Genomic DNA, 144,179 nt, shown 5'->3' on the forward strand with positions numbered 1-144,179 from the left:
GTAGGGGGGGAAGTGCCCTACAGAAACTTCTCTAGGGTGCCCTCCCCTCCCCTAGAGAAGCGTTTTCTCTAGGGCGCCTTCCCCCCTCATCTGGAGGATACGAGACTGGCACCCTAGAGCGTCAGGTTGACAGGAGATGCAACTCACGTCACGCTGACGCTCTAGGTTACCCATCTCTTATCCTCCTATAAAGGAGGAGGGGAGGGGGGTGGCCCAGTCCGGCACTGAAGGGGTAGCCTTCCATGGCCCTAATCAGAAACACACAGAGGCTGCAATCCTATGCACACTTACTTGGGAGTAAGACTCACGAAATGGTTCTGAGTAGGCATGTAGGCATTTCAACAACAGTCTATCACTGCTTTTAAGAAATTGAGATCTACTTCAGGTTGTAAGCATGCCTCTGATTGACGTGTTTAGCCCCATGTCTGGTTTGACCCAGAGGCATTGCAGAGCCCCTGTCATTTGTAATGGACAGCACAGAACAATGTGACCTGACTCTGGAAAAAGCATCTTTCATATTTTCACTTCATAATCCTGCAGAAATCATTAAGGTCCTTGAAGCCAGACAAGAGGGAAGCAAAAAGTGATCCCCCAGCACTGAAAAAAAAGTGGGTTGGCGAGTGTGTTGCATTATTGTGGATGCCCTGTTTTAGCATTTGTCCCAGTCAAGTCATGCTGGTCACAATACAACCTACAAGTAGGCATATTTAACCCAGTGAGTTAATTTGGGCTCTCATTAGATGAATTTAAGTGTAACTTTTAGCGCAAGTTTTAAGGTTTTGCCCTTCCTGGAATTGGACCAGGAGTGTTATAAGAATGGTTGAAAGTGGTAGACTTCCTAACATCATCCTTGAAGAATTTGTGTGGGGAACAGGTTAAAATCACTGTTTTTAAAGCCCAAACCTAACTAGTGCTGGCACAGCCAGTCCACAAGTCCTGTGCTGTATCCAGTGCTAGTTGGGAGCCAGCTAGAGGTCTCTTTGGGGTTAAAGAAATATTTTCCCCCTTACTGCGAGTAACACCCCAGCCAGCAATACAGGGCTACTCAGATCTCCACCAGCTATTTAGCAGGCAGAAGTCTGAGTGGCCCCATGTAGGGCTGCTTGCCCCGAGAAAGGGGTGAGGATATAGTGGAGGAGGCCTCTGCTGATACTGCCTCTCCAAGGCCCACTTGGCCCCCTCTCTGCCCTGAAACACCTCCTCCCCATCACCCTCCCCACATCCATGTGCTGGCTAGCACAAATCCTACCTCCACCAGTGGCCCAGCATTGGGATGCAACAACAGCGAGGTAGCACAGACCGCCCTGCCAGAGCTGCTGACTCTCTAGTCATCACAACCATGTCTTATGGCAGGTTTGCAACACTATAGGCCAGGGGGGCAGCAGCTGTGCCAGTGGAGTGCTCCTTTAGGATTGGTCTCTGACTGTCAGACTCCATCTTGTAAGCTTGTAGCCATTTTGCAACAGCTGTGGGAACAAAGCTTATTAGCAGACTGGAAAGAAGCTCCATATCTTCAATCTCATTTCAGCCAGGAAAGAGGCCTGATAACATGCTGGATCTTCAAGGTCTCACTAATTGGGAATTGGCTGCAGCTGTATTCTCCAGTTGGGAGGGGTCAAAGTTAGTGACTGACAGCAGTCTTAGGTGATGAGATCATTTTCCAGAAGCTTAGGCAGGTCTGAATCTCTCGTTGGCTAAGAGTTAGGTTTAAGGCAGGGGTTCTCAAACTTTTCAGGAGTAAGACTCCTGAGGTAAGTCTTCGGAGGGAGGGGGCAAAGGCAGTGAGGTGATCCTCAGGTTCGTATTGCTAACAGGGGTGAAGGGGGTGTTTTTACTTATTGCAAGCTGCAGGAGTTGTAGAGAGCCTTGTGCAGCCCTCTGCAGGGCTTCCTGAGTCTTAGAATGTTAAAAAAAAATGATTGCAAACCACTTCCGGCTTGTAATTGTGAAACTAGAAAATGGTTTATGATAACTTTTTTCAACATTCTAAGCCTTGGGGAGCCCTGGGGAGAGCTGCGTGGGGCTCCCTGCAGCTTGCAGTAGCCCTCAGTAAGTAAAAACACCCCCCCCCCTATTTCAAGTCATTACCTCTCCCCACCCTCTGCCTCTTAAGGGGCCCAGGGCTGAGGTTCTCAGGCAGGGGCATCATGATGCCCCAGTTTGAGAACCTCAGGTTTAAGGTATTAAAAACCCTGTAATTGGGAGGGAATGAGTTGCCCTTTGCCATTCCATAATGGATGCCTGGTCATATCAGCTGTGGTATGACAGGTAGAAGAGCTATCCTTTGTTTATGTTCAGGAGTTGGAAAGGTCCAAGTGAGGATTAGGACCTTAGCGTTACTGTTTTAGCCTTGTATGTGTAAAGCATTTATTCTCTGAAATACCTAAATGCCTTTCAAAGTAACATTTAACCTTAGTTCTATTCTTTAAATAAAATAAGTCTTGTAGGCTTGTGTCTAGGTACAAATGAACTGAATTCATCTAAGTCTGGCCTAAGCCAATCAGTCTGCTTCTAGAACCAACCAGAGTCCATGCAGTTTGGTGAACTCAGTGCTTGAAAAAGCTGGGGGCTTAGCCTGTAGGACTTCAGCTTCCCCTTGGTTGAAGGACTGGCTGTTTAGAAGGGGTAGTGACAACTACTGGAGGACAGTTTGCACTGAGGACTTGTATGCCCACCTGCTTGGTGTGTTTTGCCAGTCAGGTAAATGTGTTCAAGAAAATGAACTCAAAGTTTAGTTTTGCCTGGTAACTGCCCTGCTCTCTCCTGGAGTATTAAGACCCTTGAGATAGCAGAATACATAAGAAAAATTGGGAAAATTCATTTCTGACTCATTGGGGGTGTTTGGCCAGTGGACCAGCAGTGTGGAAGATCAGTTATGGAGACCCTGGACTATGACTAAAAGTTGCACATCAAACCCAACAGGTGTAGAATACCCAAGTCTGTGTTGAACGTATTGAGCCTGTTGGACATCTCAGAGCGTAATGGTGGTGGAGGTGGTAATGGAAGATCAAAAAGAAGGTTCTGTCTTTTTTTGCAATTGGTGGTATCTCCATAGAGACATAGATCACCATCTGATAACCCAGGGTATAAATCTATGAAAGTCTTACATTAGTTCACATGATTCAGATGGACCAAGGAATAAATAGTTCCGTCGCTGATTTTAGGAGCTGGTGTGTAATGCCCATTTTTCATATGGGAAGTATGAACAGAAGAAGAGGTTTCTGTTCTGTAAATCTGAGCATGCCTTTCACAGCAGCCAAACTTGCTCAACAAAATGAAGAAATCCCTGCGGAATGTCTTCGTGAAGATGGCATAAAGGAATGGGTTGGCACAGGAGTTGATGGGGTAGAACAAAACAAGGAGGATCTTTGAGTTGGACACAGTGATGAGAGGGACCTTGACTGATGCCGATATAGCAAAAAAGGAGATTGGTGCCATGCAGAGGAAGTCTGTGAAGATCAGTATGGCCATGCGTTTGGCAATTTTGGTGTCACTGTTAGATGAGAAGACGTTGGGGTTTCTCACAGTGAAGTAGATGCTGATGTAGCAGGTACAAATTATGACAAATGCCATAATGTTCAATACCAACAGAAACATGATATATGCCTGGGCAAGGGGCGTTTCTATATCCATGGGTAGGCAGATGCTGACCTTCTTGTAACTGCTGACCTCAAAAATGGGAAGGAGGGCCACGGTGAAGGCAAAGACCCATCCCACGAGCATGATGACCATTGCATGCCGGAAGCGGACCTTGCGGTCTAGTTCCATGGCATATGTGATGGTGTGCCATCGCTCTAAAGTGATGACAGTCAGAGTATAGATGGAAAGTTCACTGGCAAAGACAGTGAAAAAGCCAGCCGCATTGCAGCCAGCTCCAGTTTGCCAGTCTATGGCATAGTTGTAATATTGACTTTTGGTTTGGACATCTTTTATTGCAATCAGCAGCAAATAGATGCCTGTACATAGGTCTGCAAATGCAAGATTGCACATTAGAAACCGTGGAACCGTGAGCTTATATTGGCTGCTGATTAAAATTACAAGCACGACAAAGTTCCCCATGATCGCCAAGATGTTGATGAACCATATGAGGACTCGGAGAATATTGTAGCCCATAATGTCTTCGCATGGGTTGAAAGCATCTGGCTCAGGGAAGCAGGTGACTTGAACCTCTTCCTTACACAGACTGTGGTAGTAATCGTTTTCATCCAGCTCGAAATCTGTCCCATCGAGTTCTTGCTTGTTAGAGGACTTATTGCATATGGGGTGCAATATAGAACTGGAAAGAAGAAAAAATAATAGTGTCAGAGCCTGAGAAATATGGAAAGAAACCTAAACTCAACACCAAAAAGTGGAAAGCACTGCATTTCCATGACTCAACAACTCCTTGTAATTCTTCTCTTGACAGAATTCAGAGCTGACCCAGAAGACCTTAGCAGAGCATTTTCAATCAGGCTTGGAGGGAGAAGCCAACCTGAAACTGGTCTCTTGCCTTTTTTTGTTTTGCCATTAAGGTGCTCTGTTTCAGGGCCTGGGTGGTGGTGTCATTCCAACCCCCCTTTGTCACAAGACTCCAGAGAGGGGGCAGAATGCACACTGCCATCATGCCAGGTCATCACATGGCATTATCATGAAGCAATCAGTTAAGCTGAGAACAGCAAGGCCTTCTCAACCGCTGTCCCCTCTTTGTGCAACTCCTTGCTCAAAATGACTCCCTAGGTCTTCTCACATGCCCTTTTCATTATCGTGGTGAAGGGTTCAGTTTGATGCTTCCAATACTGCCTTGGCTGTTTGCCTGCTGGAAATGGTTTTAAGTTGCTTTTCTTTTTTAAATACTGGTAGGCTAAGAGAGCCCTTGCAGGTGGGCTACTAACATTTAATAATAAATAAACATTAAAAAATCAATCAAGGGAGGCTCCCAACTGCTGAGCTTAAAGATTCCTGAGAGAAAGGCATGAGAGTGCTAGTCTGATATTTCCCGAACAGGGTTTTCTATAAATGACAGCTTTACAAAGAAAAAAAAAGTGGTGGCATATACAGAAAAGGAGTCACAGTTGCAGGAGTCACAGGAGTCACAGGAGTCTTCCAGAAGAAACAAACTGATCTTTATGTCAGGCAGGACAAAAAAGCAAGCTGGGTTTCCTAATGGGCCTTGTCAGCCTCAGAAGTTTGCCATCCAGCCTGTATCTCAAAGGGAGAACAGGCAGGAGGACAAAAGGAAATAAATTGCTGACTTCCAGACAGATGAAGCAGAAGCTTCTCACATCATCGGCGGGGCATACGTTAAAGGAATGGTCTGTTATGAAAATCTCTATCTTTTGATTTTTTTTTTCCAGACCCAAAACATATCTGTCAATTCAGAAAACCTAAAAGATAAGAAATCTGCAGCCTGATCCTACAGTCTATGTTCACACACAGAAGTAAGTACCACAGAGACCTGGTCTGTACATGAAGCAGCATGTGATGGTAATAACGTAGCGGAGTCCTGAGAATGGATGGTATCATTTCAGACCGAAGGTGTGTGTATATGGGCGGGGGGAACAATCATATTTTTGAATACTCCCCTGCTGAAAAATCTTTCTACAAGTAGAGAACTGGCACATTAGGGAGCTGGCTGAGTTAGATCAAGACTTTTCCTGAATGTCATCTGATTTCTCCTGATTTTATCTGCAGGATGGATTTGATGGAATGTTGAGACACAGTACAGTGGGCCCTCAGTATCTGCAGGGGATCTGTTCTAGGACACCCCCCCCCCAGATACTCAATTCTGTGGATAATGAAATCTAGCGGGGGTTCGACAACTCAGTTCCTTACTTGAGGGCTGTGCCTGCCCCCCACCCATGGCCCTCCCAGCCTCCTTAGAACACCTCCAGATGTGACCGGAAAGTACATCCAGTTGCGTCCAGAACACCCTGCACACACGGGCACCATCTACCAGGAACCCAAAACGGTAAAGCTTTGTGTGAAACCTGGTTTAATCTGAGCCTTGACAAGAAGTCATCTTGCAAAACAATCTTTTTCATCTAGCACAGGGGGTGCCCAAACCCTGGCCCTGGGGCCACTTGCGGCCCTCAATGTGGCCCCAGTCTCCAATGAGTTTCTGGCCCTCCAGAGATTTGTTGGAGCCCACACTGGCCTGACGCAACTGCTCTCAAAGTGAAGATGACTGTTTGACCTCTCGTGTGAGCTGTGGGATGAGGGCTCCCTCCACTGCTTATTGTTTCACGTCTGTGATGCAGTAGCAGCAGCAAAGGAAAAGCCAACCTTGCTTTGTGCAAGGCCTTTTATAGGCCTTGAGCTATTGCAATACCTTCATTCATTCATATAAGTTCATCTTTAATATATTCATTTATGTAAACATATATAAATTTATGTAAATTTATTAAAACATATGTAAATTTATTCAAATTTTGGATGTAAATTAATTCTTTACAATGCAGCCTTCCTGCCAAAAACTTTGGACACCCCTGATCTAGCAAACCCAGTTCTTGGAAAGTCCTCCTCCAACTGCAAGTTCCTCTACAGTGTTCAAAAGCCCATAAAGCACTAGCTTCCTGGGAAGGGGGCTTAGAATAAGCTGAAGAGGACTCAAGACCAAGTTCCCTGTTTTCCTTGATGCAAGAGGTCACTGAAGATTTTCACGCTATATTCAGGTAGCTTGCCTGAAAGTATTCATCTTTCCAGCCACATTTGAAATATCCTGCAGGGGGTATGTAATAATATATGACAAAGGTGAAGAACATCAGAACTCTTCTCCAAATCAAAAAAAAAAGTGATTGCATAGCTACTTTCTATGCACAGCCCTTGATCAGGCAGTCATCAAAGGAGACTTGGAAAAGTTCTGCTGCCTCTAGCCATCAAGGACCTGTCAGAATAGCCAAACACCACAGAGCAGCATGCCTCAGAATCTTTCCCATCCCACCCCTAAGAATCTTTTCCACACAAAAGCAAATGAAAGGGCATCTATGCAGCAGAACCTTTAAGCTCATCCTTGGTGATGAGCCAGGTTTGAATGGGCTCTTGGCAAGGCTCCCTCTAGCGGGTTCCTTCCTACATGGATCGGTCCCCTTACAGCACATAGAGGGGCTTGCCTTGGCAATGGGCCAACTGTGAATCTTTTCATTTTTTGGCAGAGAACTTCAGCGTAGTTCCTCTCAGTGGTGAAAAGCCTGATGTGTTGTGGCAAAGCACTGTACAGAAAAATGGCAGCCACCAGCTTTTGGGGGGGGGGGAGGCTGTCATTGCTTTCCTCCACAAAGCTCTGAAAAATGCTACAATGAAGGCATTGAGGAAAGGTGGCAGGCAGGGCCTGTTTTCCCTGGAAGACAGAAGGATGGGTGCTGGTGGCTGCTCCTCCAGCATTGGTGATGAATCATGGACCTTCACCAGTTGCTTGACAGTATCCACCATTGATGCCAAGCCTTCTAGAAGTCTCTGGTGGCTCACCTGTATGACTGGTGCAATGAGTAGACCTTAGGCCTAACTCTTTGGTTCACAGTACATGTTATGTTAATCCTTACAACTCTTCCTTTCATAGCACATTGAGCAGGCTGTGTTTAAACAAAAAAAAAAGACTAGGTAACTGCTTAAATCTTTCCACTCAAAATTGCTTCCTTTCTTTTGTCTGCTTTGACCTAACGCCAATCAATTTCATTGGGTGACTCCAATTTCTAGTGTTATGAGACAGGATGAAAAATGTTTCCCTGTTTCATTGTTTTTGCATTGTTGTTTTATTGCATTATTAAACTGAAGGCTTCTTACAGTCTAATCCTAACCAACTTTCCAGTGTTGATGCAGCGGTGCCATCAGGGTGTGCACTGCATTCCGTGGTGGTGGGACAGTCATAGAGACCTCCTCAACATTAAGGTAACATTTGTTCCCTTACCTAGGAGCTGCATTGGGCTGGAAAGTTGGTTAGGATTGAGCTGTTAGTTTTTGTACTGCAGGTCACCATGAACTACCTGGTAAGGTGGAGCAACAATTTCAGCTGGCCCTTAGCTCCACGTTAAAACTGTGTGTTTAACTCACTCCTTTACTACTGTGATTTTGTTGCAAGCTTGTTTCTTGACAGGCACATAAACCATTTTGTCATCTCTGATGAAAAGTAGGATATAAATTTAAGCATAAATAAAAAACAATAAAACAGGAATAAATACATTGTTAAAAATAACAGCTTTGGATGCACACAACTCGCGTCTTCTCTGGGAAAACATGTGGAACCTGAAAGTTGAGCAGAATTTCTGCTATTGAACTTGATCCAATGAAAGACTCATCACCTTTGTGATGGCCTGGCTCTTAAATATACAGCACCCAACAGTGCCAACTCTTCCATGTGAAAGAGTTCAGTTACTTGTTACTTGGATTTGTTTCATCAAGCTTAAGTTACTTCATCAAAGCTCAGTTACTTCAGTTACTTGTTACTTGGATTTGTTTCATCAAAGCTTAGGAGGGAACACAACTCTCTTGATGACTGCAACAGAGGCTGGAATACAGGCAGTGCCTCCCAGAGCCAAATAAAAAGAACAAACAAAAGTCCATTTTTATTGCATATGTGTGTGCAGCAGTAGCACACATTAGAGATCTAAGAACTCAACTATTTATTGCGTTTAGATCACTGGAAAAGCCCAGTACTTAACAATATAGGGCACAATCCTATCCTGCGCTGGAACAGATAAACCAAGAGGCTTGTGCTGTATCCAGCGCAGGATAGAGGCCCAAAGCAGGTCAGCCAGAGGCAAGGGGAAACTTTTCCCCCCAGGGTGCTGTGGCCCCAATGGGTCTCCTCGGACTTGCGCCACCTCCTGAGGCTTAAGTACATGTAGTGAGATGGCACAAGTCCATGGAGAGCGGAGTGGCTTGAAGCTACTCTGAACTCCCCGGGAATAGGGGTTTGGATCCAGGATAACTGCTGGATCCCAGCCCTGCCTCCAGCTCCCCGCTCCACCCCTGGAGCAGCCTACCGGTCACCTCTCGCCCCACCCAGGAATGCCTCCCTCCCGCCTCCTCCCTGCCCATCCCAGAGGCTTGTGTTGTGGGCTGATACAAGCCTTGCCAAGGAAGCCGGTGCAGAAGCTTGTGTCAGCCTCTGCAGCTTACTCTTGAGGAGGTGCAAATGTGCTTTATGGCACATTTGCGGCTGTCCTGGGCCGGCGCAAGTCGCTTGCGCCATTCCAAGTAGTTCTCAGGATTGCACCCTGAGAGAGAGAGAGAGAGAGAGAGAGAGAGAGAGAGAGAGAGAGAGAGAGAGTTTAAGGTACTGCACATCTGGGGAATGTTTCTAGGTACCAGCCCAACTACTTGTTGGAGTTTCTGCTACAAACCTGATACTCCTTTGTGGCCCACTTTCATTCCAAGGCTTCCTAGGCCTGGCTCTTAAATATACTGCACCCAACAGTGCCAACTCTTCCATGTGAAAGAGTTCAGTAGTGAGAAAGTGCTTGGGAAAACCTTTCTATGTTTGAAGTTGGGGCTGCATATGCTTCTTGACAAGGACATCATCTTTCAGAGTCCTGAGAAGGGAGGAGCTTAAAGAGATTTCATGTAACCAACCAAATATATTCTCCCTCTCTCACACACATTTTTTGGCCTCATTTATCTCCACAAAGATTTTGAAGGAGTGTCTTTCCATGTTGGGACCACCTACTTTGTCCTGGATTCTAAATACATTCAGAACAACAATATATTGAACACTCCTAGCATATATTGAAGGAGTTTTTTTGTTTTTTTGTTTTTTTTTTTCATTTAGGCTGCAATCCTAACCTCACTTTCCCGGGAGTAAGTCCCATTGAACACAATAGGACTTACTTCTGAGTAGACCAGGTTAGGATTGTGTTCTTAGTTTTACTTTTCTACTGACCTCAAAGAGCGGGGCATGTATTCAGGAATCAGGTCCTGCTAGGAGTCATAGAAACTTCAGTGGGGTGAAATGGGAGGTTTAAAGACCCATTTCGCAGCTATGTGTGTATAAATTGTTAACTCTGTGTGTGTGTGTGTGTGTGTGTGTGTTTTAAGCAAAGTGATATATGTCCTTAGCAAGCATTCTAAGGACATACCCTGACCTTATTGTTTAAAATGACAGCCATTCAGGTTTAAATGGTACATTTCAGGGAGAGGTTGGGCGCTGCCAATCCATCTCTTTCCTGTTATGTACAACTGAAAACAGAAAAGAAAAATGTAACCATAGTAATGGGTGGGTATAGACGGTGCTTGACTAGTGGTTAAGATCATACAATGCTTGCTAGTTGCTATGGGCCTAGGTCTTGATGGGCCTAGATCTGGTTCAGCATGTCACTTAGAATCACCTGTATTAACAGTTTAGTTATTCTGTAACTGTTAAAGACTGTTAATTGAGGATACGCTCTTGCTTGGTAAATTTAGTCACAATGGTAGCCACAAAACGGTGATTTGAGCAAAAATTTTTAGACCATTCAATGCTGAAGTTAGCTGACCCCCCTGCTGTGAAACATTACACTGTAAAGTAGTTTAAGCACTATCAGTAATATAAACCAGCAGGGCTTATGCATTAATTAAATCAATCAATGTGCAACTCTCAAAGAATACTTGAAAAGGTGAAGATAAATGAGGAGGGCCCTTGATGCTTGAAGACCCCATGTTATCCCACTGATGGCAAATCAGTTGCAAGGAAACCTGATTTAAGAAGCTGAGAAGACCCCCCTGATTTGCAGTGGCAAAGCTCCACAGGGGCTGTCCTCATGAATCTTCTTGAAAATCAGGGGCACAAGCATACAGAGTGGATATGTGCTGTCCATGGTGCACATTCCTACTCTGTCCTCAAAACAAAGCCTAGAGCTATCCAAGATGCCCAAGATTTTCACTTACTCAGGTTGTCTAAGGGGCAGTCATTTCCAGAGTTAGTTCCCATGCGTGGAGAGAACCCTGGAAATGTACAGTATTTCATTAGTAGCTGTTTAAATATGCTTGTGGTGTTTGGGGGGAAGGCAGACTGAGAAAGACACTGCTAGTTATTAATGTGGCAACTGTCCCCCAAAGCCAACTGCACGCTCACTCCTCAAAGCTGCCCATTGTCAGCCAGCTGCAAAAGTGTTGGAATTCCTTCACTTTTGCAAAGGGGCAAACTGTTACCTTGAGCTTGCATCTAAAATCAAGGCATGTCCAGTGGCTAATAACTGCTAGGTGCTAAAAGCCATTAAGAGAGTACTTTCTAGCAAACTATTGCAAAAAGTCTAGAGAGGATGTCATTTTGCATATTTGATTTATTTACCAATTCATTTCTATCTTGTCTTTCACTGAATAATCCTAAGGCAGTTAGCAAGAGTATAAAAATCATACAATAAAGTTCAACAATTTAAACTCAGAGATTAATCAAAATACAGCATTCCAGCTGCAGCAAAACAAAAAGCAGCTCATCCTCCCCATCCGTTCAGACTTTGATGTTCACAAATAAGTTGGTATCTCCAAATGCAAAAGCCAAAAGGGGCTACTCACTTTTGCTTGGTCCAGTTAGCAAAGGCACAGCAGTGGCTTGGGTAGGTGAGGTCTGCCTCTATCAAGGCACGAAACTTGTTCAAGGCAGGTAATTTTTTTAAATTGTAGGTAGATCTTGCTATTAGCTTGCTGATGTTCTCGAGTCCAATGGTGGGTAGCTGACTGATCCTGGTCTCCGAAATATCCCTAGCAGAAGAATATGATTGTTTCAGCTTCTAAACAATCCAATTAACTAAGTACCCAGAAACTTGTGATAACCTGATTGGTTAAATGATAACACTCCGATTGGTGAATGGCAGGCATACCTAGTATACTGGAAACATTTTGGAATCTTTCTCAGTAACCTGAAATTATGGGTCTGATAAGATACACTAAAAACAAAATGATAACTCTGCGCCAGCTTTCTTGGAAGGAAGTCAAACAAGCACATTTACAGTCACAGGAGTCACCTTTAGCCCCTGGGTCCCCTCACCAATTTCACTGACTTCACTTCCCTCAGTGTAATACAAGGGGAAATGGCCTTCTCCTCTGGGACTGGTTATAGGAGGCCACCAAGAGCCAAAAAAAAATTGTTCCATAACAGTCTGGTTACAGACCCTCAATATGCACATTTTCCTTCCTCATAATGCTTGAGGGTTACCGATTGGTACTATGTCAAACACCCTACCCCCTTCAACAATCTAAAAAGGATGGGTGTCAGCTACCCATAACAGGTATCAGGCCTCTTACTTTTCAGCTTCCTTTCATTCTACTCTTCCCCATACCATCCTTGCTCTGAGCAAAATGAACCATAGCTCAGCCCTACTGAGTTTCCCTTTAAGAATCCTATCCCTGGAACAGCACCCTTGGTGCCCTTGCACTGCTTCCCTCCCTGAGACTACTGCCTAATGCTTTCTCTTTCTGGGCAGGATATTGCTGCATCTTGCCCAACTAGCCCTGCAACTGTCATATCACCTGAAGTCTATGCAAGCAACCCAAGAGAAGCAGATAGGGAACCCTAGTTGCTGGCCCTACTGGTCATTGTCCCTGCCAACATATTTTTTGTGTCCCATATCAGCCAAATTGGCGATAAGCTGGAATTATGTTGCATACTTTCTGATTTCCCCTACCTCTTTTTTACATTCAATTAGAAATTTAATGTACAATAGATTGTAATATTGTGTTGCACATGTAATTTTTTTTCTTTTTCATTAAATGCCAATTTACTGAGCCATTGTACCTAGATCCCTGCACACTTGTTCAAATCTTTCATGTCCACATGCTAACACGTCTCAGAGCACTCCTGGGAACACTAGTCTCATTACCAAAGTGGAATTACCAAAGTTAGGAATTCTTCATTGTTCAATTTTTATGTTTAAACTGTGTACAAAGCACTGTGCATGCAGATTCCTTCAGAGTTTAATTCCAGGCACCCCTTCCCCGCCTCTGTCTTCCATATTACCAATGCACATATAGTGTGCACATTACCTGTTTGCAATCTTTTATGAATCCGGATACGACTATATTGCATGATTTCTACCAATATGCTTGTTTGCATTGATAAAACATTGCAAAAAAAACCAATATTGCTTGACTGTGGTTGTATCAAGATTCCTTGTGTGGTGTTTTATCAGAGGAGGAGATACTTGTAAATCATCATTAGAAAAATCTTCATGCAATTATGCATATGATCAAAGTAAATTTGCCTCCTATCTATCTATCTATCTATCTATCTATCTATCTATCTATCTATCTATCTATCTATCTATCTATCTATCTATCTATCTATCTATCTATCTATCTATCTATCTATCTATCTATCTATCTATCTATCTATCTATCTATCTATCTATCTATCTATCTTACGGCTTTGTTTTATCAATGTGTACACAGAGAGAGAGAGAGAGAGAGAAGAGGCGAATGAATTGAATTCTGCAGCAAATTGCAGATATTGCAATTCTGGAATTTATTGGAGAAATTCTCCGAATTAAACCAGAATTCAGGAAGAGTGGATCAGAACAAAGGTATGTTCTCTCATCCCTCTACACGCTCAGTGTGAAGTTTTTGTGTCATCCAAAGTGACCTTCTGATTCCTTCACTGGTCTGAAACTACACCCTTGGACTTCTGCAGCACTGACACTTTCATCCTGAGCAATTAGAATATTCATGAATATTACACGATCCTACAGCAGATCTGTCAATGGACAGGTGGTCTGCAGGAGATCAGAAATGGCTGGCATGAGACTTGTGCAGAGATCAGAATGTCATGGCCTCTGCAGAGCCCAGCTTTCCAAGGGGGAAGCCAAGCTGAACAGATATGATTGCTTTCCACCAGACAACAGTAATGAGAACTGACGGGGCAGAGGCAATAGGCAGTTTATTCGGGCTCTATACGAGCAAAAAAAATAAATCTTCTTGTAGCATTAGCAATTATGTATTGACGCTGAGGTGCTATGACATTAAAAAAAATCTCTCTCAGTACAGTTAAAAGGCTGCAATAAATGGATACAAAAATCAGCATTTAAGAAAAATGTCATACAAAAAATTCAGTGGGTTGGCATTTGGTCCGGGGCTGTTCTCACTGTACATCAGAAACTGAAAAGAGCATGAGAGCTGGATGAGAAAACAAAGCTGATTGAGGAGGAGGGCTGAATGAAAGGAGAGGTTCCATCTGAAAGGAATTGGAGAGAATAAAACACTGGTGTTCACTGCAGAACATTGCCAATCAGGAAAGGATGAGTAGGGAATCAAATAGTGAATAGTGCCAATAAGGTGACTGTAGCCTGCTGTTCAGTGTTAGTACCACCAGCGGCTTCACTTCTGAGGTAAAGGGTAGCTGTTTTGGGGTCTGGCTGAGGGGTTGAAGGATGTGAACACCAGGGAGAAACACTGCCCTTTAGTGGTCAAGCCTCATGCTGGCAATGCAGCTTTCATTTCATCTTACGTAGTGTCCTGTGGGTCAGAACCAGTGGGGCAGAGTGGTTAGAGCACTGGACTAGGACTGAGAAGACTTTGGTTGAGATCTTGACTTATCCACAAAACTCACTGGGCATCCTTGGGCTAGACACTCTCTTTCAGCCTAACCACTATCACAGGACTGTTGTGAGGATAAAATGAGGGGTTGTGGGTTTGCTGTCCTAAGCTACTTGAAGGAAGGGATGAATTGAAAAAGAAATAAATAAACACTGAGTAGTGCAGTGTTGCATCCACACAGCTAATCGGGTAGTGCTTGCTTATCCTCCGAGGCAGTCTGGTAATCTTGAGTTGACCAAATATTAGAATTGGGTTGATGTTTGGTGTGGGTAAGGGAATGATCTCAGGTCCAACCAGCTGGTATACTACTGGTATAATGGTAGAGACTAGCTCCTCTATTTGAGACAGTGAGATGCCTCAGGAGGCAAACTCTGAAGTGGTGGTAGTGAAATGATACAGTCTTCAAATAATTGCCTCTTTTACTATCAGTTGTACCATCAGTGACAGCAGTAGTCTGTTTTCAGCTACAATTATTTCAGAGAGCAGCTCAGCTTCATTGACATAGGCAGACAGATGGGATGGACAAACATGTGTCTTAACAAAGATTCTCACTGTGTGAGCCCTGGTGTTGAGGTTGTCAGGCTGGATGTATCATTGTCAGACCTGACTCCTGTCATAAAAACACAAGAAGAGTTCCAATGGATCAGACCACAGGTCTGTCTTGTCCATGATCCTGTTTCCCACAATCAGATGTCTCTGGGAACTCCACAAAGAGGAGATAACGGCAAGAGCCCTTTTCCACTGCTGCTCCCCAGCAGCTAATATAGTAGTGGCACTAATGGCCCAATCCTTCTGAAGACTGGGCTGTGAAGCCCTTTGCAACAGTGGAAAGCACTTCTGTAGTCACAAAACTGCTGCTGATGGAGCACACAGCTCTACATCAGTGGCCATTTTAGGAGAGCTGCTGCGCGAGGACCACTGCCAGAGCTGCTTACACTCGCAAGAACAGGTAAGGTAAGTGGTGGGGGTGGGGAGGGTGCAAAATGAGGTGGGGAGGGGGTGTGACAAGGTGTGGAGGTTGTGGGATGGGTGCATCTGGTGCCAAAGGCATGCACCAGATCCTATCCCCTGCAGCAGCAGACTTCCCACCCCCTTTCTTTCCTCAGACTTGCACTAGCAAAATCACTAACATAGGTCCAAGGAGACCCATTGTGGGTTGGGAAGCTTAAGCAGGGGTAAGGGAATTGAAGGTCCCATTCCCTGCTGAAGACTCTCGATTCCCCCCCCCCCAACTATATACAGTGTGCCTGTTTTTGGCATGGTTGCACCAGTGGGGTGGGGGGGGGAGGATAGGATTGGGCTCTTTTTACATGTTATATAAGAATATTCTTACATTCTTGAGATGTGTGCCTACAGATTTATGCAAATGCTGATCCTAGATCATTTTCTCCAGTTGTAAATTACCTGGCAATGCTAATTGCCACCTGAATACTAATTCAGGCACCACGAGATTTAAGACACAGAGCATGGGCTCATCATGCTATTTAATAAAATACCATGCTCTGTGCTGCAGAGGAAAAAATGATGTTGGCAATTCTGTTTTTGCCAAGCAAAGATGTTATTATGGGTCAATCATTCCTGTAAGTGAAAGTACATTTGGATGTACACTCTAGTGACAGATGACTAGAAGACCTCTCTTTCATGATCTTGGCTACGATAAAAAAAGGCAATTTACCATCCATGGTACGGTGTAATAGAACAGAATAATTCTCATAAAAATAACTCAGTGTTTGAATTTGAACTCTTGGATGAATCTGAACTGCAGGGAAATCAATTTGATAACCCATCACAATGTGATTGTGTTTGGCTTCTGCTTACAAAGGTATTGTGTTAACTCTGCACGACAGGAAACGGTTTTTTCCTTGCCTCAGACAAACGTTTATTGTTTTGCTGTGGAAAAAAAAAATGCTTCAGTAACAGATTTCCAAATATGAAAATCATGGATAAGAAAGAGTTGGGGAGTGAACATCATTGGGTATCAGAAAGAGGACACATTTGGACAATAGTGATTTATGTAAGGTTGAGGATGCTGTGAGGCATCTGTTCCCAGAGACATACAGGAATCTAGTTATCCAGGCTGTGCTTGCACTCACTTAAATATGCATGCATGATAAAATCTAAGAGCTGGGCAACACAACTGGCAAAATTAAAGGGTGCAGCCCTTGCTGGACAATATACCACTTCAGGCAGAAGGTTGGGAAGCCACCTTTCTAAAGAACTGCCCTGCTAAGGTTAAATGAAAACTAGGTTTGCAGGGACAAGAAAGAGGGCCTTTTTGGACTGTGGAAGTCCCTGCTCAGTCCCAGAGAGGCAAATCTTGCCTCTTTGCTTGCGATTTGCTGTTGGGCAAAAACGTTCTGTTGATTTAGCTAGGATTTCAGAGAAGGAGAGTTCTAACCTAGGCTTGCTCTGGACATGCAATATGTTTATGGGCTGAATTTTGTATCATGGAGGAAGTATTCAGGCTCCAAACTGCTAAGCCATTTTGATAATTTAGAGCCCAATCCTATGCCTGCCTACTCAGAAGTAAGTCCCATTAGAGTCAATGAGGCTTACTCCCAGGTAAGTGGGAATAGGATTGGGCTGTTCGAGCTGTTGATTTATTGCTCTTCTTTCAAGAAGCATGTGGTGGGCATAGGTGGTTCCTCCCCACATTTATTACCACAGCCCTGTGTGGTAAGCTAGCCCGAGATGAACACATAGATGAACAAGAACACATAGATGAACAAGCCTTGCTGAGAGAGAATCAGTATAGCTTCTGTAAGGGTAATTCTTGCCTCACAAACTTTTTAGAATTCTTTGAAAAGGTCAACAGGCATGTAGATGTGGGAGAACCTGTGGATATTATATAGCTGGAATTTCAGAAGGTGTTTGACACGGTCCCTTACCAAAGGCTGCTGAGAAAACTCCACAGTCAGGGAATTAGAGGACAGGTCCTCTCATTGATTAGATACTGATTAAGGACCAGGAAACAGAGAGTGGGTGTCAAAGGACAATTTTCACAGTGGAAAGAGGTGAAAAGTAGTGTGCTGCAAGGCTCTGTCCTGGGACATGTGTTTTTCCACCTGTTCATAAATGACCTGGAGACAGGGTTAAGCAGCAAGATGGCTAAGTTTGCAGATGACACCAAACTTTTTCAAGTGGGTGAAGACCAGAAGAGGTTGTGAGGTGCTCCAGAAGGATCTCTCCAAACTGGGAAAATGGACTGCAAAATGGGAAATGCGTTTCAGTGTAAGTAAATGTAAAGTAATGCACATTGGGGCATAAAAAAAAAATCAAAACTTCACATAGGCTAATATTATAATGCCATTGTACAAACAGATGGTAAGGCCACACCTGGAGTAATGCCATTGTACAAACAGATGGTAAGGCCACACCTGGAGTGTTGCGTCCCAGTTCTGGTCGCCAGATCTCAAAAAGGACATAGTGGAAATTGAAAAGGTGCAAAAGAGGGTGACCAAAATGATTACTGGGCTGGGGCACTTCCCTTATGAGGAAAGGCTACAGTGTTTGGGGCTCTTCTGTCTAGGAAAAAAAGGTGCCTGAGGGGGGACATTTATTTTATTTAGCGTATGGCATATAATGCATGGACTTATATATCAGTTAGACTAGATCAAATGTCAGTGTCCAGTTCATGCAGCCATTCAAGGATAGAGTTACCTTCATAGAAGAAGTCAGACCATGGGCCAGTATACGCCCTCGGTTTGCAGCCAGACACAATGTGGTACAAGGTTTGGTGGGAGAACCCGCAATCACATTGTGGGGTAGATACTAGCCCCCATTGAAACACTGAGTCCTGACTAACACCATGTAGGGTACGGATCCTATTCAAAGTTTTCCAGTGCTGATGAGGTAAGTCGAAACCTGGTACCTTAAGTGTAGGATCGTCTATATATCTACCCATTTCTGGGCGTTCAACTGCCCATTTAGCTTCCATTGGGCATTGATGTTAAAACTGTTGTGCAGCTGTTATGCGAGTGCCAGAGAAGGCTTCCTGGATTTGAGCCTGCCGATTGATAGATGAGGAAGATCTGTTCGCACTGGTACAAGTGGGTTGTTGGTGATTTTTCTGTATTCTTTCACTAAAGCCTCTTGTCTCTGTAGGGCTGGTGGCTCAAAACAGTGAGTCAACAGACAGGACATGGGGGGACATGATTGAGAAATACAAAATTATGCAAAGGATGGATAGAGAGATTTCCCTCTCACACAACACCAGAACCAGGGTACATCTGCTAAAATTGAGTGTTGGGAGAGTTAGGACAGACAAAAGAAAAATTTTCTTTACTCAGAGTGTAGTTAGTCTGTGGAACTCCTTGCCACAGGATGTGGTGATGGTATCAGGCTTAGATGCCTTTAAAAGGGAATTGAACAAATTTCTGGAGGAAAAGTCCATCACGGGTTACAAGCCATGATGTGTATGTGCAACCTCCTGATTTTAGAAGTAGGATACCTCAGAATGCCAGATGCAAGGGAGGGCACCAGGATGCAGGTCTCTTGTTGTCTTGTGTGCTCCCTGAGGCATCTGGTGGGCCACTGTGAGATACAGGAAGCTGGACTTGATGGGCCTATGGCCTGATCCAGTGGGGCTCTTCTTATGTTCTTATGAGAGATGGCAACAGGTCTTTCATAGGTGTCCCCACTTGTAATCTTGGTCTAATCCCTACATCACCAACCACACCATATGCAAACTATTCTAAGCTCTTGAGAAGTACAGCTGAGTACACGAATAAACAAAATAAGTAAAACTTGCAGCTGAGAGTCATCTGTAAGGATAAAATGTACTTTAAAATTTTTTAGACATCAACAGTGCACAAAATGTTATACATGGAAGTGCATTCTTGTTTGCTAAGAGCATTTGTGAGACTTTCAAAAGAACAAATACATAATGAGAATCTTTACTGTACTTACAAAAAACCAGGTCCATTGGCTCCTTGGAAAACTTTGTTAGGCAATTTTTCTAGGTTGTAATTACCACTAAGATTTCTATGTAAAATAAATAAATGAAACTGTCATTATTTAATGATTTTTCATCATTTAACTGGATTGAGTAAATGGTGAGCATTCAGTTAGTCATTCACATTTAAACAAATATGGCATAATTCCTATACTAATGATATTATTGGATAAAGAAATCTTAACACACTGACACTGCAATCCTATCTTGCACTAGAACAGGAAGGCCAGGAGGCCTGCACTATATCCAGCGCAATATTGAGACCAGAATCGGCTCAGCCAGAGGCAAGGGGAAATTCTTCCCGTTACCCCTGGGTGAGCAACCACAGTCTCAATGGCACTCCTTGGACCTGTGCCATCTCAGGAGGTGGCACAAGTCCAAGGAGAATGGAGTGGCTTGGAGCTGCTCTGCACTGCTCAGGAAATGGGGTTGGGATTTAGCATAACTGCTGGGTCCCAACTCCCACTCCCTGCCTGCCCCCCCCGGAATGCCCCCCACCCACCCTTCCCTACCCTTGAACGCCTCCTGCCTGCCTCCTCTCAGTCCTCCCCAGCCCTCTGCATCAACTGAGCTTAGCCAAAATAGCCTTCCCTCGCCAGGTCTGCATGGAGGCTGGATGCAACTTCCGTGGGCTGGCGTGCGTCCCTGTGTTGGCCCAGCCAACTCACTAGGAGGTGCAGCAGGTGCAAGGGACTTGTGCCAGCCTAATACAAAGTTAGGATTGCACCCTGAATGACTCAAGAGATGCATATCTATAAATGGATAGTTGACCAATTAATCAAGCACTCTTTTCCTTATGTATATGTGAACTGAATCAGCATAGGCTGAGCCAAAATGACCCCCCCTCCAATTTTATTATCCCCATTTGCATGTGGCAAAATGGGGGAGGGATTTCAGCTGCTGGGGTATGTGACCTTCACACCCCAGATTTCCATGAAGCAGTGACAGCATGGTCTCAGCAAAGGGTGGAGCCACGGTCCCCAAGTGCAGCTGGTTTTGCTGCAGCTAATTTGCCCCACAGCTGATAGGGATTAGTTGCAAGTAGAGCCAAGTGGTTGGTACCAGCCCTTATAAGAGGATGGTCCAGCTAGGAAGGGGAGGAAGGCAGGGGGACAGAAAGCAAGGGAGGAAGAAGAAAGAGAGAAGTATCTGAAGGGGCAGAGGACCAGAAGATGTGGGGAAAGAAGAGAGGGGACCCTGAGAAGAGGGCAGTGCTCAAAAGAGGGAGAGGAGGATTACCAGAAGACTGGAACAACAAAGGAAGAATAGGGGAAGGAACAGAAACCACCCCGAGTTCCCAGGCCTAGACAGGTAGTGGACATCTTGAACAAAGGCGACAGAGGGGGACTCAGAACCCAAGCCTGTGGTCCGCGCTGCACCTCCACGGCGCAGACCACAGTTGCAAACGTGCCATAAGGCACATTTGCGGGGCTCACCGCCGGGCTCACACCGGACTTGGCTCAGCTCCAGCTGGTGCTGAGCCACTGCCCGGCGGGCACCTGCGTTCCGCAGTTTGGCGGTGCCTGTGACTGCCGGGCTGAGGAACAGGGAATGGGGCAGGGACATGGGCGTTCTGGGGGGCGGGGAGGCCAGCGTGACATGGGCAGGGGGTGGGGAGGCCGGCATGACATGGGGAGAGGCGTGCCCAGGGGCGGGCAGGAGGAGGATCCGTGGAGCTCCGCTCTACAGGATCCTAGGTGCTCGTGGAGGCTGCGTGCCTCACACGAGCGGCTTTACTTTAGCGGCACCCTTTGGGCACCGCTAAAGAGAGTAGTTCCATTGCAGGGCTGCCTCCCTTACCTGGAGGAAGGGGATGAACGTACCCTACTCCTGAGGTGCCTCCTGCAGTAGCGTGGGAGGCGCTGGATTCGGCGGCAGCCCTCATGGTGCCGCTGAGTGGGGGCTCCCCGGGCAGCTCAGGATTGGGCTGCCCCTTCAGATTGGGCATCAGATAGAAGAGAGAGCAGTGACAGACTTATCACCTTCAGGACCTGTGTGGGGTCAGCTCTGCCCACTTCAGTGAGAGAATTCTGCCCTCAGACCCTAGGGTGCTACCAGGTGAGCTGGGTCTCTACCACCCCTGCCACTCCATCCCCAAGATAGGCCAGCAGGCAGAACTTGGAGAAGGAGGCCAGCAGGAACAAAATAACTCCAAAGCAAGACTTGCAAATGAATTTTCACAGGGGTGGCAAGTCCCTTGGAATTAGGCTGCACTTCACTTTCTGTTTATAACCCCCCGTTTTGTGTTGGACCTTACTAAATTTGACTGACAAGGGACAAATCTAATGGACCCATAGCACTGGCTCTGGATTCCAGCGCTGGTGCTAGGTGCCGTAAATGTCCCATAAAACATGTTTACGGCACCCTTGGAGTATGGAGCACTGAGCAGTGCCAGTCAGTGCTGGGCCTCAGCGCCAGCAAGAGAATGCTGTGTGGCCACTGCAGTAAGTAACACTGCCAGGCAGTAGTGCAGTTTTTGGGGGCAGGTGGTGGGTGGGGGGAGGGTGGAACAGGTCCAGCACGGGGACAGGACCAGCGAAGGCCTGTACCCCTGCATCCTTTCCTCTGTATCGGGCTAAAAAGCTCAATGGAGCTTCTCCATTATGAGTGGGAAAAATAGTTGGTGTAGACTCAAGTAGTCCCACTGTAGTGCTTGTGCCCTTACTCAGGGGAAGGGGATACAGTGGTAGCCCTTTTGGTGCCACTGCATCTGAAACTGCCGCAGCAATTAGAATTGGGTTGTAAGCCACCGGTTTTCCAGACTCTAAGTGAAGAGGGCAGATGGCTTATACCAGCAACTTTGAAGTGAGCTGCCCCTTAAGGGGAGGAGAAGAAGATTCCAGAGGGGGCAAAATCTGAGGATCTTACCTCAGCAGCATCATTTATCTGGTCACCTGGCAGCTGCCATTCTTTTCTCCAGAAGTTCACTAGGAATGATACTATGCAATGATATAGCATTAATTTAGGGTACTTCTAGCAAGAAATGCATCCTCCATGGTCAGAGGAGCATTGGTGGAAAAATGGTCAGAGGAGCAATGGTGGAAAAAAGTAAGCTGGAGGGATGGTTTGGGGTACTTACCCTTTTCCCCCAGATTCTGAACCAAATGTTTTCACAAGAATATTCTGGTTCAGTCCTACTTCGGCTAAGCACACCTTACCTACAGTATTTACACCTGTGTTGTACCTGTGTTGTACATTATCACCTGTGTTGTAACTACCATTGCTAACTTACAGTATTTACACCTGTGTTGTACAACACATTATCACCTGTGTTGTAACTACCATTGCTATAGTTATGATGGCTCCTTGCCTAGAATTTCTGTCAGTTGACCTCATAAGCACCCTATGAGATCAATCAACAAAAGAAATATGTGCAAAGAGCTGTTTGTGAAATAGGGGCAAATAACTGAGTGTATGTCTTTCCCAAAAAGTGTATGTTCCCCAAAACTTCTTCCAAGTTGCCAAATAAATAAATGAAGAATAGTTACAGCTCAGACAAGATGGTCCCATTGAAGGCATGGTTTTCAATCTCCCGAATTCCATTTTTATTCAGCCTTCTGCAAGAAAGAGAAATCCTTTTTTTAAAAGTGAGTTTGTGTTAATGAACACAGCATGTGACACTCTTGTAGAAAGCTAGGTCATCTCTGTTGCATTCTCTTGAACAATGATATGAATTTTAAAGAGACTGCATTTTCCCATGAATTTTAGAAACTAAAGTGTGCTACTTTCTGCAAAAAAAATTAGGATGGCACAAATGCAACAGACATATCTTCAAGAAATCAATAAATGAGTGAGAATGACTACAAAATAAGAAATTCCAATTTACCAATGGGATATCTTTTCTTCAGGGTTGCTTTTGCTCTTTTAAGGGGACAATACCACGAAGTATCACCACCAGGGCTGAATACTACTGTGTGCTTCCCTCTTCTCTAAATGGCAAGAAGTTTCAGGGGTAGCACTACCCAAATTTGGTTTCTTTTAGATGGGAGAACACCGGCACTTTGTGGAGTCTTTTAATATTATTTTCCCTTATGCCAAGGAGACCTCCAGCCCCCTCAATTCCAGAGCTGGATACAACATGGGCTGTGGATAGGATTGGGCTGTAGGTAAACATACGGTCTAGCTCTATATACAGTAGTTATTAACACTTATATCCCTGCTTTTCTTGAGTGAAACTCAAGGTGGCATAGATTGGCATCCTAGCCTATCTCCCATCTAGACACTAACTAAATCCAGGCCCGCTTATGTTCAGCCAAGTCACTGAATTGTGTTCCTTCAGACAGTAGCCCTTGCAATTTCTTATGTCTGATATGGTCCATATAAGCTGAAAAGCAGGGCCACATTCTCCTAATTTGCATTTGCTTGCAAGGACTCTAATTTATACTCCCCTGCCTTGCTTTCAACATTTTCAGTTATTAATATTGTTGGGATTTTTGAAAAGTTATAAAAGTACTATACTGTATTGAACTTGTCAAAATCCTGTATGTTATTGCATTAAAATTTGTCAACCAGAATTCATATTGAAGCTTTTCAAAAGGATCACATATTTTAATTTCCCAAGTGAAATCTGATCATGCTAACATCAAATGTGAATTCTGGAAAGGTCAAAGGTTAGATTTGTAGGAAGTGGGTATGTTTCACATTTAACTCCTGAATCAGCCATGACTTGATCATGACTGTATAGCCCTTGATGCTGTTAAGTAACCATTCCACACTCTCAGGTTTTATCCTTGTATGCAGGAGAATAAGGTGATAGAATGAGCTGCTTCACGCTGCAGGTGGGAGCACATTTTAATGGTCCCTGAGGAAAAAGCCTTTCCTATATGTAGAAACTAGGGAGCAGGCTGTATCACAACCTGTATGCAGCAGGGAGCAGGCTGTATCACAACCCTCCCTCATGTTTTAGTTTTATTTACCGAGATATTTTTGAATAAGGGTGGTGGGGAAGGGGGGAGGATTCAGGAATGTCACACACACACACACACACACACACACACACACACACACACACACACACAGACCCCTGCAGTCTGAAGTGATACCGCTCACTAACATATTGGGATTTGATCACCTCTTTCCGAAAACAATGAACGATTGTCACAGTCTTGCAGTATTTGGCAAATGGGACAGGCGGACATTAAATGAGTTAAGATTTCCCATTTTTCTTTGGATACTTAAAATGCTACATTGAAGATGAAATAACAATCATGTCAGAGACTCTTGGTTTGCAATGGCAACACTTGCTGATAATTCTTCCTTCCTGGGCACAACGATAAGTTAACGTGCCTCTCTTTCTCTCTGCTCCTCACTTGGTCCCAAACAATCTACTACAGATAGTTATATTTATCAGTTTCACCACATAATTTGCCTTCCCCTCTGCTCCTATTGTGACTGGGCATGGCTCATCCACTCTTAACCCAAAGTGGCAGTTCTGAGTGATGGGTTGACAATGAATCATTTAATTAAACTGTCAGAAAGCCTCCACACTTGGCCTCTAATCCAGAGCGAAAGCAGCCCACTCAACCGATACGCTTATCTAAGGTCCAAGAGGGTTGACACGGAAATCAATTACGGTCATGGTTGGAGAGATTACCCTTTTGACTGTGAAAGGCACGTGCCCTGCAGTGTCACATCTTTGATGCACGTCAGAGTCGATCAGAGCTTACCAGGAATCCTTCCATTACACCTTTGGAGGTGACAAGTCAGCAAGAATGGTCTCACAGCCAGGCTGTCTGACACAAGCACTTGTGAAAAGCCAATGAAGGTGTGGGAGGGAGAGTGAACTTCTCAGGAGACAGCTCTCCTAAGGCCCAGCCTCCAGGCTTCAAGGGAAGAGTCGGATGGAGAAATAACTCAGCAGCCAACACCTTCCTAAGAGGAATATCCAGATAGGGCCCGAGGGAAAGACAAGATTTTACATCCATTTACCACATCATACCAGTAACATCACTGAGATTGTAGCAACTCCTTCTTTGTCGTTAATCACCTCTGGTAACGCTTGAAGTCCATGCCTCCTCTTAATTTTTCTCAGCACATGAATTACACACATGCCCAATTACCTCTCATCTGCTGTTGGTTCTTCCAAATTGGTCAGACATGGGGATTCTACTCCTAGGATCCTCCAGAATGAGGTGAGGGGGTAAGAGGAGCAAGTTGTTGGCAACCTTCAGTCTCGAAAGACTATGGTATCGCGCTCTGAAAGGTGGTTCTGGAACAGCGTCTAGTGTGGCTGAAAAGGCCAATTTGGGAGTGACAATCCCTTCCACACTGGGAGCAAGTGCAGTACCCCAACAGATATGGCAAGGTAAACTTGGTCATTGGTATGCCTATTGACCCAAATCCAAACTGCCTTTCATGTGCAGTCAACTGATGATATATGCCAGCAGCAGCAACGACTACCTCCATCCTTCTCCTCTAACTCTGCTGCTATAATCTTTGGCAGCAGTGCTGGAGGCAAGCCACACGACTTGCCCATGCACTGCCCTATCTTATTTTGTTCTCACTCCTTGCGCTACTTCTCGGTTTTGAAACAGAACAGCAGAGCAGGGTCTGAAGAAGGAAGCCAGAAGAAGCACCACCATACCTCCAAAAGAGGGAGTTCTTTCTTTTTTTTCCTTTTTGGGAAGTGGGAGCAGAGCAGAGTGGTGTCTGCACACAGAGTGGCAGAACGAGGATGGAGGAGATACACAGGAGCAAATGGGGGCAAGTTGGGGTAGTTGCAGAGGTGGCCAAAAGATGCAAGGTGACTTTTGTGTATCCATCTGCCACTGGAAATAGCTGTTTCACCTCATCTCGTGAGAGGCCCTGGCAAACAGGATGGCTTTGCCTGGCACCTAAAGAATATCAATGGAGGCACCAAGTGAATACCAGGAGAGAGTTCTATAATTTGTACATCACTGCAGAAAAAGGTTCTTTCTCCAGTTTATCCATCAGCCTGACCAAAGCGATTTTAGTCTCAAAACTGAACTGGAAATCAGATTGAAAGAGATTCAGAAACTTAGGGCCCAGACCAAAGAAATGTTCTGTTAACCAGAGGAGACCTCTGGGACCCCCCCCCCATAGGATGCAGAGCATGCTCTGGTATCACAGTTGCATTGACAGAAGGATTTAGTTAGCTTTCAGTATTACCCTTGAGTCCTAGAGCCACAGAGCAAAGGCAGAGAGGGAAATGTTCACCTATTATTGGCAACCTTCAGTCTTGAAAGACTATGGTATCGCGCTCTGAAAGGTGGTTCTGACACAGCGTCTAGTGTGGCTGAAAAGGCCAATCCGGGAGTGACAATCCCTTCCACACCGGGAACAAGTGCAGTCTGTCGCTGGTCTGTCTCCCTGGCTATGGGCCTTCCTTCTTTGCCTCTTTGCCTCAGACTGTTGGCAAAGTGTCTCTTCAAACTGGGAAAGGCCATGCTGCACAGCCTGCCTCCAAGCGGGCCGCTCAGAGGCCAGGGTTTCCCACTTGTTGAGGTCCATCCCTAAGGCCTTCAGATCCCTCTTGCAGATGTCCTTGTATCGCAGCTGTGGTCTACCTGTAGGGCGCTTTCCTTGCACGAGTTCTCCATAGAGGAGATTCTTTGGGATCCGGCTATCATCCATTCTCACGACATGACCAAGCCAACGCAGGCGTCTCTGTTTCAGCAGTGAATACATGCTAGGGATTCCAGCACGTTCCAGGACTGTGTTGTTTAGAACTTTGTCCTGCCAGGTGATGCCGAGGATGCGTCGGAGGCAGCGCATGTGGAAAGCGCTCAGTTTCCTCTCCTGTTGTGAGCGAAGAGTCCATGACTCGCTGCAGTACAGAAGTGTACTCAGGACGCAAGCTCTGTAGACCTGGATCTTGGTATGTTCCGTCAGCTTCTTGTTGGACCAGACTCTCTTTGTGAGTCTGGAAAACATGGTAGCTGCTTTACCGATGCGCTTGTTTAGCTCGGTATCGAGAGAAAGAGTGTCGGAGATCGTTGAGCCAAGGTACACAAAGTCATGGACAACCTCCAGTTCATGCTCAGAGATTGTAATGCAGGGAGGTGAATCCACATCCTGAACCATGACCTGTGTTTTCTTCAGGCTGATTGTCAGTCCAAAATCTTGGCAGGCTTTGCTAAAACGATCCATGAGCTGCTGGAGATCTTTGGCAGAGTGGGTAGTGACAGCTGCATCGTCGGCAAAGAGGAAGTCACGCAGACATTTCAGCTGGACTTTGGACTTTGCTCTCAACCTGGAGAGGTTGAAGAGCTTTCCGTCTGATCTGGTCCGGTGATAGATGCCTTCTGTTGCAGTTCCAAAGGCCTGCTTCAGCAGGACAGCGAAGAAAATCCCAAACAAGGTTGGTGCAAGAACACAGCCCTGCTTCACTCCGCTTCGGATGTCAAAAGGGTCTGATGTGGAGCCATCGAAGACAACAGTGCCCTTCATGTCCTTGTGGAAAGATCTGATGATGCTGAGGAGCCTGGGTGGACATCCAATCTTGGGGAGAATCTTGAAGAGGCCGTCTCTGCTGACCAGGTCGAAAGCCTTTGTGAGATCTATGAAGGCTATAAAGAGTGGCTGTCGTTGTTCCCTGCATTTCTCCTGCAGTTGTCTAAGGGAGAATACCATATCAGTGGTGGACCTGTTGGCTCGGAATCCACACTGCGATTCTGGATAGACGCTCTCTGCAAGTACCTGGAGCCTCTTTAGTACAACTCGGGCAAACAGCTTTCCTACAACGCTAAGGAGAGAGATGCCGCGGTAGTTGTTGCAGTCACCCCTGTCACCTTTGTTCTTGTACAGCGTGATGATGTTTGCATCCCTCATGTCTTGAGGTACTCCACCTTCTCTCCAGCAGAGACAGAGGATTTCATGCAGCTCAGTGACGATGATCTCTTTGCAGCATTTTAGGACTTCAGCAGGGATGCTGTCTTTTCCAGGTGCCTTGCCAAAGGCAAGGGAGTCCAGGGCCACGTGAAGTTCTTCTAGGGTTGGTTCACTGTCAAGCTCTTCCAGCACAGGCAGGCACTCAATGTTGTTCAGTGCTTCTTCGGTGACTACATTTTCTCTGGAATATAGCTCAGAGTAGTGCTGCACCCAGCGTTCCATCTGCTGCGCCCGATCCTGGATGACCTCGCCTGTGGCAGACCCCCCCCCATAGGATGCAGAGCATGCTCTGGTATCACAGTTGCATTGACAGAAGGATTTAGTTAGCTTTCAGTATTACCCTTGAGTCCTAGAGCCACAGAGCAAAGGCAGAGAGGGAAATGTTCACCTAAAGTGGTCATTTAATACATAACTGCAATGGTATGGAATGCAGTGATCAGGAACCATCAGCCCCATCACTCAGGTTCCATAAGAATTGGAACTAAGAATATAGAGTGATTTGGCAGGATGTGGGGCTTTGGGAAGAATCATATTGGCACAGATTAAGTCAGAACATAGAGCTGAATGGCAGTTCAGCATCTCCCTGAACATAATTTATAGCCTGCAAACAAGAGTTGTGGAAACTTCCATAATGACAAAAACAAATTATGACCATCATCATGGTAATAATGGAAAGCAGGCATCTGCTTTGTACATAATCAGATATGCCCACTCTACCAAAAAAAGAAAAAGAAAAAAAGACTCAAAGATGCCTGGTGGTTCATTAAGAAACACGATTATTCCTGCACAATGAGAATGCTTCTAAGCGCACGGCACGACACAGCACCATGAAGTAGCCTGTAACGATATATTAATATTATGCATAAGTGCCTCAGATTATCCTCCTCTCTACCCCTTGTTTGTCTGAATAATGGAGTGTCTGCAGCCAACTGGAAATATGAAGAAGTCCTGCTGTCCTTAAAGCACCACTTGAATGATGTGGGACTGTCTTGGCAACTGTAAAGAGAGACTATCCTGGGCATCATTAATTTTTAAATTTGCTCCGTGTTGCGATGCTTAAAAGAAAAGAGAGAGACTGAGAGTGCAAGAGGCTGCTGAATGTTAAAACTCGGAAAGGGAGAAGAATCCAGTTTGTCTGACATCAGAACTGTTTTCATGGCTGTGGCACCGATTCAGTTGGAAAGGTGGTGTGGAAACAGCTCCCACCACGGACACTGTATCAAAAGAAATGCCGGACATACAGCATAGGCTCAGGGAGTAAGAAGATGATAAAAAGGGAACAAAATGCCACGAAGGTAGAAAACAAAACATGGAAAATGCTGTGGGAAGAGAGACTGAATTCAGAGACAGACTGAAGCTGAAAAGTGTAGTGATTTTTACAGCACATGCACCAGCTGTCTCTATCTCCCAGGGACAGTCCATATTTTATGGTACTTATCTCTAGTAAACCTATCCCTATTTTGAGTTCCGGAGATACGGTTGCAATATTTAATATGGACATACGTGCACTGCAGGTTTTTCAGACCCTTCCCATGTTCTCTAAAAGTTACAGGAGTGGGAGGGGGTGGCACATACACTGACTCTTCCCAACATGCACATAGATAACATGTGCACGACTGTGAAGACTGCATGTACTGCCCAGTGGCATAGCTAGAAGGGGTGCAAAGCACTAAGTTTTGCAGGGCGCCTCACCACAGCATGCAAGTGGGCCCTCTCCTTTGGAACTGTTCCAGACCGGGGGGGGGAGGGTTAAACAAAACAGAAGTGTACCCTTCCATTTTGCTCCCCCCACCCAGAATGGCTCTGAAGGGGAGGAGGAGGGGCTGCTGTGATGCGCTGCGGTGAGGTGCCCTGCAAAACGTTGCACCCCCTCTAGCTACGCCACAGGTGCTACCAAATCATGGCTATTTGTTTCATTTCATTTCATTAAGACGTTTCTTTAGTTCCAGACCACCTAACATCATAAACATGTCAAACAGTTTAGCATTATGTGTGTGAGCAGAGTGGAGGAGGGCAATGGATCAGACACCTAGATTCCCCTTCTCCTTCACACTTGAGAGGAGGAGATCGAAAGCTTCCATATTCAGATGCAAATAAAAGGACATTCTCTGAGCTTGGACCTAATGGGAGACTTATTGCCTTAAGGCAAAAGTGAAAGCTCTCTGCCCCCTTCCCATGTGCGTTATATGTGTCAGTGCACTGTTTCACTTGCATCACTGCCTATCCAGTTGGTGTTGTTGTTTTGACTATGTCTTGATAAGAGCCACTTTGGATGCCTCTAAAAATTGTGGTGGAAAGACAGGGTGTAAATGTTTTAAAATAAATACATAAAATGTTGCTGAGTGTGTCAGATTTCTATTAAAAGATATAATTTTTCTACATTCTATTTGCTAAAAAATATAACTTGCTCCATTGATTTCAAATGGTCTATTACTCATCTTTAATTTTTTATAAGGAATGATTACAGTTTGTCCACTTACACACCCAGCTGCAAAAACCACTGCACAGAGGCAAGCTATTTTGGAGTAAACTAATACAAAACAGAGCAGGCAAAGAGGAACTTCTGCACTATCTAATGAGGCAGTGTGGGGGGAAGACCCCTCAGTCAGTGACCATTGATGAGACAATGGGGTGTGGCAGAAGCAGTTAAGTATGCGTTTCATTTTCTCCTGTGAAATGTTGGATGATATAGGATTGTTTTGATCATATACTGAGTACATATTTGGCTAAACAAAATTGTGGGACACCAACATACCCTGCCTGCTAGCCTTGTAATCCTGTATTGTTAAGATAACTGCATCTATGGGAGAGCCAGCTTTGGATAATCTTTTAGGACACTTACTACTGTTGTGGAAGGATGAATGAGGTATCACATTAAAGTTCAGAATATTCAGATTGGCAGAAAAGTTGTGCTTTTGCCCTTTTGGTTTTCCAACTCTGATGAACATGAAGAAAATAAAATAAAGTATCTACCACAGGTTGGTAAGTTGCTGGCGGTCACCTTGGAGTAAGGGGATATTTTCCCCCTTACTCTGTGTCAAGCCCCAAACTGCCTTAAGGGGCTACTTAGATCTACACCAGCTATTTAGCTGGCGCAAATCCAAGTAGCCTATAAGGTTGCCTGGGCCAGGTGTGGATGTTAGGATTTGGCATGTGCTGCTGCCATCACTCCCAGCCCCTCCTGGGCTGGATTCTCCCCACATTCAGCCCCAAAACACACCCTTTCTAACACTTGGAACACCCTCCCATCACCCTCCCCCACCCCCTTGCCGCTCAGCACAAACTCATGGTCTCCAGCCAGTGCAGGGTTCAGATGTGGCTCTGCTGAGCCAGTGTGGGCCTCTGCACCGACCCAACTGACTCCCAGGTCAGTGCAAACATGTTTGATGGTGGGTGGGGAGCAGGAGGCAGGGTTGGGACCTAGCTGTTATGCCAGATCCCAACCCCCGTTCCTGAACAGCACGGAGTGGCTTCAAGCTGCTTCGCTCTCCTTGGACTTGTGCCACCTCAAGAGGTGGTGCAAGTCCGAGGAGATCCATGGGGGCTGCAGTGACTTACCTGGGGGTAAGGGGAAGAGTTTCCCCTCACCTTCGGCTGAGCCACTATGGAGCCTTCTCTCACGCTGGATACAGCGCAAGTCTCCTGGCTTGCCTGTTCCAGCACAAGATATGATGGTGCCCTTAGTTGTTGAGGAGTTATGGAATTTCTACCAAAATTCCAGTTCCTGTGAATTTTTTTTTAAAAACTGCCCCTGAAAGCTAAGCCTAGTGTTAGGCAGGGATTTTGTGTGCAGTTGATGGTTATGGGTTTAGCAGAGCAGGTGAGTAGGTGGCATTATTGCAGTGGGTCAACTGTTAGTTTATGTGAGTGAATGTATTTGGTGTCTGAGCTATGAATTAAAGTGTACATCTGAGGTGTGTTTCCAGATATTTCTATATTTGTAATCATTATACAACAGCATTTACAGGATTTAAGCACTTCATCAAATATACATAATAATGTTGTTGAAAGTTATGGAAGGCTACCATGTGTGGATCAACACAGAGACACAAGTGTTATATGTATTAGACTTGTTACTTACATATCAACACGATCAGAACTGAGGCCCAGGAAAGAATTTTTTTCAATTTTGCGTATATTTATGTTGTCTTGGATATCACTGTGATTAAAAATAAATCATGTACAATTTTAAAAAATTATAATACATCTTTTCAGTGCTATGCTGAAAACACATCACACATAACTCTTTCTTTCTTTCTTTCTTTCTTTCTTTCTTTCTTTCTTTCTTTCTTTCTTTCTTTCTTTCTTTCTTTCTTTCTTTCTTTCTTTCTTTCTGCACACCTTTAAACCCAGTGGTTCCCAAACTCTGCACCACAATGCCTAATGGCGCTATGGGATATCCCTCTTGGCTGCGTCTTCCTGGCTCTCCTGGCTACCATCATCTTGGAGTGCGCAAAATCTCCCACTATTCAAGATGGTGGTGCCCACCTTCCTGGCTCTGGTGGGTGGACTGGGTGGGGCAATTTAGGCTGGATCCTAACCCCCCTCCCAGCCAGACTGACATTATACTGGGCTGTTTGGTTCTGCGGCAGAGATTTCCCCACAGTCACCCCACAGTCCAATTGGGGTGGCTGCTGTATGACACAAGGTAAAGGGAAATTTATCCCCCCCCCCCAAGTTATGCAGCAACCACTTCTTAACTTGTGCTGGACATGGCACATTCCAGTTGGCCTGACTATTCCAGTGCAGGTTAAGAGTAGGCTGTTCGTTGCATTCATCAGACTGCCTACGTTGTGGACTGCCTCAGGAATTACCATCAAGGACTTGAAATGGAGTCAGCCTATTTGAACAGTGGGAGTTTTACAGCCTATTTTACAGCTTATTATTATGTTAATAATAATAATAATAATAATAATAATAATAATAATAATAATAATAATAATAATAATAATATTTTCCAAATTACCCTTAACCTGAAGCAGTGGCATAGCTAATGATCATGTAGCCTGGTGCCAAGCTCAAAATGTTGCCCTGGAAGTGATGACACAACCAGAAATGACATCATACCTAAGCTTTCTAAAAAGTGAAAATTGGGAGGAACCCACCTCCTCCCCCCTAGCAGCTCACCACCCACTTGCTCTGCTACCTCCCCCCAGTTAGTGGCATAGCTAAGGCATCTATCTGCAACCAAGAAGATCTTGTAGCCCCCCTGCATGACAAAATCAAATTTCATTAATTAAATAAATAAAAAGTTATTGGTTCCATGCTGTATCATAATAATATCTCACTGGCACTCAGAACAAACAGTCTCATAGGTCAGTTTGGAGTTAAGCAAATCTACTTTTTGTTCCACAAGTCAGTTGTGTTTTCATTTTCTGGTCAATTGGCCATAACGTTTGATATAAAACAGATATTCCAGTGCCATTTGTTTCATTGCACTCTGCATTAAATTACCTTTCCAATGATATACAACATGATGGTATTATTCATTCCTATCAAGATTTTCACAATTTTGGTCACTAGTGTAAAGTTCAGCTTGTTGCCCCCCTAAAGCTTGATGCCCGGTGCAACTGCTACCCCCTGCACCCCCTAGCTATGCCACTGATCTGAAGTGGAATCATTTTAGCTCTTTGGAAGTCCTGACCAATTTACACAAAAAGCAATATTCTCTTTCATTTGGATTCAAATATTCCATAAGTCTGTTTCCATGGGAATATCAATATTGATACCCGAAGTCCAAACACTTCCTCTTTTTGCCTGCAAATCATACTTTGTGCCAAACCTGTAGACATGTGCATGCCAAAACTCCAATCCAAACCAAGTTCCCCAGAAACCTAAAAGTCAAATTTGGAATTTGGAAAGTAAGAGCCCAATCATATGCTGGGGCAGTGCCAATGGTCTGTGTGATTCCCTGGCAATGGCTGTCATGCAAGTGTCGTGAGGCACTTCGCCACTGGCAGGGAGCATGCACCACCAGTGAGAGGCTAGCACCACGCTGGGCCTCTGCGCAGAAGAGGAGCGCTGGCTAGTGAGTGTCCCCACTGGGCAATGGGAAAACGTTTTGGGGTGTGGGGAAGGTGGAGAAAAGGCAAGGAGGGGGCAAAACTGGGTGGAGAGCAGATTTGGCCAAGAAGAGGGTGGAGACAATGGCAGAGGCTGCCATCAAATCCTACCCCTCCTCCTGAGTCATGGAGCCGCTCAAGGGCCTGCTCGGTTCTGTGCCAGCTAAGTAACTGGCACAGATCCAAGTAGATCCAGCAGAGCCACTGGTTCTACAAGAAATAACTGAACCAATGTTCCCTTTCACAAGGAAATCTCTGGCTGCTGCTTTGACCCCATGGGATACAGCAGCAGCCATTTCAGCATAGCTGTCCTGCATGACAGCATAGGATTGGGATGCCTGTTTTTTTAAATTTGGCTATTTGAATGCAAATTTTAAGTTAGAAACTTTGGTTCAATTCCCCTCCCCCCAGAGGTTTGTTGCCACTCTAGTATGCGTGAATTTAATTTTAAATTGTGCTTCTACTTTCTTTTTTATCCAGGAAATGTTCTCAAAAAACAAATTGTTAGATGAATTCAGTATCAACTTACAGCACAACCTTCAGAGTGGAGTATATGTGGTTAACGGCAGGTAAAAACCTGATGCCAGTATTTGAAATCAACCTAAAAGCAGAAGAAACAAATGGATATAATTAGCTGTGACTGTGACGAAAACAGAAGACAGAGACGTGCCAGAAGAGAATTAACTTGAAAATTGTCTGAATTTCTACTGCTGAAACTGAATGTGGGAAAGAAATTCTCAAACAAATGTCCCTGACTCCAAGTTGCTTGTAAACACTGGGCAGCCCAATTGTATGTGGGGGATGGGAGGATGGATATGAGTCTATTCCAAAACTCCTAACTTGAATTTTTTCAACATAACCAATTAGAGATGCTGCTTGATGTATTCTGTTTCTCCCTTAAACCAAGAACTAACATGTGCAGTGGTTTGCTTGTGGTTTAACAACTTCCAGTGCTGAGCACTGTTCCAAGTGGATATCTTAACTGGAGAATGTCACAAGGCAGCAGTAGAAGCATTAGGATTGATACTCACACAGCAGCCTGGGTCCTCTTTGGTGCTAAAGTGGTGACCCACCTCCTCCCATTTCTCTATGGCCACCTTACAATACCCAGCCCATCTAGGACACTGGGTTTCCCTTCCTTTATGCCAGCATTTCCCAAACTTTTTTTTGACCACAACCTTAAGTACCCATAGAGTTGGTACATGATGATGATGAAGAAGAAGAAGATAACACAGTGGAATACAGAGAGGGAAGCTGCATGGGGCCTCAGTTCTGGCCAAGTGCCCCCACACCTTACAGGGAACGCTACTGCCCACAACCTTCAGGAACATCCACTGGACCTTTGGTTGGGGTGTGACTGGAGGTTTGGAAACTGTTGCTTTCTGCAGTGGCACTCAGTAGCAGACACCAGCAGTCCATCAGCGAGCCACTGCTGCTGAACCTGGGTGCTTTACCCACTCTACCACTGCGGCACTGAACTATTATTCTCTGCACTCGGTCACCACTAATGCAGCTGTCTGGAAGGAGGCTACAGAGTTTTACAGGGACTTATCAAGCCCCAGTCTCTGGCCAGTACTACAATTTGTGTAATGATCTGCAATCAGAAGACTGAGTTGATGTCAGGTTGCACGTAGCTGCCACCCTGATTCACCTTCTGCATACTGCCTATTTGGTGGTGACTGACCTTCTCCTGTTGCTACGTCTTCAGGCTGTAAAGAGCTATACCTTAGGGTAGAACACTTGCTGTCCATGTAGAAGGTCCCTAGTTTGATTCCTGGTAACTCCAGGTAGAGCTGGGAATTCCCCGGGAGAGCAGCTGTCCATCAGTGCAGTCAGTATTGAACTGAACGGACTAATGGTCTGGCTCAGTAGAAGCCATTTCCTATGTCATTAGGTTGACTGCCTTTCTAGTTGTGGGTCCTGAACCTGGATCATCTACGTACATATACAGGGTATTTCATCTGTCCTCTCCAGGAGATGCACAAGCACCTGATGCAGGGTGAACTCATAGAATTGCAACTTTCAGGGTCCCCTGAGAAGACAACATTATGGTAAGTCAGTACAAGTCTGTGGTGGAGATATGCTCTAATGCACACAGGGCATAATCCTAACCTGTGCTGGAACAGGAAGGCTGACTGGCCTGCACTGTATCCAGCACAGTTTTGGTGCAACTCAGAGAAAGGGAATTTCATTTCCCTTACTCTGAGAAATGTCCTAGGCCAGTGTTTCTCAGACTGTGGGTTGGCACCCACTAGGTGGATCGTGAGCCAATTTCAGGTGGCTCCCCATTCATTCCAATATTTTATTTTTAATCTATGAGACTTGATGCTACCATGGTATGTGTCTGCATTTGGGGAAATGTTACAGACCTCTTCTTAAGAAGCTACTATGTATATTCTTTTAACAATGTTCGTAAATGGGACTTACTCCTAGGTAAGTGTGGGTAGGGTTGCAGCCTAGGATTGTTTAAAATTTTCCTGCTTGATTATGTCACTTCCAGTCATGGTATCACTTCTGGTGGGTCCTGACGCATTGTTGGTTGGCAACCTTCAATCTCGAAAGACTATGGTATAAGCCTACAGCACCTGGTATTCCCAGGCGGTCTCCCATCCAAGTACTAACCAGGCCTGACCTTGCTTAGCTTCCGAGATCAGACGAGATTGGGCATGTGCAGGGTAACAGTTGATTCTCATTCTATAAAGTGGGTCCTGGTGGTAAATGTATGAGAACACTGTCCTAGGCAGTCCAGCACAAACTCACCCTGTCTCAGAGCAGGTCGGAGCATGCGCTGGCCTAGCTTGCCCCCGAGTAGTTGTGAACGTGCTTTACGGCACGTTCATGACACTTAGAAGTCGGTACAAGTCGTGAATGTGCTTTACGGCAGCATTAGGATTGTGCTTACAGGAAGGTGTGTGTGTGTGTGGGGGGGTAGATATAAGCAATAGGCAAAATTGTATTTTTAAAATTTGTAAGCCATTTGAGGAACTTGTGGATCATTTGAGGACCAAGCAAGGTATAAATCTAATAAATAAATGCATCACCATGCTCTTTCTGGTCCCCTGTCTAAAATTAGTTCCTTGTCACAGTTTAGCCGTGCATGGGGACAGGAAGAAGACTGGTATCTGAAAACAAACTACATCCTTGCAACAATGCTATGGATGCAATTCAAAGTGCTTCTGACAGCATGAGGAAGAATATTCAGGTATTCATGTACAAATGCGAGCATCAAGGCAACACATAAACCATTCACAGGGGTATTCTAACTGACACCGGGAGGAATGGAACAGCCATTTTCACTCTAATGTGAGCGCTCCGATACGATATCTAAACATAAGTACCAAAATCTTCCACACAGTTTCAGCCTGGCCATTCACATTCCAATAAGGGCTCATTCTACTTCTCACTTTTATCCTCAGAGCATTTGCTTTACAGCAAACAGCATGTGAAGGAAGTCTTTGAATTATAAGGGCTGTGAGCCAATGAAAGCTTATGAATTCATGAAGTTGTTGTAAATCAAAAAGAAGAGTTGCAGGCCACACTTCTCCTTTGGTATGGTGGGATATGGCTTCTCTAGTCAACTGCTTCATGGAAGCGGTCATCCAATGACACTGGTGGACGTCCTGGCTGCAGGTCAGCATGCTTTCCTTCAGTATGTTTGGAGCAACAATAGTGATGTGAACCTGAATCCCAACACTCCCCCAAAGAGTTACATGATTTGGATTTAAGCATGCACAATCACCACAACTTTTAGTATTCCAAATTGCGGGTTAGAAATATCTTGAAGATATGGGTGCAGTGTTGGAGCCAGTCTTTGTGGGGTCTCAGCCCAAAGCCAGTTCTGGGTGTCCCCTTAGAGGCACGCAAGCACAAGCACACACCTCATGAAGATATTAGATTGGCTCATGAAAAGGAATTATCTCTGGTACGGCCCTTTCTTTGGAGCTCCAGCAGTGCAAGGATTAGGGAAAGGGGCAACCAGAAGAAGCCTCTTTCTTAGTGATCAGGTGATCTGAGGAAGGTACAGCCTCCAAGATTGCTCCTCTTCCTATCACATCCTGGGACAGGCTGGGGAGAGGGATGGGCTTGGAGAACCCATCTTCCTCAGAGCTCTAACAGCATCAAGGGAGTAGGGCCGAAGCAGCCTTTCCATCTGTGAATGAGATTCATCATAGACTCCTGCATCATTTCAGGAACTTTGAGGAAGCCCAGTTATGGATGGCGAGAGAAGTACAAGGAAGCAACAGTGCAAGTTGCTCATTTGGATGACTCATGCCATCATCACTGCCTACAAACATCCCTCTAGGCTTCAGACCACATTATCATATATAGTTCTTTCCAACTCAATGGAATATATTCTATAAGTGCAACCAGATTCATTGTGTGACTAAACATTCAATTTTTTCTTCAAAGTATGGCCAAGGTGACTAGCACACCTGTTTAAGAAGAAGAGAAAGGGATGCATCCCTTACAAATCCCTTACAAATGCAAACTAACAGTCCAATCCTGAGCTCCCATGGTGTGCGGCTGCAGCGAAAATGGCTACCGCTGCATCCTGCAACCCAACGGTAGCTGCAGGCGGCACATTCGTCCCCTTCTCCCGGGTAAGGGAAGTAGCCCCGCAATTGGCTAAAGGTCGGCGGTGAAGTAAGAGCATTTGTGTCAGGTGCCCCCCACCTCCCTCCCTCTCCACTCCCTTCCCCTGATATGCCTCCTGCCCACCCTCTCCCCACCTCCCACCTCCCCGTCATGCCTCCTCCCTGCCCTCTCCCCGCCCTCCATCCTCCTCCCCCCTCCCAGAACGCCTCCTCCCCAACTCCACTTACCTTACCGCAGCTCAGTGGTTCATGCGACCGCCGAGCAGTTGAGGCCAGGTTCCCGCCCGGCACTAGCCCAGCGCCAGCCAGCGCTCAGCTAGCATGGACACTGGTCTGGTGTTAGGCCTCGCAAACGTGCCTTATGGCACGTTTGTGACAGTGTGCGCTGGCAGTAAGCCAATGCATTGAGCCCAGGGTTGGGCTCTGACTCTGGAAACAAAACAGCTCAATGATGTGATCTGCAAAGGCACGGAAATTATTATTTTACTTATTCTTTTCCTCTAATAAAGCTTGTATCTGTGAAAAGGGCAACCAGTTACCATTTGGAAACAGATTGTCCATTTGGCACAGACACAAGACAAGCAATTAACAATTTCATCCTCTGAAAAATCTTTGGAAGCAAGTCAAGGGCACACTTTCCTTTCTTATGAAATTAAAAAAAAAATTAAAAAAATTGAGTCACTAACAAACTTAATTGGACTCTAATCATGTTTATTCATTTTCATAACTGCAAAGAAAGAAATTATGGCCAACTTTTCAGTTTGAATGCTTTATTATTTAAATCCTTAGGCAGAAGGTTTAAAAACGAACATGAAGGAGAGGGAAGTTTAGTAACTCTAATTTTTATTTCAATTTAAACTGATGCTAACTGCTGGAGTCAGTGAAACAGAATCTGGACATGCAGCCTGATCTTAAGAGGGCTTGTTCCAGGGGTCAGCATCTCCAAGCAGCTGCTGAGACCCACATACCCTGGAGATGGGGAATGCTGATGATCCATGACAGTTCAGGAGCAACTAAGGCAGCCTGCCCTCTTCCACTCTGAGTGGTGCTGGCATTGAGATCTTCTAGCACAGGGGTTCTCTGACACGTGTACCACCAGTATGCACCGAGTGGTGCTGGGTGGTACATGTGGCACCAGCCCCCTGGCAGTGAGACCACGACGGGAGCTTTAAATGGTGGTAGGAGGCTCAGCCCAGTGGGCAGAGATGCAGTGCACCTGCTTTCAAACGCTTGAAAAAGCCCTACCCATCCCAAACCTCTCACCAACTTTGGAAGCTCCTGTATGGTCTACTTCTGGTGGTGCTTCAGAGAGCATCAGAGCAAGTGATCCTAGGAGGATTCAGTCCCCATCTTTGTTGCTACTTGGCTGCTCTGATATCAGTCTATAGATTAATAAAGTTGGACGGAATAACTGATATTAGCTAAATGAAGAAAGTTAAAATTTGGCAGAATAAGAGTGGGGATACTGTAGTTAGTGGGGGTTGGAATGGCTCTGAAGAACTGAAAAGACCTGCTGGGACTGAACTATAATTCACAGAATAAATGGGAAATGGGAAAATCCACCTGATTTCCAATTACAGCAACTGCTGGTAGGGAAGGGCCTGTTGTGTGGCTCTTATTCACCGATTTAGTTGATAATCTTTTGTTGTACTGGTCCCACTAGCATTAAAGGTCAGATGTTAAGGTAAAGCGCATGAAAAACAATGTGATACTTGGAAAAGAGATGAAAAAAGTCAGACCACCAAAATTTACACTTGTATCTGCAGCTTAAGTGCCGCATCTTTATTCATGAATTTTAAAAAGCCACTCAAGGTTTCTCAGTGGAGTGTGCAACGCTGTGATGAAATGCACGGTTTCTCTGTCTTTCTTCAATTCCATCCCATCAGCTGATCAGCATGAAATAAAACCAGGGCTACTCTGGCCTCACACAGCATATGTAAACACATTAACATGCTGAAATGAAAAATATCACAAAATCACACAGCAGAGTGGCACCAGGTGTAGATCCCAGCTTTTTGGAGTTTGAATGATGAATGGCTGCTTGGCCTTCAAATTTGTCACCCTTCCTAAAAGCCAAATGGAGCCCCAAGGCCATTCAGGTTCCTGTGGCTTTACAATGAATTAAAGCAGGAGCAGAGAAGCTCCTGTGGCACTGAAGGCTGCAGGAGAAACCAGCAATGTCATGGAGAATCATATTTCTGGGTTCTGAAAGAGGGGACACAGAGGCTTGTAATGATAATCTCAAAACACAGCCTCCCAATTCTTCTATGCTCTGAAGTTTAATCTGAGTTAGAGAAGAATGTCCCTTCCCCTGAAATCCCCCAAACTCTCTTCTTCCTACTCTCTCATTCCACTGACTGAGATCAGTCTCTCTCTCCCTCCACTCTCCAGTGTACACCTGTGCAACACACCAGGAATCACAATGTAATGGAAAATGTAGTTTTGAATATGAACTCCATCTTCTGTCCATCTACCTACGTGTGTGTGTGTGTGTGTGTGTGTGTGTGTGTGTGTGAGAGAGAGAGAGAGAGAGAGAGAGAGAGAGAGAGAGAGAGGTGGGTGAAAATGATTTTATTTTTTGTGGATTTTAATGTTTTCCAAAGTTAGAGGTACAGAAAGTGGTGCTATGTGTTTTTATTCTAAGGGTGCATTTTTATAAATTATAATGATAATTGCTTTAAAAGTGTACTAGGTAGGTAATATAAATGGTATAGTGTCAGCAGATGCAGCCACATGTATGTAGAGGTGTTAGAGAATGGTTTCATTTTATCACATATTTCAGGTTTTTTGCTTTTTTACAAAAATGAGAAGTGCAGAAAGCTGTGTTATGTGTTTTTATTTTGTTATCACAGAAGAAACCCACCACTAGTAATACATTAATACTGTTCTAGCTGCTGGGTGACTGACCATCTTTGCTAACCATCAGGGATAATGAGCAGGCATTTCTCAATGAGACAGGGAAGTTAATAATTGGGAATATTTTCCTTAATGGTTAGTCTATTGACAAGATGACTCTGAGATGGTTCTGCCAATGCAGGTGTGTGGCAGAAGCAAAAGGGAAGAGAGTTTTGAGACAAGGACAACAGGAGTTAGCAAATTCATATTTTGCATTGTCATTGGGTACCAGTTGATCTTTGGATCTGCTTGCCTGGGAAATGAGCATAAAGAGAATTCACAATCACCCCAGCCCTCTATCACAATCACTATCCCTCCAGCTGGCCACAACACCACAGGGACCATTCTTAGAAGGACAGAATGCCAGGGAGGGGAAGGGTACAGGTGGGGCCTCAGTATCCGTGCCAGACCCATCTTAGATACCAAAAACCATGGATAATGAAATCCATGGTTTTGGCCCCTTAAACTTTCCAAAGGAGACCAGAGCTCTGCACTGATTGCATCTGTAGGGCTTTCTGAAGCCCAAAGAGGCCACACATATCCACTATCTGGGAGCTTCCCAGGCATAAAAGCTTCCCATCACTTCTGGTTTCCTGAGAGAAACAAAAAATAGAGTTTTTTGCCTGTAAGGACCATTCTGAAGCCTGCAGAGGCCACAGGTGGACACATGTGGCCTCTGTGGGTTTCAGAAAGTCATCCAGAGGCAACTGGAGAGTCATCTTTAGAGGGTTCAAGTGAGGCCAACTATGGCTCAATGTGGGTCCAGGGGTCCTGTGTTGGGCCAGATTCACGGATATAAAATCCGTGGATAAACAGGTTCCACCTGTACTGGTTTGTGGCTCCCACTCCTTTGTGTTTGTGTTTTCCTTGCACGAGAAGAGGAAGAACAGATTATAAGGATGATGAATATTTATTGTATTGGCAACCTTCAGTCTCGAAAGACTATGGTATCGTGCTCTGAAAGGTGGTTCTGGAACAGCGTCTAGTGTGGCTGAAAAGGCCAATCCGGGAGTGACAATCCCTTCCACAACGGGAACAAGTGCAGTATGTCCCTGGTCTGTCTCCCTGGCTATGGGCCTTCCTTCTTTGCCTCTTTGCCTCAGACTGTTGGCAAAGTGTCTCTTCAAACTGGGAAAGGCCATGCTGCACAGCCTGCCTCCAAGCGGACCGCTCAGAGGCCAGGGTTTCCCACTTGTTGAGGTCCATCCCTAAGGCCTTCAGATCCCTCTTGCAGATGTCCTTGTATCGCAGCTGTGGTCTACCTGTAGGGCGCTTTCCTTGCACGAGTGCACCATAGAGGAGATCCTTTGGGATCCGGCCATCATCCATTCTCATGACATGACCGAGCCAACGCAGGCGTCTCTGTTTCAGCAGTGCATACATGCTACGGATTCCAGCTCGTTCCAGGACTGTGTTGTTAGGAACTTTGTCCTGCCAGGTGATGCCGAGAATGCGTCGGAGGCAGCGCATGTGGAAAGCGTTCAGTTTCCTCTCCTGTTGTGAGCGGAGAGTCCATGACTCGCTGCAGTACAGAAGTGTACTCAGGACGCAAGCTCTGTAGACCTGGATCTTGGTATGTTCTGTCAGCTTCTTGTTGGACCAGACTCTCTTTGTGAGTCTGGAAAAGGTGGTAGCTGCTTTACCAATGCGTTTGTTTAGCTCAGTATCGAGAGAAAGAGTGTCAGAGATTGTTGAGCTAAGGTACACAAAGTCATGGACAACCTCCAGTTCATGCGCAGAGATTGTAATGCAGGGAGGTGAGTCCACATCCTGAACCATGACCTGTGTTTTCTTTAGGCTGATCGTCAGTCCAAAATCTTGGCAGGCCTTGCTAAAACGATCCATGAGCTGCTGGAGATCTTTGGCAGAGTGGGTAGTGACAGCTGCATCGTCGGCAAAGAGGAAGTCACGAAGACATTTCAGCTGGACTTTGGACTTTGCTCTCAGTCTGGAGAGGTTGAAGAGCTTTCCATCTGATCTGGTCCGGAGATAGATGCCTTCTGTTGCAGTTCCAAAGGCCTGCTTCAGCAGGACAGCGAAGAAAATCCCAAACAAGGTTGGTGCAAGAACACAGCCCTGCTTCACACCGCTTCGGATGTCAAAGGGGTCTGATGTGGAGCCATCAAAGACAACAGTGCCCTTCGTGTCCTTGTGGAAGGATCTGATGATGCTGAGGAGCCTGGGTGGACATCCGATCTTGGGGAGAATCTTGAAGAGGCCGTCCCTGCTGACCAGGTCGAAAGCCTTCGTGAGATCTATGAAGGCTATAAAGAGTGGCTGTCGTTGTTCCCTGCATTTCTCCTGCAGTTGTCTAAGGGAGAACACCATATCAGTGGTGGACCTGCTGGCTCGGAATCCGCACTGTGATTCTGGATAAACGCTCTCTGCAAGTACCTGGAGCCTCTTTAGTGCAACTCGGGCAAACAACTTTCCTACAACGCTAAGGAGAGAGATGCCACGGTAGTTGTTGCAGTCACCCCTGTCACCTTTGTTCTTGTACAGCATGATGATGTTTGCATCCCTCATGTCTTGAGGTACTTCACCTTCTCTCCAGCAGAGACAGAGGATTTCATGCAGCTCAGTAGCGATGATCTCTTTGCAGCACTTTAGGACTTCAGCAGGGATGCTGTCTTTTCCAGGTGCCTTGCCAAAGGCAAGGGAGTCCAGGGCCACGTGAAGTTCTTCTAGGGTTGGTTCACTGTCAAGCTCCTCCAGCAAAGGCAGGTACTCAATGTTGTTCAGTGCTTCTTCGGTGACTACATTTTCTCTGGAATATAGCTCAGAGTAGTGCTGCACCCAGCGTTCCATCTGCTGCGCCCGATTCTGGATGACCTCGCCTGTGGCAGACTTCAGAGGGGCAATTTTCTTCTATGTTGGACCTAGGGCCTGCTTGATACCGTCATACATCCCCTTGATGTTGCCTGTGTCAGCTGCTACCTGTATCTGGGAGCAGAGCTGAAGCCAGTAGTCGTTAGCACATCTCCTGGCAGTCTGCTGGACTTTGCTGCGAGCAGCTCGGAGGACCTGCAGGTTGCGCTCACTGGGACAGGCCTTGTGTGCTGCTTGAGCTCTCCTCTTTTCCTCAATGACTGGTGTCAACTCAGAGTGGGCTTCAAACCAGTCTGCCGTCTTGTTGGTCTTCTTGCCAAATATGGACAAGGCGGTGTTGTAAACGGCATTCTTGAAATGTTCCCATCTGTTGGATGCGTTTGCATTGACCAGGCCTGGAAGAGATTCCTCAAGTGCTCGTGCAAATTCCTCCACTTTTCTCTGATCCCGAGTCTTGCTGGTATCAATGCGAGGTCTTCCTTCCTTTTTCGTGTGATACAGTCGCTTTGTTTGCAGTTTCACTCTGCTGCACACCAGGGAGTGGTCAGTGTCACAGGCAGCACTCTGATAGCTGTGTGTGATCTTGGTGCTGGGAAGGCTGGAGCGTCTGGTGAGAATCAGGTCGAGCTGGTGCCAGTGCTTTGATCTTGGGTATCTCCAAGAGACTCTATGTTGGGGCTTCGTGTTGAAGAACGTATTGCTGACACAGAGTCCGTGATGACAGCAAAACTCTAGCAGGCGTTGGCCATTCTCGTTCATCTTCCCAATGCCGAACTAACCTAAGCAAGTGGGCCACGAACTGTTATCAGCACCAACTCTAGCATTGAAATCGCCGAGGATGAACAATGGCTCTTTTACGGGGATCTTCTTGATAGTGGTGGCCAGGTCATCATAGAATTTGTCTTTGGCTTCTGCTGGAGACGACAAAGTCGGTGCATAAGCACTGATGATAGTGACAGGTCCTGCTGATGACTGAAGCTGCAGGGACAAAATTCTTTCACTTCCCACAGTAGGTGGGATGATGGACTTCAGCAGGGAATTTCTGACTGCAAAACCAACACCATGTTCCCTGGTTTCGTTTGGTGGTTTTCCCTGCCAGAAAAATGAGAAATTTCTCTCCTTGACAGATCCAGAATCTGGAAGCCTCGTCTCTTGAAGGGCGACGATGTCCATCTGCAGTCTGCTCAGCTCCATGTCGATGACAGCTGTTTTGCGTGCGTCGTCTATTTCTTGCAGGTCATCATAGAAGCCAGGTGTCATTGTCCTAACGTTCCAGGTGCCCAGCTTTAGGGCAGGAGTTTTCTGTTTTCTGTTGCATGGTGCAGAGTTGTCGATCCGCTTGTCGGTTTTCACCCTAAACCCCACTCACCCCGTGAGGTTAACGGACCGTAGCGAGGCAGCACCTTACTGACTGGGGACTGCCCAGCTTAAGGTGGGTGGTAGCTGCCCAATGAGATGCAATGATCTCTCCCACTGTCGGAAGCAGCCCCTGGCGTCACGCTCTACGCCAATCGAGAGAAGACTTATAACCGGTAAACTGCTGCTTCCCGTGTTGTGCCGACGCCGTATGGCGAAGTTGGAGTGTCCTCTCCAGTGCGCGAAGCCTGGGTAAAGAAGGTCTGGAGGATAGGCTGTTACCCATGCAGCAAATTCCCCCTCTCCACGTCGCTGGAAATATTTATATTTCATTGCTGATGAATATTTATATACTGTTTTTCAACAAAATAGTTTGTACACGAGTTTACACAGTAAACAAAATTAGCAGATGCTTCCCTGTTCCAAAAGGGCTCATAATCTTAACACACACATGCGTGCACCAGCAAAAGTGCAGAGGACTATACTATATTGGAGTGAGTAAGGGCAGTTGCTCTTTCTTTGCTAAATATAAGAGAACCACTACTTCAAAGTTGCCTCTTTGCCAAGTTAAAGAGTAAACAAGTTGGTCCGTTGGGAAAAAAAATCCAAAAGCCACGATCTAGTCCTTTATTAGAACCCTTCATCAGGCTAGATCAGCATGGTGCAGTATCTCTAAACAACTGCAAAGCCATAAAACCCAAAATAAAATAAAAACCAAAGTGATAGTTGGCCCTGCAATTCAGTAGAAGAAAAGGCACAATCCAAAGTAAAGAAATGCCTTTTGTCAGGAATCATACAGGGAAAAAGCAGGCTGACTGAGGAGAGTAGTTCCTGGTGGCTACAGCACAAAACATCTTCCTGCTCCCTGGTTTCTTTTTTTATAGGATCAGCAGCTTAATGGGGAGGGGAGCGCGGCTGCTGCTAATTTGATTTCTATCTGCTGCAACCATACCAGGTTACAGTGGTCAGGTGGGGCGTGGCTGCCTAATCCCCCCTCCCAGGAATGCACTGAACCCTGGAAGGCCTTATTAAAAATCAAAATCACAGTAGCGTCTGTGAGGGCTGTCAGATGCAACCTTCTGAATTACCTGTGAACATGGATTGGGAAAGCAAAGAGTCAAACTGTAAGTAGTTTATTAAAAATCTAAAAGGAAGGATATTAAACTGAATGGGGAAAGGGGGGAAAGGAAGTGGATGTGCCTTCCTCAAGGCAACATTAGATTTCACAGCAGACCTGACAGAAAACACACAGAGCATTCTTGTGCTTGACCTCAAGTAACTTTGGTTTGATGATGTCATACCATTAACCTGACTGGGGTACTGGAGTCCACCTGGCCACTCCATCCCATCTCTTTATCTAGATTCCTTTATCTGGTGGTGATTTTCAACCACTGTGGCGTGGCACACTGGTGTACCATGAATGGTCTGCAAGTGTGCCGCAAGTGTTTGGGGGAAGGTCATTTAGTAGAGCCATTGGGGGGTGTGAGCCCCCAGTTGGAAGTGCAGTGTGCCTTGTCAATTGTCAAAAAACTAATCGTGTGCTTTGACAATTTTAGCATTATTGTAAGGGTGCTGTAAGATGAAAAAAATTGAAAATAGCTGATCTAGATAGAAAGATTTGGCTATCCAAATGGTCACTCTATGGAGGACTCACTACTCCAGACCTGAAGAATGTCTTTGAATTCACAAATGCCTAGGGCTGGCTGATAAAGGCATTTCTAACAAAGGTTGCTGCAGGACCAGGTCCTATAAGTTTTTAGGCAGCTGAACTTGCTGAGGAGCTTCTGGGGAGTTAAGAGGGTTCAAAAATAAAGCAAAGTAGAAGAAAAAGCAGAGCATTCATCACACCTTTAGTAGGGCCAGCCAAAAAGTAACAAGGCGTCCAATAATGGCAATCTTTCAAATCCTATAGGATTCTTTATGAGGCGCTAGAGCAGTGTTTCTCACACATTTAGCATCGGGTCCCACTTTTTAGAAAAAGAATCTTGTAGGGACCCACCAGAAGCGATGTCATGACTGGAAGTGACATCATCGAGCAGGGAAATTTTTAACAATTCTAGGCTGCAATCCTACCCACACTTACTCAGGACTAAGTTCCATTTACTTTCATTGTTAAAAGCATATACATAGTAGTCTGTTAAAAGTACAGGTCTGTAACATTTTCCCAAATGCAGTCACATGCTATGGTAGCATCAAGTCTCATATATTAAAAATAAAATATTGAAATGAATGGGGATCCACCTGAAATTGGCTCACGACCCACCTAGTGGGTCCCAACCCACAGTTTGAGAAGCACTGCACTAGAGGATAAGCAAAGGAGAGAGGAACAGCAGAGACATGTTGTAGGTTGCCCAACAATCTGCACTTTGTAAAATCACAAGATGGAGTTAGGAAGATTTTGTGCAAATTTGAATCAGCTTCTGAAGGGTGTGAGGTGCTTTCAGTGCAGGGCTGCTTAGACAAAGGAAGAAGAAATGGTTGAAACCCCCCCTACCCCCACCTCAGTATTATGGATCATAGCGTCTGTAAATTGACTCAGTCCAGTCTCCAGCATTGCTTGTATAAATACTACCTCGTTTCTCTTTTGTTTGTTCTCCGCCTGACAAGAGGTCTGTGTGCTTCTATTAGTGCTTGTGATAATAACTGCCAGGTTTTATATTTACTACAGATGGGAAAACAGCCATTATTGTCTCATTTTCTTCATCCCAGAAGCTCACTCAGTGAGTCTAATCACCATAAGTCTGCTTAATTCTTCCTATTCTCCTTCTTAAGACTTTTGGAAACTGCAATCTTTTACACTATGTTCTGCTACCATAGATCTTTTTTCTCTCTGAACATCCGACTAAACGAAGAGTTCTGGAGAACTCAGAAGCTTCCTGAAAATTTTGTATTGTAGTGGTTGATCCTAATGAATGCATTTCTAGACTGTCAGCCCAATCCTATCAAAGAAGTGTGACAGAATGCACATTCCACTGGTGCGACCTCCTTTATGGACATTGCAAATGTGACTAGGCCAGCTCTGCACACGGACAGAAGCAGAATGTCAGCTGGTAGAGATAAGCTGGCACAGAGCCTTGGCAAAAGGTGGGGAGGGCTGAAACGGGGTGGGGGATGGGCAGAACAGGATGGTAATGGGGACCGGGAGAAGGGCTGATCAGGCCCAGGAGGAGGGCAGGATTGGCAGCAGTGGCGCACACTGAATCTTGACCCCTTTCCCGGGCCTGAACCGCCCTGCCAGGTCAACACAGTCTTGTGGCTGGTACAGGTCAGAGCTGATCCATAGTGGCTGCTGGGACTTACCCCAGGGTAAGGGGACAAATGTCCTCCTACCCTGAAAAAAACTCCAGCAGTCAAAACTCACTTGCAGTATGCAGCAGAAGCCGTGCCAGCACCACTGCATTGCCACACAGGGAGTTAGTTAGGACTGGGCTGTGAGGCTCTTGACTTGTCCTTGTTAGTCTTCAATCCTACATGATGATGCTGTTTACACGAATTTATGCTTCTCTCTCTCTCTCTCTCTCTCTCTCTCTCTCTCTCTCTCTCTCTCTGTGCATACAAGCACACCACAAAAATTTGGCCCTCATTCCCATGAACTTCTGAGAAAACCAAACTTCATGTTAATTTGAAGGGAAGACACTGAGCCAAGCCTTTTCCTTGATTTTGGGGGAAACAGTTCAAGGCAATCTGACACAAACCAAGGGAAGTTTGCTTATCCTTAGGGAAATATAGGTCCAACCTTGTCATATATGGATTTTTTATACATGGATTTTATACATGGATTTTTTTATACATGGACACGAATGGCCACTGCAAATGAGAAGGAATGTGCTGATCCCTGGAGAAGAGGAAAAAAAACCATCCCTTTAAATTCACAGTTTTAAAAACTGCTTATCTTACTGCTGTAGAGAGACAGCAATGCAAGCGATCATTCCATTCTTCAGCTGAGCCAGGTAAAGGCAGGGGGTCCTTTGCATTTCTAATTGCTGACTGCCTCTGTACAACAGTAAGAAAAGCAGTTCTTAAACCACAATTGTAAAGGGACACATTTATTTTTTTAAATTGCTTTTGTTTAACATATTTTATGGTATTAGCAGGGAGTCCCAGCAGTGGCATTCCTGGGGGTCCCCGCGCATGGGGCAACCTGCAGAATTCCGCCCCCCACACCCCGTTTCACCCCCCTTCTCCACCCCCCCTGCACATGTCATCGTCACCGCAATTACTTCCGCGCAGCTGCCTCCTCCGTTCCCCATTTGAAAACAAGGGGGAATGGAGGAGGCAGCCGAGGCCCCCACGAAGTCTTCCGCGCCATGGGAGTCCCAGCAGCCCCAGACCGCTGCAGTGGAGACCTCCGCGCAGCTTGTAAGCTGCGCAGAAGGCTCTGTGGGGGCCGCGGAGCAGTAGAGCAGGCGGCAGAGCAGTGGAGCAGGCAGCTCTGTGGGGGCTGTGAAGCAGTGGAGCAGGGTGACCTGACCGGGAAGCGGCGTGTGTTTCCTCTGAAGTTGGAGGGGGCACGCACCGCTTCCGCTCCGCCCCTGAGGGACACCCTCAGAGGTGGAGCAGGGGCACCCAGGAGCGCTCCTGGGAGGCAGCCGGACGCTGCCTCCTAGGCAGCGTCTCTGCACCGACTGGACCGCCCCCCTCCTCCTCCTTTATAGGAGGAGACGAGATGGGTGTCCTAGAGTGTAAGTGCCTCTCTAGGGCGCCTGTCTCCTATTCTCCTATAAAAGAGGAGGGGAGGGGTGGCTTAGTCGGTGGCCAGGCTCTGATGGAGAGGCAGCAAGATGCCTCTCCGCAGCGCTCCTGGGTGCTCCTCCTGGTGGGGATGGTGGCGGGGCGAGGCTCCAAGGTGCCCCTGGAGGGTTGGCACCCAGGGCATTTGCCCTGCTTGCCCCCCTAGGTATGCCAGTGAGTCCCAGAATCAAACCCCTGAGGATGTTGAAGCAGGACCTTACTCCATTAGGAGCAATGGAGGGGCAAGAAACCTGGAAGAGGGTCTTTAAATCTATTTTTCCACTGTTTTTTATCTGTGGATTTTTGTTATTCACTAGGGGTTCTGGAATGTAACCCCAGTGGATAATGAGGGATGACATGTAGTTGCCATCATAGTCTCACAGTTCTCTCTTCAACCATAAAAGCCTGAAGCTTGTTTCTCCTTCTTTTAGTTGATTGTTAGTATTGCCAGGCTTCTTAGAGGAGAAGATCAGCCACTCCAAAAGGTTTGGGGAATGTGTCTTCAGGCCAGCTCTGCAAGGGAAAGTCCCCATTAAAGATGTTGCTTCTTTAGGAGTACTAGTGAGCTCCACTCCCATCTGAGGGTTGCATCAAACCTTACTTGCTCCTACCACAAGCCTGACATTTGGGAGTGGAAGATATAACCTAGGACAGTGGTGGCTAACCTATGGCATGCATGCCAGACAGGGCACGCAGAGCCCTTTCTGTGGGCACCCACACCATCACTCCAGCTGCCAGGCACGAGCCTCTAGGCTCGCAGCCCCTGGGAGGCACCAGCAGCTGCGCATCTGCCCTGGAAGGCTGAGGAGCCCACATGCAGCCACAAAGCCAGCCTCCTCCTGCTTTAGCCGGGCAAAGGGGGGAGGGGTGAGGCCAAGGGGGGAAAGGAATGGACAGCAGGAGAAGAGGGAGATGGGGGGGCTGACGCCAAAGACCCAGGCGTGCTCCCAAGGTGCCCCAGGCCACCCTGGGAGGAGGAAGGCTGAGAGACTCTGTGAGGGGACTTTCTCACATCATCCTGCCCCTCTGCCCAGCAGCCCAATGGGAGCGCTTCCTCCCTTCCTTGTATGGGGTAAGGCAGGCGGCACACAGGAAGCTGCTGCTGAAGGCTTTGGGGTGCCAGCACCATTAAAGTAATTGGGGCTTGCTCCCAGGAAAGCGTGGCTAGGATTGCAGTCTGAAAGCCCACTCCTATGCATGTCTACTTAGAAGTAAGTCCATTGTAGTCAGTGGGGCTTACTCCCAGGAAAGTGAGGGTAGGATTGCAGCCCTAGTCAAAAGGGGGGGGGGGTTGCTCCTAGTTTAAGAGCCCAATCCTATGCATGTCTACTCAGGAGTCAGTTCCATTATAGTCAATGGGGCTTGCTCCCAAGAAAGCATGGCTAGGATTGCAGCCTGAGCGCCCACTCCTATGCATGTTTACTCAGAAGTAAGTTCATTGTAGTCAGTGGGCATGGCACGGACATTCTCATGGCAGGGTTGGAGAGGAGCTAGGTTGGAGGGGAGCATAGCTCACAGAGTGGCATAGCTGGAGGGGATCAGAGCTGGAGGGGCGCAGAGCGCTCGGGCCACAGCGTGGGCTTTGCGGCGCCAGCCTTGCACATGCTGCTGGCCCTGCCTTGTTGCCTGCTGGAGGCTTATCTGTAAGAACGTCACACAAAACTAATTTTTATATGATCTTAAAGGTAAACCACAGAATTGCTTCTCCAATCCTATTGGAAAAGAAGTGCACACAGAATTTCACATAGCTGAGTGTTCATGAAATACAGCATGATGCAGCCATCCAACTAGGATACTGCTGGCTTAATTAAAAAATAAATACAATCTTGCACAGTATTACTATTACTGACAGCATTTATATGCTCCCTGTTCCTAAGGGGCTCACAATGTAAAAAGAAACAAAAGAACACCAGCAGACAGCCACCAGAAAAGACACTGCTGGGGTGCAGAGGACCAGTTACTCTCCCCCTGCTCAATAAAAGAGGAACACCCACTTACCCAGCATGTAATTAACCTGTGGAACCCCTTGCCACAGGATGTGGTGATGATATCTAGCATAGATGCCTTTAAGAGGGGATTGGACAAGTTTCTGGAGGAAAAGTCCATCATGGGTTACTAGCCCTGATGGGTGTGTGCTACCTCCTTATTATAGATGTGCGCTACTGTGAGATACAGGAGCTGGACTAGATGGGCCATTGACCTGATCCAGTGGGCTCTTCTTATGTTCCTATGTTCCAGCCGCTCATACAGCCACCCAGCCACCCAGCCAGCACTCTACACTGCACAGCACAGGCTGAGGGAAGCAGCACAAAGATGTTAATGTATGAGTTATTTTTTCTAAACGAAAACCTCAGTATCCAGGTTAAATTGCCTGTTGGCACTTTGCGTTAAGTAAGTGGGTTTTGGGTTGCAGTTTGGGCACTCGGTCTCTAAAAGGTTCGCCATCACTGACCTAGGAGATCCACTCATCACTGTTGGAATCATGTCTGACCATTCATAAGGAAGATGCCCATCTCTGGTGATTTTGATCTTTAAGACCTACAATTTAAACCACAACTGACACAGCACTCATAGAACCCTTTTACAAGATAGAGAAGGGCCAAAACCAGCAAGATGACTTCCTTCTGACATAATAATGCCCTCCCACTTTGTGATTCTTCTTCATTTTTTCTTCTTTAAAAAAAATAGCATGAAATGTATAGGCTCTCGTACCCTCTAGTGCAGGAGCACATATCTTCTCTAAACAAGATAGAAAGGCTAGGATCTTGCATCAAGAGAATCTCCCTTGCAGCAAGGTTTGCCCTCATGCATATGAATTGGGTATGATATCACTGGTGAATCAGAGATAGTGCTAGCACAGACCTAACAATAAAATGGTAGTATGTGTTCCAATTCCTGTCCTTCCATTTTAATAATATCCACTGAATCTCATTAGATTTTCTTTTTCTTGTTTTAATCACAATCAAAGAGATATTATCAGTCAGATTCAGGTCAGATGCTAACAGCAGTTTGACTATTTTGGGATAATGTTTTATTCTAAGGGTGGGTTTAATTATCTGTGAATTATGATGGAAACCCCATGGGAGCAGATGTAGCTAGCATGTGTCATGAGACCTAAATTCATTGGGAAGAATGCTATTTAAATGAATGTGGAATTAAAACTTGGCTATCAAAAGAATGCTTATTAAAATGCATTGCATCATCCAGCGCTGCTTATAAATGGAAACCACTGCTAATGGCTTTCCATCATCCACAAAATGTAGAGATTAAATGTTCAATGTGTAGGCGGGAGAAAGAGAAGGAGAGAGAAGCAAAATTACACTCTTAGTATTTCTAGATAATTAGAAATGTGTTCCTAACATCTTAACCTTTGCCTTATAGTTGCCTGAGTCCCAGATGAAAGAGAAACGTTTGCTTTGATCTAATAAGGGAGCTTCATGCAGCCTATAGAATTCATGGCCAACACAAATTGCACCTGGATGCAGGTTTCATTCACATCACATTGCTCATCTGGGCTTCACAGAACTTGCTGGGTGCATCTTTTGATGCATGTGGAAGATGAGAATCCCCATTCAAGGTCCTTTCTCAACAACTAGGTTGTGGCCTTGCCCTCATCTCTGGGGAGATGAGCTATCTTTTGCTTTTGCTAGAATCACAGAGTTGGAAGTGACCTACAAGGTCATGTAGTCCAACCCCCTGCTTATAGCAGGAAAGACTCTAGAGCAGTGGTTCTCAAACTGTGGGTCCGTGGCCCACCAGTACCCAATATTTGGTGGTTCGCAAAACTGACAGGGTAGATTAGCCTATAGGCATCAGGGGTTAAACAACCTGTTACTTGGGGGGAACACCAGTGGCGTAGCTAAGGGGGGGCAGAGGGTAGTAGTCGCACCGAGCAACAAGCTTTAGGGGGGCAACAAGCTAAGCTTGACACTAGACACTAGCTTGACAATAAAAATAAAATAAAATAAAGTATAATAGTGGCCAAAATTGTGAAAATCTTGGTATGTATGAGTAATACCATCATGTTATATATCATTGGAAAGGTAATTTAATGCAGAATGCAATGAAACAAACCACATTAGGATATCTGTTTTCTATCAAACGTTCTAGCCAATTAACCAGCAAATGAAAATACAACTGCCAAAAGTAAGAAAAAGTGGATTTTTGTAACTCAAAACCTATAAGACTGATTGTTCTGAGAGCCTATGAGATGTTACTATGATACAGCATGGAACCAATAAGGTGTTAATATGAGTCAGCTTTCATTTCCATGCATCGTAAAACAGCTACTCCTGCTAACTTGTAAAGAGGCACTTTTCAAGTGGTGCTCCTCTTATATGTAGCAGGGAAAGAATAACAGTCCCTCTTCACCCCAGCACAGTGTCTCTAACTAATAAGGGGAACACTTTTTATGTATTTTTTTACTTACTTTGATTTTTTGTCATGGGGGCTATCTTTGATCCCAGGTAGCAGATAGATGCCTTAGCTATGCCACTGGCTGGGGAGAGGTGACAGATCAAGTGGGTGGTAAACTGCTGGGGGGAGGAAGCAGGTCCCCCCCCAATTTGCATATTTTGTAAAGCCTGGGCATGATGTCACTTCCGGTTGTAACATCACTTCCGGGGCATCATTTTGAGCTCTGCACCAGGCTACACATTCATTAGCTACACCACTGGGGAACACTGCTATCCAATCACCATTATAGCCACAGAGACTTGAGCAGCTGGTAAAGTGTACCTTTTTTTAAGGTGGGTTCGGATGCTAAAAAGTTTGAGAACTGCCACCCTAGAGCCTCCCCAGCAAGTGCCTGTTGAGCCTCTGCTTGAAGAACTCTAGTGAAGGAGAGTCCACCACCTCCCTGAGCAATCTGTTCCATTGCCAAACCCCGACCATCAAGAATTTCTTCCTGATGTTCAATCAGAATTTCCTCTCTTGCAGTTTGTACCCAATTGCTCTAATTCTACTCTCAGAGGCAGATGAGAATAAATGTGTTCCTCCTTCCTTCATGTGATAGCCCTTTGGGTGTTTGAAGAGCGCTATTATACCCACTCTCTGCCTTCTCCAGGCTAAAAATACCAAGGGTCCAATCCTATCCAACTTTCCAGTGCCCATGTAGTCATGCCAAAGGGGCATGCACTGTATGTTGCGGTGGGGAGGCAGTCACAGAGGCCTCATGTGAGGCCTCCTATAAGGAACTGTTTGTTCAATTACCTTGGGGCTGCATTGGTGCTAGAAAATTGGATAGGACTGGGCTCCAAGTTCCCTTAACCTTTCCTTATAAGGCTTGTTCCCCAGCCCTGTTGAGGCTGGATCATCTTCATTACTCTTCTCTGAACCCAAGACTGCAATCCTATGCATGTTTACCTGCCTGGGAACACAACACTGACACAATGGGACTTATTTCTGAGTAGTCATGCATACGATTGTGCTCTAAATTTGACACTATAAAGTGTGTCTTGAGATGCCTATCATACATTTTTCTTGTGCTGCCATTGGGGGGTAAAGGGGGAGGAAATTATATCACACTTCACAAATGATGTGACAGGTCAAATCTAAGACCTATCGCAATCATACAACCACATGCTAAACAGAATATAAACTGCATTTTCTAAACAACTAAATACAGCTATTTGAGCTTTGGGAAAATGGGCTACCTGCACCATCAGAGAGTAAATTTGGCATCTGAATCCTGCAGATGAGATGAGCCAGGCTGCTATTGTGTATTAAAAACAAAACCAGCTACCCTGAAAAGACACTTGTGTTGTATAACTATTTCCAACAATAAAATAATACTGTACTTACAAATCTCAAATACTGTACTTACAAATATCTAAGACTGGGAAGATTCTGAAAGGCATATCGGTCAATATGCACAAGATTGTTTGCTTTCTCGATTCGTCTGTGAAAAAAAACAAAACCACATCCATTAGAACTGGAACTACAGCTCTTGCTTTGTAATAGGTAGAGGTGTTTGATTCTGGTGAGTAAGATAGGTTTACAGCCGAAGTCTTATGGAATACAATGGGCTTACTTTTGAGTAAAGTTGTTGGCAACCTTCAGTCTCAAAAGACTATGGTATCGTGCTCTGAATGGTGGTTCTGGAACAGCGTCTAGTGTGGCTGAAAAGGCCGATTCGGGAGTGACAATCCCTTCCACACTGGGAGCAAGTGTAGTGTGTCCCTGGTCTGTCTCCTTGGCTATGGGCCTTCCTTCTTTGCCTCTTTGCCTCAGTCTGTTGGCAAAGTGTCTCTTCAAACTAGGAAAGGCCATGCTGCACAGCCTGCCTCCAAGCAGAACGCTCAGAAAACGCTTTGAGTAAAGTAAATTACAGTTTTCAAATGCTTCTAGTAATAGCTTGAGATTCTCTGTATGGAGTGTGTAAGACTGCCTGCAGATCTGTTGTATGCCTTGTCAGCTCTATGTTTTCTAGAAGCATGGCACCCTCTCACATTCCAGAGGACCACTGATGTAGCCCAGCTCAGATGTCACATTCTTGGTTCTACAAACCATATTTGGTTCATGAATGAGTGATAAGCTCAGACATTCCCCCTTCTCTCCTCCTGTAATATGCCTGTCCTCATAAAAAACTTCCTGATCTGTTAACCATAGATTGCTGCTACATTCAAAACATGAAACTGTGGTTTTAGCTCTCTTGACGTACCAGGTTTGCAAACCAGGATAAAACCATGGTTTGCGATCCTGGTACATAGAGAGCGCTTAAATTTGCTGCTGTAAAACTCCAAAAGTTGTGTCACTGCCATGCACTTCAGAGCTGCTAGCATGAACAGCTGAAGGCTCCGTGCACTCACCAGCAGTGCCCAATGGCCTGCCAGAGCAGGTAAGGTGGCAGCAGATGCAGTTTGAAGGAGGATTGGGGTGGGGACCACACTGAACCAGGGATGGATCTCAGCAGCAGCAGGGCACACCAAGATCCTATCTCCCTTTCCCAGCCCAACATGTCCCCTGAGGATCCTCAGACTTACAAACACCTTGGGTGCCCTTCGGGGAGAAAGGCGGATTACAAATCCAATAAATAAATGCTCCCTGGGGCATTTGGTATGCCACTGTGTGATACAGGAAGCTGGACTAGATGGGCCTATGGCCTGATTCAATGGGGCTGTTCTTATGTTACACCAGCTAAACAGCTGGCACAGGTCCAGCACTGTTGCATCTCACAGGCTGGTGGGGTTAGGACTGAACAGCCTGATCCCTTTTGAATGGATCATTCAATGGAACCACATGCTGCTTCACGGTTTGCTCCAACTTAAATTAGCTTATAATGCTCTCACTCTCTACTGTAGTTCTGTTTGTTTACTTACATTTCATGGAGCTTGGGAAGGTGGGAGAACACGTTCGATTCTATAGTTTCCAGGGCATCATTCTGAGAGATTTCTCTGTCAAGAAAATGGAAAGATGAGCCAAGCTGGCCTCTCTTTTTTTCAAAAGTGCCAATGGGGGGGGGGGGGAGATAACAATAACCCATGACAGTTGAAGGAACTTAAATTGTTGCCAGCTTTAAATAATTCACAGACTCTGAGCTGGAATCCATTAGAACACAAAACTATTTTATTTTTTGTTTTGGCTTTTAATTAAAAAGAGCCTGTAGCAGAAATGGGGGTGGAGGTGCTCCCAGCACCTTAAACTCTAGATGTTTGTACACTGTGCTCAGGCAGGAGAATGAGGTGGTAGAATAGACAGCATCACTTCACACTTTGGGTGGAGATCTGGGGAAAGACATTTTTTGAATGTTCCTTTCTGACAAAAATTCCCTAGCTCTTTTTCAGGCATTCAGGTTAGTATAATACACATGCAGGAGGGAGGAGTACATGCTTTGCCCTGACTTATGTACATTCATGTCTGTAGTGAGTCACAGCACATACATGAATGCATGATTGAGGGTGGAGTATGCTGCTGAAGCTCAGATCTAAGCTTGCAGGGGCTTTTGGCATTCTGACTTCTACCGGCCTATCTTACCAGAGGGACCCATTCCCCAGCACAGCACTTTCATGCCCCTAGTGTGAAAGGTAGGGGCAGGGAAATTGTCTCAGGGATCAGTAGCACCCTAATGATGCAACCCCTGATGCCAGCCCTGCTGTTATCATTCTGCTGCATGAAAGGAATTAGATCAAGCCTGATTTCTTCATTTTGGCATGTCCTGTCAGAGGAAACAACTTCTCATAAAACAAATTAAGGGAGGTCTAGCCATACCAGTATTAACTTTGATAAGTTATGTTTTGGCATGACAGACCACTAAAGATATGAGCTTTTTAATCTGTTTAATCTGTAGACTGCAGCTGAGCAGCCTGATCTGTGCTTGTTTACTCAGGAGTAGATTTCAGGAGTAGACATCTCCTGTTTACTCAGGGGTAGAACCAAGTCCCAAGGACATATATATGGAATTGCAGCCTTATAGCTCATTTAAAGTATGCTTACTTCAAAATAATCCCAGCTGAGTTTGACAAGGCCAGTTCTTAAATGAACATGCACAGATTGCTGCCTGAGGGTCAGACATTGCAATGTGGGAGTTATGTAACTGGAATACCTGGAATCTTCCCCTTTAAAAAAAAAAAGTTTTGTGTCTGCTAATTTGAATAAGGGCTGTAGTGCAGGGGAAGGGGAAGTTTAACCCTTTGATCCCACACTGATTCCCTAACTTAAATCATCATCCCAAAGTTAATAGCAATCAGGCAGGGAGAACTAAAAGTTACAGGCACAATTCTTGTATTCATGAGTTTGTGCCTAACAGCAGCTTTGGAAAGGTGGTCTGGATCATGGTCATGGTGCAGGGGGAAAGGGTTAAACCTCTCTCCTCTGTCCTGTGGCCTCAGTCCTAACTGCCTTCCTTCCTATACCTGCATTTTGAAAACTCCCACATCACATTTAGCTTGGTCCTTGGCAATTAACTGGGATGATCAGGGAATTGCCCAATTCTTATAGGTGGGGCTGTGCATACATGTGTTGCTGTGTTATTGTTTTAGTGTCAAGAGGAATGAAAAAGAGCAGATGAACAATCTTCCAACAATGAACAGTAGTGTGGGTTTACTAATATACTGACTACATTGTATCAGTTGATTAACTGAATTAAAGGCAGGTGATTAACTGCCTATAAACTGAATGTGTGAATCTGACATATATTAAGTCAAACCTCTGGCCCAGTGGTCCTGCTTTATTTCTGAGCTACATACCCTCTTCTAATTAAAGGTTCTTTAATGACCAACTCTGTTGACTACTAACAAGAGCTCCTTGCACATCATCATCATCATTATTAAATTATTCCAACCTAACCCAAGTTTGGTGGCAAGAACTTTCAGAACAGGGTCTAGTAGGCACAGCAGCCATAAATAACCCAAATTAGATTTTTTGGGGTCTTAATTCTGACAACAAATTGGCTTTGAACAGTGCTGAGCATGTTGTTGGTGTTAATATAGATGCCAAGCAGTGGCAGGAGTGGTACCAATTCTATGTAACCTCATATGCTACAGAAGTCATATCACGTGGCATATCTGGGTTGGATGAATGTGTGTTTGGGCATGGTTAAAATCAGGCCTGCTGTACCTGGCTTCAGATCTGCATGCATTCAGCTAAAGGTCTTACCTGAGACTACATCCACACAACCTACAAACTGTGGATTTGTAGAGCAGGCTCTCTCTGTGTAACCAGGATTCAAGCACAGCAGGAGCCCTGATCATGTGAACAGAACCTATGTGTGATTTGACTTGTTAAGTCAAGTCAGGCATTTAGGTCTGTTCAGACCTTTGACTGATCAGAGGTGGTCAGAGATGGGGCTATTTGACTCTCCATGTTTTCAGTAAACACGATTCATGAACGCAGATGTATCAGGTGAATATGCCTTGTCACTGTTTGGAATCTCAGAGTGAGACTGGCTGGTAAGCTTTTGTTCTGGGCTAATGAGACAGAGGAGGAGTACATTTTTAACCAACCTTATAAAAAACATAGAAGGCGAGTGGGAAATTGAAAAAAAGAAGGAAAAAAAAACAGAAAAGCAAGAAAAAAGCCCAGCCCGTATATAAATTACCCACTCTCACCAAGAAATGCCATTAACTGAAAGTTCTGTTGCTAATTCCACTACATTACACATTATGATGAAGCTGGGAACAGCAGGTGCTTTGCCTCGGCACAGTATATTTCAAGTTCTTTAAAAAAATAAAATGCTAAAATGGTAAATTAAACAAAACTTTAAAAAAGAACACACAACCTATCTCTTATAAAAAATGTGTCCCTAGGTTTATGAGCTGTCTCTGCAATTCACCCAAGCTGAACGAGCGGCTGTGACTCCTACCTCCCTGAATACCAACCCCTCTGAAAGTGATCGTTTTTATTTCAAAGCATGCTACATTTCAAGTAATGATTATCTTTATCTTGCAGTGCAACAGGAGGGACATTGTTTGGAAAGGAGGGAGAGGAAACACTGTTTGATGGGTCTTGTGTTTTGGAGGTGAAGCGCTGGGGAAAAGAATGGTATTCCATGTGTTTCTAACAGGCTCCTGAATACTGGGCTTGATCTGAACATTAGCAGATCTGTCTATGATCAAATCAGATTCTCCACACATGCAAGCCAGGTTCTGAGCCAAAAAATGCTAATTTTTTTCCATTGGAAGGAATTTTGTGGCAAACATACCTCTACTCTTGCATTGTTTCTTCCTTGGCCTCCACTGTTTTGCCTAGTTTCTCTAATCCTCTTTCCCACTTTCCTTCCCTCTCCTATCTCCCACAATCCCCCCCCCCGCCATTCCTGTGGAGACATAGCATGTTGCAACATCAGAACAGCTTGGACAATGGCAGCAGAGGCAGCATATCCAACAGGGTGGCAAACTGGCAAAGGTGTTGTGTCAGATACCTAATTAAATATCGAACAATTTCAGATTTGAGTGTTTAAATAATTCTTGGGTGAGCACCATCTGACTTTCAATCCGGATGTGTTCATAAGCTTCTATCCTCTCACATTGTCCAATGCTAGGAAATTCCACATGAGTATGGGACTTCACCATGAATGGTGACTGGTGCTTTGAAACCACATCTTTAGCATGGAGGTGAGCATCCTAGAGGCTAAATGGATTCATATAACTGACTATGGAAAGGTGAACTCCTGGGTTGCTAAAACAGCCACAGCAACTGCAAGTCACCAAGATGTGTAGTTTTGTGATGTACTTCCTGTTACATTTCTTTTCATGCTGATCCCAAGGTGGAAGGAAGCACTTCCAGTTTCAGCCTGTAGCCAAATCATCACCTTGTTCTCCATTTCCCTTGCATCATCAGTCTATGAATCCAACAGCTACCCCTCATTCCCACTGCAATACCAGAAGATACATGCAGCTCATGTGTTTTCTTTTGCCTCCAACACATGAATTTGTAGCACCCACATTTCCAGAATTTAGAATTTGGGGCTCTTCAGGCCTTTGAGCCCAATCCTGTGTATGCCTACTCAGAAGTAAGTACCATTCTAGCCAATGGGACTTAGTCCCAGGTAAGTGTGGATAGGATTGCAGCCTGTGTCAAGTGAGAATTTGCAACCACCCAGCCACTGTAGAAGAACTGGGAAGGAAAAAGTAAAGTCTCAGAGGAAGGAATGGAAAATCAAAATGAAAAGTCACAAAGCCTCTTGTGGGTAAATTAATGTTTTTGGTTCTAAAATTGTATATAATTTAGAAAACTGAAAAATGTAAGAAATGTAGACAGGGCAGGGACCAGGGGAAATGCTTCCCCCTTTCCTATCACATCCTCAGTTGCATTCCAGAATTAATTTGAAAGAATTATCTCTTAATTTCAAAAGCCTTGACATATTTTCAGCCACCATCCATACAACATGGTTTTAAAAATACCCAGTACTGTCTCTGTTGGTGCATGACCCACAAATTACCATAGCAACTTGTCTCCCAATTAGCCTTCAGCTGCTCACAATCAATATGATTAGACAAGGTCAGCTTCAGAACAAATACTATGGATTTTGGGAAAAGGCTATGCTAAATCAGAAATAGCAAGAAAAATAAGTGGTCAATTAAATAATGTTCCTCTTAGGGAAGAAAGTGATTTTATTTTTTAAATTGCACAAAGCAATTTATATCCACATAATAATAGCAGCATCCAGATGGCCACATACAAATTGTAGATAGGAGAAATGTACTGAGATTTTCAGAGAGGCATCACTTTTTAATTCCTCCACTGCATCTAGGGTTGATGAAATCAGTGGATCTATTTATAGAAAAGCCAGTTCTAGGGTTCCAGAATTTCTAACATGCCCATGAAACTGAATCCAGGGTTATTATACAGATTAGGGCCGTCTTCTCAGATAGGGTTACCAGATACAAAGGGTTACCATACCTTTAACCATTATATAAAAGAGGGAAATTTGGCAGGTGTAGCTCAATATGGAAGGCTTTCAAAAGCGGCACCTGCCACAATTCCCTCTTCTTGGTTAAAGGTATAGGCACTCTGTCCCTCTTTTTCTCTGGTAACCCTATCTCAGAGGTCTCCAAGTAAGTTCTATGGAATAAGCAAATGAACAGTTTTTGGAGACACTGTAGAGAGGAGGAGCTTTGTTTAATCTCACTCAGGCAACACACAGGACTGACGGAGCCTCCACCACAGTAGTGTCCCTGACTTTCTTTTAGCCCATACATGTGAATAGTTTCCAGCTGAGTTTGGGAGCATTTGGGGACAAAGCTGTAATGGGGGACAAATTACATCCCATCTCTGTTAGTGGGTAGTCTGACCTCCATCAATAGGACTATCATACGGGGGAAGTCAAAAATCTTTCTGTTTTTTGCACACAAAGATGCCTCTTGGATCCTCACCAGGAGCTTCTGCAGTATTCAGAGATACCTCAGACCCCCTTTCTCCATATGCATTGCCCTCATCTTAATGATGAGCATTTTGCTAATTCTTTGTTAATAGCAGGATCCTAACCTTGGATTTTTGCCTGATCTGACTGACTAGGAATCCCTGATTCTTGTTCTCAGGTTCATATCACCATGAGTGCTCTTGATTCCATACAGAGCACCCACAACTGCAGCCTTAGGCTTGGCTGAGAAAAAGAAAGCTACCAGGCATTTTAACTGCTGCCTGTAACAGAGATGGAAAAAAGAAGGTAGAAAATCAACAAGCCAACAAAACAATGCTATCAAGCCATTGTCAACTGCAATCAATAACACATGCACGCATGCAAACACACACACAAAGACCCTTGCATTGACAAAAAATATGCATTGACAAACTCTGGCTTCATTAGTAAGAACTTGATCAATCTTGATTTTGTACAATCATAGAACACAACTGTCGGTTTTGCACAGGGCCACATTTTTTCACATACAGTATGAGTGAAGGAGCTTCTTGATTTGCACTGTCCCTTTAAACTTCTGATTTGATGAAACTAGGCCAAAAGCATAATTCTTGTCTAGAGTGCTGTTGCAGCGGCAGCAGCCTTGGCATCAGTGCAAGGTGGCAGTCCAGGTCACACTGCCCTGAATTTAAAAATATAAGAAGGGCCCTAGTGGAAAAGAAAAAAAGGTTCATCTCTAAGCTGAGCATCCTGCTTTGCATGCTGGAGACTTCTGAGAAGCCCAAGAGCAGGACATGAAAGCAACAGCCCACTGGTGCTCCCTAACAACTGGTCTTCAGTGGTATTCTGCTTTGTGGAATAAAGACCCTACATATTAGAACCATATAGATTTATTGACTGGTAGTCAGCAATACACGTATCCTAAATGCATCAGCACATTCCCCTTTTTAAAAAGCCCCTGTGTCAATGCCCATCTATTGAACGAATGGTGTTGTGGGAAGCAGATTTCTTTTTGTCTGTCCTCAATCTGCTGCCAAAAAGTTGGATGACTCTAATTTTAGTGTTATGAAAACAGAAAAAGTTTTCTCTAGTCACTTTCTTCATGCAATGCATAATTTTTGACATCTCCATCATGCTGTCACAGTCTCTCCTCCTTCGCTATACTCTTTTTTAAAACTAAGAAGCCCAAACACTTCAGTCTTTGCGCATAGGAAAGGTGCTCCAATCCTCTGAGAATTTTTGTTGCCCTTTCCTGGCACCTTTTCCAGCTTTCTGTATCCTGGATACAAAATCAGTCAATCTTGGCAGTGCCCTGATGGTGTGACTAAGCTATGTGGAACTTCCTTTGCACACTGGGTGAGAAGTCTGAAACCAGTGAAAAAGCAGCTGGAAAACCCTGGTCTGAGAGTACCTGCATGTCTCAGAAAAGACTAAAAATCTAGTCATCCATGTGCAGTGGGGACAATCATTCTGCCTCCAGCTATTCGACTACTATAGAATCCAGTTTCTCAATGACTAACAGCTGTGACAGGGAAGAGGAGGGGTGGAGGTGGAATTCCTAATTCTAGATTCTGATCCAGTCACTGGTGACCGAACAAATGTCTCTAAATTTGTGAGAGCCACTGAGCTACTTAAATTTGCTTCATTTGGCAGGCCTGGCCTTCAGGTTGCCTGTTGACCATCCAGCTATTTGTGGCTCAGAATATCCCCTGGGGCACTGACATTGGCTTTCCACAGTTCTTTCTTTACTGCAATGTGCCGAAACATTTTGAAAGAAAAAAAAATTCATTAAGAGGTCATTCTTTACTGCCTAGGAGAAAATGCATATAGAGTCATGAAAATTCAGTAGTATGCTTATTGGCCTCGAGATGGAGAGGGAGTTGTGCATAATCTTTAGTAATGTAAATTAAGAGTGTAACATATCCGCTCTTGCTCTTTGAGAACTCACCCTTGAGAATGAAACCACATAATCTATACGTGCCTCATTCAGTACATTTCAATATTTGGGTCATAAATATGACATTTGAGTGGCAGTTGATGAATACACACCGCATGCCAAAAATGAGTTAAAGCTAGATGGTATACCTACACAGCCTTCTTAAAGCAGAAAAGGAAGGGCTACTGTACTGGACATGCAAAGGGGTTATGAATGTGGTTCAGTGATTAGAGTGCTGAACTTAGAGCAGAGAGATATTAGTTCAAATCCCAACTTAGCCTTGAAGCACACTGGGTGCCTCTGGGAAAGTCACTATCTCTCAGCCTGACATACCTCACAGGGTTACCCTGAAAATAAAAGGGAGTGGGGGTTTGCATGCCACCCTGAGCTCCTTGGAGGCAGATTGGGATATAAGCATAACAATAAAAAGAAGGGCCTTGAGTCCCTTCGGGGAGAAAGGCGGGGTAGAAATAAAGTTATTATTATTATTATTATTATTATTATTATTATTATTATTATTATTATTATTATTATTAATAAAAAGCTCTTCCTTCAGGGTTTTGGTTGGGTAGGGACCAGGGCAGTGGTTCCAAAACTTTTCTGATTGGCAGTGACCACAACTCTCCATTAGGACTACAATCCTGTACATTGTATAGGGCAGTGAGCTTTTCACTAGGATTCCATGGCTCCCCTGGCTGGTTTCCACAGTTCCCCAGGGAGCCATGGCCCACAGTTTGGGACTGGATTAGGTCACACTGGACTAGGGAATCAAATTGGGAGTTAATTGGGCAGGTGAGTTTTTGTTTTTTTGAATGTAGGGTGGGTTGGGGTCATTAGGGGTGATTTTAGATTTCTTGATAAGCAAACAATCCCCTCATCAGTATTAGGGGTAATGGAAGGGGTGCAAGTGGTTTCTCTATTCATGGTTGATAGGCCAGGGGAGATATGGCGGTGGAGGTCGGACAGGCCATTGCAAGAAAGTCAGTCAGAGGCAGACTATCTCTCTTTCTTGCCCCTTCCCCAGCCCAAGGACCACTGGTGACTCTGGCAGCATCCCTGTCAGCTTGAAGCCGCAGTTGCTAAATGCCAGGTAAGTGAATAATAAGACCAGCCTTATCCAGGACTTGATCCTGGCTGATGGCATACACAATACCATGGAAACCTGACTGGGTGATGGGCTTGGAGTTTGCCTCTCTCAGTTATGCCCATCAGGTTTCTGTGTGCTCCAGCAGCCTGCGCTGCAGTGACGGGGAAGAGGAGCTATGTTGGTCTACCATGAGTCCATTTCCTTTGCCAGGAACCCTGCAACTCTGGCATCTCACATTAAAGGATTGTCTCCACACAGAAGAAACAGGTGAAGTGATATAACAGGATATGTACAAGAATAGGGATTGTACATATAGAGTGGAGTGCAGAATGTCTGCAGGCAGAGACTCATTATAAATAGCATTGGTGGACAGGTGGTTTGTGATTGCATCCTTAATCGTGCAACTTTCTCCCATCTCCACATGCATACTCTCCACAACTTTGTGCTGCTCTAGCCCCCTGAGGAATCCAGCTGAATCTGCTTGGTTATTTTCCCCCAATGCAAACTTTCCCGCCTTCAGGAAAAATGGTTTTCCATAGCAACAACGTCTTCTATCTCTCTTTCTTTTCAGTAAAGAGACACTGCACATGGGTCCTTGAGAGCCGATTAGAAGTCACTCTTCCTTCTCACAGACATGACACTTTTAATTCACTAAACCTCTGCAGTGAATATCCCCATTGTGGGAATTTTAAGTATCTCAGCTCTGCGCAGACACAGTGTGCTGTATGTGTATTGAAGTATCTAATTTGTATACTCTAGGCAAAATGCATTTTACCACATGGAGGCATCACATTATTAATAGCTGTTCTCCTTAAATAGTCTACCATTGACTTTAATCTCTTTTTGTGCGTGTGCATGCCTGAGCTTATGGGGCGGAGGGACGACGTTTCTCTCACAAGGGGTCCCCTTTTTATATGCAAATCTATCACTTGATTATATAGTTTGTAGCCCTACATTATCATGAATATTTCCAATGAATGTTTTATGGCCGCTATTTTGTATTTGCGAGCTATTTCACATTTCATTGCTACTTCTCATCTGCAGACGCCGTTGATTGGTTTCATCTACATATTCATCACCCCCTATTTTCAGAGCTGCCACATTAGAAACTGTTTCCCCACAGGGTTGCCACAGTCCATCACTGTATTTTCAAATGAAAATCACCTCCGCCGTTCATATTTTCTTTTTTGCTGTCTCTTTGGTTATTAATATTTGTCAGTTTGTCACAGGCTCTCCCTGTCAACACAGACTCGTTCACACTTGAGACAAAGTGGACATATGGTTCCTGAGTAAACAGTTTACAGGTGTGCAACTTCACAGTCATACCAGCTGGGGCGGGAGGGGGGGCATTTGCAGCAAAGGAATGAGCTGACATCAGAATAGGGGATGGGCCTTTTCTTGTGGGGATCAACCAAGTACCATAAGTCAAATGCAAAGGATGACAGTCTGATACTCCATCCAGCCCACCCTTGAAGCAGCTTTGGATTATCTTCTGCTGAGCTGAAGAGCAGACAGCATAAGAGTGCTGGCATGTAGGCCACTCTCTATGACAAATCCAGGTTGCTGAGTCCTCTGCTCCTGGCCAAACGTGCTCTGCTGCATGTTGTGCAGTTGTGGTACCCTTGCTGCCGGTTGGCGACCTACAACCATTTACTGGGTAAAGGCAAGGAGAGAAATAACTGAAGGACTTCCATTGAGGGCCTACAGGCTTTCATGTTGGAAAAACTGGATCCTCCTATAAGATATATCCTTAGGGATATCCCTTTTATAGCTTTGGAGATATGCTGGGGATGCTTGCTTGGCCTATGCTTGCTTGGCCTTGCTTGGCCTTATCTGTTTGATAAGTCCTGGATATCAAGAATGCATAGGGAAGTACTTGCATGGGTAGTCTCATTCTGGCAATCTTCTACCCATACAGAAGATACGAACCTGTCTAAAATCTAAGGTCTGCTTTACACTGTTTTTATGCCCAGTGTTCCTAATGACAGGGAGGCTCTCTCTCCAAGCACAGTGTTGTTGCTGATGTACGAGCACATTAGTGACAGCATGTTAGGAGCGGACCAGGGCATGCGGGTACACTTTCAACCCCCTCCCCACTTTCTTCTACATGCAAAGATAATATTTATTTATTTATTTATTTATTTATTTATTTATTTATACCCAACTTTATCTCTCTTGCAAGCATTCAAAGCGGTTCTTCGCCTGCAGAGCCATTCGGAGTAGGGTCAGCGAAGTGGAGGACACGCCTCCACTTTGCTCGCACTGCTCCAATGGCTCTGCTGCTGAGGGGGGAGGGGCCATTCTACACTAGCATTCAGGTGCCTAAAACACTTTTTCTGTCTGTCTGTCTTTCAGTTTTTTTTTTCATAGATCTTTAACTGTGTATCGAGCACATTCCCCTAGAACTCATGAGCTGATCTCTTTGTTAAAGCCTATCGCATATGGAGAAACTTACATTTTTTCAACTTCGGCAAATCCTGAGAAAGCTCCTTTAGGAATGACTCTTATTTTGGTGAGGAAAAATATCCTGAAAACACAGTAAGATGCATATACTTTACTTAATACATAAATGACACAATGAATAATTAGTATGGTTCATTTTTTGACCAAAAAGGACTGACATTTCACAGTGTGCTAAGAAAATGATGCTCTAGTCTGCCCAAAATAAAATCAACATATTTTGATAACAAATCTGGTTCTTTCACGTAAAGTTACTTCAGTTTGAGGCCTTATTCTGAACCTTTTGGTTGAGATACTGAAAAATGTGAATATTTTTTGGCAACATTGAAATAGTTAGGTGAATGGCAGGCTGTAGGACTTTCAAGGTAGAGTTACAACTGTGGCAGAGGTCCAGTGTGGAGGAACAAAGCAAATAAAAGCTTATCACTTGTTTATTATTATTACTTATGCAGGCTGATCAATGTACCATAACGCAGGAGTTTTCAAACTGGGGCGCTGTGTTGTTACAGAGCCTAGGGGCCCTGGTCTCTGCCCCCTTAAGTGGCAGGGGCAGGGAGGAGGCAGCGATGCGATCCCCAGGATGGCATCACTCAGGGGGCTGCAGGGGCTTGGCTGTACTTACCAGAACCTCCTGCAGCCTCCTGGGGGTGCGGGGAGCCCAGCAAGGCCATCTGCAGGGCTCCCCAAAGCTTCAAAAGCGAAAGTGGAACAATTGCGCCCCGCCTCCAAAAAACTGAAAGTGGAGCGCAATCACTCCACTTTCACTTGTTAAGCTTCAGGGAGCTCTGCAGAAGGTCACACAGGGCTCTCCAGACCCCCAGGAGGCTGCAGGAGGCTCTGGTAAGTACAGCCAAGCCCCTACAGCCCCCTGAGCAACGTGATCCTGGGGATTACGTCACTGTCTTCCCCCTGCTGCTGCTGCCACCCCCCCACCCCTGCAAGAACTTAGGGCGGTTCAAACTCTCCGAGAGAGTTTGAAAACTGCTGCCATGATGCTTTACAGAATAATCTAATTTATTTACATTCAGGATTTTTATCCTGCTTTTCCAAAAAGCCAAGATGGCTAATAATCAAGGCAGACATCCTAAGTGTAAAGGCAGTTTTTCTCCCAGCACATAATCAATGATATCATATGATGTTATGATGGTCTCCAGGACAGATAGCATCGAAAAGTTTTAGCAACATAAATGGAGGTCAGGACTCTCAATGGCTATAGCCACTTGAAGTAAGGATACTCAGAGACAATGTACTTTAGATCATCAGATGCCAGGACTTGTGCTCTGCTTGTGCAACTGGTTGGCTTTTGCTGTGAACAGAATGGTGGGTTCGACTGAATTTTGGTCTGATCCAACAAGGCAATTGGTTTATGCAGATTTCGTGCCCAGCCAGTTTTCAGAAATTACAACAGGCGCTGTTGATTTTAAGATGCAATTTTAGTGTTCAGTATCATATTTCAAGGCACAAATGTTGAAACCTGAAATGTCCTGAGAAAGGAAAACTTGCACTGGAGATGCTTTAGAGCACAATTCCAATTTACAACATTCCAATGATTCTATCATACTGATGAGCCTTACTCATGCTCCAAGGAAGTTTTTTTGCAGTACTAATTATACTACCTCCCACCATTTTCTCTGCATGCACAGAGGAGTATCTTCTTAGCAATTGGCAAGGGATACATTACATTTTTTACCTTACCTTCCTCCAAGGAGATATACATAGATCTCTCCATCTTTTATTCACACAATACACACAAAGCAAGTGAGGATGAGAGAGAGAGAGTCAGTGGCTCAAAGGTACCCAGTGAACTTTATAACTAGGGTCCAGATCAAATGGGCAGAAACCCATTTAGCAATGGGCATGGAATAAGCACATGTTAAGAAGCAATACTCATGTGGGTGTCTTTTATGCTGTGGGCTTTGTGCCATCACCTTGCATAACCCTTTGCCACCTCCTGCTTTCTCCTTGCAATCCCCTCCTACCAGCCATTTTTTCCTCATGATGTGGCAAACACGCCTGAATCTCCAGCCTACGGAAAAGATAGAGGGGGAGGTGGCTTCTGGGAGTAAGTGGTGGTCAGAGAAGGCTTAAAAACCTCCTACTGCCCACCCTTTACACTCTCTCATAACACCAGAACCAGGGGACATCCACTAAAATTGAGTGTTGGGAGAGTTAGAACAGACAAAAGAAAATATTTCTTTACTCAGCATGTGGTTGGTCTGTGGAAGTCCTTGCCACAGGATGTGGTGACGGCATCTGGCCTAGATGCCTTTAAAAGGGGATTGGACAAGTTTCTGGAGGAAAAATCCATTACGGGTTATAAGCCATGATGTGCATGTGCAACCTCCTGATTTTGGAAATGGGCTATGTCAGAATGCCAGATGCAAGGGAGGGCACCAGGATGCAGGGCTCTTGTTATCTGTTGTGCTCCCTGGGGCATTTGGTGGGCCGCTATGAGATACAGGAAGCTGGACTAGATGGGCCTATGGCCTGATCCAGTGGGGCTGTTCTTTTGTTCTTATGTACCCTTCCTCTGTTGCGTATTGGACCTCCTCTCTCCCCAACCCACTTTGCAGCTGTATAATGGAAAGCCTGCATTACAAGCCTGCATTACAATCTCTGCGCATGAACTGGAGATTGTCCATGACTTTGTGTACCTTGGCTCAACAATCTCCGACACTCTTTCTCTCGATACCGAGCTAAAAAAGTGCATCGGTAAAGCAGCTACCACATTTTCCAGACTCATAAAGAGAGTCTGGTCCAACAAGAAGCTGACGGAACATACCAAGATCCAGGTCTACAGAGCTTGTGTCCTGAGTACACTTCTGTACTGCAGCGAGTCATGGACTCTTCGCTCACAACAGGAGAAGAAACTGAACGCTTTCCACATGCGCTGCTCCGGCGCATCCTCAGCATCACCTGGCAGGACAAAGTTCAAACAACAGTCCTGGAACGAACTGGAATCCCTAGCATGTATGCACTGCTGAAACAGAGACGCCTGCGTTGGCTCGGTCATGTTGTGAAAATGGATGATGACCGGATCCCAACAGATCTCCTCTATGGAGAACTCGTACAAGGAAAGCGCCCTATAGGTAGACCACAGCTGCGATACAAGGACATCTGCAAGAGGGATCTGAAGGCCTTAGGAGTGGACCTCAACAGGTGGGAAACCCTGGCCTCTGAGCGGCCCGCTTGGAGGCAGGCTGTGCAGCATGGCCTTTCCCAGTTTGAAGAGACACTTGGCCAACAGTCTGAGGCTAAGAGGCAAAGAAGGAAGGCCCATAGCCAGGGAGACAGACCAGGGACAGACTGCATTTGGTCCCACTGTGGAAGGGATTGTCACTCCCGAATTGGCCTTTTCAGCCACACTAGACGCTGTTCCAGAACCACCATTCAGAGCGCGATACCATAGTCTTTCGAGACTGAAGGTTGCCAACAATGTCAATGTCAAACAATGTCAATGGAAAGCCAGTTTCCCAGACTGGGCTCTGCTTGAGGACATCAGAATGTCAGCATGGAGACTTACGTTCTGAGTAATCCTTCCATTGTCTTCTTGTGCCGCTTGGATCTACAGAGAAACCCAGGCAGCACTTTCTGGGTAACTTCTCAAGCTATCTATGGGAATTTATAGCAACAGTAGCAGACATATAATTTATCTTTTATTTATTATTTTTTTCACTTTTGATGGAAAGCGCATAGCTCAAAATACAGGAGGTTTCATCAACTGTCATAAATATTTATCTCTGCGTCTGCAGCTTTGTGGACTTGCTACCGAGGCAGCCTTTCTGTTGTTGTTCTGGAAACTCTAATCTGACATTACATGAGGAATGAATCTCGATTAGAAAGGTTTTCATTGACCAAATCAACTTAAGGATTTAAGGACCAAAAATACATCAGTCCTAACAAATGCTAATGCTCATTTCTGCCTTCCATCTCTCTGCCATTAATAATCTTCAGCTCTTTTAAAATAGCACTTCTGTACGGTCACCTCTATGGGTTTTGTAGTCAAGATTTGTTTATAGATTCCAGTTCTCCCTACTAGCTTAACCTGGATTAGGTGATTTGTAGAGGTTTTTCCTCAAAAACAGAGTCAATTAATTCAAGCAAACCTTGAAGTTTTGGTAGGACAGAAAATGAAAGACAAAATACCCAGGGAGCATAAGTTTTTTAAAAAGCGAATTAATTAGGAAAGTGCTTAATTTTCTCCATGCTGATATTGGCAGCAGTTTAAACTGAACTGGGGAGCCCAATCGAGGTACAAGGGGACAGAGGTGGAGGTGAAAGCCATGTATTTTGCATGACTTTAAAACTTAAAAAACAAAAAAAAACAACAACCAGGCCTCAGCTCTTTAAGACTTGTAGAGCACAAGCATATGCATGTCTACTCAGAAGAAAATCCTATTATAATCAATGAAGCTTACTCCAAGGTAAGTATGGATAGGATTGCAGCCACAGACATCACGTAGCACTGTAATTGCCATATGTGAATATCTATTGTCCTGCACGTCTTCCTGACCCACGCTTCTCCAGAATTTCTGTAGTGTAGCATATAACTAAAGATGGTTCATTATTTTAAATAAAATAGAATTTAAATACTGTATTGTAAAAACTGGGAAGGCAGTGCTTTCAAATATGAAGGCTTTCAATTTTGATTAAGACATAAAATAGTGCTTCCAGAGTCAGAAGATGCTGGTGGTAGTCCTGTTTATCCCCTCCACATACAACAAATGTATGAGAGGGGAAATGAGAGTGCATCAATTAGCCATGACCCCACACATAGCCACCCTGGGTGCCTGTATGTTCATTCTGCCTGCACATGGCAGCATTGAATGTGAAAATGATTCCTCCCCATGCTTTGGAACTCTGCCAGATCACATGGAAGAATCCTCCCTGTATTTAGCTTCAGCTTGCATAGGGAAGCACTGAGTGAATGAATGTGGCCAGTTGGTGCATTGACTTATTGTGTGGCTAGTTCAGGGGTTGTCAAACATAAGGCCTGGGGGCTGGGTATGGCCCGCGGAAGCTTTTTAGTCAAGTCAAGTCAACCTTTATTAGGCATAAACATTTGGTAGGTGAAGACTCTGTAGGAAGCTTTTTATCTGGCTTTCAGGCTCTCAACTGCTGAGCAGTGCTGAGGTGTTACTGCTGAAAGGGCAGCCCACATGAAAATTGTGTTCTCCCGCATCTTGAAATATGATCAAAATTTGCATATTTTCTCTTCTGTCTTTTGCAGCTAATGAGTTCCTAAGTGAGAAAAAGTGCTTATTTTTGGTTATGACCTATTTAATGACATCACTTCATGCCTAATGACATCACCTCTGGCCCTCAGCAGGCATAATGAATGCTATTCGGCCCTCAGTATAAGATGAGTTTGACACCCCTGGGCTAGTTGGTGTAAGCCTGCTTTCCCCCTTACATATTGGCTGTAGATGGCCAGCCATCTATACCTGAAGAGGTTTATTCATTCCTGTGCAGAAATTTATGCATGGTTGAGGAAGCAGTCCAATTTGCACTTGCTAGGCACCCCGTCTGCTATGAAATCTTGGTGTTGTTTGCACAGGTACCTACGAGTGGTACCTATATGCTGAAACAAATGTAGCTTCCCTCTGCGTTATCCATACCCAACATCTTCCCAAGATACAGATTATGTGTAGGGAAGTCTATGAGTACAAGCAACATTCTCAGTGCATGGCGCTTAGAGGCGGGAGCAGAGGCAGGAAGTAAAACCTTGATTTTCCTTTCAGTCATTTATTTCTACAAACCAATGAATGACTGACTAGCTAGGGTTGACATATTCCTGTTCATCAAATCCAGGCAGTTTAATTTGCATGTTATGCAAATCATTTTCTAATTATGCAAATTGAGTGGCAGATTCCATTCTAGATTACCCCTATCCAATACTACTTTGCAGCAAGTCAATAATCCATTAGGCTTTTCTTTACACAATGTTGCATGTAACAAGTATGTATTTACTTATTTATTATAACACTTCTCGTCTTTGCCATAGAATGGCCTCAAGGCCATTTACAATAATAATGTGAAGCTGAATCCTCAAAGACTAAATCAAAACTGAAGGAAGTGATTTGACAACCCAATTCTATGCATGTCTACTCAAAAGTCCCACTGAATTTAGTGTGACCTACTGCCAAGTTAGCTTACATAAGATGTGTAGTCCAGTAAAGCTGCAATATTATACAGTCCCACTGAACTTAATTGGGCTTACTTATGTGTAAGTATCCTTTGAAATCTGTTCTTTCTCTTTGCCTTACAGAATTTCTGCCTGGATTCCGTTAGTTGTCAACACAACAACTTTTATCTCTGACTTTGATATCTCTTCACTGTTTTTCAGATGGAAATCGGGACACATGCTTGCAGTATGCCTTTCCTGAAACCAAAGACCACTTTGCAAACCCTACTCCCTCCTCAGTTCATACTGGTGAAGGCCTTCCTGGCTGTTCATATACCCTGGTAATTGTTTGTCTTCCACTGATTTAAAACCAAAGTGCAGGTCATGGTACAGCTGGGGCTAGTTTAAAGGTCTAGCCAAAAATAATCCCCAATAGACCATCCCTCAGAATGCAGCAAAACTCATTCTACTTAAATTGCCCTCTCACACACCTTCCCAGGTAAAATCTAACACTCAGTTGTACGCAGAAACTTTGTGCTTCCCTGTGTTGCATGCAGATATAGCACACTTACAGCTTTTATTTTAAAAGCGAAAACCAAACTAAAATCACATTTTAAAGCATGAACTAAATCTTAAATTGGATTGAGCATAAGCTCTCAGCCCAAGATGTTCTGGCAGCTCAAGCAGCATGACAAATGTAGTAGCATGACAAATGTAGCCCCCTTACTTGGTGATCTACGAGCTCCTGCTCCTTTCACTCCCTGAACTGGAGAAGGAAGAGAGGGACAGAGCAGAAGAGGAGGAGGGGACACACGTCCTCTTCCACTCTGTCCCTCCCTTTTGTTTTCAGTCCAGAGATGGAAGGGGAGGATCAAAAGAGGAAAGTAGGAAGTGGACCCTCAAGCAACCACCTCAGTTGTCCTCATGGATGGGCTGGCCTGATGGCAACCCTATGAATAGGAATATACCCGGAACAAGAGAGGGTGCAGTTTAAGGTTGGTCATAACTCAATCTCAGATTAAAATCTACTGACAATTTTTAACATAGGGTATTGAAATAAATTAATCAGAGCAATTGACTGCTCTAATTGCATGGACTGGTAGGGAAGGAACTGCCTCAATTTTCTCTAAAACAGCTCTTGTATCCCTGAAGTAAGGGCTGGTTCTGCATGTGCCTGTTTGTCACCCTGGGAAGTCAATTTGGTGTCAGTTTGCCTCTGTGAAAGAGCCACCAGAGATCCAATCTCACAAAATGGGTGTGTTACAGGCATACCCCTCTTTGCATCCCTGAAACATTGGAGGGTATGCTGTTGCTACCCACCTGCTCCCTTGCCTGACCTGCAGGTCTTAGACCTGACTGATCTAGGCACTGGCCCAAAGGAGCTTAACTGAGCAGCTCCTTCTAGCAGCTGGTGTTTGCCGAGCTCAAGGTCTCCACAAAAGTGCATACTTCCAGGGAGTGATTCTGGAATCCCATCAATTGCGGTTTATCCAGCAGCACCTGCAACCAATCTCACAAATCCAAAATTCATGAATACCCCTCCCCCCCACACACTATGTCTTGTATCCCCTTGCCCCAAAGGTCCTGCTTCATAATCTGAGGCTTTTTGTGGCATTGGCAAGGCAGGATTGGACCATGGCTCATAACGACAACTTTGGTTTATGATTTTGCAAACTCGTCTATCTCAGCCCTTTGAAAGTTGCACACAGCTGATCAGAAAGCACACATCATCAAATTATTCCCTTTAGTGCCCCAAAATGCAAAGTCATGATGTTTAGCCTGATTGTATCACTGCTTCCAAACATTATAACTTATGTAAAGTACCACAGTAAAGTTAAAAGTTTTTAAAAATTAAAAGCCCAGCAAGACACGGTGACCATAATCCGAACTCACCAGAATCCATTCCAAAGCAATAACTATGAAAGGATTTTGAAGAACATTTATGCTTTCATTGTGAAAGTAATAGTGTGATGTTATCACTTCCTAAGCCTCTGCAGCAATGTGAATTTTGTCAGGAGCAGATATTTGCTGAGAAGTTTAATTTCCGAAAGGATGCTGGCATGCAATGTGATAGTTGCAGACCTGGCACCTGTGCTGCCCCAGGGCACAGGACCACAACATGCCACCCCCTGAAACACGCTGTCTCTCCAGGGTACTTACCCAGCTGTATGGAGCCTTGTGCAATGCTTCCGAGAAACCTGAAAGCCTTCTGAGGCCTCCGGAGCACTATTTAAGGGTTATAGAGTGCTTGGGGATGCGCTTTGTCTGCCTGCAGAATGGCACTACCCTCAGAGGGCCCACAGGCATGGCGCCTGGGGCTTTGGCCCCCTTGACCCCCCAGGACTGCCACTGCAATGTGAGTATGCGCATGTCCAGTGCCACCTTAGATGTGCTTCCTCAGTGCAGTGCTGTCAGGGGAGTGCTATCTGTTAGTTAAGATTTCGCCCCCAAAAGGAGAGATTCAGCCTGTGCCTTTAATGGGATCCATTAAAGCAGTGTTTCTCAAACTGTCGGTCAGGACCCACTAGGTGGGACCCAAGCCAATTTCAGGTGGGTCCCCATTCATTTCAATATTTTATTTTTAATATATCAGACTGCATTTGGGGAAATGCTATACACTTGTACTTTTAACAGACTACTATGTATATGCTTTTAACAATGAAAGTAAATGGAACTTAGTCCTGAGTAAGTGTGGGTAGGATTGCAGCCTAGAATTGTTAAAAATTTCCCTGCTCGATGATGTCACTTCCAGTCATGACATCACTTCTGGTGGGTTCTGAAAGATTCTTATTCTAAAAAGTGAGTCCCCGTACAAAATGTGTAAGAACCACTGCATTAAACCAGGGGCGCCCAAACCCCGGCCCGGGGGCCACTTGTGGCCCTCAAGGCCTCTCAATGCGGCCCTCAGGGAGCCCCAAGTCTCCAATGAGCCTCTGGCCCTCCAGAGATTTGTTGGAACCTACACTGGCCCGACACAACTGCTCTCAGCGTGAGGGTGACTGTTTGACCTCTCATGTGAGCTGTGGGATGAGGGCTCCCTCCACTGCTTGCTGTTTCATGTCTGTGATGCAGCAGAGGCAGCAAAGGAAAGGCCAGCCTTGCTTTGTGCAAGGCCTTTTATAGGCCTTGAGCTATTGCAAGACCTTCATTCAGTCTTATAAGTTCATCTTTAATACATTCATTTATGTAAACTTAGGTAAATTTATTCAAATTTTAAATGTAGATGAATTCTTCCCCCCCCCCGGCTCCCCGACACAGTGTCAGAGAGATGATGTGGCTCTCCAGCCAAAAACATTGGACACCCCTGCATTAAACCGTTGATTTGTAAAGTATACTTGACTGGTGTTTACTTATCAGTTTAAAAAGTCTGAAATATGTAAACATACGCTTCATTCATATACAAAATTAATTAGGACTGGGCTGTGCCTCTCACTGAAATCAGTGGGGCTTACTTCTAACTAGACATGCATTGTGTTGTCAGTGTGTATTTCTGTAAGCCACTTCAAATATCATGGTAAGAGAGGTGGGATAAATTTTTTAATAAGCAAACATAAAAAGGAAAGAAAGAACAGTGATACACTTCAGAAGATGTTGAGCTTTCCCTCACCTGGTTATTGGCGGTCAGCATAGGTAGGAAATATTGATTTATCCCCACTTCATTGGAGTCTCCCCCCCTCCAATTTTTCTTCACCTAAGTGACTGGTTGCTGTGAAAAGGTTGCGGTTGGGGAAACTTGCAGCAGTGTCAAAGTTCGCCACTCACTCCTGTCACTGTCCCGTTTCTTTTAATCGGTTTTTCTTCCAATTTTGGGGCATTGATGGCAGCACCAGCTGTCATGAATTTCCCCTCAGAATGCCCTATGAATGGTGCTATGTCATGAGGCATCATTCCAAAGGGACTTCTAGGAGAAAAATTGCACATTGGCAGTAGGCTGTGAAATGTCCAGCAATTCTTCAGTCCCACAACCCAAAACATGCCAAAATTGCCCCCACCCCTTTTCACTGTGAATAGGGTGGAGAAAATGGAGCTGAAATTTTATAGCAGTGTCAGCAGTAGGGACACTACTTGGGGTAGTGCAATGTGCCTCTGTGGCTGCAATCCAAACCACACTTTCCTGAGAGTAAGCCCCATTGAACAAAATAGGACTTGCTTCTGAGTAGACCTGGTTAGGATTGTGCCCTGTGTGCAGAACCTATGGGGATGTGTTGCACATGTGCTCTCTCTCTGGAAGGGCCCTTGAAATATAAGGCCCTCTTTTCCCACACATTCCACCTATCACAATAATGGGCAATTCTGAGAGTTAATTAATTTAAAAAGAGATGGAAACAAAAGAAGAAACTTGTACACACACCTCAGTTAAAATCTGGGACAGCGCAAAGTATCTAACAATCATGCCCTTCAGTATTAGAAGTGAGTCATCAAAACACTCAACACTGCTCTCAGTCTCAACACTGATACCTCCAGTTGTTTTTTTTTTTAAGTCATGTCAGGACAAAGAATGCACTGTCTTTATCATCTTTCACCGCACAGCACCACTTCACTCAAGTTATTCTGTGTTCAAGGCCACAGGCTGTTAAAAACTAGAAAGAAATTCTCAGTAACAGATCTGAATTTAACTCATGCGTTTCAGAATTTGCTTTCAATTTCCCACCAAGAATTGTAATTGCAAAACTTAAGGCTCATCTGCATGGATATTCTGAAAAATTTTCAAAGCACCTGAAAGAATTTTCAGAGCCACCACTTGTTATGAGAAAAGATCTAGTGTTTATGATGAAGTCATCTTGATCTCACCCAGTGTCCTCAGGAGCTTCTAGCACAGAGAAAAAAACAAGGTGTAAACTTCTGAAGCTCCTGTATACCAAGTCAGACCATTTGCTCATCTTGCTGTTATCTATGTTAATGGGCAGTGTCTCATCAGGCTTGCATACAGGAGCATTTTCTAACCCTACCTTTTGAAACTGCTCATTTAAAAAGATTGGTCAATGAGGGTCTTCTATGCATCCCTCCACCTTTAGAAGTTTGGTTGGCAGTGACTCATCAGCCTTTTTTCCAGCAATGGCCCCCAGGATGTGAAATTCTCGACTGCCTAATCCTATGTAACCTCAGCACTGGCACTGAGCTCCAGTGCCAACGCTGGGTGGTCCTGTAAGGCACATTTGTGGCACCTGGAGAGAAGAGGCTGCTGGTGCTAAGCCTCAGCGCCATGGGAGGGTCAACTGGCAGTATCTTAGGGATAAGGGGGAGGTGGAGTGGGGAGAGCAGGGCAGGGAAGAACTGGCCCAAGAGGGGGTGGGACCAGCAGAGCTCAGCTCCGCCATATCCTATCCTCCATGTCAGGCTGCAAAACCCAACACGGAGGCTCTCAGGTCTGCGCCGGTAAAATAGCCAGCACAGACTTAGAAGCTCCATTGTGGGACCTTGTGCTTTCCCCAGGGAAAGGCTCCTAAGGAGATCTCTGGTGGCCTTGGTGGTTCCACTGGATGCAGCAGTTGCCATTTTGGCGCCGCTGCACCCAGCAGAGCCACTGGGTTAGGTCTGGGCTGCCCACTGGGTTCCTGGTCTACCTATTTTGCAGTGCTAGTTGAAGATCGATTTCAGTAGCTCTTTAGCAGTTTCTTGTTGTTTAGTTGATTGATTCTTTTCTTATTGCCACTAGAATTGTTATGTTTTAATTTAATTTGACCTTATGTATTGATACATTTTGTTGTTTTATCCATTTTGCAAAACATCTTCAGTTTTCCATTGATGGAAAGTTCAGCTAAAAACCTGCTAAATTTTCGCTCTCACATAACACCAGAACCAGGGGACATCCACTAAAATTGAGTGTTGGGAGGGTTAGGACAGACAAAAGAAAATATTTCTTTACTCAGCATGTGGTTGGTCTGTGGAACTCCTTGCCGCAGGATGTGGTGACGGCATCTGGCCTGGATGCCTTTAAAAGGGGATTGGACAAGTTTCTGGAGGAAAAATCCATTATGGGTTACAAGCCATGATGTGTATCTGCAACCTCCTGATTTTAGAAATGGGCTATGTCAGATACAAGGGAGGACACCAGGATGCAGGGCTCTTGTTATCTGGTGTGCTCCCTGGGGCATTTGGTGGGCCGCTGTGAGATACAGGAAGCTGGACTAGATGGGTCTATGGGCTGATTCAGGTGGGCTGTTCTTAAATAACTATCTGGAGATGTGATATTCTGCAGAAAGAACATGTGCAATATCTCTATCACATATCTGTGACACAGGCTCTTTTGTTTTACTGTTTTGTGGGTTTTGGTTCCTTGCCTGTTTTGTGTGCACGAGCTCACATCACACACAAGAAAACAACCACAAACATCTAGCACCGTGTTAACAGAACCACTTTTTTAGTTTATTAACATTTGTTAATTGAGTAATGTAACCAATTACAGGTAATTGATTAAAAACTTACATCCCTAAAATACACACATATTTGTATGTCACGTTGTTCTTGAGCACATGCACTCCATGAGTGGGAAGGCGTTAGATAGATGGGTCCAATTTTATTATAGATCCTGGTCCTTCACAAGAGGCTAATTTGGTGGTAAGAGCACATCTCGTAAATTTGTTCTCCCAGATTTGTTTGGGAAATAGGAGGGCTCCTGAGACTATAGTAGTTGGTCATCTCTGTTTTAAACAGATACCACTATAAACAAAAACAGAGATTTACTTTGGCTGGTGCATTAACCCTGATACACAATGCAAGCACCTTTTTTTAAAATAAAAAAGGTCGCAATAAAGCTTTCTTTTTGGCCATCTGTTTTAGAAATTCAGAGCATCTGAGGACAGGATATTTTCTTTAACAATTGACCTTGGTATCTGAGTCTTCAACGTCTTTCAGATTCATTTGCCACCCTTGCGCGTTCTCAGTGCTGTGTAATAAGATCACTGGAATGACTACCTTTCTCACTGAGAAAAGGAGGTTCTCAAACCATTCCATAGTTTCATTCATCTCCATGGGTGTTCCTATGTTTGATTTATTTTCCAGTAACTTGTGCTGTCACCGTCCACACAAATGGGATTATGTAAGATACCTGCAAACCCAGTGGTTGTTCTCCTTTCCAGGTATTGAAGTCTTTAGAACTTTCTATTTTTCTCAGATTCAGGGCAAAAAAATAGTTTCAAGACTTGATCCTTTTTTGTTGACCCCAGAATGCGTTTGACACTCCTCTCTGCCTTATTTTGGACCTAGAATAATTGTGTAGCTAAACAGTCAGTAGATAAAAGAAAAGAAGAAAGGTGCTGTTAGCATTTCCCACCTCTTAGGATGAAGAGGTTCCAGACTAGCTCTCAGGGTTTTGTTTCATTTGGGGAAAAATACACTGGATTTGTATGTGCCTTATGTGCCTTGGCAAAGTATGTAATACCAGTACAAGAAGAACTTTGTGAATATGCTCTAACAGTTTCTATTTACCAGCAACAATCTCCATTTTCTGGCTGATGTCCCTGGAATATCACTGTTTTTATTTTTGCCTTTTGGGAATGCCCAGCTGAAATACTATTGCAGCACAATCCTATGCATGTCTACTTAGAAGTAAGTTTCATTGTGCTCAGCTGGGTTTACTCCCAGGAAAGTGTGTATAGGATTGCAGGCTTACTGCCCACACTCTTGCCTTACTGCCAGGTTCGGATGTTGTGAAAAGTGCCGTAAGGCACTCCAGCACTGGCGGTAAGGCTGCAGCATCCACACTGAGACCCAATGCCAGTTGCTGCTGGGCCTCAGGACTGAGAAGTTGTGTTGGGGGAGCTCTGGGTACTGAGTATCACCGCCTGTTGGCAGCAAGGCTTTTCAGAGTGGGGGAAAGGGGGGGAGGGCATATCTAAGGCATATCTAATATGCCCTCATATCTTAGAGGGCATATCTAAGGATATCACATCCAATATCTATTGGCCCCAGGAGGGGGGTGGCTGGGACAACGGTAGAGACTGCTGCTGCATTCTATAACCCCTCTGGAGCAGCAGAGACTGACACAGGTCTCCTCAGTTCTGCGCCTGCTCAGCAGTGGGCACAGATCTAAGTAGACCCATTGGGACCACCTGGGCTTGACATGAGATAAGGGAGCCACCGTTCCCTTCTCCTGAGGAGACTTCAGGCAGCTTCCCTGGCCTCACAGGATACAGCTACTCCCATTTCGGTGCTGCAGCTCCTCTGGGTGCTGAGGAAGCTTAGGATTGAGCCCTTTGTGTGATTTGCTAGCATTGACATTTTTCAGGGTTCACCTACTTCCCTTGATGTTCTCTGAGTAGATGGGAAGGTGTTGCCCATTTCCCTACCTGTATGTATTGTCTATATGTTGGCAAATGAATCTGCATTAACCACTAAGGCAGTGGTTCCCAAACTTTTTCAACTGGTGGCTCCCTTGACCTACTGGGCCATTGGTCACGACTCCCCATTAGAGCTACAATCCTATACATTGTATAGGGTGGCTGAGTTTTTGTGAGGTTTCTGCGGCTGCCCAGGGAGCCACAGCCCCCAGTTTGGAAACTACTGCTCTAAGACATTGTGCCTGTCACCACCTGCCATGTCACAAACCACAGTTACTGAGGTATATTTTGAACTGCTGCTAATGTATTGTTGCACTATTACGTTTTCCTTGTAGGTCTAACCGAAAGAACCACCACCCTCTCAGTAGACGGCAGCATAATTACTACAGCATACAGCCTGGCAGTGAAGAAGCATCCATAATATGTCATTGCTGCTGTGTGGGTGTGGGGGGGTGTTTGCAGAGTGATTCTAGGTGTAAGACTATTAGCAGAGCTGTAGCTCAGTGCCATGGCATCTGGTTTGCATGCATAAGGTTCAGCCCTTGGCTTCTCTAGGTAGGGTTGAGAAAAACCCCTGTCTGAAATCCTGGAGAACGAGGCTAGGTTGGCCCATTTGACTGAAGCAACCAATTGGTTAATAGATGGCTCTAGCTGGTTCAGCTTGGCCAAGGTCTGATGCTGCCATTACGTGTTTTGAATGGAGGCCGTTAGGGAGGCAGTAAAGCCGGAGCAAAACATGGCACAGCAGAGTGTCCTCCTCTGATATCATTTTGGATTTGCAGGAGCTGCCACTTATTTAATTCATGTATTCCTCACAGCACACAAGTTGTTCTTTCGTGCATGGCACATGCTTGGGAAATCATGGACTGCATTGTATACAGTTCATGAAAGTCCTTATCACTGTTGTGGCTGACGTACAGATAAGCAGACAAGGAAAGGGGAACAACAGCCTTCATTTTCCCTCAATGTATCTTCCTTATCTCTTTGTTTCTTGCTGGGTTTCTCTCTCTCTTAATTTCAAGAACACAGCATTGAACCTTTGACAGACAATTCAATTTCTCCAACTCCAAAGTATTCTCTGTTTGCCATTCATTTTGCAATATATTTCCTAATATTCCATGGCAAGATCATGTCTTTACAGACAGAAAGGCAGCTCAGTCTGTCTGGATACAAAATATGCAACGTTGGCAGTATTCTGGGGAAAATGTCAGTTCAAGAAACAAAATATTGACAATGCAGAATATAAATGTATTTTCTTTTTGGCCAGGAAGATTTGTTTTTTCCCTACACTGCGTGAACTTCCCCTATAATGATCACTGTATAGGGAGTATTTAGGACTGCAGAGCAGCTGCTTATCTCTACTGCTTGCCTTGAAGGCAAGAGTTGGGAAACATTATAAAGAGCAGAGTGCACTAAATGTTGGAAACCTTTGCCATCTCCCCCTTTCTCACCAAGCCAAATCTCAAAAGATTCTCAACTGTTTAGAAAGCTGGACTATACTTGGATTTGGCTGCACTGAAAACACATGCATGAAGAAACAGGGGTTGCAATCCTGCACATAGTGAGGTTGCATAGCTTCCAAGAATGTGTTTACAAACAATTAGAGTTGAAAGTTTCAGAAGTTCCAATGGAACTTCTAGTCCAGAGATTCTCAATCAACTATTCTAAGCAGGAGGCCACAGTGAAAACAGGAGATGGAAGTACTGAAGATCTTTCGGGAATAGCTAACAATGACAAACAGTGAATTAAAACTCAAGTGCTTCTGAACTCTAGTGTCATTGTGCCCTGAGTAGAAGTGACAAAGTCTCAAATCTTTTTCAGACAATAAATCTGTATAGAAGAATGTGCAAGGGGAGGTAGGGTGTGTGCACCAACCCCCATGCATGCATTATAAGGACTGAAAAAGCCCTTGCATGTACTATGATGGCATGCGCATATCATTGGCTCTGGGAGCTGAGGGGTCTTGAATACAGAGTCATTCACCTTGTTCCTTAAACCGGTCAGCAAGATGCAATACTAATACCAGGATTTTCTTTCCAATAGTTTACAGCACTCTGGAAAACAACTGTATATGCTGGGGCTCTTTCATATCTTGTTGTTGTTGGCAACCTTCAGTCTCAAAAGACTATGGTATCGTGCTCTGAATGGTGGTTCTGGAACAGCGTCTAGTGTGGCTGAAAAGGCCAATTCGGGAGTGACAATCCCTTCCACACCGGGAGCAAGTGCAGTCTGTCCCTGGTCTGTCTCCCTGGCTATGGGCCTTCCTTCTTTGCCTCTTAGCCTCAGACTGTTGGCCAAGTGTCTCTTCAAACTGAGAAAGGCCATGCTGCACAGCCTGCCTCCAAGCGGGCCACAGAGGCCAGGGTTTCCCACCTGTTGAGGTCCACTCCTAAGGCCTTCAAATCCCTCTTGCAGATGTCCTTGTATCGCAGCTGTGGTCTACCTGTAGGGCGCTTTCCTTGCATGAGTTCTCCATAGAGGAGATCATTTGGGATCCAGCCATCATGCATCTTATGCATCTTATAATGAATGCATAGAGCAGCTATTTTCAACCAGAGTGCCATGGCACATTGGTGTGCCATGGGAGTTTGAGGATGAGGTCATTAGGGGTGGGTCATTTGTTAGGATGGCTATTGGGGAATGTGAACCCCACCCACTAGCAGAGGGGTGTGCTTTGTCAATAGTCAAAAAACTGATAGTGTGCCTTGACAATTTTAGCACCTTGTCGATGTGCCATGAGATGAAAAAGTTGAAAATTACTGACATAGAGGCTCGGCATGTATGACCTTACTACTACCTCATTCTCCATGCATTCATATAGTGTCTGAGCAATTCTCCTGTCCCTGAGTTACAGGGAAGAAGTAGGAGGGAGTCTCTTAATGAAATCTTCATGTCCCATCCCTGACTTTTTCCAATTTTAATCAAGTTCCCAACCCCGATACACTTTTAAAAACAGTAATGCATTCTTTCTGCATTCTGCCTGTAGAAAGAGGAGAATGTTGGTGGAATGTCCCTTCTGCCAGCAAGAGAATGTCCCTTCCACCGCTGGTGGAATGTCCCTTCCGCCGCTACCATTTGGCCATTTACAAGTGCAGAATCTCTGTTCTACTGTCACAAACCTTAGTTAGGCTTGGGCCATCAGTGGTTTATTAACAAGGTTTTCTGGAGCTCATGGTAGGGCTCTAAAAAAAAACATGCCTGCTACAAGGTTCTTTCAAGTCAAGAGAAGCAGAGAAAGGGGAAATCTGAAAGGTGGGTTCTGCTTATGGGACAGTGAACAATTAAATCACAGTGAAAGAGTACAATTCAGAACAGTTACTGAGATATTAAAATACAGAGCCAAACATTTCACAGCTGAAAAGAGGGACATGCTTTTCACACCCCTAACTTCTTTACCAAGATCAGTGCTGCAGCCCCTCTACTCCCCAGTCACACACTGCTGAAGGCTCTAGTCTTATTCTGTTGTTTGCAGCATTCATTTATCCTGCAATAGCTTATCCTCCACCGACGTATCATTCAAGTACCATTTGTTCTTTGGGTTAAATATATATTAGAAAAACATAACTATCAGACTATGCAATCACAGTTCAGAAATTCCTTAGCAGCTTCAGTGTGGGACATGATAGGCCCTGCATGGTGCGTGAGTGTCCATGCGCATGTATTTATACAAATGTGCCCTAGAGAAAAGATGCAACTACTCCCACTCAGTAATTAAATATTGAGAAAGTCTGGGAAGGGAGCTGAATGCTCAAGACACTTGGGACTTGCTAGTTAACTTTAGAAAATGTAGAACCTGCCTTTGTAGAAAAGATTGCAGTGTAGCCTGAGTGCAATTAATTTGCAGTTTTTGAACTGCAGGGCCATAGCCTTACTAGACAATTTGGTGCTTTCGGCTTGGTTTCTTTTTATATATTTTTGACACCAGCATGTGTTTTGTTGTTGGAATTACCTCAGCCAAACGCTAGGTACAATAAATATAACTGAGGAAGGTCATTTCATCTCCAACTATCTCAAAAGCAAAATGATAACTTTCCCAAAGGAAGAGAATAAGAGAGCAAGAACAGGTTTCTAAAGTGCTGTCTTTTGGAAAGGTGTTTGGTTTCTCAAGGCCTTGCTTAGCATTTTGCAGTGTTAGTAAGGCCATCTCCACATTGCAAACTTGACTTTATTTTACAGTCATCCACTCATTTTGGGAATTCTGGGGAATGGAAATTCTGTGGCAGGGGGTGGCCAGGCTTCTTTAACAGAATTCTCAGCATTCTCACCAAACTACAATTCCCAGAACTGCAGCCATGACAGTTAAATCTGAAGAGAAAACCATATAAGTTATCGTTTAGTTAGAGTCTTGAGATATTCTTAGGCCTGTTCTGTACATGTGAGCAGCCGCAGCAGCACCAGTACAAGGTGCTGGAACCTTTTAGGATCTCTCTGGCAAAACCCTTTACTTGGTCCCCCTTGATGCTTATATGTGTGTACTTGTGTAAATCCACATGTACTGCACATATCCCATCCCCTCGAATGAAAGGCTTTCGGTGCTCCTCTAGCAGCTTGCACATTGACATGAAGCATGGAGAGAATGCGGCCCCCTTCTTTCCTGATCCTGGAATGGAGAGTGGCGTGATACTCCTCTGTCAGTGTCTCAATGGTTCTGGTAGAGACATGCCTGACAGCCTCTTCACCTGCCCTCCATGAATGGACTTCCTACATCATTCTACTTGTGGATGGGAAGGGAAGGAGAAGGCAGCAAGGGCACAAGCTGCTCGGTTGAACAACTCACAGTGCCACATTCTGCTAGCTACATTGGGGGCTATGAAAATTGTGTCCCTGGAAGTGCCTGGGCCCACAACCAATGACTTCTCAGAAGGACCCCAGTCTCTGGCCCTGAGCACCATAATGGCAACTCCTAGGTGCAAACCGTTCCTATTACCAAGGACTAGTATAGCAAGGGAAGAGGAATTCAAGGCATGGGACCTGGTAACCTGGTAACCCTGGGGCCTGGTAACCCTGGTAACATGGGGCATGGGACCTATTGATTGACCTCCCCACATCCGCTATGTCATCCACATGGAGGAGGTGGAGCAATATGCCAGTAGCAGGCACTTCATTCTGAATGATGGAGGGGGAAGGGCAGCACAGTGGTGAGCAGAGACTGGACCACACATGCAGCCCTGGCCGGAGTCCAGGGCTGAATTTGGCGGGAGTGAGGTACCACCACCAACTTCTCTATCTTTTTTTTTTCCCCTGTGGCAGAGCATGTCAAATCCCCAAGCCTGGAGGTTTCCCTGTTTCTTATTTTTCCCCACCACCTCCTCTTCCTTGGCTACAGCAGTCCTGGTCTTTCTCCTCCTCCTCTTCCCTCTGATGGTGGCAAATCAGTACCACCCAGCGACTCCTCCGTCCCAGTCTCCTGCTCTGTCAGGTAGATAGTGGTAAGAGAGGGGAGGAGTGGCTGCATGGCTGGCTAAAGAGACCATGCTTGTTCTTCTGGTGTCTTGTAAGCAGCCCAAAGCAGGATAGGAAGAAACAGCTGTTTGAAGCTGGCATTTTTTTGATGCCATCAGGTAAATATGGAGGCAACCAGGACAAGGGAAGGGAGGGGAGGAACACTGGATAACATTCAGAAATGAACAATGAAGAATTCCTTGTGCATCCGAAATAAGGCCAGATAACACAAGAGCTCCAAAAAGAAACTCATATGCGAAGCATTTCAGAAGCATCTCTCTGACTTTGTTCAAGGTTTTACTGTTCCGTTTAGCCTGACTCCCTTCCACTTCCCTCCAACTACATGCTGCCAAATAACAGCCTTGGTTTTAGGTAGAGATTCAGCTGCTTGATGTCCTCCCAGCTGAAGGAATGCAGTTGAGGGTTATCAGCAGAAAAAAGGAATGAAGCAAAGGGGTTTCAGGGCCCGAGCAAGAGTTTCTGTGGAGGTGTTCTGCACTCTGGAGACTTCACCTCTGTCTGCTTTAATATTTGGAGAATGCTGTTCTTACTGAGCCTAACTAATCTCCCTGTTGCTTGTCTGGCATTTGCACATATGAGCTGAAAGCACTTTTGCACCGCTATTGTCTGCAACGTGATAGTGCAACTTTCCTTGATAGAATTTTCCAAGCATTTTTTCCCTTTTTAACAGGACTCACACATGTGATCCCAAATCCATGAGAAGTCTCACATGCACCTTTATGGCTGCATCTCTGTATATACCAGGAAAGAGGCCTATGGAATAAAGTGAGCAACTTCTGAGTAAACATGCATTGGATGGGGCTGCATGTGCTTGTGTGAAAACAGTTAAGTGTTTCCTCTGTGTTTTTTTTTTAGAGATCCTATTCTAGAACCCTATCAGCGCATTTATTCAAATAGGAGTTAAGGGCATGTCTGCATGGGGCTCTCTTTGACACCTAAATAAGAAGGTAGGAAGTTGAGGCAACTCAGTATTACAGGTATTTGTTTACAACACAAACACCCAGTATTGCAGGTATTTGTTTACAGTTCGATTACAGGTATTTGTTTAATGGGCAGAGTTTCAGACAGGAGTCTTTTGGGAGCCCTCCCTGAAGATGCCAGGGATTGAACCTGAGACCTTCTGCATACAGAGCAGGTGCTGTACACTTGAGCTATGGGCCCACCCCAAAATATAAGTACAGTATATATTAAATCAGATCATTGGTCCATCTAGTTCAGTATTGCCTCCAAGGACTGGTGACAGCAGCTTTCCAGGATCTCTCCCAAAACTACTACCTGAGATTCTAGGGATTCAACCTGATATGGTCAGTGTGCAAAACATAAGCTCTTTCACAGAGCTGCATCTCCTCCTAACCCCCCCCCTTCAAGTACAGCCTTCTGCCCCCACACCAGCTGATGTAAAAACCAAAAAAGGGCTACATCCCTTTTGTCCCTTGTCATTCTGTAATGTAGAAATACTGTATATCTGCACACATATGGGTTGCCTGCAAGGGGGCAAGGCAATGCGTAACAAACCAAGTACAGAAACATCTCCCATATAATGTTACAAGTTTGAAATTAGTATGCTGTGTGCAGCCCCCAGGGACTATAACTGATCTAACATTTATCTGTAATTGAAATGCCTGCAAAAAGAAAAAAAGAAGAAAAAAAGAAAAGCTCTGCTTCAACTGTCTTTAAATTTACAGACTGTAACGAGACTGTGAAATACTTTTTCCTTTTAACAAACCAGCAGAAGCTAATAGAAGAAAGGTATACAGCTGGTGAGGGTGGAGAGGTTCCAGGTGTTCAGGTTAAAGGGGAAAAGAGGAAGAAAATCAATTTTGGAAAAGACCGAAAGGATAATGCACTGACTGTATAGTAGAGGTGATTAAAGTGTATCCCTTTATTAGCCTTAAATCGATATGTCTTTCTATCTACAAAATCCAGTCCCCAGCGTTCTGTCTCATTCTCACAACATTGCCACTGGATCAAGGACAAAAATATACTACACAGGATGCTGATGATGAATCAGTCATTACGAGGTGGGCTTAAAACTGGAAATATCTCTTTCTTGTTTGCTTTACAGAAAGCAGCTGCAGGGGACCCTGAACCAGATGGGACTATGGCACATGGTTTTTTTTTCCCCTCAAGGTGTTTTCCTTATGCTAGTTTTTCACTGAAAATCACCCCAAAAGCAATACAGCAGGGGACAGTGTTAACTCCTTCCCCCAAGCTCCACTGTCCTAATCTAGATCCGAACTCTCAGGACTGCTTTTCCTCACTGTAGAGGAGGCAGGGGTTTGGAGGCTCACAGGCCAGATGGGGGAAAGGATTGGACCTCTCCTTAAAAGCATAAATACTCTTGAGCGTGCTCAGAAGCTCAGGGTGCTTTTCACTGGGTTACATAGTGGTCTAACAACCCAATCCTGAGCTGCCTGGGGCGCGGGGCTGTGGCGGTGCCGAATATGGTTGCCACCGCATCCTGCATGCTTCAGCAGCCACCTCAGGAGAAGGGGTCTTTTGTCCCTTTCCCCCAGGTAAGCGCAGTAGCCCTGTAATGGGGCTACATGATTCACCGACAACAAAAAGCTTGGCGGTGAATCAAGTGCCTCCATGTTGAGCAGTGAGCCCAACACGGAGGCTTTGGATCCGGTGGAGCATCGTCCCCTCCCTCCTTCCCCCCGGCACACCTCTCCCTGCCTTCTCCCCACCTCCTGCCTCCCCTGAACGCCTCCTCTCTGCTTCCCCCATGCCCCCACTTACCTCTCCCCTGCTCAGCGGTCCGCATGACTGCCAAGCAGCAGAGGTTGGGTGCCCGCCGAGCGGTCGCCCAATGCTGGGCAGTGCTGGGCCACCACTAGTGCTTGCCCAGCATTCGGGCGATGAGCTGGTGTGCCGAGCCCAGGATTGGACTCTTAGTTTCTTATGCCTCCCAAGTCAGTTCAAAATGCTGTGTACCATATCAATATGTGACTTCTTGGTGGGAAAAAAACAGTGTACTCATTGTCAAAATATTTACCACTTCCTAATATGTACTTTTAAGTATATATTAAAAGCTTTAAAGAGAATAAATAAATGGGTGTTGCCCTTTGCTCTTGAGGATGAAAGCCGAGACCTCAGTTTGCACTGACATTTTCTATCTGTGTTTTAATAACTGTTTGTTCCTTTGTGCCATTTGTCTTCTTGAGCGTTTATTTCAAGGAACTTCCATGCAGTACAGCAAGTCCTCATTCCCTGAGCTGTCAGAGGCACGAACTTGAAGAATCTCTGTGCCTAAGATGTCTGATAAGTCCTGGCTATTGCAGATTTTGGAATTGCATGATTATTTCTGTTCAGCTTGCCCAGTTAACACAACCACATTGTTGTTGTGGCACCTCAACTTCAGAACTGCTTTGCAAACAGGCATGCAATGCATATCTTTTCCCCAGTTCATTATAATTACAAATAAATACAGAAAAGTGTAGAACACAGTCGATATATTTTGAAAAATATCTGTATACATTAATATCAGTATCATTAATACTTCTGCTTCCACAATACATTTTTCCTTCCACTGTCTTCTATTCCTTACTCTTAAAGTTTCACTGAGCTTGGGCAATTGGGCTATTTGCCAGACTCTGGCAATCCATTCTTTGCCCCTGGGCTTTTTTTGATTGCTCCAATTTTTTTTTGCTCTTACAAGTTCTGCAGCAGCTAAAATATTTGAGATTAATGGGCAGCGTATGTTTGCTATAATTTTACAAGTTCAAATAACATTACTTTGGGATCTAGCACTCTATCAAAGTCCTTCTACTGATGACATGATGCATAATAAATGTATGGAATTGGCTGCCATAAAATGTAAAGAGGGCTTTATACGGAGATTAGAAACATTTGTGGTGGAGAAATCTGTCAACAGCCATTAGCCATGACACTGAAACAAATTTCCATGTTCAGAGGCCAAATGAGACAGGTTATGAGAACCATGATTGGAACTTTTTTAAAAAAAATGTGGTCATGGGTGACAATTTGGATTGGTGACATCAAGTCCCACAGGCCTTAGGAAAAAGGTCAAATTTTCATCCTTCTGAGCTTAGGAGAAGCTGTGTTTGGGGAAATTTGGGGAAAATTTTAGGGGAAATTACATGGTGGTCTCACCCTGCTTGGTCAACACATTTAAACCTGTAAACACTGCCACATCCTTGGACCTTCATGACTGATCAAAGTTTTTAACAAACACAAGGAAGTGCCTTCAACCTTGGTTTCCTTACACCCCAATTCTACCTTCTGCCAGCCCAGACCATTCTGCGCTACTGACAGAGTACACACTGCATTTGGGAGGGGGGCAACCAGACAGCCCTGGAGAGGTAAATAAAACTCTTTTTTTACTTACCTCCCTATAGGCTGCTTGGCCTTCAATGGGTCTCATCAGACCTATACCAGCTATTTAGCTGGTGGAAGGGCAAAGATACTCCTGGGGGCCAGTCCAGGCTGGGAAATAGGGATAGGATCTCAGTGTGCACAGCTGCTGCTATGATCCTCCCCCTCCTGCCCCTGGCCCAGGCCCCTGCCCCTGGCCCCTGCCCCATTCTGCCTCTAATTCTCTCCCCCCACAACCACTGACCTACCTACTCTTGTAAAGGACAGAGGAGCTTCTGCAAGCTGGTGACACCACACACAGCCTTCAGCTGTTTGTACTGGTGTGCCCAGCCTACAGAACAATGGGGCGATCTTTGGAAACCCCGGGCATTGGCCCACAAACCCCCTCTACCTTCTACACTCAGACTGACAATATGCTTAGTGTGAGTGAGTCTAAAGAGTAAAAGAGTCTCACCTGTTTGGTGAGAGTGTTTTGAGTATGCTGGAGTGTAGGACTCTTTGGTCCATCTTGTACTAGTTAAGGAGAGGCCGAGGGATTAGCCGCAGGTCTCCACCACATAATTCCCCTTAACTAATCTATCTAGGACTCTAAGAACAAGGATTACTGTTTCCAGTTGACCTCTATATTGGAGGGCTGAGACATTGGTCAAAAGTGGGGTGCAGGCGTAACATGCTCCCCCAGTGCAAGACAGTGAAGTGTCTTCATGGTTCACAAAGGGGCTCACTCCTTGCCTATAGCCCTACACAGAATGCAGATTCAGCCACAGTCTGCCTGTGTCAGACAGACAATCTGAACAAGCTCAGTCTGGCAAGCTGAGACCTTGATGCTTTCCCACTTTTCTTCCTTTTTCCCTGTTTTTCTTCTTTCATCTTCACATTCTGCTACTGCCTAAACTCCAGTTCTTCAGCCCCTGATGTCCCTGGGTAAGTCCCCTGATTACCTGTAGATGCTAATGTTTTGATCCCCTTCCTTTCCCCCCTCTTCTGTTTGTGTTATTAGGTGGTCCCTTCTCCTTGAAAGCATTTCCTCTCTCTTTCTTCCTACCTAGAATCTACTTATATTTAGGGCCTAGTTGTGTGAATATTGCACTGCATTATCTTTTTTATTCCCATTCCTTGTTATTATATTCTAATCCCCACAATAAAACCTATCTATTGTTGCACCTTGCCTCCCTCCTCATTTTATGCCATTCCATCAAGTTGTGCCTTGAACCGCTACATTTGTCCCTACACACCCAATAGATTCCTCCTGTGTGAACACATTATATGTGTCTTAGAGCACACCCAATAACACTATTTGAAGTGACTGTTGTAATACTTGTCCACACTGAACAAATAAACTTGTCCAATCCTATGCATGTCTACTCAGAAGTAAGCCCTGTTATAGTCAATGAGGCTTACTCCCAGGTAAAGGTGGATAAGACTGCAGCCTAAGGGCCCGATCCTATCCAATTTTCCAATGCCAGGGCTACTATGCCAATGGGTATGCACTGCTTCCTGTGTTGGGGAGGCAGAGGCCTCCTCATTTGTGCCCTTACCTCAGGGCTGCATTGTGGCTTCACTGGTGCTGGAAAGTCGGATAGGATTGGGACCTAAATCTACTTGTAAGCAGCCACCCAAGCCCACTGTTTCAAGCATCAGGCTAGAGATTTTACAGGTGAATAGTTTACAAAATGCTCTGTGTCCAAAACTGCATGTATTTGCTTAATTGGCAGCCTTTCCTGTGAATATCTGGAATATTTTAGGTAAAGGGCAATAAAAGAAGGTATGTGTTGGTGAATCAAAATTGCTTGGAATTTAATTAAAGCAAAATTACTTATCTCTCCTTCTAATGTTTTAAAGAACAGAAAGCAAAAATGACTGGACAAACATCTCATAAATATTTCTGAATTATAAATTTAAATCTTAAAGTGCATAGCCACTCTAAGAGTTCCTCATCAACAAGAAAGTTTTAAACATTGTTTCTTGAAGGTAAAACTGGGCAATTGGTAGCAGAGATCTGCTCAAGTTTTTTATTTCGGCTTCTCTTGATCTTGACTCAGTAGTGATTAGCCAGAAAGCACTGACAGTCTCCTGCAATTTTGATTGCTTATTAAATTTGTAAGAACATAAAGTATTGAAACTATACATGCCTACAACCCCATCAAGAAATATATCTCCTAACTAAAGACAATAGTGTTTTGATCTCAGCCTACCCATGTCAAACCTGAAGAGAAATTAGAAGAATACTTCATTTGCTCCCATTTTCATCATCAAAGGAGGAGAGGTGGTAGAATAGGGCTAAACATTTCCTGCTGAGAAGCATGCACTCAGGAATAGTTGCTGGGTACTGCAGTGCTCACTGTCATAGAAGCTGCTATTAACAGTACTTCCTAGGGTGATATGTACAGATTGAATTTAGCTATTCGGGAGGGTTCCGTTCCCAGAACTCATGTGGATGGCAAAAAGCGCATTAATCAATTCCCTTTGCTCAGTGATTTATAAACAACCTTGCTGACCTTTGTAATGCATCAAGCAGACAATCAGTCTCTCTCCAGGCACTTAGAAAGGCTTTACTCCAAGGCAGCAATCCCTCCCTTCACCAAGAGCTGCAGTGCGGGGGGGGGGGGGGGAGGAGAATGGAGGAGGTGATAATAACTGCCATTTAGCATTCTTTCACATGCTCAGGGGGAAGAGATGGGTCTCTTGCCTTGGAGTGAAGCTGTTCTAAGTGCCTGGAGAGTGAAAGATTGATGGATTGTCAGCCGGCTGCCCTCTCTCCCATTAACGAGGCTTTTGTTAAATGATTTTTTTCTTTAATTTAAAGGGCCCTTCTTATTGTGGTAAGATAAAACCATGGGTGAAAAATATGTGGATAATTAGGTTATACCTGTAGTGCAGGGGTCTCCAAACCCCAGCCTGGGGGCCAGATGTGACCTGCAGCAAGCCTCTTTCCAGCCCACGGCCAATGTCCCCTGAAAGCCTCTGGCCCACTCAACTGAACATGACCAGAACTGTGCTCTGATTGTGTCTGGAGGGTGTTCTGATGGCCAAAGAGGTTGAATGAATGACCCATTCATTCATTTATTCATTCATCTAAGTTCCATCTCTAATTTATTTATTTAAATTTTATATTTAAGTTTTTTTTTTCCGGCCCTCAACACCACGCCAGATATTTGATGCGGCCCTCTGGCCAAAAAGTTTGGAGACCCTTGCTGTAGTGGTATACGAACCTCAAGTGCTAATCATGGCAAGGATGTCAAACAACCTCATTACTATGATCAGCCACTCCAGACACAAGAAACAAAGACTTCAATCTTATACACACATTCCCAGGAATAAGTCCTGTAGAACACAATAGTTGTTATTTCTGAGTAGACACACATAGGATTGTGGCAAAAGTAACTTCCATGGCCATAACAGTAGTGGACCTAGTAGATAGTTAGATGGAATGCAAAATCTCCTTGAAATATTATTCATCATTTCTAAATGGTGCAAGCACAAAACACAATCTGGTTAGTTACAAGCGCTTAAGGGCCTAGTTTTAAACATGATTGTGCTTCTGTAGATCTCATCAAAATCAATGGGATTTTATATATGAGTAGATCCTGTAGGTTTCAATGAGAGACATCTAAGTACATGCTTAGCTCTCACTGAAATCAACAGGACATGAGAGTATCTTAATTTTGACTGAATCATGCCCATTCTTTTTCAATGATTAAGCACAAGGGTATTGTTACCATCAGAAGGCATGAGTGATGCCCATCAATTCCTAAGTAGTTAACCTAGTTATTTCCTCCATCTTTCCCAGATCACTAGGAATAAGAAAGAAAGAAAGAAAGAAAGAAAGAAAGAAAGAAAGAAAGAAAGAAAGAAAGAAAGAAAGAAAGATGAAGAGAATGGGATCAAGAGTGACGTCTTGATTACCAAGAGGAGGCTGTAGAGTGCAGACTGATCAGTATTCCTATGAGGTATTGCTACAGTATAGACCAGGGGAGGACAAACTTTCAATTTTATGGATTCTGGACTTTTAACAATTGTGTAGGAGAGAGACTTTCAGCAGGTACAGCTTGTCATCTGTGAAATTCCCTCTTCTATACAATTGCTAAAGGTCCAGTATCCCTAAAGTTGAAAGTTTCCCCACCCAGTATAGACCACCCAAACTGCAACTGTCTCCTCTATGGCACATTCCTCCAATATTGAAAACTTAACTTTCCTTCTTATCTTTGCCCAAAGACTCTGTCCTGGTCTTTGGGTTAATGCCTGTGGGCAGATTTATTTATGTCTTCTCCATCACCACTATCATTCCACAGTCGAAATCGCTGATGCTTGAAACCTTACTTAATAGTAAGGGGAATATAACAAGTTAATGTTGGAAGTCTGAGTTACTTTCTTTGGTCTTAAACATTATAATTAATAATCCCCAAGGGGAAAAGAGAATTACATGAGAAAGGTTCTGCTGGATCAGACAAAAGCCCATCTAGTCCACTATCCTGTTTTCAAAAGTGGTCAGGCAGATGCATTTGAGAAACTCCAGTAGTGGGACATGTTGATAAAGAGCCCTCTTCTTTTGCTATCCAGCAACTGATACTCAGATGTATATTGTCTCTGGACTTGGAGATAGTATCTTATCATCATGAATGGTAGCTATTGAAAGACTTGTCCCCCAATTAATTTGTCTAACATCTTTTTAAAGCCATCTAAAGCTATTCTGTTTTGGACACAGACAGAATTCATGTTAGACCTAAGTGCTTACTGGAAGGAACTGTGTCTGAGCAAGATAATTTGGTGCCAAGAGCAGGGTGACTGAAATGTCCCCTCCTAGAGCAGGGGTGTCCAAAGTTTTTGACAGGAGGGCCACATCATCTCTCTGACGCTGCGTCAGGGGCCGGGGAAAGAAAGAATTAATTTACATTTAAAATTTGAATAAGTTTACATAAGTTTACATAAATGAATATATTAAAGATGAACTTATATGAATGAATGAAGGTCTTGCAATAGCTCAAGGCCTATAAAAGGCCTTGCACAAAGCAAGGCTGGTCTTTCCTTTGCTGCCGCTACTGCATCACAGACGTGAAACAGCAAGCAGTGGAGGAAGCCCTCATCCCACAGCTCACGCAAAGAGGTCAAACAGTTGCCTTCACACTAAGAGCAGTTGTGTCGGGCCAGTGCGGGCTGCAACGAATCTCCGGAGGGCCAGAGGCTCATTGGAGACTGGGGGCTCTTGAGGGCTGCATTGAGAGGCCTTGAGGGTCGCATGTGGCCCCAGGGCTGGGGTTTGGGCACCCCTGTCCTAGAGGATCATTGTTACCTTTCACAGTGCTCCAAATATTTTAGAAGAAGGCATTCTACCAGTGGTTATAAACATTCAAAAAACGTGTTTAGGCTCAGTATTTTTGCACATAGGTATCCCCCCTATTTGGGATTGATGAATGGCCTCTCTTTCCCTCTCTTTCCCATCTGCCTTTGTTCCAATTTGGGACTGTTGAGTGATTAGTTTCACATAGGGACAGATGAGAACAACAGATGAGGAGGACAAATGTTATATATAGCACCAAAATTTAGTCTACATAGAAATTCAGAGCAAATTTAGGGGTTTTTCTTCAGGTGAAATATTTAAGAGTTTCAGGAAAAGACCAAGAGCCTGTCTGGAAGTACTAGTGAAATTTTGTCAAGGGTGGGTGGACGGCTGCCCATTTCTACATTGTAACAAGATTTTTTCTCAGGCAATGTTTGAAGGAAATTTATGTGAGGAAAAAGGTTTCAAGAAGGCTACAGCTATTTCCCAGAAGGGTTTCATATATCCCTAGCTCCAAAGAGAAGGAGAAGAAAACAGTAAATCTATGTTATCCATGAGGTTTACAGTCAGGAAGAGTGATATTTAATACACAGTCAAAGTTTATGGGTGTGCAGTTGCTCAAATGATGTATCATAATTATAGAACTATAGATAAATGGAAGCAAGAAAAAGAAATATGGGTTCTAAAAATGCATAAAAACTTTGAGGTAAAACAGCAAAAAGAAAACAAGTTCTGGTGTGACCTTTATATTAAAAATCAGGGCCGACTTTTAGGCAATTGGGGAGATTTTGTCTGCTTGGGCTGTGCATAGTGGAGGCCCTGCAATGCCCTTCTGCCCACCACTGCTCCCTGCTGACCCAAAGTTGGGTCACTTTGGAAGCAGCTCCCACCCACTGCTGCTTCGACTTAGCCTAAATTGGTGCCATGAAGACGGCAGTATCTGCACCTAACTCTTTCCCTCCCTTGCAGCTCCCGGCATCATCCTCTCCCCCGTCTTGCTCCGGAATGGGCTGCTTTGGATGAAGCAGCAATGGGCGAGAGTCGGGGAGTGTTGTGGGCTGGGTGCACACTCATTCCTCCCTCTAGCTGACCTCCCAGGAACCTATTCTGCACAACCACTAAAGGTATAGGAGTCCTATCCGCTTGCATAGAAGTAACAGATTTTTTTTCTTGGTTTGGCTTTATTCAAGTTAAGAGCTAAAAAGATTAGTAGAGGGGGCCCTGCAAAATTAAAGGGGGGGCCTGCAAAAGTGTTGGGCCCAGCAGCTCCTAAGGCCGGCCCTGTTAAATATAATTAAGGAGTTCAAAAATCTGAAAGTTACCACTTCATATGGAATTAAAGAAAAATCTCTTCCATTTGAGAGCCAACAAAAACGATAACCCCTAAATGCTCTAGCCTCATACACCCTATGGACACAAATAGTAAGAAATGTTGAACCATGGTGCCTTCCACATGGAGTACAAGTACCACCACTGAGCAGAGCTTTTCAGTGGCATTTATGTGGATGCTGTAAAATTTGAAATGGGAAGGAGATGCGTGTGTGGCTGCACATGGCCAGGAAGCCTTCCCCAGCTGGCAGGCCAGGGAGTACAACTTTCCTGAGGTAACTTTGGTCTAGTTCTCTCAGGGATGTTAAACTTTCCTGGGTTATTCCATTTCAGGGAGGACTCATACAAGCAAATGCTTCTCCATATACAAAATCTCTTCACGTGGAAAACTAGACACCAGGAGAGACCCAGCCCAGCTTCTTCTATGAATCATGTAAGCTGGAAATGCTACAGTCTAGAACAGCATTTCTCAATTGTTTCTCCCTCACTGAACCTCTTCACATGGTTCACCTATTGGAAGTACCACTGGAAGTACATGGCAATGATGTCATCACCAGTTACTTCTAAATTGGGAGGCCAGACACAACATGATCAACACCAGTAAGAGGCTCAGGGTGAACCAGAGGGCTTTTTTGAGTGCACGAAAAGCACATGCTGGAGCTCTGCCCACCAAGCCGAGTCTCTTACTGCTGCGTGTTGTATTGCATTGCTGGTCTCACTGCCGGGCGGCAGGGGTCTGGTCAGGAGGTCTGGTCTAGAGGGTAGAGCCTCCGTTTGCCTGAAGATAACATCCACAGGTCACCAGTTTGAGGCCACTGGCACCGTGCGACCTTGAAGCAGCTGACAAGCTGAGCCGAGTTATTCCATCTGCTCTGAGCGTGGGAGGATGGAGGCCAGAATGTGAAACCAGATCAGAAAGAAACATCTGAATGTTGTGGTTCTTGAAAGATAGAACTTTCTTTCAATTGTAAAAATCCCTACGGGGATTTAAATAGCCTGCCTATGTAAACCGCCTTGAATAAAGTCTGAGGAGAAATCCGATGACCAAGAAGGGTGGTATATAAATACCTGTACTACTACTACTACTACTACTACTACTACTACTACTATTATTATTATTATTATTATTATTATTATTATTATTATTATTATTATTATTATTATTACCACCAGACACCACCTCAAGTACCACTGGTAGTATGAATACCACTGGTTGAGATACGCTAGTCTAGAACCAGGTCTGTCACCTTAGGAGAACCAGACCTTTGTTGACAAACAGACAAGGATGGATATTGGTATCTTAAGATCTTTTACTATATTTTTAATAAATTAGAGACTGTACAGTTCTTAGGTAACAATTACTGGTAGGTTATTTTTCAGGATCTGGCCTTGAGTAAAATCAGACAAAATTAGTCAGAGAGTGCCCTAAGTTTAACCCCTGACTTATCTGATGGTCATAGAAAATTCCATGAGTTTGACTCAAAACCTACCCTCAACTTATCTGTGAGATCAACATATACTTGAATATCTGTGGTAAGTTAATGGCATTAAAAAATCAGTACAGGTTATTTTTTTTTATATAGGTATTTATATACCGCCTTTCTTGGTCTTTATTCAAGACTTTATTCAAGGCGGTTTACATAGGCAGGCTTTATTTAAATCCCTTATTAAATAGGGATTTTTACAATTGAAAGAAGGTTCTTTCTTTCAAGAACCACTACATTCAGGTGTTTCATTCCGATCTGGCTTCACATTCTGGCCTCCATCCTCCCATGCTCAGAGCAGATGGAATCGCTCGGCTTCAGCTTGTCAGCTGCTCCAAGTGCCACACGGTGCCGGTGGCCTCGAACTGGCGACCTTGTGGATGTTATCTTCAGGCAGACGGAGGCTCTACCCTGGGTTATTTCAGGACCCAGCAAAGACCTTTTACTTTTACAGGCTTTTAACATCACATGAGATTTTAGTATTGGACTGCTTTAAAACAGTCTTTTTTTGGGCTGTTTTATTAATTGTTGAGTGTCTATTTAAAAAGTTAGGATTATGTTTTATTATTTTCACATGAAACACCTTCATAATATTTTATTGAATGATGAAAAACAGAACAGATCAAATAAATACATATTAAAATGCCAAGAGATGTTCTTGTATTTTAAAACATTTTTACCTCATCCTTTCCTCTTACAATAAAAAGCCCAAGGTGGTTAGCAACAGTAAAATACAATGTCCAAATAAGAGACAATATAGTTATGGGGGCACACTGTATAGAGGTTATCTTGTATTCTGACACTTTAGGAACTGGTTCAGATGATAGTCATTTGACCAGCTCCATTTTTAGGCAATTATGACTGCATGTGCTAAGTGTATGAATCCCATGCTCCTCTGGGCATGATCCAGAGCAGTTGCTTAATTGTATGTATGTGTGCAGTAGGGCTGCCAACTCTGACTGAAGCTATTTCTGGAGATTTATTTACCAGCCAGATTAAACGTTGGAAATTTCTGGAGGCTCTGTTAAAATTCCCAGGACTGCTTTCTGTGGTCACTTGGAAATTAAAGCTAATTCCTGGAGGGTCCAGGACAGTCCTGGAGGGTTGGCAGCCCTAGTGATGATTCTCAAAACTGCCCCTCTACACAAAATTCTAATATTAATTGAAACCACTGTTTAAATCAAGTGTGGAGGGATGGTTCAGATAACCCCCCCCCCCCTTCAATTAAATAATGTTCCATGGTGTACTGGAAGGGGAATGGGCTGTATGTGCTTATGGAACATGTAGTTCTAATTATGCAAAGCCAGGTAAGTAATGTCTGTACTGACCCAATGCCTTCATTACGTGATGTGAATAATTCACTATAGGCTGAAATCCAGAAATTGGAGGTTTTTTCTTTCTTTTCAGTTCAGGAAATTGTCCACCACCCAAAAACTGACATACAAGATTTCCAGGCAGTTGAACCTGCAACATTGATTTTTTTTTTAATATCCTAAAGGGCTTAAGGATGCAGACTGGAGGGAGTTAATGGTTTACTGCAGACTTGACAGTGGTTTGATAAAAGAACCATTGCCTGTGTGCATACTCATCTTGGTTCTGCCTCTGTTCATGGGTTTTACAATTTTTAGTGCTTCAAAACCCTACAAAGCACATTTGATTGGAGGTGACAGTGGGACAAAAGAAATGAATGTGTACGCCCCAGGAAAGGATGCCTCCTTCTTCATACCACTTTCAGCTCTCTGAAAATAATCTATTGTTTGTGTCCACTTGTACTTTCATGGAAAGATACAATTTTGTCAGATTACATATCATCAGTGACAGTTGAGCTTTGTTATTTTTCTCTTTTAAAACATCTTTTGGTATAAATTCTGTACATTGCAGTTTTGTTGTACATTAAGTGCATTGAGGTTTGCTGGAGAACATTCTCTTTGCTTCCCCATTCTCGTTATGACCCAGACAACCAACTCATTGCCATAACATTAATGTGGCATAGGGCAGGGTCCTTAGTTCACATCAATGATGTAGTCTGTTGGGAGGAGTAGATGGTATCAGAACTTTTGCACCATTATGGATATGATTCCAATTGCTGGGGCTATACTCTTGCTATGTGTCACTGGTAGGCACAGTGAGAAGTTGTAACTGGAACTGCCTTCTGCTGAGTCAGGTCATTGCTGCATTGGATCATTGGACCATCAAGCTCAAGCAGCAACTCCCCAGGGTTTTAGACAAGGGGATGTTTCCATCCAGGTCACTTCACTTGGGGATGCCAAGTAATCAAATCAAATTAATAATTTAATTATTCCATAGCTTCTTCTGTACTTCTGAGCAATTGCCATTTGTTTTTAAGGGAAAAAGCCCCCCCCATCTTATTTCAGTGAGTTCACAGTTAAATATTGATGGTAGCCTTTGCATTACAGAACTGCAAACCATCTGATAAAGAACATTGGCTCTGTCAGCCCGTGAGAAATAAATGAGAACTTTAAGAAATGTCTTGTGGTTGAGAAATCCAACACAGTGTGTTCTTGGTATTTATTCTCATTAGCTGTTCTTGTACTGTTTTACTCCATAAGGAGTGTATGCTTTTCTTTTCTTTTTTTTTTGACGTTGCTGAGGCCTTTTTTTTTTCCTTTTTGGAGAAAATCCACCAAGTGCTGGGCGATAATACATGCAAACAACCAGCTCCTTGCTAAGGAAAATAAAACATTTTGTCTCTACAGTGAAACTACTACTCTCATGATACTACTACTCTCCTGTTGCCAGATTTCTTTCACTGCAGACAAGTGTACTTCTCTTTAAACAGACAAACGGATACTGTTCAGTTCCAGTGGCACTGAAGCAAGAGCTTTTAAGAGAAAATGCCAGGTGTTTAAATTACTTTGAAAACACCTACCGCCAAGGGAAACTTACTTTTTTCTATGTCACTTAACTTTCCTCACAGATTGTAAAATGCCCTAGGGGAAGAGATGAATGGTACTAGAGTCACAGGCAGCCCTGGATGAGTTCACAAACTCCACAGAGTTCACAAACTTCTGTGGCACTTCTGGAATGCCACAGAAAAGTGGTCAGCCAGATTTGTCAAAGGAGGAGCTGACCCCAAACGACAAGTCCAACAGATGCTGTATTAATTTGTCAGAGATTTTGCCAGTTTTGCCTTCCTTACTCACAGTTCAGTGGAGTTTCTGGGGATGTCCTGTGGCACATAGGTCACCTTGCTCTCCTGGCAAGTAAATGCTGCCCTCTCCGTGCACCAGCAGATGGGATGCTGGCATCCTGAGCAAGCCCCCAAGAGAAGCAGCAGGCTGAGGCAAAACAGAGGCATGCTTGCCTTTACATTGCCTTCTCCCTCAGTCATTGAAAGAGCAGCTCTTACTCCTTTGGGCGGCACATCTCATAATCACTCCCTCTACTGAAACCCCGCCTTCAAGGGCAGTGGTGAATCATGTGGATTCATCATCAGGGAAGACCTCAACTTGGCCTGGGCTTTATCTCAGAAAAGGTGCAGTGTTGTTGCATATGCTATAAAACCACACATATATGCAGCCCTTAGTTTGTTTAGTGAGAAGTGCACAAACCTGCTTAAGTTTGGGAGATGATCTTTTCTCTTATTCCAGTTTCACAGAGAACTGCTTGTAGCTGCTGACAGACGTCAGCACTCCTGTTGTCACTTGTTAAATAGTGTCTGCTTTCGTGAATTTGACTTGGAATCTCCGCTTGCTCCCTCGATTTTGTTAAAATAATTCATTGCCCACCATTTCCATCATGGAAGTCAAGGTGGCATACATGGCATTCCCAGGAACTGTCCCACCCACGCACTGAGCAGATGTACACCTTCTTAGATTCAGCAAGGTGGCTTCACCATGTGCCCTCAGGTGATGCAAGATGTTTAGGACTGGCTTGCTTCTTTGGTTTGACCCCTTACCTGCCTTTCTTGTCTGCAGCTGTGAAGGTCAGGGAAGGTCCTTCTCTGTATCCTGTTGTCTACAGAGGTGGGATGGGTGGGCACTATGCAAGAGAAAGCCTCTCAATGGTGGAAATAACTTACCCCAGGAAGATCATGTAACCCCCTCTTCCCTCTGTAGGAAGGTAAAAGTGCTGAGCAGATAGAAAAGGGCCTGGGGAAAAAGAGCTGATGTAGCAACCCTTGCTGCTTTATCACAAACCACTGAAGTAGTTCCCAATCTACTTCTGTTTGCTCCTGGTTTAGAGTCCTAAAGATTAAAATCAGCACTTTGAAACTATCTAGGATCCAGTACCCTTTTAGTACCATGTTATATGCCCACCCCAACTCACAACCTGGCTGCTGTATTCAAACTATTGAAGTGTCCAAATGTATTTCAGATCAATTTAATTAGAGTTAATTTTGTGTAGGATTACACAGCAGTCCAGTTTAAAGATTACCAAGATATGTATCACAGAGGCCCAAGCATTATTTTTGTTATATGTAAAATTCCCATTTTATAGATGGGGAACTGAAACAGGGAGTTGTCCTAAGGTCACTCAGGGCCCCATCCTGCCCTTGCTGCCCGATGATGGTGAGCCTCTTGCGACAGCTCTGACTTCCATAAAGCAATCAGTACCTGTCACAAAAGGTGCTCCAACAGCACACAAGTTAGCACACTGCTGGGAGTGCTGGCAAGAAGGCCTACACCTTCCTGGCCCCACCATCGGAGGAGTCCTCACTCACTGGAGCAGATACGATGATAGGAGAGGCAGGAAAAGGCAGCAGGAGAGCGGAACGGAGGCAGGAAGGGAGTGAAATGGGGCAGGGGAGGTGGGAATTAAAGTGGGAGACAGGCCGTTTGGGTCCTGGGAGGGGGCAGGATTGGCAGCAGTGGCGTCACCGATATTCTAACCCTCTTCCTGGGCCTGATGTTGTAGCACAGGGCAGTGCGGACTTACAACAGCTATTTAGCACTGGTAGGACTAAGTTGACTCACCCGTGCCATGGAGGAACAAGGAACAATTGTCCTCCTGGACATCCCCCTCCTATGGAATACAGTGGTTGCCATTTTGAGGCCACTGCCTCAACAGATGGTGGCAGAGAGGATTGGGCTGTCTGTGTGTCTGTGCTAAGCAGATGGAAACCCAGGTCCAAGTGTGCTCATTATATCACATTGCCCACCATATCATATATATTGCAAAGAACATTCCACCACATGGCTCACACATGCAGTCTGAAGTAGTATAGACCAGGAACAAATTTACCACATAATCTGCTGGCTGTGGGAACTGGGTTTTAGAAACCATCTTCAGAAGAAATGCCTTTGTTGTGCATACAGTGTTTCCAAATCATATGTGCTGATAGTTGCCCCATATATGAGATAATGCTGCTTGTTTTTCATTTCAGATCTTGCTAAGAATTTCAGTAAGATATGTAAACAAACCAGCAGGCACACAGTAGTCTCTCTGTCTCTCCTTCTGACCTGGACTAATTGGCACCAGACAAACATATATTATCTCAATGAATGTACTTTCAGCCGTTGCTTAGGTGCTAAAAATTGCTGTACAGTTGTGACTTGCTATCTGATAGTACTTAAAAGAAACTCTGACTGGGGAAAGAGAATGAATAGGTCTGTAGGCACGACACAGTTGAAAACCAGACACTAAATCAGCAGAGAATTCACAAGGCTGAAATGGAGTCACTAGGTCATAGACGGGAAGGTCATCAAGGACCATTGAATTCGTTTACTCTTTTGGCAGAGGCCAAAGTAAATTCAACAGTTTTTCTAATCAGTTTAGATGACTAAGGGGGATGGGAGATAATAAAAATTATGCCCAGGTAGGTGATGCCCAGTTGGGTGATGCCCAGGTAGACAGAGAAATTTTTCTTCTTCTCTCATAATAGTAGTTCTTAAGGCACCACAATGAAACCGATGGGCAGTAGACTCAGGACAGAGCGAAGAAAATATTTCTTCAAAATGTGTAACTAAGTTTAGAATTTTGTTGCTGTAAGGTGTGGGGATGGCCATTGGCTTTGATGGCTTTAAAAGGGGATTCATGAAGAAGGAGATGTTCATCCATGGCTATCAGCCTCCATGTTTAAAGGCAGCATGTTACTGAATACCAATTAGTGGGTGGGTGGGGGGTTAAAAGGATGGGCAGTTGTCTTCATGTTTTGTTTTTGAGTTTCTGCCTGTGGGCAGTAAGGGAAACTGGATCCTGGACTAGACACATGCATCTGTTCCAACATATCTCTTATTTTCTTCATTTGTAGAAAGCATACTTTCCATAACAGAATGGAATAATGCAAGGGAAACAATCAAACTGCCCCCTCCCCCAAGTACAAACAGTGTCCTTGGAGGTAAGAAGGGGTCTCAGAAAGTCATGTGGGGAATGGGTTGCTGTACCACCATTCCTCCTCCCCTGGCCTTGGCTGGGTTCATCCTTCGGACGTCTGCTACTGCTTAGATAGCAGTATGATTGATACTATGATGATCAATAGCATGATTGAGACATACAAAATTATGCAGGGGATGGACAGAGTGAATAGAGAGATGCTCTTTACACTCTCACATAACACCAGAACCAGGGGACATCCACTAAAATTGAGTGTTGGGAGAGTTAGAACAGACAAAAGAAAATATTTCTTTATTCAGTGTGTGGTCGGTCTGTGGAACTCCTTGCCACAGGATGTGGTGATGGCGTCTAGCCTGGACGCCTTTAAAAGGGGATTGGACAAGTTTCTAGAGGAAAAATCCATTACGGGTTACAAGCCATGATGTGTATGCGCAACCTCCTGATTTTAGAAATGGGTTATGTCAGAATGCCAGATGCAAGGGAGGGCACCAGAATGAGGTTTCTTGTTATCTGGTGTGCTCCCTGGGGCATTTGGTGGGCCGCTGTGAGATACAGGAAGCTGGACTAGATGGGCCTATGGCCTGATCCAGTGTGGGCTGCTCTTATGTTCTTATGTAGATAGACTGGAGGTCACCGGTGCCTTCTGGAGCCCAAGAACAATCCTCCTCCTTATCAGCTCTGTGCAACCTATATGCTGTCCCTCAGACCTTCCCCTTTCAGAGCACCTCCCCGCAGGCTGCCCCCAAGTATTCAAGTCCCCCTGGCTATGCATTGGTGGCTTCTTCATCCACCATTGCACCTCTGCCTATCACTGGCTCTCCCTGCTCCAGCCTCCCTCTGCTCTGGTCCTACCCGCCTGTCTTCTCTCCCTGGCCCTCTCTAACAATCTGAAACCTCTCTAAAATCTAAAAATTCTCAGATTTTTTTTCCTTACGAGGAGCCCTGAAATTTGCTTTGAATTTCACCTTTCTAAATTTCAGTGCCATTTTTCTGCTCTGGTCTGGTCCTTGGACCATTCTGATTCTATAAGTCTAAATGATTTCTTACACTGGATTTCTGATTTATTTCTCTCTTTTCCCCCTCACAGTGTAACTTTCAATGTATCCTGCAATGCACAAACTTCCTCTGTGTCTCCTCATTTCTTGACCCCATGCTGCTTGGGGAAAATCAGCTCGGTATGAAAGCAAGGAAAATCTCAGCACTGATGGAAACATGAAAGGAGAAGAGCAGCCTTCTGGGAAATGCATTTTATTCTGACACTTAATGAAATAAATAGAGAGGTAAAAATGACAAATTAACATTTGTTAAATTCTTCCCAAAAAGATGCAAATAAGGAACTAATCCCTGTAGTGGACCGATGAAAAAGAAGGAAAATATGAAAGCATTGTGCAATTACTGAAGGTTATTAATATTGATTTGTTGGCATCCTTCAGTCTCGGAAGACTATGGTGTCACGCTCTGAATGGTGGTTCTGGAACAGAGTGTCCTCTCCAGTGCGCAAAGCCTGGGTAAAGTAGGTATGGAGGATAGGCTGTTACCCATGCAGCAAATCCCCCCTCTCCACGTCGCTGAAATGGTCCAATGGAAAGGCAGAGGCCAATACGGTTGGTTCCAGCGGCGTCGCAGGAGTTGCCAGAACGTGACTGTGTTCAGCCATGAACTGCCTCAGGGACTCCGGCTCCGGATTTTGCCTCGAGGTTGACTCCTGAAGCCTTTTCCATAACTGGATGTAGCCACAAGGCAGCGGAGGTTTGGGCTCAGAGTTTTCCTTCTCTCAGATCAGCTGCCTTCCCAGGCTGACGAGTCCCATCTACCCGGTGGCTGTTTAGTCGCCTGTTACGACAAGTACAGCCAAACTGAGGGCCTATTCTTACCCCCAGCCCCCAGGGGTAATATTGATAGAAGACAGTAAAAATGGCCTAATTATTTGACAAGTATGAAAAGATGCTGCTGATGAGGGCTGAAGGGGAAACCTGAGTGTTGGCTTAATGGGAAATTGAAGTCTGTAGTCAGAGCTGCTGTATGATTCTACTTCCACTGCAAGAGGTTTGTCGGGATGTAAGTACATCTGCCAGGTCACAGAGAAAATCTTGGCAAGATTAGGTGTAGAGTAGGCAATCATGAGCTGTAGGGTGGAGCCAGGATCTGGATAGAGATGGGATAGGATCAGGTTCAGGAGCAGCAGAGCAATCAGGCAGAAGAAAGGCAAATGCTATGGTGTCAGTGGTACACCTTATTTTAAGCCAAACCATGACAGGTTGTGGGTCCTGTTGTACTAGTTGGATCAGTGGTACTGATGAGGCAAGTGAGGGCATCACTTGCTGACATCTCCTCTTTAATACAAATAAGGGCATAATCCTAACCAACTTTCCAGCACTGAGGTAAGAGCAATGCAGCTTCAAGGGAACAAACATTCCCTTACCCTAGGAGGCCTCCATGACTGCCTCCCAACTGCACATGCCCCCTTGGCACAACTGGGCTGGAAAGTTGGTTAGGATTTGGGACTAAGGCTGCAATCCTAACCATACTTTCCTGAGAGTAAGCCCCATTGAACAAAATAGGACTTACTTCTGAGTAGACCTGGTTAAGATTGTGCCCTAAGTGTATGAATGTTGAATTTTGATGTTTCAGTTAAGTGATAATAATTTAATTTTAGTACCACATGTTCAAAAGCTCCTTCCAAAGGAAACTGTAGCCCTTGTTCCATAGTACAATTAACATGCATAGTGGGGAGTCTGGGATTGCTTCTGCTAGTCACAAGCCTGCCCATTCCCAAGCACATTCCCAGGCGCATTCAGCAAACTTGTGAAAGATCCTATGCACATACAAACCGTAAATATATAGGTTCTTTCCATGTGTCAAGGGGCATGAGCAGTATTCAATGGACATGGCCAAGTTCCCCAACAAAGATGGGAAAATTACTCTCACCTTTTCGGTTTTCTGCAACAGTATTTCTTTTATCTCTGCTCTTTACAGCAGCACCTGTCTGGCCCCTCCTGCAGATGTATCTCCCAGGTTGGCCTTCCCACCTGTTATGTCGTCTTCTGGGGTCTGTGCCTGGCTATCTCCTCTAGGTGGATCATCTGTTTCCTGCATCAACTTGGTAAGAGGCCTTTCCTGCTCTGCATAGCCAGTACCAGCTACTGCCTCCAATAGTGGGACCAGCTGACACACCACCTACTTGCTCTTGATCACCCAGTGGATGTCCCAGGAGGGTGAGTGCCCAGGTGCTTTGATCTGTGGATCCTTTGATCAGGGGGATCATTTCCAACTGGTTGCCTGCCCAGAGAGGGACAAAGGGGTTGTCCTGATATGGGCCTGTACCAGGCTGCTGGAGATCTTTCCTTTGCTGCCACCTTCTTCCTCTCTTTCTCCCTCTGGCCCTGATTTGCTTGACCTAAATACTCCTCTACCACCACCCTCACCTACATCAACTCAGGGCCTAATCCTATCCAATTTTCCAGTGCTGGTGCAGTTGTGCCAGTGGGATATGTGCTGTATCCTGTGGTGGAGGGACAGTCACTGGGGCCTTCTCAAGGTATGGGACCATGTGTTCCCTTACCACAGGGTTACACTGTGGCTACACCAGAGCTGGAAAGTTGGATAGGATTGGGCCCTAATTTGGGCTTAGGTATGCTTGTTTACGTGGGGATCCTACACCATCTAGCCCAGCAGCCCCGTAGTGCTTACTTGCTGAGAGCGGGTCCAGTAAACCCAGGGCCAGGTGGGTCACCCCAAGTGGATCAACCGCCTTTTCGGGGACAAAGGGCCCTGCTCGTTCACTCCTCACACTATGCAATCAAGAAATCTGGAAAAGGCAGGGTATGCTTGTGCATACAGTTTGGGTGAACATGCCTAAGAAGCAGGTGTGAGGGCAGCAGGCACAATCTTCCCTTCCACCACCACTACGAGCATTCATTATAACATGTATCTCCCAGGATTTTTCATTCTTATTATTTACATTAAAATGTATTACCCACATCTCTAAAATATTTTCTTTTGCTCAAGGCAATTCAGAAACCATATTAGAGGTTTTTTTTTTTTAAGAAACCCACATTGTACAACTAAAAAACTATTTGGCTTTTGCCATACAGCTAAATGTTATCAGGTGTTAGTTAATGATGGGTCCTAGTTTTTATTCCTGTCTAGCTAGGGGTTTAAAAAAGACGAATGGTTTGTGGATATGCCTTTCTGTGCGTTTATGGTTTTGTTGTTGTATTCTATTGTAATGTTTTATTCTTTCAATTATACACTGCCCTGAGAACATATGCTGAATGGTGGTTGAAAAATGCATTAAACAACCACACAAACAGATAAATAATTCAATCTGCAATGAACCAGAGCCAAACAGCACTTTGACATCTGCATTTTGTAAACCTTGAGGGTTTGGCCTCCTTGTTCTTATCAAGCACGTCAAGAAAAGAAACTGAAGGTCTAACCACCCCCACCCCCAAGATCTTGTTACAGCCACTCATTTGTAACAGTGATGAGACTTTTAGGAAACATTAAATGAACAACAGGGAAAGAGTCCCCCAAGTTCACTTATTGATTGTGGGACACAATTCTTTGCATTCTGATTTAGGAAAAAAAATAATCACTGAATTCAATTGGATTTGCTTCTGAAAAAACAGATGTAGAATTGGGTGGTGAGTGGAAACCACAGAGGGAGAAACAAAGTAAAAGAAAAAAACCCTATCATATTGGTAAAAAAAACCAGGCTGTATGTTTGTACTCCCTGCCTCCCCCTGTAGCCTATGATGTCTAAAAATATATCTCCTTTCTCTACTTGACCTCGCACTGCTTAAGACAAACCAGATCTGCATGTGAAAAAGAAATGCTCCAAATGAACTGAGACATAAAATATTCAGAGAACCCTACTGGGAAATGCAGCCTATCTGGATGCTTCATTAAAACAGAGCGCATAAGGGGAAATGGGGGAAAAAAATGTAACGTTTGCAGAAGTCTCCAAATGGGATACAAACTGTTCTAAAGAAAGAAAGAAAAACATTGAGATGAACCAGGTCAGTGATGAATCAGGGGTCAAGAGAAAACTTCACCAGAGATGCAGGGAGTCTATTATCTGGTTTACATTTTGGCCATTTATGTTGCTCCCGCATGTGGAAAGGCATGGGGCCAAACCTTAGGGTATTATGTATGCCCTCCCACATTGTGTGCAAATAGATTCATGCAGCTTGTGATCAACCAAGATTAACACAAGTACCAAGGTTCTCTAGGATATTTCTTAATAGATCAAATTTGTACATTGGTTACATCAGGGGTGTCAAACATAAGGCCCAGGGGCTGGTTGTGGCCCACGAAAGCTTTTTATCTGTCCCTCAGGCTCTCCGAGGCTGAGCAGTGTTGAGCAGTGCTGAAAGGGCTCTCCCATATCTTGAAATATGATCAAGATCTACATATTTTCTCTTCTGTCATTTGCAGCTAGTGAGTTCCTAAGTGAGAAAAAATACATACTTTTGGTTATGACCTGTTTAATGACATCACTTCCTGTCTAATGACATCACTTCTGGCCCTCAGCAGGCATCATGAATACTATTTGGCCCTTGATATGAAACAAGTTTGACACCCCTGGGTTACAGCATGGCACCTAATGGATTAGCACATCAAAAATATATGGAAGTAACAACAGAAAAATTATTTTCTTGTGTTAGTAGTCCAGTCTCTGGTTTTTGCTCCCCGCACTCCTAACTTTTTCATTCAGTAGTTTGATGTTCCTTGACTTGCATTCTGTTCAGTTTCTTTGAAGTTTTTCAATGCATATGAAGTGTTCATATGAAGTGTGCTGAATATGAAGTGTGCTATTTATGAAGTGTGCTGAATTCAGTTTTCTTTGATTCTAGGTATTGTATTGGCAACCTTCAGTCTCGAAAGACTATGGTATCGCGCTCTGAAAGGTGGTTCTGGCACAGCGTCTAGTGTGGCTGAAAAGGCCAATCCGGGAGTGACAATCCCTTCCACACCGGGAGCAAGTGCAGTCTGTCCCTGGTCTGTCTCCCTGGCTATGGGCCTTCCTTCTTTGCCTCTTAGCCTCAGACTGTTGGCAAAGTGTCTCTTCAAACTGGGAAAGGCCATGCTGCACAGCCTGCCTCCAAGCGGGCCGCTCAGAGGCCAGGGTTTCCCACTTGTTGAGGTCCATCCCTAAGGCCTTCAGATCCCTCTTGCAGATGTCCTTGTATCGCAGCTGTGGTCTACCTGTAGGGCGCTTTCCTTGCACGAGTTCTCCATAGAGGAGATCCTTTGGGATCCGGCCATCATCCATTCTCACGACATGACCAAGCCAACGCAGGCGTCTCTGTTTCAGCAGTGAATACATGCTAGGGATTCCAGCACGTTACAGGACTGTGTTGTTTGGAACTTTGTCCTGCCAGGTGATACCGAGGATGCGTCGGAGGCAGCGCATGTGGAAAGCGCTCAGTTTCCTCTCCTGTTGTGAGCGAAGAGTCCATGACTCGCTGCAGTACAGAAGTGTACTCAGGACGCAAGCTCTGTAGACCTGGATCTTGGTATGTTCCGTCAGCTTCTTGTTGGACCAGACTCTCTTTGTGAGTCTGGAAAACGTGGTAGCTGCTTTACCGATGCGCTTGTTTAGCTCGGTATCGAGAGAATGTGTGTCGGAGATCGTTGAGCCAAGGTACACAAAGTCATGGACAACCTCCAGTTCATGCTCAGAGATTGTAATGCGGGGAGGTGAGTCCACATCCTGAACCATGACCTGTGTTTTCTTCAGGCTGATTGTCAGTCCAAAATCTTGGCAGGCCTTGCTAAAACGATCCATGAGCTGCTGGAGATCTTTGGCAGAGTGGGTAGTGACAGCTGCATCGTCGGCAAAGAGGAAGTCACGCAGACATTTCAGCTGGACTTTGGATTTTGCTCTCAGTCTGGAGAGGTTGAAGAGCTTTCCGTCTGATCTGGTCCAGAGATAGATGCCTTCTGTTGCAGTTCCAAAGGCCTGCTTCAGCAGGACAGCGAAGAAAATCCCAAACAAGGTTGGTGCAAGAACACAGCCCTGCTTCACTCCGCTTCGGATGTCAAAAGGGTCTGATGTGGAGCCATCGAAGACAACAGTGCCCTTCATGTCCTTGTGGAAAGATCTGATGATGCTGAGGAGCCTGGGTGGACATCCAATCTTGGGGAGAATCTTGAAGAGGCCGTCTCTGCTGACCAGGTCGAAAGCCTTTGTGAGATCTATGAAGGCTATAAAGAGTGGCTGTCGTTGTTCCCTGCATTTCTCCTGCAGTTGTCTAAGGGAGAATACCATATCAGTGGTGGACCTGTTGGCTCGGAATCCACACTGCGATTCTGGATAGACGCTCTCTGCAAGTACCTGGAGCCTCTTTAGTACAACTCGGGCAAACAGCTTTCCTACAACGCTAAGGAGAGAGATGCCGCGGTAGTTGTTGCAGTCACCCCTGTCACCTTTGTTCTTGTACAGCGTGATGATGTTTGCATCCCTCATGTCTTGAGGTACTCCACCTTCTCTCCAGCAGAGACAGAGGATTTCATGCAGCTCAGTGACGATGATCTCTTTGCAGCATTTTAGGACTTCAGCAGGGATGCTGTCTTTTCCAGGTGCCTTGCCAAAGGCAAGGGAGTCCAGGGCCACGTGAAGTTCTTCTAGGGTTGGTTCACTGTCAAGCTCTTCCAGCACAGGCAGGCACTCAATGTTGTTCAGTGCTTCTTCGGTGACTACATTTTCTCTGGAATATAGCTCAGAGTAGTGCTGCACCCAGCGTTCCATCTGCTGCGCCCGATCCTGGATGACCTCGCCTGTGGCAGACTTCAGAGGGGCAATTTTCTTCTGTGTTGGACCTAGGGCCTGCTTGATACCATCATACATCCCCTTGATGTTGCCCGTGTCAGCTGCTATCTGTATCTCGGAACAGAGCTGGAGCCAGTAGTCGTTAGCACATCTCCTGGCAGTCTGTTGGACTTTGCTGCGAGCAGTTCGGAGGACCTGCAGGTTGCGCTCACTGGGACAGGCCTTGTATGCTGCTTGAGCTCTCCTCTTTTCCTCAATGACTGGTGTCAACTCCTCAGAGTGGGCTTCAAACCAGTCTGCCGCCTTGTTGGTCTTCTTGACGAATATGGACAAGGCGGTGTTGTAAACGGTATTCTTGAAATGTTCCCATCTGTTGGATGCGTTTGCGTCGGCCGGGCCTGGAAGAGATTCCTCAAGCGCTTGTGCAAATTCCTCTACTTTTCTCTGATCCCGGGTCTTGCTGGTATCAATGCGAGGTCTTCCTTCCTTTTTCGTGTGGTACAGTCGCTTTGTTTGCAGTTTCACTCTGCTGCACACCAGGGAGTGGTCAGTGTCGCAGGCAGCACCATGATAACTGCGTGTGATCTTGATGCTGGGAAGGCTGGAGCGTCTGGTGAGGATCAGGTCGAGCTGGTGCCAGTGCTTTGATCTTGGATGTCTCCAAGAGACTCTATGTTGGGGCTTTGTGTTGAAGAATGTGTTGCTGACACAGAGACCGTGATGACAGCAAAACTCTAGCAGGCGTTGGCCATTTTCGTTCATCCTCCCAGTGCCAAACTGACCTAAGCAAGTGGGCCATGAACTGTTATCAGCACCAACTCTAGCATTGAAATCGCCGAGGATGAACAATGGCTCTTTTACAGGGATTTTCTTGACAGTGGTGGCCAGGTCATCATAGAATTTGTCTTTGGCTTCTGCTGGAGACGACAGAGTCGGTGCATAAGCACTGATGAGAGTGATAGGTCCTGCTGATGACTGGAGCTGCAGGGACAAAATTCTTTCACTTCCCACAGTAGGTGGGATGATGGATTTCAGCAGGGTATTTCTGACCGCAAAGCCAACGCCATGTTCCCTGGTTTCGTTTGGTGGTTTTCCCTGCCAGAAAAATGAGAAATTTCTCTCCTTGACAGATCCGGAATCTGGCAGCCTAGTCTCTTGAAGGGCGACGATGTCCATCTGCAGTCTGCTCAGCTCCATGTCGATGACAGCTGTTTTGCGTGCGTCGTCTATTTCTTGCAGGTCATCAGAGAAGCCAGGTGTCATTGTCCTAACGTTCCAGGTGCCCAGCTTTAGGGCAGTAGTTTTCTGTTTTCTGTTGCATGGTGCAGAGTTGTCGATCCGCTTGTCGGTTTTCACCCTAAACCCCACGCACCCCATGAGGTTAACGGACCGTGGCGAGGCAACACCTTACTGGCTGGGGACTGCCCAGCTTAAGGCGGGCGGTAGCTGCCCAATGAGATGCAATGATCTCTCCCACCGTCGGAAGCAGCCCCTGGCGTCATGCTCTACGCCAATCGAGCAAAGACTTATAACCGGTAAACTGCTGCTTCCCGTGTTGTGCCGACGCCGTATGGCGAAGTTGGAGTGTCCTCTCCAGTGCGCGAAGCCTGGGTAAAGAAGGTATGGAGGATAGGCTGTTACCCATGCAGCAAATCCCCCCTCTCCACGTCGCTGGAATGGTCCAATGGAAAGGCAGAAGCCAATACGGTTGGTTCCAGCGGCGTCGCAGGAGTTGCCAGAACGTGACTGTGTTCAGCCATGAACTGCCTAAGGGACTCCGGCTCCTGATTTTGCCTTGAGGTTGACTCCTGAAGCCTTTTCCAGAACTGGATGTAGCCACAAGGCAGTGGAGGTTTGAGGTCAGAGTTTCCTTCTCTTAGATGAGCTGCCTTCCTAGGCTGACGAGTCCCATCTACCCGGTGGCTGTTTAGTCGCCTCTTACGACAAATACAGCCAAACTGAGGGCCTATTCTTAGCCCCCAGCCCCCAGGCTACTATGTATATTCTTTTAACAATGATAGTAAATGGAACTTACTCCTGGGTAAGTGTGGGAAGGGCTGCAGCCTAGGATTGTTAAAAATTTTCCTGTTTGATGATGTCACTTCCAGTCATAACATCACGTCTGGTGGGTCCTGACAGATTCTTATTCTAAAAAGTAGGTCCTGGTGATAAGACTACAGCATAAAATGCCCTATGTTGGAGATTATGTTGTAAAGCAACATTTTGCTCAACAGGAATGGCATGTTCTGCAGAACTGTAGGCAGAGTCCATTTTTATTTAAAAAAATAAAGGGCTATAAGTGATTCTAGGTACAATATTCTATAATATATGATATAATATTCTATAATATATGAATATACGATTCTATAATATTATGTTGGTACAAAGATCAACTCAAATTTCATCAAATTCCTATGAATTTCCACTGGTATCTGTCAAGGGTGAGTATGAAATGCCCAGAGGAGCAACATGAATGGTTCTCTCTCATGTTTCCATTCTGGAAAAACCTTGAAGCACAGTTGCAGATTAATTGCAGCCTTCTTCTGGGTTTGATCATGTAGACTTGGTGTGTGGATAGAAGTAAAAAAAGATTTACAAGTAGTTTTCATTGATCCATTCTTGTATCTTGTATTCCATGGCCAGGTATATGTTTTCACTTGCAATCTTTAAAATGTGATCTTTTCTGATTTAATGGGACAGTGTGAGAAGAAACAATCCAGATCTGTGTCTAGGGTCCAGTATTGGCTTTCTAGAACATTCTAGGGAGAATTCAAACCAGGAACACTACAAAATTTACTTAAATTACATTGGCTGCCTCATTACTTTGGGACCCAGTTCAAGGTACTAGTGTTTACCTTTAAAACCCTAAGAGGCCAATGCTTTCTACTACCACCCTGCTGCCGATCCAGTGGCACCAAAAAGGCTAGCATTGCATCCTGTGGGGTGGGGAGGGGCATTCGTTCCCTTACATAGGGTTAAGCCTCCACAGTATATGTTGGGAGTCTGCAACTCTGCATTGACCTGGGATGGTGGATCGGGCCCGGGAAGGGGTTAGGATTAGGTGGCCACCACTGCCACTGAATCTGCTCCCTTTGCAGACCTGATCCTTTCTTCCTTCATCACTGTCACCACTGTCATTATGCTGGTATAAAAATCAACTCAAATTTCATCCAATTTCTATGAATTTCCACTGGTATCTGTCATGTTCTGCCCTCGCATGCGCCCATCACTACCTTGATGTTCCCCTGATCTGCCTCCCCCCACCCTGTTCCTCCTTCCCCACTGTCCTACTTCAGTCAGCGGGTTCTCTTTGCTGCCTTGGTGTGCAGGGGAAAACCCTTGCACTCCAGCAGTACGCAAGTCCACACCCTCCCAGAAGTGATTTAATGACTTTTGTAAGGTAGGTAGCACTGGCAAAATGCCATAGGATTGGGTCGTAAGTGATTTGGGATCTTGGATGCCATGCATCCAATCAACCAAGTGCACAAAGGAGGTTTCTGATGCCCGATTCCTGAATTACCACCTTTTTCTATTGGAAACTCAATGGAAGTTTCTACTCAATCACATTGATTAAAAATGGTGTGATTAACACACAATGAAGACAAGACACTAAAACTCAACTTCCTTAGGTAAACAATCTGTCAAATTCAGTGATAAGATGTTAATGTCCCAACTTATTTTCCAACAACAGGCTTACCCCAGGCTAGTGATTTCTGACCAACTTTATGAGCGTAGTTTAGAATGCCAAATGCTCCCCTTTTGCCTGGTAGTTCAACATGCGCATATTTTTTCATCTAGCTTTTGCTGTTGCACTGAGGCTGTTTGTTGTCCATGATGCAGGCAAGGCTGTCAGCTAATGCACTGTCTGACTTTCTGTGCCTGCAGGTAGAATGGTAAAGGAATCACACAGTACAAGCTGCTGCAATTCTGGGAATGGTTTTTGCTTTTAGATAGCTTTTAAAAAATTTATTGTTTTTGAATCAGTAAAAAAACTGAAAGGGAAACACAATTACTCCCTTGCAAAGACAAGCAAGAGATCTCTGTTCCATCCCAGGATGTTGGCACTTTATTGGAAGCTCATCTTTAGTATTAAAAAGTTTCTCACAGAGATTTAGGAGTAAAATCATTGATGTATGGAGTTGTTTGGCAGGTTGACCTACGGGCATAATAATCTTCATTTATTTGTGTGAGGGTGGTTGTCAATTTGTTTCCCAGACAGTGTTGCTCCTGCAGTGGAAGACTTCCCCAGCCCCACACCCGGTGCAAAGGTCCACAATGGCACCTCCTGTGAGATGCAGCAGACTCCTGTACACGAATCCACCCTCCCCCCCCCCCGGCACTCACCACAACAATACAGAGCCTTGTGTGACTCAAGGATGAACCTGGAAAGCCATGTGAGGCTTCCCCGCAATTCCGGCAAACTGGAAGCACAGTTTCCGACAGTGTCAGGAGCCTCAGTAAGGCTTCCACGTGGTCCTAGAGGTGCACTGGGCTCCTTGCCCGGGGCATTTGTCCCGTTCAGGTAAAGTCAGGTCCGCTACTCTGTTCCTGGAGGATGGGTATAATGATGTTAGTAGCCATGGTAGTTAACTTGAAACTTTATGTTCTTACAGGGTGGCTAGTCGTCATTTTCATGTCCTCCTTCCAGACACATCTGGATGGCCACTGCTGGAAACAGAAGATTAGACTACAGGGGATGTTGGACTGATTTGGCAAGGCAATTCTTGGCTTATGCCTTATAATGATGGGTCAGATCAGTGGTCTATGGTTCACTTGCAGAGGAGATATAGAATAGTGACTGAGCTACCAACTAAGAAGCAAATCTCACTTGCGCCAATGGGACTTACATATGAGTAAGAATGGCTAGAAAGCAGCCTGAAACTCACTGTAGCACTCATTGTGCTCTTTTGGAGCATCTTCTAATGAAGCTTGTTTCATTTATTACCATCCAATATTTCCAAATTAAAGGACCATCTCTATCCTGCTTTTAATTGCACCAGAGGAGTAGTTTAAGAGATCACTGAATCAGAGAGAACCTTTCGGGCATATATAAGTTTTTTTGGAGAAAACATTATTTTACCCCCTCATTACAACTTCTTTGGTGGGTTCATCTTTGTGTTTTGGAGAACAAGTGACAGACATTAAAAAGCAATTTTAACCAGAATTCATGAAGCCCAAATTGAATAATTTAATTCCTGAGGAAAGGAGTGCCAGCTTTAGCATAGCCTGTTTAGAATATTCTCTTCCTGTACTGCGGATGCAAGAGTTATCCTACTTTAGCTGCATTTATCTGGAATGGCTTTTTGTTTTCAGTGCAACAAACCCCTGTGGAATCTTCTTTTTATGTCTAAAAACTTCTGATCTTAAAGGACATGAATTATTCACCATAAATTCCATACATCTTTTAAAAAACATAGTTTTTTTGTTAAATAAAACTGCACATAAAGCCCACTTTTCTTTTCTTCTTGATTAACTGAGAACCATGATTAGAATGAAGATGTTGAACCACAACAGAGGGAAAAAAAACCTTAAAAAAAAACTTTGTATCCTAGAAAAATTTGAGCATTGTACAGCTAGTCTGACTGAATGGGTCTGGACGACTTTGAGCTGATAATTAGAAATGCAGATAATTCACAGCACAATCCTATGCATAGTTACTTAACTCAGAATTAAGTTCCACTGTGGTCAGTGGGGTTACTCCCAGGTAGGTATGCAGAAGATTGCAGCCTCAGAGCCCAATCCTATCCAACTTTCCAGCTCTGGTGTAGATACAATGCAGACCCGTGGCAAGGGAACACATGTTCCCATACCTTGAGGAGGCTCAAGTGACTGCCCCTCCACTGCAGGATGCAGCCCACAACCCAGTGGCACAACTGCACCAACTTTGGAAAATTGGTTAGGATTGGGCCCTCAGATGACTATTTGCACATGGGTACACCAAAGAAACCGGGTAGATGGGACTCGTCAGCCTAGGAAGGCAGCTCATCTAAGAGAAGGAAACTCTGACCTCAAACCTCCACTGCCTTGTAGCTACATCCAGTTGTGGAAAAGGCTTCAGGAGTCAACCTCGAGGCAAAATCAGGAGCCGGAGTCCCTTAGGCAGTTCATGGCTGAACACAGTCACGTTCTGGCAACTCCTGCGACGCCGCTGGAACCAACCGTATTGGCTTCTGCCTTTCCATTGGACCATTCCAGCGACGTGGAGAGGGGGGATTTGCTGCATGGGTAACAGCCTATCCTCCATACCTTCTTTACCCAGGCTTCGCGCACTGGAGAGGACACTCCAACTTCGCCATACGGCGTCGGCACAACACGGGAAGCAGCAGTTTACCGGTTATAAGTCTTTGCTCGATTGGCGTAGAGCATGACGCCAGGGGCTGCTTCCGACGGTGGGAGAGATCATTGCATCTCATTGGGCATCTACCGCCCGCCTTAAGCTGGGCAGTCCCCAGCCAGTAAGGTGTTGCCTCGCCACGGTCCGTTAACCTCATGGGGTGCGTGGGGTTTAGGGTGAAAACCGACAAGCGGATCGACAACTCTGCACCATGCAACAGAAAACAGAAAACTACTGCCCTAAAGCTGGGCACCTGGAACGTTAGGACAATGACACCTGGCTTCTCTGATGACCTGCAAGAAATAGACAACGCATGCAAAACAGCTGTCATCGACATGGAGCTGAGCAGACTGCAGATGGACATCGTCGCCCTTCAGGAGACTGGGCTGCCAGATTCCGGATCTGTCAAGGAGAGAAATTTCTCATTTTTCTGGCAGGGAAAACCACCAAACGAAACCAGGGAACATGGCGTTGGCTTTGCGGTCAGAAATACCCTGCTGAAATCCATCATCCCACCTACTGTGGGAAGTGAAAGAATTTTGTCCCTGCAGCTCCAGTCATCAGCAGGACCTGTCACTCTCATCAGTGCTTATGCACCGACTCTGTCGTCTCCAGCAGAAGCCAAAGACAAATTCTATGATGACCTGGCCACCACTGTCAAGAAAATCCCTGTAAAAGAGCCATTGTTCATCCTCGGCGATTTCAATGCTAGAGTTGGTGCTGATAACAGTTCATGGCCCACTTGCTTAGGTCAAGTTTGGCACTGGGAGGATGAACGAAAATGGCCAACGCCTGCTAGAGTTTTGCTATCATCACGGTCTCTGTGTCAGCAACACGTTCTTCAACACAAAGCCCCAACATAGAGTCTCTTGGAGACATCCAAGATCAAAGCACTGGCACCAGCTCGACCTGATCCTCACCAGACGCTCCGGCCTTCCCAGCATCAAGATCACACGCAGTTATCATGGTGCTGCCTGCGACACTGACCGCTCCCTGGTGTGCAGCAGAGTGAAACTGCAAACAAAGCGACTGTATCACACGAAAAAGGAAGGAAGACCTCGCATTGATACCAGCAAGACCCGGGATCAGAGAAAAGTGGAGGAATTTGCACAAGCGCTTGAGGAATCTCTTCCAGGCCCGGCCGACGCAAACGCATCCAACAGATGGGAACATTTCAAGAATACCGTTTACAACACCGCCTTGTCCATATTCGTCAAGAAGACCAACAAGGCGGCAGACTGGTTTGAAGCCCACTCTGAGGAGTTGACACCAGTCATTGAGGAAAAGAGGAGAGCTCAAGCAGCATACAAGGCCTGTCCCAGTGAGCGCAACCTGCAGGTCCTCCGAACTGCTCGCAGCAAAGTCCAACAGACTGCCAGGAGATGTGCTAACGACTACTGGCTCCAGCTATGTTCCGAGATACAGATAGCAGCTGACACGGGCAACATCAAGGGGATGTATGATGGTATCAAGCAGGCCCTAGGTCCAACACAGAGGAAAATTGCCCCTCTGAAGTCTGCCACAGGCGAGGTCATCCAGGATCGGGCACAGCAGATGGAACGCTGGGTGCAGCACTACTCTGAGCTATATTCCAGAGAAAATGTAGTCACCGAAGAAGCACTGAACAACATTGAGTGCCTGCCTGTGCTGGAGGAGCTTGACAGTGAACCAACCCTAGAAGAACTTCACGTGGCCCTGGACTCCCTTGCCTTTGGCAAGGCACCTGGAAAAGACAGCATCCCTGCTGAAGTCCTAAAATGCTGCAAAGAGATCATCGTCACTGAGCTGCATGAAATCCTCTGTCACTGCTGGAGAGAAGGTGGAGTACCTCAAGACATGAGGGATGCAAACATCATCACGCTGTACAAGAACAAAGGTGACAGGGGTGACTGCAACAACTACCGCGGCATCTCTCTCCTTAGCGTTGTAGGAAAGCTGTTTGCCCGAGTTGTACTAAAGAGGCTCCAGGTACTTGCAGAGAGCGTCTATCCAGAATCGCAGTGTGGATTCCGAGCCAACAGGTCCACCACTGATATGGTATTCTCCCTTAGACAACTGCAGGAGAAATGCAGGGAACAACGACAGCCACTCTTTATAGCCTTCATAGATCTCACAAAGGCTTTCGACCTGGTCAGCAGAGACGGCCTCTTCAAGATTCTCCCCAAGATTGGATGTCCACCCAGGCTCCTCAGCATCATCAGATCTTTCCACAAGGACATGAAGGGCACTGTTGTCTTCGATGGCTCCACATCAGACCCTTTTGACATCCGAAGCGGAGTGAAGCAGGGCTGTGTTCTTGCACCAACCTTGTTTGGGATTTTCTTCGCTGTCCTGCTGAAGCAGGCCTTTGGAACTGCAACAGAAGGCATCTATCTCTGGACCAGATCAGACGGAAAGCGCTTCAACCTCTCCAGACTGAGAGCAAAATCCAAAGTCCAGCTGAAATGTCTGCGTGACTTCCTCTTTGCCGACGATGCAGCTGTCACTACCCACTCTGCCAAAGATCTCCAGCAGCTCATGGATCGTTTTAGCAAGGCCTGCCAAGATTTTGGACTGACAATCAGCCTGAAGAAAACACAGGTCATGGTTCAGGATGTGGACTCACCTCCCCGCATTACAATCTCTGAGCATGAACTGGAGGTTGTCCATGACTTTGTGTACCTTGGCTCAACGATCTCCGACACTCATTCTCTCGATACCGAGCTAAACAAGCGCATCGGTAAAGCAGCTACCACGTTTTCCAGACTCACAAAGAGAGTCTGGTCCAACAAGAAGCTGACGGAACATACCAAGATTCAGGTCTACAGAGCTTGCGTCCTGAGTACACTTCTGTACTGCAGCGAGTCATGGACTCTTCGCTCACAACAGGAGAGGAAACTGAGCGCTTTCCACATGCGCTGCCTCCGACGCATCCTCGGCATCACCTGGCAGGACAAAGTTCCAAACAACACAGTCCTGTAACGTGCTGGAATCCCTAGCATGTATTCACTGCTGAAACAGAGACGCCTGCGTTGGCTTGGTCATGTCGTGAGAATGGATGATGGCCGGATCCCAAAGGATCTCCTCTATGGAGAACTCGTGCAAGGAAAGCGCCCTACAGGTAGACCACAGCTGCGATACAAGGACATCTGCAAGAGGGATCTGAAGGCCTTAGGGATGGACCTCAACAAGTGGGAAACCCTGGCCTCTGAGCGGCCCGCTTGGAGGCAGGCTGTGCAGCATGGCCTTTCCCAGTTTGAAGAGACACTTTGCCAACAGTCTGAGGCTAAGAGGCAAAGAAGGAAGGCCCATAGCCAGGGAGACAGACCAGGGACAGACTGCACTTGCTCCCGGTGTGGAAGGGATTGTCACTCCCGGATTGGCCTTTTCAGCCACACTAGACGCTGTGCCAGAACCACCTTTCAGAGCGCGATACCATAGTCTTTCGAGTCTGAAGGTTGCCAATACAAAACACCAAAGAAAGAATTACTTTGGCTAAAGTGTTGACCTTACTGTAGTTTAAACCAAAAATCTTGGGTTCCAATGTGTACCTAGACCAGTGTTTCTCAAACTGTGGGTTGGGACCCACTAGGTGGGTTGCAAGCCAATTTCAGGTGGATCCCCATTCATTTCAATTTTTTATTTTTAATATATTAGACTTGATATGAGTGCATTTTGGGAAGTGTTACAAACCTGTACTTTTAAAAAGCTTCTATGTGTATTCTTTTAACAACGATAGTCAATGGGACTTACTCCTGGGTAAGTGTGGATAGGATTGCAGCCTAAGATTGTTAAAAATTTTCCTGGTTTATGATGTCACTTCCAGTCATGACATCACTTCTGGTGGGTCCTGACAGTTTCTCATTCTAAAAAGTGGGTCCTGGTGCTAAATGTGTGAGCACCACTGACCTAGACGATAAGGTCATTAGTCGGCATTAGGCAAGTTGCTCGGGGCAAGCTGCTCAGCCGAGAATGGCTACCGCCAGATCCTGCGCACCCCGGTCTACCGCGGGAGGCTCCTCGGGAGAAGGGGACTTTATCCCAGATAAGGTAAGAAGCCGCAATGGGGTACTCACTTTACTGCCAACCAAAATGTCGGCAGTAAGGTAAAGGTGCTCGAGTAGGGAGCAGAGCCCTCCATGAGCGCCTTGGATCCTGCGGAGCAGAGCTCCGTGGACCCACCTCCCTCCCCCCGGCACGCCACCAGCCCACCCCCTTCCCCGCATCATGCCTCCATGTCATGCCTCCCCCTGCCTTCTCTCTACCCCCTGCCTGCCTCCCCCCTCCCTGGAACGCCTCCTCCCTGCTCCCATCCCTGCCCCCGCTTACCATGCCACGGCACAGCGGTCCTTGAGACCGGCGAGCTGTGGAAGCTGGGCAACTGCCCCACGCTAACCCAGCAGCGGCCGGTGCTGAGCTAGCCCGGCCAGAGCCATGCCACCGAGCACAGGATTGGGCTCTAAATTAATTTGCTTTACGTCCAGAGAGACAGAAGAAAGTCCTGCTTCAAAAAATGCATATTAATGCATGGAATTTGCTGTCAAGCCATGGTGATGGCCACTGGCTTAGACCCCAAACCTATGCATATCTACTTAGAAGTCCTGGGGCTTCATAGCAGATACGTGTGGATTAGATTGCAGCCTTAGATCTTTTTAAAGGGGAATTAGACAAAATCATAGAGAAAGCGAAGCTTAACAGTGGTGATCATTTTTTCTGGGTCTGAAGTCCCCAGCCCCATGCCAATAAGATTCTAGCAAAACATAAATAAATAAATAAAAATAAAATAAAAAGGACCACTCACAAAGAAGATGGGTTTCTGGGTAGTCAGTGTAGATCTTATGTCCCAAACCGAGTTCATTCTTTACTATTTTGAGGGGTCTCAACACCCTTGTTCAGAAGAGGGGGAAAAAAAACCCTGTAGTTTTTCTTCAAGAAACTGCAATTGTTTATTTCTCCCCTATAGATGCACCAACCTCCACTGCTTTTAATTATACCTTTTTTTTTTTTTTTTTACCTTCCCAAGTAAAATTTCATTTTCCCCAACCAGGGTGGGCCAAGCTGAAAAATGATAATGTGTCAAGAGACTTTCTTTTTCATTTCAGTGAAACATCATATTTCATTCTTTACCTTTCTGTCAGCGATTAATTACACTATGCTGCTGTATAACAGTGGAGATGTGAAACTAACATTTTAGAAAAATAACTAGGACTATTTTGGGGTTTGAACATCAAAGTACATGTGATCTGCTAGCTTCAAAGCAAGGGTTATGGTGAACTCTTCTTAAGTCCAAATGAGATAAGCCATTCCTATTAATTACCATTTGTTATAATTATGAGACATTTCATCCAGTGCAGTCTAATAAATTGAATACTTAGCCAGAACACAGGTTGCAAGGGCACCCATTTAAATAACATTCTCTTGTGTACTCAGGTGGATCGGTTCTTAAATGAAGCAAAACAACAACACAAAAATCATTGCAAGAAACCGGGTATTAAAATCACAATTCCACTGATCGCTAGAAGTTGCTTGCTTAAATGAGCAGCGTGTTTTTAAATAGCTGTTGGCTTCTATCTACTGAACACACCACACCTGCTTGGGTGAAGGTTGAAGAGAATAATTGTCTGGTTTTGTTATGATCTTAAGTATTTATATTGTAAGAATAAATATGATTCTGATGTAAAGCCAGCATAACACACCCTATTCTCTGGCAGCATTCTGGTCCAGCTGTCAGGTGGAATGCCTTTGGAGCCGCAGCAAATGATGACACATCATCTGAAGCTGTAGAAAGGGACTCCCAGCAGAATATCAGAGAGATCACTGGAAGACGCAAGGTGTAAGTCCAATCACAGCCAAGCTTTGTCAGGGCTGAAGTAGATGAGAGGCAGGAGTTGCAAGGTTGGACTGCCTGGCGCTGTTCTAATTTCCCAGAAGCTTCTGTGGGTGTATGATCTGGATCAGACCTGTGTTATTGGGAGGGGGGTGAGATTAGCTTGTTGGCCCCATGCCAATTCTCTGTCTGAAATTGCACTCCCCAAACTGCTGTTAGCTGCAGAAGAAAAAACTCAAGGCACAAGTTGTGTCTGCGCATTTCCCCCTGTATGGCTAATAGCAGCTGGGGAAGAGGATAATTTGGATTGCGCCACGGTGCAGAAGAAAGGATGGTGTAGTGGTTTGGGTTTTGGACTTTGATTTGGAAGATCCAAGTCACTGGGTCAGTCACGATCTCTCAGCCTCACCTACCTCACAGGGTTGTTGTGAGGAAGAAACTTGTACACAGCCCTGAGCTCCTTGGAGGAACGGCAGTATAAAAATGTAAAAAATAAACTCATGCCCCTGATTCAAATCACATGCATGCAGTCACTCACTCACTCATTCCATGGTGGCTTTTTTAAGAAGAAAGAAAAGGTGATTTCCAGTCACAAAACTCCCATAGCATGTCTAGTTTGGCTTCTCAGGAATGTCTTTCCCTTAGTCCCTGACATTTGCTGCACCCCAAGAGTATTTGCCAATCTCTGGTCACAATGACTAAATTGCCATGCATTGTCATTACCATGGCATGCTTTGCCATTAATAAAACTTCATTAAAGGCCATTTTATTTTTTTGCCCGGCTATTAATGTGTGACTGGGAACCTCAGAGCAGACATAAGATCCTGAGGATTGCATCTGCCCTGACATTTGTAACAAATGGCTGCCATTTTTCATGAAAGGTGCCTTGCCTCGAAAGCCACAAGAGTGCTGTATCTTTTTTTAAAAGTCTTCCCTTCCCAGACATGCATTCTGTGTCCTTGCTCCGAAGCAGTTTATCAAACAGGCCCCCCCCCCCCACTTTGTCAGCTCAGCACATACTGCTCAAATCCCTTTCTTCCTCCCCTTAGGGGAGAAAAGTTTATTAAAAGCATTTTATCTGTGACTTGCTGCAAATACAAATTTACATTTCATCAATAAAAGTGTCTCTTTCTCCCCTCCTTCCCCCGCTTTTAGCTTTGTAGGAAACCATATCCTCAATTTAATTTACTTTTAGAGGGTTATCGTTCTGCTAATAATCGTGGTCAAAAAGCAAATAATTCTTGAATTGTTTTCTTCTTTCAGCCCTGAGGTATGGTGCATGTAGACAGGTGTCCCCCCCCCCCCCCTAAATGTTCATGTTTCCCTGCAAGACAGCATCTGCTTGGTTTAGAGAGAATAATTACTGGCAAGTTTTAGTAAAATTTTGGATGGCTTCTGTTAATCAAGTTACACAGATGGAGGGGCATTCTTGTCAATCACAGCGTGGAAATGACTTACTTGTAAGATCAAAAGAAATGTTCTGGTTAATTCATGACTTCCTTACAAAGACTGCTGATTATTTTTATAGTACCATAAGGGGGAAAAATGATCTCTGCCCCAAAGAGTTTACAAGCTGGATAGTGGGGCTGGAAGGATGGGAAAGAGAGAACATTGCAAGGGTGATATGAGAGTGACAGGATCAATTGTGCAGTTGCAGCTGGAGTCAAAGGTATGTTAGATGGTATTACATAAGAACATAAGAACAGCCCCACTGGATCAGGCCATAGGTCCATCTAGTCCAGCTTCCTGTATCTCAGCGGCCCACCAAATGCCCCAGGGAGCACACCAGATAACAAGAGACCTCATCCTGGTGCCCTCCCTTGCATCTGGCATTCTGACATTACCCTTTTTTAAAATCAGGAGGTTGTGCATACACATCATGGCTTGTACCCTGTAATGGATTTTTCCTCCAGAAACTTGTCCAATCCCTTTTTAAAGGCGTCCAGGCCAGATGCCGTCACCACATCCTGTGGCAAGGAGTTCCACAGACCATCCACTTAGAAGGGTGTCAGGACCCAGTAATGTAGCTCTTCTTCCTTAGGGGTTAATCTATGGCCTTTTAAGGTCCCTCACCATCCTTGGTATAGCCCACCAAGTAGGTCCTGCTGTCCTGACAGGTCTATCTCCCCTGCGCTCCGCAGGCAGCATTGTCAGCCTTGCAAGAACTGCAGAATCGACCATGGGAAGGCTGTCTTTAGCCATCTAACTCAAAGGAATGCCTCTGCTGGAGCTTGCCCAGCCCCATTCAGCATTGCATTTCTTCTGAGGAGGCAAAGGCAGGTTCCTGCTGCTTCTTTCCACTTTTGTATCCTTTTGTTTCCCTCTCTCTGCAGATAAGGGGACTTTTAAAGCCTCTTGGCTAGGTCAGGAGGAGTCACATAGATGGAGGTGCTTGTGGTGCCCTGCCAGGAGTTCCTGCAGTCTCCCAGCATAGCCTGTTTAATGGTTTAAACAATTAAAAATAGTTTTATGCAACACTGAAAATGTGATGAAGAACTTACGCCAAATGTGTCAGATGTAGTGGCAGTTTTTATAGCAGGCAGTTCTACTTAAATCTCTGAGCGGCGATGCAGCAGTGCTGGCCTCGCAGCCACTATACACAGAGAATTTTCAGCTGCTGGGGGTCTCCATTTGTCCCCTTGCCCTGGGGTAAGCCTCAGCAGCCACTATGAGTCAACTCAGATCTGCAGCAGATCAATCACTGGCACAAGTTTGCATTGCTCCAGGAAGGCAGATCAGACCAGGGAGGGGCTTTGGAATTTGGTGTGCACTGCAACTGCCAATCCCACCTCCCATCAAGGCTTGATCTTCCTTCCTCCCCGCCCCTGTTGCTGCCTCATTCCAGCCACCCTTCCTCCGTTCCACTCTACTTCGTTCAACCCCCTCCTCAAACTCCCTGCCTGGGCTAACCAGCTCTGATGGGTCTTCATGGAGCTGCCGGTATGCAGGAGGCCGCTCTGTCCTCCCTGCCAGTGGGCCTGTAGCATGCACCAGAGGAGGCTGCTTTGCAACTGCCATAAAGCAATACCTGCTAGTGCAATGCGAGTTGCACCAGTAGGAGAGGGGGAGGGAATTGGGCCATCAGTTATGGAAGGGTCCACCAGTGATGGCAATGAAATACTGGCTATATAGACTTTCAGACTTTGCTGCAGTGGTGAAAATAACATGATGTTTAAATGAGAGAGTCAACAACTCAAATGCATGTCTTTTCAAGATGGAATTTATTCAATGTGTTGGTCCTAACCCAATGTGTTTTGAGCAGAAACTCTTCCCCAGAGGCACAAGCAAAGCAAAGAAGGCATCTTTATTCATTATCTCAGAGTAATTCACTTGAATCACATTGGGCCCAATAAACAACATCTCAGTTCCCCCTTTGAGGGTTTCCCTCTTGTATTCTCTTTCTCCTGAGCCATTCTGGTTTTCAAATTGGTCATGAAATGTGGCCCTCATACTGCAGTATACTTTTGTTACTGGTTAACTTATTCCTCCCAACTGCCCAGCAAACATGATGCACTTTCCCCAGTTCTCTGGAAACAGCAGCCATTCCTTATCCTGTGGTTCTTATGCCGCAGTGTTGTTTGCTTACTTGTTTATCTGGCCCGAGCTGAATCAGCAGTTTGCATACTTATTAGGTTATGAGCCCACAGGCAGGATCTTGTTTATTTTGATTCAATGTATAATGAGCACCAAGTACAGTACAGGTGCTTTTATAAATATTAAATGATGATACTTCATTTTCATTTTCATGCATTGTGGGGGAACAAGATTTCAATGAAAGGACACCCGGTAGGAATAAGACTGCTGCCAACACAAGTGTTGCTTGTAACTCTACTTGGGTTGTGTTGTTACAAGCGACACGATGAAGTGTTTACAAAAAGGATGAGGGAAAAGTCCATTTCAACAGAAGGAAAAGAATTCCAAACAGCAGGCTTCTTTCTTTCTCTTATGATGGGGCACTGTGTGTGTGTGTGTGTGTGTGTGTGTGTGTGTAGGGCAGACCTGAAGATCTTTTGCACCTGGCTATAACAAATACATTTTCCTTGAACTAATTAATAGTTTCCTTGAACCCACTACTTCAAAAGAAAAGAATTTGGGGTCTATTGTGTTGAAATGTCATGAAATGTAATTTGGGCTTCCGACTTCAGACCTTACATCTCAGCCTTGCTCACAGGAAGGCAGCTTGCTATTGTCCTGTCTGAGAAAATGCATGATCACTGAAGGATTATTAGTAAAATCTATCCCTGGCCACTAGACAAAGGTTTCTAATTACCATAGTTCTTCATGTCCATCCTAACCTGAATGCCAGGAAGAGGAGATGAAGAATGTAAGAACTGGCTTTCTGATTCACATAAGACCTTCTTAGGACAAGATCACAACCAGTCAGATAGGTCTGGGAAGCTGCCATCTTCTCCCCATTCCACCCCTCCCTGACCTCCTCCTGAGCAGGACTTACTTGATCCAGCAGGCATCTGGATGGCTACCTGCAAGTGAGGGAGTTCTCTGGCCTTCCTGTGGGTGTGCCGGATCTCTGCACTGTTGCAAAGCACTTTACAATGCTTTTGTGACAGTGCATGCCGGTGGAACATGTGTTCCTCCAGCACAGGCCCTGAACAGGATTGGGCTGCTTGTTATTTAATTTCCATATTGCCTGCAAATTTCACTATAGATGAAATTTGGTGGCAGTCCCTAATTAAGCAGAGGCAAAATCTTCTGGAGGTCATGTCACCAAGTTGCCACCATGTTTTGCCTAACCACGGGGGTTCATTGATTGAAATTAGACAGATTCATGTTTTTTGGATCAAAAAATATTTTTTGTTGGCAACCTTCAGTCTCGAAAGACTATGGTATCGCGCTCTGAATGGTGGTTCTGGAACAGCGTCTAGTGTGGCTGAAAAGGCCGATTCGGGAGGGACAATCCCTTCCACACCGGGAGCAGGTGCAGTCTGTCCCTGGTCTGTCTCCCTGGCTATGGGCCTTCCTTCTTTGCCTCTTTGCCTCAGACTGTTGGCCAAGTGTCTCTTCAAACTGGGAAAGACCATGCTGCACAGCCTGTCTCCAAGCGAGCCACTCAGAGGCCAGGGTTTCCCACCTGTTGAGGTCCACTCCTAAGGCCTTCAGATCCCTCTTGCAGATTTCCTTGTATCGAAGCTGTGGTCTACCTGTAGGGCGCTTTCCTTGCACGAGTTCTGCATAGAGGAGATCCTTTGGGATCCGGCCATCATCCATTCTCATGACATGACCGAGCCAACGCAGGCGTCTCTGTTTCAGCAGTGCATACATGCTAGGAATTCCAGCTCATTCCAGGACTGTGTTGTTTGGAACTTTGTCCTGCCAGGTGATGCTGAGGATCCATCGGAGGCAGCGCATGTGGAAAGTGTTCAGTTTCCTCTCCTGTTGTGAGCAAAGAGTCCATGACTCGCTGCAGTACAGAAGTGTACTCAGGACGAAAACTCTGTAGACCTGGATCTTGGTATGTTCCATCAGCTTCTTGTTGGACCAGACTCTCTTTGTGAGTCTGGAAAAGGTGGTAGCTGCTTTACCGATGCGCTTGTTTAGCTCGGTATCGAGAGAAAGAGTGTTGGAGATCGTTGAGCCAAGGTACACAAAGTCATGGACAACCTCCAGTTCATGTGCAGAGATTGTAATGCAGGGAGGTGAGTCCACATCCTGAACCATGACCTGTGTTTTCTTCAGGCTGATTGTCAGTCTAAAATTTTGGCAGGCCTTGCTAAAACGATCCATGAGCTGCTGGAGATCTTTGGCAGAGTGGGTAGTGACAGCTGCATCGTCGGCAAAGAGGAAGTCACGCAGACATTTCAGCTGGACTTTGCACAAAAATATTAGTGTTGGGCATTTATGACATAACTATAAAGAGTGTATTGGTAGGTGGGTGGGAGGAATAGGAGAAGGAGGCCTGTGGATGATAAGGGGAGGGGGCTTGTAGGCTCATGGAGGTGGTATGAGACTGTGCCATTTTTTCGCTCTAGAGTGCAACAGGGTGTGAACTGATTTTGATTCAGATGAAGCAAAACTGCTTCCTGATTTTGGGAGGAAATTGCCCTGCATCATCTGAGCCAGTTCGTTTGAGTTGGGGGACTTCGGCTCACCTATCGCTACTTGCAGTTATGTTCCTTATTATAAAATTGATTTTTTTTCTGTCTTTCTGTAATTACTTCACAATGTAGCTACACTATCCAAGAGGTCCTATGTACTGGGTAGTATCCATATTCCTCCCCTTTCATTTAAACTTTATCTTCTAAAGCAGGGGTGACCAAACCCTGGCCCTGGGGCCACTTGCGGCCCTCAAGGCCTCTCAATGTGGCCCTCAGGGAGCCCCTAGTCTCCAATGAGCCTCTGGCCCTCCAGAGATTTTTTGGAGCCCACACTGGCCAGATGCAACTGCTCTCAGCGTGAGGGCGACCATTTGACCTCTAGCGTGAGCTGTGGGATGAGGGCTCCCTCCACTGCTTGCTGTTTCACGTCTGTGATGCAGTAGTGGCAGCAAAGGAAAGGTCAGCCTTGCTTTGTGCAAGGCTTTTTATAGACCATGAGCTATTGCAAGACCTTCATTCATTCATATAAGTTCATCTTTAATATATTCATTTATGTAAACTTATGTAAATTTATTCAAATTTTAAATGTAAATTAATTCTTCCCCCCCCCGCCCCTGACACAGTGTCAGAGAGATGATGTGGCCCTCCTGCCAAAAACTTTGGACACCCCTGTTCTAAAGTTTTAGATTAAAACAGAGTATAATTTGTATACACCGAATGAAAATAAACAAGATCCTGCCTTTAGGCTCATACTCTACTTTCCATTTCCCAGTTTTCAGCAGTGAACTTGCATGGAAAACCTAGCTCCTAGTTTACATTTTAGCTGCTTTAATTTGTGCAAAGATTTTTTGCACTATTAATAATTCCTTGCTTTATGGAGTACCTATACAAGAATACACAAAAATAGATAATGCTAGGAGAATGATGAGAATTTTTTTTTCACTTTTTCAAGGTATTTCCCCATTTAATTATTTGCAAAATTTTTACCCAATCTTTTGACCGAAAACAGCCACAGAGCAGCTGGCAACACCAAATACAATCATATAGTAAAATACAGTTTGTCAAACAAGAAAAAACAGCTTAACCATTAAAAAGAGAATCATAGAAAAACAGCGAATGAAACCAATGCTATACAAGACCAAAAACAATCTAATTAAAAACCCAATGAGCACAAGACAGGCTTAACTTAGGGCCCAATCCTATTCAACTTTCCAGCACCAGTGCAGCCACAATGCAGCCCAGAGGAAAGGGAACAAATGTTCCCACTTTGAGGAGGCCTCTGAGACTCCCTCCCCAACACATGATGCAGTGCATACCTTATGGGCACAGCAGCACAAGCACTGGAAAATTGGATAGGATTGGGCCCTTAGTCCCTAAAAGGATAATAGAGTTGACTCCAGCAGGCTTGAATGGAGAGAGACAGATAAAGTTCTATAAGTTGGGTGCCACCATAGAAAAGGACATCTCTCAAGTAACCACCTGTCGAACTACAGAGGCACCTAGATAAGGTTCTCTGACGATGTTAATTGATCGGCAGTTTCAGAAACAGAAAGCAGATGTTCAGATGAACTTCAATCATCTGAGCTCACACTTAGAGGAAACTCTCAGTGAATATTCTATACATGTGGCTATCCTTTCTCATAAAGTTGCCAAAGTTGAGGTGAAGCAACTATCAGAAGTTGCTGATAGAAGATGAAGCAACTATCAGAAGTGATGTTTGCTATATGATGGATTTTGGTATACTAGAGGCAAAAATGGAGGCAGGGTGTATTGGAATCGTGGAAGACCTGGTGAGGAGGTAGATGTAGTGTCAGCAGTGGCCCCTTCAAGGGTAAGGCCTGGGCATCCAGCAGAGTGTGCTGCACAGCTGCAGCCACTTGAAGGCAATAGGGCCCTCAGGTATAAAAGCACCTGATGAAAGGAGAGTTTGGGGTGGGTAGCAGAAGAAGGAAAGCTTGAGGAAGGGGAGACTGGATTAATGGACTGAGGAATTGATGGCTAATGGACTGCTGTAACTGATGATGGACTGATGTGTGAATGGACTTTGGAAGCTGGTGGAGCAGAAACTACTGGAGACACTAAGACTGGTGTTTGGCTGCTGTGCCCAAGACCTGCTGAGGACCAAGGGGCTGCTGTAGTGGTGGGAGGCTGCTGGCAGGAAGGAGGACCTCTGTAGGTTAAACAAGCTAGCTACCCTGGTGGTGGGGTCCAGCAGCACTGCAGGGCAGGACCAGGGTCATTCTTGGGTTAAAAAGGGGTGCCAATTAGCTAAATGTGGGCATAATTCTCCAGGCAGAGCTTGGGTTGGGAATTTGGCAGAACACAGGGCAAGAATAAAATGGCTTGTTTTCTCCAGCCGAGTTGGTGCTATTCGCAGACATAGTGTAATTTACAAAGAGGGTCATTTAGCTATCCTGACTAATGGCCATTGATGATACACCTATTCTCCAGGAATGTATTTAATCCTTTATAAAAAGCCTTCTAAGCTAATGGCCATCCCTACTTCTTGTGGCAGTGAATTCCATAAATCAATTCCATATGATGTAAAGAGGTACTTTTTTGTCATTTACTGTACACCAACAAAAATGATCCCCATGTATGTATTGTACTACTTACAATGAAAATATGAACATGATTTTTTTTTTTAGTGTTGGGTTGGAGGAAGTGGAATGACAGGAGACAACTGACCAGAATCAATTTTTTAAAAGGCTTGTTGCTTCTGCCTCCTGAATTCATCTCTAACAGTGTTGGTGTTTAAGAATAAATCAGTTGACACATTTGGTAATTCAGTGTCATAAAAAAATGAAAATGTATTGTTCTGCTGCTACTGTTCATTTGATTTAAGGACGTGATTTATCGTCATTGGACATGAGGCTCAACAAATCATGTGTTCTGCTGACACCATCAGCTGCCTTAACTACATTGTCAGTTCCCAACACTAAAAGGTAATGGATGGTGATTATTTTGCTGTAATGGGTTTAATCAGCACTTTGAATGACTTCGCAGTTGTGTCATAGTGGCGCGGCTCATCATTCATCAAGGCAACATTTTGTTTACCAACACAATCTATAATTCATGTGGCTGTTGACAGTCATCTGCAAATACCTCTCTGGATGAGGCTGATCAGAACTGAAAATCTGCACAGCTTCAGCATGCTAACCAGTCCCCTGCTGAACTGGAAGTGTACCATTTGTACACCGCATTTGTATACTGGAAAGCCATGCATTTTTTTTTAAAGTATATACCTGCAGATAGCCTATACAAAAAGCAGATAACATGCCCCCCCCCCCAAACCTTCATTCTTGGACTATACCACTTTAACACTGAGTGAGAATGACCAGTGTAAGGACAACCCATGCACTTTGTGGTCAAATAGGGATTTGTACCTTGGTGTCCTGAGTTGAAATCCAACTAGCCATGACACCACATTGGCTTTTATAGCTGAAGACTGGATAACAATATGTTACAGTTCTACTGTTCACAATTCTGAGTTGTCATTGTTATGCATCTATGTGCAGTTGTGTTTAATGGTGTACTATTTCCTACTGAAAAGCACAGACCTGGCTTTATTGTGCATGATCCCGCTTTGGAAAGCAGAATTCCAGCTTTATTGTGCAATGTTCCTTCTAGTGGTCTCCTCTATTTTATTATTTTTTATTATTTTAGTATGAAAATGTTGGTTTGATATTTTATGCATTAGATTTGCATACATTAGAAGCTGCTTGATTTCATGAAGTAATCTGGGGTATAAATAATTTAATATTAAATAAAGAGCAAAATCAGTTGGTGAACCCCAGTAGATTTCGGGCTTTGAGATTTCCCTCAAAATCAGGACTAGGTTTCATCATCAGTACTCAGCTGTGAACTCATCACTAATGTTACTACAAGCATGTTGTATTCAAGCGCAATGAATTAACTGCATTGGCCTCAGATAAATAGGATTAGGCTGTAGGTCAGTCTCGAAAGACTGCTAACCATTTTGAATATATCAGCATTATACCACTTGGGAGAGGGATTGCTGCATCAACTATGAGCATTATATAGCAGAGAGCAAGCTGCCCACTATGGATGATTTTTGGTTGAATAAAACTGGTTTAGGTCATTTGTGTTGCTGCAACTTTGTGCTTGCAAGAAAGACTATGCCAAGGTGTAGAACTTGAATTTGCAAGACTGTGAAGGAAAAGGTAATACACAGATGGCCTATAGAATGACAGCTTTCTGTTCCAATTAATGGTTCCTTGTTAGCATGATCCTATTTATAGGGAGCCATTTTTCACCCCCTCCAGGACAAAGTCCTATTTGAATTTTTGGAATGTCAGTTAAGGAACCAAGATGGACTGTGCATGTTTAGGAAAGTGAAACCATTGGCAACAGATGGTGACTGGCTGGAATAGCCCTGAGGACTTCTGTCTTCAGTATCAGGGTTGAATTCTAAGCTATGTGAAGCAGCAAGAAAGAAAGGCACCCCTGACCACATACAGAGTGTGTTTCCCTCACTGCTAAGTAGCTACTATTCATCCCCACAAATTTACAATTAATGTGCAGAACTTCCAGGACAGATAGAAAAGTTTCCAGGAGGGTATCTTTTTAAAAAAAGAAATTAAAAACTTCCTCAACTCTTATGATAACAAGAACTACAACATTTAAAAGAGATTTAATCCCCGGCAATAAGATGTTGGAGTTTTATTTTAATTCACGTTTTAAATGCTAAAAAAAAAAAAAAAAGGAAGCCTTTATATAAAACTCCATTCCATGCAATTTCTGTGATTATTCATGCGTCAACTTTTTGGGATATCTTTTTTCTAATACATGTTAGCTTGTCAGTATTTGCTTGTATCTGATGGCCCATCTGTATCTATTTACACAAATCCAATATTTATAGACTCTGAATCTGATCTTCCCGTACACTGTTTTGACATGCATGTAAGTCACAGAGGGTGGAATTCTGTCTCCACTGACTTTTTGCTGTTAACAGCTACTGTTTGAGATTGGAATCAGGCTCACAGGAAAAGCCTGCAGCTCTCCCTCATTTAGAACACTTTTAAAAAGTCTGCTGTGTGTCATGTTGGAACATCAGGTCCAATAGTGAGAATAAGAGACATTGCAGAGATGTTCTGGGTATTTTGTGCTTAGCAGACTACTTAGATGTTCTCTTCTTATGGCGATAAGCAATCTATTGCCAAGGGAGAGGAGGGCTGCTGAAATTAGGTCATATTTTTATGCAGTTGCAGCTGCAGGGTGACCCAAAAAAAACAGAACCCGTAAAAATTTTTATTAAATCCTACAAAGGTCCAGTAAATTTCAAGAAACTTACTGGACTCAAACCAAGACATATTGGGGAAGATTATTGTTCCAATATTTCATGCACAAAGTCGACTTGTATACCCTGAAAGAAAAAAGATGAAAAATTGAAATTGACGGTTTTATTCAAAGATTTTTGGGTTCTGTTTTTTTTTTGGGGGGGTCACCCTATACTAAGAATTTCAGGACAGAATATGCAGATATGCTTAGCAGCCCAATCCTGACTAGCAATTACAACAAAGGAACAGAGGTTCCCCTGTAATAAATGACAGCATGTGCAACATGCCAGTGGTGGTCATTTTGGAGCTGCCGCTGCAAATGCTAATGGTATTTGAGTGGTATTTTCCAAACTGTGGGTTGTGATCCATCAGTGGGTCATGACCTGATGTGTGGTGGGTCGCAACCCAATGCTCAATGCTGCACTTAAAAGCTTTACTGTGAGCCCCTGGAGGCTGTTTCTGTGTTGTGCCAGGCCTGTGACGCACTCCATTGCCCCCTGCGGGCAACCAGAAGCTACTTCAGTTCACGGAAACAACTACCAGTTTATTTCCAGGTTGCTTCCACAACTTCCTGTTGTGTCCAGGAAACTGCACTGGTACCACTGTGTTGCCATGTGGGGATTTAGGTTGGATTGGCCTGTGAAAGACAGCATAGTGGTGCGGGTTGATGGAATTCAGAATCAGTTTCTTTTGTGCTGGATACCAAAATTCTTTTATAGGCACAAGCTGTTGTAATCAGGTATAGTCTGAGACCTGTGCACATGGGGGGGGGGGTTTGATAACATGTTCAGGGACTAGTGACAATGGCTAATGACACACATCCATTGAGTGGCATGGATAAGGATGAGAGATGCAAAGTTGTGGGTGAGGCCCATGGGCCATTGGGGGCCTACCTGGAAGTAAGGGAGCAAAGGTTCCCTTAACTCAAAGAGATATATTGATTGCCCCTCACCACCAAAGCATGCAGTGCGCACTTCCATGGCATGAATACATCGCACTTTTTATTTAATGTAGTTTTAATAGAGTGATCCATTGGGTTTTGATTTGCTTTATTGTTTTGTTTTATGTTTTAATGTTTTAGTATAGTTTTAATCTTTACTTCGTATTGCAGTTTTATGTTATAAGTCATCTTGAGTGTCCCAATATGTGTTAGACAGGTGGGGTAGAAATTATTTAAATAAATAAACAAACCTGTGGGGGATAGGATTGGGGCATAAATATATCATCAGTTGACTGCACATGAAAGGCAGTTTGGATTTGGGTCAATAGGCATACCAATGACCAAGTTTACCTTGCCATATCTGCTGGGGTGATTTCTTGCATTCTTGCAGGAATTGCGTGGCTGGTTAGCCAATATATAGAGATATCCTGGTTCAGAGAGGGTGCATAGGTGGAGAAATAGTTTCAATATGCGAGTCCAGTGGGATCTACACAGCAACCTCAGTAAGTTTCAAGGATGGAAGCAAAGCAAGGGAGCTGAGTGTACTTCCCAAGGGAAGATTTCACAGTAGGCCTATTGGGTTCAGAGGGAAGAAGGCACAGAGAAAGGAAGAAAGAACAGAAGCCTAAAAAGAAAACAAATGGTCTAATACCTGTTTCTTAGTGCTTGCTGGCATCAGTAGTTCTTGGGTTGTTGAAGGTTGTGTGGATGCTTGATGTTCTGCCAACCCTTGGATCTTTAGGAGAACCCTTGGACATTAGGAGAAAGGAGACTCTGCACACCATTACCTGATCTTTTATAGGGAGTGGAGTCTGGGATGAAATTTTTGTTCGGAGATGGCCCTTGATGGGCTTCCTATTGTCCATTCTCAATTTCTGCAATAATTCAGATGACTATAGTGCTGTGAGAGATCTTACTCCAGGGTAATTTGGTTGTCTGTATAGACATGAGCTGGGAATATGGTTGAAAACTACTCTGAAATTCTTTGTCTTGTTAACCCTGAATAACAACCTTGAAATAACCACCTCTGAGTCATAATTCTATGATCAAGCACATTAACCTCCATCACAAACGTTTTTTTTTCCTTGAACATGCAATCATTCAACCTAGGAAAATACTTCTAAATATATAACGCTTTTTATGTTGACACTAAAAGAGTTTATAGCAATTGACCCACCTTCTGTTTTAGTAGGTATTAACGTTTTACTAACACTTCATAAGCAGTAGCAACCCTTCCCCTAATATTTTAAATCAAACTTTATTGTCTTCAAAATGTCAGTTCAACAGGAAATTCAAGCAATCCCAGTGAGTAAGCATAAAAGCAAGTTTTATAGCCTATAAAACATCTCAGTTTCCCTTACCTTTCAAGAGTGCAAGAACCTTCTTGTAGTCAGTAACAGATCAGGATCAAAACAATATGACTAGCAGATTTTTGGTCCCCCCAAATTTATTATGCAGAAGATGAAATAGTCATTTTTTGCTGTGGATGCATATGAAAATACATGGCATCCCTGTTAAAACTAATCTTTTGGTTCTGTATAATGCAATTATGCAAAAATTACTATAAGCCACCTTGGGCTCCTACTGGGACAAAGCTGAGATAGCAGTATTTCAAATATATTCATTTAATTTTGCAACTCTAATAAGTTTACATCCATGTGCACTTGCTCTCCCACTGTCGCCCCAGAATGCATTGATATAGACTCTATACTGCATTCAGCCACTAGATAGGGTGAACAATGGAATCTAGTGGAATGAAATTATAATTATGGAATCTAGTGGAATGAAATTATACATATTTAACATCATGAAGGTGGGGAATTGGATTTTGGTGCTTTTTTTGCTTGTTACAAGGCATTTAAAGGTGGACCTTGGTATCAGTGATGAGTCAAATCAGTGGATACCAAATCAGTGGATAATGAGGTTCTATCTGTATGTCTGTTTCCCACACTTCAATATTTAACTTCTAGAGATCTTGGGGGAAAGGTGGGCCCCAAAGAATGGCAACTCTTGCAAGACACTAAGGGGATATTAAGGCATCCCCAAAAGGTGCCTTCAAAAAGTTAAGGCTCCCAAGAATAACAGCAATTGACCAGGAACGGGTTTCAGGAAACCAGGGCTATCCTTGGCAAACAGAGTCAGCTGGAGTATGTATGTGAACGAACCAGCCTTCACTTTCAGTGCAATCCTAGGCATGTCTACTCAGAAGTAAGCCCCATTGATTTACTCCCAGGGAAGTGTGTACAGGTTTTTAGTCTTGCAGCACAATCCCAACCAATTTTCCAGTGCTTGTGTAACTGTGCCAACAGGGTGTGTGCTGTATCCTGTGGTGGGGGGCAGTAACAGAGGCCTCCTTAAGGTAAGGAAATGTTTGTTCCCTTACCTCAGGGCTGCATTGGCACTGGAAAGTTGGTTAGAATTGGGCTGTTGCGACCCAAGCCTTTTGAGGGCCTGTGCCAGCGGAACACAAGTTCTGCTGGCATGTGTTTTCACAAAAACACCATAGAGAGCTTTGTGACAGCGCAAGGCCCAGGCATGCCAGCAGGAAAACAGGATCCTTCCTGCTGATTCCAGTGGTCATTGGGATACCACTGGAACAGGTATGTCCAATGCAAGGACAGGGGAGGGCAGAGAGGGGGTAGAACTGGACAGAGGGAGGGAGGAAATGGATGGCGATGAGGCAAGGGGTGGGAGGCCACGGAAGGGGGTGGGATTGGTGGTTCCAGCACATGCTGTATCCAATCTCTCTTTCTGGCCCTGATTCACCTGCACAGATCAATGTGGACTTGCACCGGTGATATAGCTGGTGCAGGTCCTAGTTGACCTATTGCGGCTTCTGGGGCTTATGCTGGGCCACAGAGACAAATATCCCCTAACCCTGCAGAGACCTCCAGCAGCCAAAAATCCTCTGCAGATACAACAGAAGCCATGCTGGTGCCACTGCATTGCCACATGAGGATTTAGTAGGATTGGGCTGTTAGTCACTTTTGTGTCTTCTGCATAATGCCCAGAGTGGTCAGGAGGTGAATGGTTTTTTTGTTCCCATAAATCCGGGGCACAGAAAAATATGAGGCCACCCACATATCCTCATCAGCTTTCCTCAGCTTAACAGATTTCTTTTCTTATGTTGATTTTGTTCATCTCAGAGATGGAATTCATAAACAGATTGGAATCATTTTGGAGCCTTTGTTGCCATGGCAACCCTGTGCTGCAGTTATATGTCTTTCCTTCAAATCTTGATTCAGAGGTGACTGGTTATATTTATTCTTGTCCTTTGCAGAATCTCACAGCATGATGGAAAAACTCATGAGGTATAGCAAAATGTTAGGTTAGAGTTTCCTGGCAGGAAAGTTATGGCATCCCAATCCGGTTTCTTTGAGCAGAGGGTTAAGTGGGTGTTGGGTTAAATGCATTACCCTTGGCTCAGAAAACCTCAGTTCAAAGTCATATTAAATCATAGGTTTTAAAAATGATGATAGCGGCTGGTTTCATGTGGGCTCCCGCATCTTTCTGCTCTCCTTCCCCCAGGTATATTTCAAGAATCCCTCACAGTTCAGCAATAATGCTCCTCCTTTCAGCTGTTCTAAAGTTGCTATAGTGCACCTCTTCGCTAACCTATGCCAGGGCTGTACCATATTGAGCTATAGGTAGAAAGTTGCTTCTCTGTTCATTTATGCTCCCTAGACATGGAAAGCAATCAAGTCAGAGTGAAAGCGGGGTTGGATTTCTTCTCCTTAATATTTAGATCAGTGTTTCTCAAACTGTGGGTTGGGACCCACTAGGTGGGTCGCGAGCCAATTTCAGGTGGGTCCCCATTCATTTCAATATTTTATTTTTAATATATTAGACTTGATGCTCCCATAGAATGTGACTGCATTTGGGGCAATGTTACAGACCTGTACTTATAACAAGCTACTATGTATATTCTTTTAACAATGCTAGCCAGTGGAACTTACTCCTGGGTAAGTGTGGGTAGGATCGAAGTCTAGGATTGTTAAAAATTTTCCTGTTTGATGATGTCACTTCCAGTCATGACATCACTTCCAGTGCATCCTGACAGATTCTCATTCTAAAAAGTGGGTCCCGGTGCTAAATGTGTGAGAACCACTGATTTAGATAATATGCAAAGACATCTGAAGTAGCACAAGTGTTCCCTTACCTGGAGGAGACCTTCAGGACTGCCTCCCCCTTGCATGCTCTGATGCGTGCGCCGGTGGCATGGCTGCACTGCATGGAGGAGGTTAGTTAGGACTGAGCTGCCTAGAGACAAGCCTGGAATGCACAGACACGGGGGGGGGGGCGCATGGCTAGCTGGGGTATCAAAGGGAGAGTTATGCTCCCTTTCCCAAGT

At 44.8% G+C, this 144,179-nt stretch overlaps 1 protein-coding gene across 1 annotated transcript; it reads right to left on the reverse strand.

Annotated features, from left to right (window-relative positions):
- Nucleotides 1-3,108: 3,108 nt before the first annotated feature.
- On the reverse strand, nucleotides 3,109-104,640 carry LOC136636690 (follicle-stimulating hormone receptor-like). Its single transcript, XM_066611896.1, has 10 exons — nucleotides 104,486-104,640; nucleotides 69,022-69,093; nucleotides 58,067-58,141; nucleotides 56,572-56,646; nucleotides 34,871-34,942; nucleotides 32,361-32,438; nucleotides 22,918-22,986; nucleotides 19,384-19,458; nucleotides 11,464-11,649; nucleotides 3,109-4,276 (listed from the first exon to the last, which is right to left on the reverse strand). Exons 1-10 carry the CDS (start codon nucleotides 104,638-104,640, stop codon nucleotides 3,109-3,111), a joined length of 2,025 nt encoding a protein of 674 aa, XP_066467993.1.
- Between the last annotated feature and the right edge of the window lie 39,539 nt (nucleotides 104,641-144,179).

This window comes from Tiliqua scincoides, chromosome 1, assembly GCF_035046505.1.
Source record: "Tiliqua scincoides isolate rTilSci1 chromosome 1, rTilSci1.hap2, whole genome shotgun sequence".
In the NCBI taxonomy this organism is placed as follows: Eukaryota; Metazoa; Chordata; class Lepidosauria; order Squamata; family Scincidae; genus Tiliqua; species Tiliqua scincoides.

Excerpts from the sequence above, each read along its gene's own strand:
- LOC136636690 (XM_066611896.1), bottom strand. The coding sequence starts at position 104,640 with ATGCCTCTGTTTTGCCTCAGCCTGCTGCTTCTCTTGGGGGCTTGCTCA. Across the intron at positions 69,094-104,485 it reads CCCAGAAACTCCACTGAACT|GATATTTTTCCTCACCAAAA; the intron begins GTGAGTAAGGAA and ends CTGTGTTTTCAG. Across the intron at positions 34,943-56,571 it reads CTTCCCAGTCTTAGATATTT|GTTGATTTCAAATACTGGCA; the intron begins GTAAGTACAGTA and ends TTCTGCTTTTAG.